Below are 144,179 nucleotides of genomic sequence, written 5' to 3'. Positions count from 1 at the left end.
GTCTCTATCTCTTCTTTTAGGTCGACACAGTCACTAGTGTTGTGCCCATGGTCGCGATGAAAGCAATAATACTTGTGTTTGTCTCACTGGCTTGCATCCATTTTCATGTAGCTCAGCCATATAAACAGCTTCTTGTCTCAGATCTCCAAGAGGATCTGCTCCGGAAATGTATTGAGAGGGGTGTATGAGTTGAATCGACATTCAGGCTTTCTGCTCGACGTTTAGCTATGGGATCCATCCTTATCTGATCTCTTTCTGCTTGTGCTCAGCTGGAATGCGGCATCTTTGCACTTTTTGTCTCGGGAGGAGTTTTTCGCGTGTTGAGCCCCATTCCGAGAATTGAAGAAGTCCTCGACATTTAAGTTCTTTTGGGCTTGATTCATGAATTCTCCCAACGTGGTCGGAAGGTTTTTCCCTATTGAGAATAAGAACTTCCCCTCCTTCAGCCCGGAGATTATAGTAGTCAGAGCCATCTTGTTGGAGTAGTCGTCGACCTACATCGCTTCCCTATTGAATCAGAGGATGTGGTCCTTCAATGCTTCACCATCCTTCTGTTTGATGGTGAGTAGGTGTGCAAAGGGTTTCCTATGTTACTTTCCCATGATGAACTGTGTGATGAACACTTTACTGAGCTCGGTAAATAAGCCAATTGACTTTGGTTTCAGCTGTCGATACTAGCCTCATGCGGCTCCAGTAAGCATTATTGAAAATGCCCAGCACATGATTGGTCCGGAGGCTGACTGAAGCTCCATCCACGAATGATAGGACTCCATGTGCTCAGTAGGATCCCCAGAACCCGAGTAGGGCATAATGGGAGGCATCCGAAACATCGAAGGCATTACCGCACTCATTATCTCGCTAGTGAATGGGGGTTCTGTCTCCTTCATCATCACTTTTATGGTGATCGGGGACTGAGTTTGGTACATCCGACGCATCGTGTCGATCTGACCTTGTAGTTCTTCGAGCTTAGTCTCCCAGGGATCTCTATTCTCGGCCATTGCTTCCCGAGCATGATCAAGCTCATGAGTCCTTCCGCGTCTCCTTTGTTCCAGTTCATGGCAGAGATCGGTCAGAGCCATTATCGAGATCTCAGAGACATGCGTCGAGGCTCGGTTCGATGGCTCCCGTGCTCGCTTCGGGATCCGACCAAATGCGCCTCGCGAGGTGCCTTGGGACGCTACGGGGGCTGGATGTTCTACAACCGTCGGAGCATTCACCTCCTGATCAAGAGGTGGATGTTGTCTATTCATTTGTTGTCTCATTTGACTGACCTCATTGACTAGCATTTCCATTTGGTTCTGTAATGCTTTGTACTTGCCTTCTCAATTTCTAGATCACTGAGTAGGCTCTGTAGGCGCAAACTTTATCTACAACCTAGAGGTCGAATTTCAGACTCTGGACGGCTCAAGATTTGCCGCAACAATCGGTGCATGTATTTTCTTCTTCCCTTTTGTCATTCCTATCTGGTAAAGTAGGTGTGGTTTTTATCCATTTCCCATAGACGGTGCCAAAATATTGATGCAGAAATCTGGCTCACCCTCTCTGAGCTCTGAGCACTGACACCGAGCCGTGTAAGCCTGCGTAGAAGGAAAATAAAGAAGACCCTGGCTAGAGCAGGGGACCCTTCAATGCCAAAGTCAGGCTAAGAATCTGGCTCTAGCTAAGTAGTGTAGATGGGTTTCAGGTGAGAGATTTTGCATACCTTTATCTACAAATGAATTCCATATTTATACCATTTAGTTGGAGTTAACGTGTTCGTCGTTCTCAGCACGATCTTTGTCATTATGCGGGAGTTAAGCGACTGGAGGTGTTGGTAGGTTACCCTGAGATTGTGCGCAGGAAGTCTCTCCTTGTGTGCGTTACTGGAGATAATTCCTGAGTGTGATTATAGGTCATTCCATTCGAGCCAACCCTATGTTCTGAACCTTACTAAGGACAATCTGAGTCCATGGGTAGGCTGAGCTCCATCACTTGCAAACAAGGATCTGGTCGGGGTTAGAGGTTAGAGCATATAATGACTTCTTCTGTGTTCTAGGCCGATGGGAAAGCTCTACCAAAGAACTTGGCAGCTAGGCACTTGATCTATCAGTATCCGCGTTACACCGACCTGTAAAGTGACCTGCTTGGATTTCAGATGGGTCCAACTCTGAGTTCTGCTTGTTGGCTCGGTGGGGGAGTGGTTTACTTCTATGGTCTGTGACACTGATGCTACTGTGACTCCGCCGGGCTGAGCATGACCATTTTTCCCATAACATTTGGTATTGACGGTTTTTAATCATAACATCGTGTGGTCCATAATCGGAACAGCTAAAAGTGAGATATATGCTAATTGTAAAATTTGTAGGTGTTGTGTATCATCCCTCACACTTTGCCAGAGTACCAAGTAACTCTTGAGTCCTTATATGCTGGGCCACTGTGATGTGAATGTAGATGAGTCCCACCTAGGTGTAAATACCAAATTTCATGATGATACATAACTCAGATGTGCAACACTGAGAATTGATGTCGACGTTGGGGAGGGTGACACACACTATCAAAACTTCCAGATGGAATGTGGGTCCAACAGGTTGTCTGTATGCCATTTAATGAGGCCATCAATATCTATCCTGACCTTTGTTCCACCAAGGCTAAGGCCGAGACCTTTTTATCTTTATTAGGACAAAGGCTAGCGCTAAGTGGACTGGGGTCAGGTGATTGCCAACTCTTAATCTTAAGGAGCGTTTGGTTACACCAAATATTATGAAATTTCATAATATTTAATAATTAATTAGTTTAATACGATGCGAAATTAGGTGTGACCAAACACACCCTTGTTGGAGAATAATTTCTTTCTTAAGATTGATCATGTAAACGGCTACATGGTGCTAATCTTGAGGGCTCATAAAAAGCCACATTGAGAAGAAAAAGAATGAAAAGAAAGATGAAAGAGAGAAACAATGAAAGAAAGAGAGGAAAGAGATAGCGAGAACATGAGGTGCCTAGGGTATGTTAAAACCCTAGTCCGCTACCTTTATTTATAGTAGTAAGAACGTAAATTGGCCACATGGGCTTTACTACATGGACTTGTCAATGGGCTCTATGTGCTTTATTACATTGATTTGAGCCTAATGGGCTTTGTTCCTTTCAACACTCTCCCTTAGGTTGAAGCATTCTAAGGATGCCTAGCTTTGAAGAATGGCCAACATAATTAATCCTAAGAAATAAAGAAATTCTTTTCTCACATTCCCTCAAACTTAAGGTGTCCTGAAAAGAGGAACTTGGGTTTGAGGAGATACATAAAAGTTTTATTAAAAGTAGAAAATTTAAAAAAAAAACATGGCTACAAAGATGAAAAGCATTGGCAGTGATGAAAAATGAGTAAGCGCATGAGAAGTAGAGGTGATGAGAGGATCAATAACTTCAAGTGAACATGCACTTTACAACTTGAGTGATACGAGTAATTGGACTAACTATCCGTCACAAATAAATGGGGATCATCTATTCAGCTCAACTAAGGCTAGGCCAACTGACCAAAATAAATGAAAATCCAAACCAATTATCCATAACAAATAAGAATTGATCAACTATTGAACATAAATATGAGGCCAAGTCAACTGCTCAGAGTAAAAGCAGTTAGGGCAACAACCCAATTCAAACACAAGTTTGAACTAACTGTTTAGTAAATAAATAAGTATGAGCCAATTGTCATGTATAAAATCTGTTTACATCACACATCTTAACAGGTAGAGACTGAAAATCACATAGAATTTCGCTAATTGAGTGGACTAAAAGAAAGCTAGTCTGACCATGGGGATAAACATCTCAAAACAATTAAGTGTGATGTGCAGCCCTACTTGATTTTTGGACAACTGCAAGTTAAGGGCAGGTTCCACATGTTGAACAACTTGGATCATACAATCAACTTTTTATAAGTCGGATGTGCTGTGCACGGATCAAGCAGTTCCCTGCTGGCTCACATAAAGAGAGTGGAGAGGTGATTAGCGGGACATGAATCAGGCCAGCCCCAGTGATCAGTGGGACCACATGGGTATGAGGAGCGCCTCTATAATTGGTCTATTTCACTAACCTAATGGGTGGACGGACCTAATCTTGGGCCATGCTCCTTCCAACTGATGAATGGCCAGGATCTCTTAGAATGGGAATCCAACTACAATTTTGAAAATGATTATGCGTGGACATTCATGCCTCTCTGTCCGTGGACGGTGACAATGGGAGAGTCGGATGCAGTTTTTTTCCGAGAGCAGTGATAATCTCGAGTCACATGTATGACTATCTGCAATTGCAATTTGCAACAGCATCACACTATCCTACTGGACAATCTTTCAAATGGTTGTATTGAAAGTTAGTGTATAGCTGCTCAAACTGGGCACGTTAGATATTTATGCTCTAGCTTGAGGGGCTATTCCTGTTTGTAATAGATTGGGTTTAGAGGTTTAGTTGTTCATGGGCTTGGGCTTATGTTATTGTAATGGGCTTGGGCCATGGCCTCTAGGATTTTTCTTCCCATGCATTAATTACCTCGGTGAGTAGTATCAAGCACGAGACATCTCATTCCGATACCGCTTTGACGCAAGACAATTAACCACTTGCTATAAAAGCTTAAATTGATAGAGCGCGGTGAATCAATCCCTTTTATCTCATAGCCCAGGCCCCACATCCCATAGTTAGGACATAAGTGAAACCCTCTCGTGGACCCACTTCACATGGGTTCCGTTTCACATGAGCCACCCACCTCAAATAGCTAGAGACAACCTCACATGAACTACCCACCCCGAGTATGCCCCTGCATCCCACAAGCCATCCCACTTGAGCCCGGTGTGAAGATGCTCCTGCATTACTGATATTGGGCATGCAATGAGTAAAGTGGGTCTGATTTGATGGACCACTTGTGTTCCATATGGGCATGTCTTGTAAAATCATGATAAATACTTTCAAAATCACGTTTTGGGGCCCACAATCTTTGAACGTCTTGATCTTCGAGGTGTCCATCTTAGTCACGCGAATCTTCTGAAGACGTATACTAAACACAATAGGCCCGACATACAATCTTGCAGAAAACGTATACAAAGCACAGTAAGTCTCACATACAACATGGAAAGTTTTTAACCGTGGGCATCCCTAGCCCAATTGTTCCCTGTGTGTGGCCTACCTAAGTTTTGGATCGGCTTGAATTGTTACCCTCACAAAATGTTTTGTAGGCTACGCTTGAGCTACAAAGCTTTGTAGTGGATCCACGATGAAACCAACACCATGGATTTCATGCGGATTGCGCGATGAAATCACAATTTGGTCATTCACATTTAGGGCTGTACACAAGTCACGCTAGCTTGAAAAGTTCGCTCGACTCAGCTCGACTCAGCTCGGATTGACTCGGCTTGAAAGGCCGATTCAAGGCGAGTCAAGCTTGTTTACTAAAGCTCGAGTTGAGTTCAAGCCAAGTTCGACCATGGTGTATTTCAACTCGACTCGAAGCTCGAGCTCGAGCTTGACTTGGCTCGAGTAATATATTTTAATAATATATATTATATTAATATTAAATATATATAATATATATACTTAAGTTTTTTTTTTAAAAAAAAAAAGGTTAGAACTTAAAAGTTTTTACTAAAAAATCCTACCCGACCCTACCCGTCCCCATTCCCTCTTTTTCTTTTCCTTACCCTATTGAGGTAAACTCGACTTTACTCGAGATAAACTCGACTTGACTCGAACCACTAGCTCGACTCGAACCACTAGCTCGACTCAAAAGCTTTGGCAAACAAGCCAAGCTTCAATGTTGAGCTCAAGGGCGAGCTCGAGCTCGAACTCAAGTATAGCATGGACTAGTCAAGCCGAGCTTGGCCCACCTCGACTCGACTCAGCTCGATGTACAGCCCTATTCACATTTCAGCCCTACAATTGCAATTCCATTTGATAGTGCATCCAAACACACCCTTATACGTTTAAACCACAAAATGCAATTTCTCCTCCTAAGCATTCAAACATAGTATAAAAACACATGTAATTAATTCCTCGTTAATACGATTCTACTCTCTTGAAAATACACATATCGCACAATCAGACCCTATGCTATAGAGTTCAGGCCGAAATACATATCGGCAAAGATGTGTAGACCAGGGGATACGTAAATCTTAACCTAAGGAATTCTCATCAAGCTTTCGTTTCACATTGAAATCGGTTACTTCGATTCAGCTTCAGCTTCCTTCTGCTTCTTGTTCATCCTGTAGTCTCCATAGAAGTAAGAGGTGAAGCCCCATAGGCAAAGAGCCAAGGCCATGCCTTTCTCTCCTGTGAACTTCTCACTGAAGACGATGACTGCAGCGATCTCCGTTACAGGAAGCAATGTAGCAGTAACAACACCAGCAAAGAGAGATGAGGTGCAGAAGATGAGGCCCATCGATCCTAAGAACACCATCTGGAAAACTATCGCACCCGAAACAAGCACTACGTAGTACTTGGCCTGCCCAAGCTCATACTGGTTCGCCTCTCTTGGAATAGCCTGAATATTTTTTTAAAAAAAACCATGATTCGAATAGTTAGAAGCTTTTCAAAAAAAAAAAAAAAATCTGTGTATCATGTGTCCATGTGACTGTGTGTATATGAAGGAGATGATTATAGTACCTGGAGTTGCACTTTGGAGATGTGGAAAAATCCAATCATAAATCTAGACTATACATGTAGTCTACCTCACTCTTCATGGGCCACTGCTGAAAACTCATACTGATCGTATGATCCTAACCATCTGAAATATTGGTATTGGATTACAAGATTCCAGTTTCCACGTCGGTTAGTATCATTTGATCAAAGTTATTATCAAGACTTGTTGGTAATCCAAGAAGGATCCTATCAAATGGACGGTTCAGATTGATGATACGACCATTTTAGTTATTAAAATGGTCTATCACCAACTTGTTTATCGTAAATGAATTGATGGTTGTTAGTAGTCGGATCAGCGTGACTTATTTCATGGTAGCCTATGTAAATTGAGCTGGAACATATGGACGGCCCAGATCGAAGGTTGTGATTGTCCATGCCTCAAAAATGCAACTAAACGTGCTCATCACTTCTCACATGCATGTATTTATATATGCTGTTTTGCTTACTTACCGGGAAATCCTTGTTTACCACCATCCCAATGGTGCAGAAGAGGGTGGCGAAAACCATCACTCCCAACTGAAACTGCATCACCACCGCATAGTTAATGGCTTTGCTGGCCTTAGCATAAGTAAGCTCGATGCAAGGAAGCACGAACCCAAGCAACCCTGCAGCCCCAAGGGTGACGACAAACCCCACCATGTACTCAGCATTCGAAACACCAGGCGGCCGATCACCGCTCTTGCGAATACCAAGAAGGACAGATCCCAGCGTCATCAACACCACAGCGTTGATGGAATAAGGGGTAAATCTCTGCCGCACGATGATGAACGCGAAGAACGCAGTGAAAACGAGCTGAGTAGCGAAGAGTAGGGATGAGGTGGAGACGGGAAGGACGGATAGACCGTGTGAGTACATGAAGTTACCGACACCGATGAGGAGGCCCAGAACCGCACTCGACGCCAGGAGCTTGGGCTCTGCGATGAACGACATCCCACGGGCTTGGCTGCGTTTATAGAGGACTGAGAGAGGGATGATAAGGATCGGAAAACCGGCGGTCTGCAACCAGCTGGTGATCCATTTCCTACTCCCTCCATGAAGATAGTAGAGCCTTAGGAGGAGTGGACCGCCTATGGTCCCCACCGCCGTCAAAGCACAGTTCATCATAACGAGCCACCAGTTGGTAGTGCGTTTATGGGTTTCGGTTGGAAGATTGTTATGGCCGTCCGTTGTTGGGACCCCATCTTCCACACTCTCTATGTTCAATGCCATGAGTATTTCCTGCTCTTTTTTGAGGATGGACGACACCTCTATCTGTAAAGAGCAGAGCAGTAGACACTTGAAGTTGATGGTGTTAATCGATACATGAGTGGTTTATATAGAGTGTCTATCATCAGTGTGGACGCCTGTGATGAAATTTTGACCGTTCAAACTCACTAAGGTAGGCAGTCGGTCTTGACCGTGGAATGCTTCATGTGTAGATTTGTTAACTCACCGGTCATCATCATCCACTAGAGAGAGACTATAAACATATATAGTTGGATAGTGATGTTGAGAGAGAGATTATGTACGTCGCAGGTTGATAGGATGGTGTGGAACGTTTGCGTAGTTGGGCACCTATCAGATTACAGCGACTGGACTTATCTTAGTCGTTGCATTGTGTGCTTGACATCCAATCCGCCCATCATGTGAGCTCCCTCTCGTTCTCCCTGCTCGCCAAAAGATCAGGCCGATCCAAAACGCAGGTGGCCACACCATGTAAAATCATGCCTAAAACGGACGTGGATTGCGTGGAAACGGGTCTCCAAGGATATGCCTGGTGACCCAACTCTATGGGGCCATCATAATTTATGTGTTTCATCGACACCGTTCACTCATTTTATTATATTATTTTAAGGCATGAGCCAAAAATAAGGTAAATATAAATCTCGAGTGGACCACAGTACTGGAAACAGTAAAGATCGAACGCCTGCTGATGAAAGCTTACATAATTATTAGATGAAACTGATATTTGTGTTTTCCCTTCATCCAGTTCATCCAGGTGGGTGTGACTTTAAGAACAATTGCATGGTAATCTCCACAGTTTCCTATAGTATTATTATTGTCTACGTTTGCTTTGGATTTGTTTGTTTTTTGAACCATTCCTTAAAGAATCCGGATCCTCTTTCCCCCACATTCAGAGATTTAAGAGTGCGGATCCTCTGTTTCCTTGAGGCAGGTACCCCCTGACTCCAGCGTTTTCATTGGTCAACGTCACTGTAAGTGCCGTGTCATCAGATTTTTTAAATATATTAAAAAAATTTATATTTCAAAAAAAGTATAACCCGTTAAATATATTAAAACGGTTTCGCTTGGAATTCGGATTGCATACCGATTACGGCAAGCTCTTGCTCTCACCGTAGTTGGACCCACCTTGTATGTATGTTGTCTATCCAGGCCGTCCATCCATTTTTCCATCTAATTTAAGGGGTTGAGCCCAAAATTAAAGCATATCCAAATATCAAGTGGATCATACCGCTGTAAACAATGGGGGTAATGATTTCCACTGTTGAAACCTTGCTAGGCCCCATAGTGATGTTTATTTGTCATCCAACCAGTTCATAAGATCATAAAGGCATGGATGAAGAGAAAACACAAATGTAAGCTTGATCCAAAAATTTTGTACCCCCGAGAAATTTTCAATGGTAAACATTCAATTCAACTGTTTCCTATGGTGTGGTCCACTTGAACATTGTATTTGCTTTATTTTTAGTCTCAAGCCTAAAATTATCTGGTAAAATTTATGGACATAGCGGATAAAATACATAAAATCATGGTGGACTCCATGGAGTTTACTCAGTACGCTGATATAGTAAGTTACTCACCACGTAATCAGCGGAAACGAATTGGCTACTCCCCCGGCCACTAACCAATGGACGGGGGTCGGTGCTCCGTGGGCCCAACATGATGTATGTGTTTCATCCATGCCGTTCATCTATTTTTTCAGATCATTTTATGGTCTGAGAAAAAGAATGAGGTATATCACAATCTCAAGTGGACCACATTACAGGAAACAGTGTTGAATGAGCGTCGACCATTAAAACCTTTTTGGGGCCATAAAAGTTTTGAATCAAGCTGATCTTTGTTTTTTTCCTTTCATCTAGGCCTGTATGACCTAATCAATAGATTGGATGTCAAATAAACAGTATAGTGGGCCTTAGGAGAATTTTAATGGTGGATATCCAATCACTATTGTTTTCCTGTGGTGTGGTTCATCCGAGATTTATATACCTCTAATTCTTTGGATAAAGCCCTAAAATTATATGTAAAAATGGATGACCACCAGCCACAAGCCCGGTGGCAGGGGGAGTAGCCAATCCATTCCGGCAATCAGCTACCTTCTATTTGAGGATTCAGCGCATGGGTTAAGTAGCAAGACTAAGTAATGTCGCCTAATTATGTGGGACCCACCATGATGTATGTTTTGTATCTACGCCGTCCATCCATTTGGAGAGATCATTTTAGGGCATGAGCCATAACTGAATCGAATCCAAAACTTGAGTGGACCCCAACATAGAAATAGTGAAGAGAGTCATGCCCGCCATTAAAAACTTCAAAGGGTCACAAAAGTTTTCCATCAAGCTAATATTTGTATTTTCCCTTCTTTAATGTCTATGTTAACTTAAGGTCCACTGTGATTTTTATTTAAGTTTTCATTAAGGGATTCAGTGCACAGGTTAAGTAGCGAGACTCGCTACTAAAGTGACATCACGTAGTTATGTCAATCCCACCATGATGTATGTTTTGTATCCACACTGTCCATTCATTTGGAGAGATCATTTTAAGGCATGAGCCAAAGAATGAATCAGATCCAAAACTCGAGTGGACCCCACCACAAAAAACAGTGAAGAGAGTACGCTCACCATTAAAAACTTCTAAGGGCCACAAAAGTTTAAGATCAACCTGATATTTGTGTTTCCGCTTCTTTAATATTTGTGTTAACTTATGAACAGGTTATATCTCAAATAAAAATCACGGTGGACCTTAGGAAGGCTTCAACGGTGGACGTCACTCTCCTCACTATTTTCTATGGTGGGGTTCACTCCAGCTTTATATCTACCTCATTCTTTTGATCAAGCCCTAAAATGATCTCTCCAAATGGGTGTACAATGTGGATACAACACGTACATCATGGTGGGCCCCATAGAACTTGGTGGTGTCACTTCAGTGGCGAGTCTAGCTACTCAATATGTCGGTAGCTAATCCACCTCTAATTTCTTTCTTCTAAAATTTAATTAGGTCATGTCATCTCATGACAATTTTATAAGATAAAAAATATATATTTACAAAATCTGCTTAATTAGTAAGGAATATTAGTTGTGGCCCAGGATCAGTGATGTCCGAAGGGTCCTCACTGTGGGCCCACCTTGATCTATGTGTTGTATATCTACTCCATTCATCCGTTTTCTCATATTATTTTAAGACTTGACTTGAATCGGTACTTGTGATCGGGTCAGATTCAGTCCGAATTAGTCTAGGACAAACCCAGACTTGGATCGGGTTAGGCATGTTGGACTCCATACCGAGTCAGGTCGAGTTCGAGTCAGGCCTATTTCAAAACTGAATCGAGTCGGATCGGCCCTAACTCGATTTGAATCGACTCGATGCCCACCTCTAACCTACATTATATAGGGCACAATTCAACATGGGCCTTAAATCATGTGGGGCCACCGACAAAATGATGGGATTCATTAGACAAAGTGACGAGGTTATTAGATGAAGTAATAGAGTTATATTTAACAAAGTGACGAGGTTGCCCGACAAAGCAACGTGATTCCAGTAAGCAAAGTAATAAGGTTAAACGAGACAAAGAAAATAGGCTTCCATTAGATAAAGTTACAGATTCTTGAAAAAAGTGATGGACGTTGCCAGACAAAGTAACCCGGTTCCACTAAACGAAGTGACGAGACTAGAATACAAAGTAATTGGGTTTTACTAGACAAAGTTGTGAGGTTGCTGGACAAAGTGACGAGGCTGTTGGACGAAGTGACGAGGTTCCTAGACAAAGTGATTAGGTTACTGGACAAAATGATGGGATTTTACTAGATAAAGAAACCATGTAGTAAGACAAGTGACAAAGGTCTACTATATCAAGTGACGAAGTTCTACTAGACAGAGAGTGACGAGGTTGCTAAACAAAGTGACAGGATTTCACTAAATAAAGTGAAAGAAGTGCTAGATAAAGTCACAAGGTTCTACTAGACAAAGTGACGTGATTATTGGACGAAGTAACGAGGTTCCATTAGACAAAGTGACGATGTTTCACTAGATAAAGTGATGGGGTTCCCAAACAAATTGATAAGGTTTTGCTTAATAAAATGACGAGTTTTTGAATAAAGTGACTTGGTTCCACTAGATAAAGTGACGATGCTACTGTGCAAAGTGAGAGGATTTCACTAGATAAAGTAGCGGCTTGTCAAATAAAATGACGGGGTTTCAATAGACAAAGTGACGGGTTCATTTGACAAAGTGATAGGGTTGCAACACAAAGTAACGGGGTTGCAGCATAAAGTAACGGGGTACAGAGACAAAGTGACTGAGTTCAGTAAACAAAGTGACGGGGTACAGTAGACAAAGTGACAAAGTTGCAGTAGAAAGTGACGGGGTTCAGTAGACAAAGTGATGAGGTTACAGTACAAAGTGACGGGGTTCACTAGACAAAGTGATGAGATTGCAGCACAAAGTAACAGGGTACAATAGACAAAGTGACGAGGTTGCAGCATAAAGTGATGGGGTACAGTAGACAAAGTGACGATGTTGCAGTACAAAGTGACAAGGTTCAGTAGATAAAGTGACGGGGTTGTAGTACAAAGTGACGAGGTTCACTGGACAAAGTGACAGAGTTGCAGTACAAAGTAACAGGGTTCACTAGACAAAGTGACGAGGTTGTAGTACAAAGTGACGAGGTTTAGTAGACAAAGTAGCTGGGTTGCAATACAAAGTGACAGGGTACATTAGACAAAGTGTCGAGGTTGTAGTACAAATGACGGGGTTCAGTAGACAAAGTGACGGGGTTCAGTAAACAAAGTGACGAGGTTGTAGTACAAAGTGACAGGGTTCACTAGACAAAGTGACGAGGTTGTAACACAAAGTGACGGGGTACAGTAGACAAAGTAATAATGTTGCAGTACAAAGTTACGGATTTCAGTAGAGAAAGTGACGGGGTTGCAGTACAAAGTGACGGGGTTCAGTAGACAAATTGATGGGGTTACAATACAAAGTGACGGGGTTCAGTAGACAAAGTGACAAGGTTTGGATTCGATTCAGTCGTAATAAATGGTGGGCGTAACTCTCTCCACTATTTTCTGTGGTGGGGTCCACTCGAATTTTGGATCTGATTCATTCTTTGGTTCATGCCCTAAAATAATCTCTCCAAATGGATGGACGGTGTGGATACAAAACATACATTATAGTGGGACCCATATAAATAGGTGACATCACTTCAGTAGTGAGTCTCACTACTCATTGTGGCGCTGAATCTCAAATGGAAACGAAAGCGGATTGGCTACTCCCCTTACCACCAACCCGGTGGTGGTGGTGGTCGGTGCTCTGTGGGCCCCACCATGATTTATGTATTTCATTCATTCCGTTAATCTATTTTTACATATAATTTTAGGGGTTGATCCCAAAAAATGAGAGGGATATAAATCTCATATGGACCACACCACAAGAAAACAATGGCGATTGGATTTCCATCATTAAATTCCTCATAAGGCCCACCGTACTATTTATTTGACATCCAATCTGTTAGTTTGGTCATAAAGACCCAGATGAAGGGAAAAAACAAAGATCAGCTTGATCCAAAACTTTTATGGCCCCCAAAAAGTTTTTAATGGTCAACGTTCATTCAACACTGTTTCATGTAATGTGGTCCACTTGAGATTGGGTTATACCTCATTTTTGGTCTCAGACCATAAAATAATCTAGAAAAATAGATGGAAGGCATGGATGAAACACATACATCATGGTGGGCCCACATATATAGCACCAAGTGGCAGGGGAGTAGCCAATCCGTTTCCAATGGAAACCATGGACGTGGATTCACTGGGGAAAGCCTTTTGCATGAAGTTCCAGCACTAGGATGTATGGTGGGGTCCACCCTCCTTGATGTTTATAAGAATTTCAATCCATTCATCCATTTTTAGAGCTCATTTTAAGACATGTAACCAAAAATTAGGATGATCAAAAACTCAACTGGGCAATACAAGATGAAACAGTGGAGAAAGAAATTTCCACCGTTGAAACCTTCCTAGGCATCTTGATGTTTATATGCCATCCAAACTGTTTACAAGGTCATTTTTACCAGGATGTAGTGAAAATGCCAAAATATTAGACCGATGTAAAACTTTTATGGCTATATAAATATTTCAACGGTGGACACTAAATCCCCACTGTTTCCTTTCGTGTGGCCCATTTGAGTTTTGTATGCACCTTAGTTTTGGTATGATGTCCTAAAATGATATCTAAAAATAGATGAACGGGTTGGATTTATCACAAACCTCACAATGGGTCCATCCGAAATCCTTGCGCAGGATCTTACTGCAAAAGGCTTTGGTAGGAAATCCGCGTCCCGTATGAAATCGGATTGCATACCGAGTCTTATCATACTAAGTAAACTCTGTTGGGCCCACTGTGAATTCATGTGGTTTATCCACGCCGTCTATCCATTTTTTCATATCATTTTAGGGGTTGAACCCAAAACTGAAGTATATCAAAAGCTCAAGTAGACCATACCAAAGGAAACAATGGAAGTATTGATTTTCACCATTGAAATGTTTCTAAGCCCCCAATGATGTTTATTTTTCATCCAAACTATTCATAAGATCACAAAGACATGGATGAATGGAAAAAACAAATATCATCTTGATATAAAACTTTTGTAGGCCCCCAAAAACTTTTCAACGGTGGAATTCAATTCATACTGTTTCAGGTGGTGTAATCCACTTGATCTTTGGATATGATTAATTTTTGTTGTAAAACTCTAAAATTAGATGATAAAAGAGATGGATAGAGTTGATACAATGCACAAATGACGGTAACGTTTCCGTTATACTTTTTACTAAATGTACTTTTTTTAATATATTAAAAAAAAAAGGTGATGTGGCACTTACGGTGACGCTGACCAATGAGCACGCTAGTGGCAGGGAGTTCCTGGCTCCAGGAAACAGAAGATCCGCACCCGATATATTTATTTGTGTGATGCCACATTTAATGCAGTAGTGTTATGTTGACAATGTCCGTGATATATCGACTAATCACGATGCCGGAAGAAAATCCATGCATTTGACAGGAAAAAGATCAATTTTCTACCTCGAAATGATACGGCAAAGCCAATGAACAGCATGAATAAAACAAATACATCACAGTCGGCGGCCCCACGGATTTGGGTTAGAGGTTCTTTGAGCAATTAATTCTGATGAGCTTAGAACCTCTAAAACCATTCGCTGGACGGTTGCCACATTTTTTCTATTCACCGTATTTTTTGGATTCGGATTTATAGTGTAGCAGATGGAAGCATGTTTTATCCATGACATCTGTCCATTTTGCTGGCTCATTTTAAAGCATAATTCAAAAGTTGAAGTAAATCCAATTATTTTGTGGATAAACAGTGGTGACTAGATGCCCACCGTTGAATTTGATTAGGCCTACCATAATGTTTATTTGTCATCCAATGTGCTGATTAGGTCACGCATTCATCAACAATTTTGTAACCTCAGATAAGTTTTTAATGATGGCCATTTAATCACATCTGTTTCCTATGGCATATCATATCTTAGATTTGGCTCTATCTTAATTTTGAAATCTTATTCTAAAATAAGATGGCAAGATGGATGGACGAAACACATGCATCATGGAGGGCCTACCCAGCTTTTTCAGCACCACATAGCATGTGCTAGACTGCGCGATCCGAGTATCTTTTTTTCTCGGATGCCATTCATCCTGAGATGGTAGCCTAAGGTGTCTTGTCAGTTGTCATTAGTGTTTGATTCTCATGCAGAAATTCAGTGCTTGATTCTCATGCAGAAATTCAGTGCTTACGAATCCATGGCACTCGAGACGGTGCCTTCACGGTTGGGGCGTTGGACAGCGGTCAAATGGTCAGTCGTCCCCACAGCGGAAAACAAGTCTAATTTCTGCATGGGACGACCGACCATAAGAAAACTCTGGTGGCATGTAGTTTACCACCATTTTAGAGGTGGACTTGACTCAACTCACATGTGGCATATTTACAGCCATCCAGACTATCCAAATTGTGGGGCATATTTGTGGACGACAGATAGCTAAAAATTATCACATATTGCGCAATACTAACGGTTTGATTGGTGGGTATCAAGCATATAGTTATGAATAAAATAATGAATGGTACAAATTTAAAAGACTAAATTAAATTATTAGCAGCATATTCTTGTTATACCGTTTTTCTAATTATTTTTGAAAAATTCAATTAGAAATAACACGTATTATAGTAGGGAAAAATATTAGAGGCTAAATATTTTCAAAAATATTTGGAGTGCTTTTTACATAATCAAAGCTGATAAACTGATAAGATAGAGAACAATTGAGAGGAATTTAAAAGAAAACCAAGCAATTGACTAAGCGGCCTATGGCCATTCAGAAGATCGATCAAGCGGCCGATGGTCACCCAAGAGCTCGATCAAGCAGTTGATAATCATTTAAGAGCTCGATCGAGCGGCTGAGTGGAATGCGATCAAATCAGTAATAATGACTGTAGCAGTTACTAGGACATGTGGCAAGAAAATCTCCAAAAGATATTATAGTATTGAACAGTTATAGCAATTGTTAGAACGTGAGCTAGAAAGTTAAGTAGTGCTGAAATGGTTACGGCAACCATTAAAACATGCAAAGAATCTAGATGACCACAAATTTAATTCTGGCACACCCGCATTCCACCAATCAAAAACCAAGCAGCAACAATTCTCAAACCTAATTCAGAATCCGATCCGATCCGATCCGCACAATGTTTATTCAACACCATTTCTTGTAATGTTGTCCACTTGAGATTGGGATATACCTCAATTTTTGTTTAATACCATGAAATGATTTAGAAAAATAGATGGATGGCATGGATGAAATAAATACGTCATGGTGGGGGTCCACAGAGCACCATTGGCTAGTGGCAGGGGGAGTAGCTAGTCCGTCTTCTCACTTGTGACTTAAGGTGCATCGAGCACCGAGCTCTCTGATAGACGCGGATTTCAAGAGAAAGCCTTTCACATGAAGTTCCTGCGCGGGGTGTTAGGTGTGTCCCACCTTGATGTTTGTGATAAATCCACACCGTCCATCCATTTTGGGAGCTCATTTTAGGACATGCAGCCAAAAATGAAGTGTATCCAAAACTCAAGTGGTCCTTACGAGAGGAAACAGTGTAGATTCAATGACCACCTTCCTCGATTTTTCCTCTCGTCCGACACATTTAGGCTTTGGATCCACCTATTTTTTGGTATCATGTCCTAAAATGAGCTCTCACAACTGATGGACAGTGTGGATTTCTTACAAATATCACTGTGGGCCCACATAGCATCCCAATGCAGCCATGCAGGAAATCCTCATCCCAAGGAAAAAATTGGACGCGGATTGGCAGGTGTACCACGCACCAGGCCAGATGTCAACAAGTTCTGTGGGTCCCATCATGAGGTATGTGTTATATCTAAACCATCCATCCATTTAGCGGGCTCGTCTTAAGGCTTAAGCTGAAAAGTAAGACAGATCTAAAGATTAAGTGGACCACACTGCAAAAAGCAGTGGGGGCTAAACATCTACAATTGAAACTCTTTTAGGGGTCACGAAGATTTGATCCGAATCATATCTAACCCAATCTGACTCGATTTCCCTGACCGAGTCGGACTCGGTTCAGGTCAGGCCAGCAGTGCAACGGATTGGATCGAGTCAGAGGACCCGGACTCAATCCCGGATCGGATCGAGTTTGGGTCAGGCATTGAAAATTTCGGACCGAATCGAGTTGGGCCCAATCCAGTCCGACTCGAATCGATGCCCTCCTCTACTCTAAAGCCTTTACAACGTGCAACAACAGAAGTGATCATATGCTCCTTAATATCATTGGTCTGTTGTGACCTTAGATTGGTAGGAGCTATGAATCTTCGGCCCTTTTCAGTTAGTTGCGGACCGTGGCTATTTTTCTCTTTTCAGCAATTTACTCCACAAAACTAATGCTGAGATTATCTTATCAAGGAGAATTTTGGGTCATAAAGAGTGGTCTATCAAAATTGATTTTGCTTCTAAGAAAGCGGTCACAGCCGACAACTTACCTCATAGTGCTATGTATGCACCATCATACTTTTCCAGAGTATCATAGTTTTTTAACTGTAAAGGAAAAGTAAACATGCATTGCAGTTATTCAACTATATGGCTTCACTAAATTATTTAATTGACCGTTCTTTTAATTTAAAATCTTTCTCATATTCTTTATTTACCCATTTGTTTTATCCCCGTGAAAAGCTACGAATGTTACATGCATTGAAATTGGCCCAATTTGTTAATTTGCTGATTGGACAATTTTTCTATTGTACCCTATTTCTACCGTACGTGGAAAAGAGAACCAGCCGAAGAACCAGGAATGAAAACATGTCATTGCAGGACAGATATAACAGGCTCTAAATCTTCTTAGAACGCAGTCGAGAGATTTAGAGTGTGGCCAGGGCATCTGGAAGCCAATTGCAAACCACGGTATAAGTGGTACTCAAGCAACTAAAGGGTAAGATGCGGCTGAGCAGCTGAAAAGCTAAACACAGGTGAGAAGCTCAGTCAAACACTCAGAGGTGAATTGCGGCCGAGAGGCAAGACACGAGTGAGAACCTCAAAAGCAAAAGCGGTAGAGAAAAGAGGAATGTTGAAAGAGAAACATACAGAAGATAAATCTAGATGGTTACCCTTCAGCTATTATAGTCGGCAAATTAAAGAGAGAAACTTATGAAGAATAATTGTGGAAGAGATATATAAATAGTGGAAGAAATCAACAGAATAACAAAGCGTCTCACACTAGTCAAACCAAATCTAATTTATCAATCTAATTTATCTTCGTCTATCCTAATAGTAGCATTAATATTCCATTAGAAGTAATTTTCTTAGTTATATTCCAAATATATGCCCATATGTTCAACTTGATTCTTATCTAATATCAAGTAGCTCTTTCAAGCGGCGCGTTCTTACAGTTGCTCTTAATGATCAATTGTGAAATTTTTATTTTGCCTTATAGTGTTGGCATACTCAAAAGTCATTTTTTATGAAACTCAAAGTATAACATACTTTCAGAAGAAGAATCCCACCATTCTATTGTCACTTAATCATTACAAAATTCTACAAGTAACTGAGTAAGTGACCAATCTTCTCAAATTTTAATCATATATATTTGTATTAGACATATTTGCTTATTTCAATAGTTGTGGTCAAAGTTGATTTGGTTTGAATCAAGCAGCCATATACAATATCAATTCTACTATGTGCCCACAGACGACACACGTGACAACAAAACAAACCCAGTGCCCACATTTTCATTGCCTACCCAAATGGCTGAACCAAGGCTATGATGGTAATGATTACCACCACCACCACTGTAAAATTGGTTGGACCGGTGTGAATTTCAATCCCTTAATTTGAGACGTCAAATTAGGTTGCAATAACGTCACCGGATTAACGTTGACGGGTTGATGAAGTGATGTTAATTCCAACATTTTTCCAACATCTTTGGACGCGGATTACGTCGTGAACCCAACACCGTGGTGAAAGGACTGTGTGGAGCCCACCGTAATGTATATGTTCTATCCATGCCGTCCTTCCGTTTTTCCAGCTCATTTTAGGGTTTGAATCCAAAATTGAATCATATCCACAGCTCAAGTGGACCACACAACACAGGAAACAGTGGAATAATACTTCTACGGTTGAAACGATCCTAGGGCCAACAGTGATGTTTATTTGTCATCCAACTTGTTCATGAGGTAACACAAACCTGGATAAAGGGAAAACACAAATATCAACTTCATCCAAAACATATATAACCATCAAGAAGTTTTCAACGGCAAGCATTCAATCCCCAATACTTCCTAGTGTAGTCCACATGAATCTTGGATATGCTTTAATTTTGAGCTCATACCTTAAAGTAATATGATTTAAAAAAAATAGATGGCATAGATAAATCACACACATCACGATGGGCCCATAGAACCCTTACACAACGTAGCTCCATGGTGTTGGTTTCATCGCGCAATTCGCATCCCCCATGTTTCACTAACAAAAAGGCAAAGACTAATGGTATGACACTTTAAAATATAGTTGAAAAATATATATGAAAAAAAGGAGTTCACTCAATGTCCAGCTCACTTTTGTTGACTTAGATTATATATATATATATATATATATATATATATATATATATTGACAGGAGCATATGTACTTTACATTGGATCAAACTCATCATGAAGTCATCCATCATGGCGGAGTGCATTTGTTTGACGGGAATTGGATTCCGTACATACACCATGCAGATCCGGTTGCCTGCCTTCTCAACCTTTTAGGGGGGAAAAAAAAAAAACCAAGAGTGTATTTTATTAATTTGCTACTCCCAAAATAGGCCTCTGGAGCTGAAAGTACGGCGGGTTGGGTTGGGTTGGGTTGGGTTGGGTTGGTGCTCAACCCTAGCTCAACCTAAGGTTCCTATACCTCAACTCTAAGTCAACTCAACCTAACTTTGGGTTGAAAATTCTCAACCCAAGCCCAACCCAAGCAGGCCCGGTTGGGTTGGTCGAGTGGATATATGCTAATATTTTCGTTATTACATTAGTCTATTATATTTAAATACACGTCTTATTTTTTGTACCTATGAATTTATTAATTTTATATATATATATATATATATATATATATATAGTTATTTATGATAAAGATCTTCAATTTTTCTAAACAAACAAGCTAAAATATAGGACTATTCTTTTAAAAGTCATGTTGTGTAGTACGCAAGCTATTTAGAGAGAGAAATCTGGCATATCTTGTTAGGTTGAGTCATTGGAAATGGTGTAGACTAATGAGACCTAATGGCACTGGAATTTCATATGCATTCACCACAGACGATACACTCTTTCTTATGCCTTCAACACAGATGGTACACACTCAATTATCATTTATAACTTATATATATTGGTTGGGTTCGGGTTCGGGTTCGGTCGGGCAACCCGAGACCTTAACCTAAGCCTGACCCAACCTTTATTGAGTTGGTGTTTATATAGCCCAAGCTCAAGACCAAACCCGACACATCTTGCCTGAGCCAACCCAATGTTGGGTTGGTCGAGTTGAACCCGCTTGACTTTCAGCCCTACTTCTAAACCTTAAGTGAAGGCATTAGGGAAAAATAAAAATAAAATAAGCTAAGGATCCATTGGTAGTTTTACACCCTAAAACATCATGTCAATGGGCTTTAAACAAGTGGTGGCATTTTCGGTAAATGAAAAGTTGACGGGGTGTTTTTGTCATAAAAATATGTTTAAGTATTTTGCCGATTAATATCTTTACGTTCAAATTTATTTATAAAGAATTCCAATCCAAAGGACTTGCTTGAAATAGGACTTGAAAAAAAAAAAAAAAAACACGCACATACACCCACCCACACACTCATGCCATAGAGGGATATCACCACCTATGGATACTTGAACCCTTGACCTGGTGTTGAAACTCTAGAGAGTCTCCCACCACAGCAAGAGTAAGGATCCGCTTGAAATAGGGCTTGAAAATGAGCTCCACGACAATTTATTGTTCTTGCCAACAAATTATTAGAATTAACCATGCCTTCTAAGTTTTTTTAATACTAAATGCATTTTTTAAATCCTAAAAACGTCCTTAAATTTAGCTAAGAAAAAAACACCAAGATAATTACGGAAATAAAAGGTGGCCATCCCATCGATGATGGTTACCCCATCAAAGCAGGGCACTCCATGATGGATGGCTCACATTAAAGGTGGTTCATAGAGGTATGCGTTACCGGATGGGCAATCAACGTTAAGATGGATCACACGTAATGGACGATGGATGTGAAAAGTAGACCCTGCATGATGAACAACGAACAATAAAAGTGAGTGTTGCATTATAAACGATCACCATCAAGGCGGCCTAATGTAGGCCCATATGATTAACAGACCACATCCAAGATGAACCTCACATGAACGGTCCAAATCAAAGGACGCGGGAGAACATGACGGATGGCCCCATCAATGGTGAGCCCCATATAATGGACAACCTACATTGATAGTGGGCTCCACAACATAGATAATGAACATATCTAAGGTAGCCTCCTGTACAACGTAAACCGTCGGCCAGTGGTTGATTGACGAACAGCTAACCGTCGGCCAACCACTGGCCGATGGACACTTGGTCACTTGTTCCGCTGCAAGGCAAGTTCTTTACGAGTATTTATCGTAGGTCAATTCCATGGTCGCGTGCGATGAAATTCCACCTTTCATATTCACAAAGGAGGGATTTGAAAATAATGGCACGCGATGTTAATGAGCAGTCGACCTTGACCGTAACATGCTTTCTTGAGGAGACTTTTACCAACCCATCATTGTCATTGAGTATAGGCTACAGTATGATACTTGACCTTATTATGTAGTTTTAGGTAAACAAGCTCATGTGAGTGTACTTTTGTTTTGTACGTCCTTGGCCTCTATACGGTACAGATGTGTATGTTTATGTTGATCAGTGCCATTCTAAAAGTGGGCCAACAAGTAGATGAGCCAGAGTTTAAGGTTGTGTGGATGTGAGCGTTGGCACTAGGTTTGTTCTCTGTCACGTGCGGTGTGTGCAGGCATGCATGCTAGAATCAATATAACGGCTTAATTCAAAATGATTAATTTTAACCCCAGGCACTAAAATAGGTAGATATGTCAAACCTGACAGTGAATCTGATCAGTCCCCTACTCAGCCACTTGTAGAATATCTGCAATGATCAGGTGATAATTAGAAGATGGATTGCGTCTTGTCTTTTGCAAAAAATGAATTTTTCAGTAAACCAATGCAATCAACAAAAGGAAAGACTCACATTCAACAAAAGTAAAAACTCACAATTAATCACTAAGAGCAAATATAAGAATACATCTCTTAGAAGAACTGTTGATATTGAATAAGAATCAAGTCTAATGTATGAGCATAAACTTAGATTACAACTAAGGAATTATTGCTACTTGAATATCACTACTCTTAAGATAGGCTGAGCTAAGATAAATTAATAGATGTGATTTGTTTGTTGGATTTGAGTGTTTTTTCCTCTGCTAATCTTCTTACTATTTATAAATTTCTTTTGTAGCTATTCTTCAAACATTTTTTCCTTTTTATCAGACGGTTATAAAAATTAAGGCGTTACCATCTACACCCTTCTCTCGTAATGTTTCTTATTTTGACTATTATTCTTCACTTGGCCAAGCTTTATTCCGTTCGGTCATGCTTTACTCTACAACTGCGTTCCACTTTTGGATGCTTTGCTCTACAACCGCATTTTACTTTTGGATGTCTTATCGTGCTACTTTGTTGGTCGCCTTATGACATGCATGTAGCATTAAATATATGTCAGCTATAATTTCACAAAAAGCGCTCCGAATATCTCAAAAAAAAATCATACTTTTGACGTTCGATTTGTTTTCTTCCATGTGTAGTGTGTGCAGGCATGCTATAATCGATAAAGCGGCTCGATCCAAATTGATCAACTTTGACCCCAAGTGTTGAACTAAGCAAATCATACATCCAATATGAACTTATATGCCTAGAATCTAAGGAGATTGGTTTTTTACTCAGTCACTTACAGAATTTTGTAATAATCAGACAATATTTAGAGGGTGAGTTCTTCCTCCGAATATGGGTTGCATGGCCTTCCACAAGAATGGACTTTTCATAATACCAATGGAATCAAACAAAAAGAAGAACTCACAATCGATCACTAGGAGGGACTACAAGAATGTGTTTCATGAAAGAACTACATGATATTGGATAAAGAATAAACCCAACGTATAAGGGTAGATTTTGATAACAACTAAAAACTATAGTTAAGAATTACCGCTACTCCTTAGATAAGTTAAGATAAAGTAAATTAATTGACTTAGATTGGTGTGAGACTTGTACATGATTATTGCTACTCCTAAGATAAGTTGAGATAAAGTAAATTAATAGATTTGGTTTGATTGGTGTGAAGCTTGTAGATGATTGTTGCTTTGTGGATTTCACTTGCTATTTATAGAGTTTGTTTGAGCTTATTCTTTCAAATGCTTTTTTCATTACTCTAGCGGTTATATTAGTCAAAGGGTCTCTCTCTAAATCTTTTTCTTATTATATTTCTCTTTTGTAATTGTTCCTCTTTTGTCGGCCATGTTTTGCATCTCTCAGTTGCCTACCATATCTTGAATTGTTTGAGCATATTTTACTCTCCACTCGTTAAATTTTAGATAACTTAGTCGTGTTACTTTGTTAGTCATCCAATGATGTGTAGCACTAGATTTATGCTAACTGTAATTTGGTAAAAAGCACTCCAAGTATCTTGAATATCTTTTCATTCATCTCCCATCTCACGTGCAATACCACATGTCTCTTTTCTATTGTCTTTTTAGGATACAACATATACGCCTCATATCTCTCGTGTAATGCCACATGTCGCCTCCGACTGGCTTTTTCTGGAATGTTCAAAAATAAGGTACAACAGTGAGTATCTTGGTTTTTGCATTGCCAATTGAAGACAGGCATAAAACTGAGGAATGATTTACTTTGAATGAGCTAAAATTGCATCAATAGGATAATCAGACAGTGTTGGAAAATCATAATGATTTTTAAGAGCTATACATTTGAATACCATTTTAGTTTCCTTTGATGACTAGGATTGCCAGCAACCGTGGGTCACAGGGGATTCGTGCAACCCTAAGTACTATGGGACCCAGTTACAGACGGTGATATTTGTGTTACATTCATTCCTTTCATTCATTTAACCAGCTGATTTAAGAGATCCATGAAGCAAACACGAGTTAGGTCGAAAACTTAAGTGGACCACACCATAAGAATCAGTGGCGATGGAAATACCTAATGTTGAAACTTTTTCAAGCCCAATTGTGATGTTTATATGTCATCTGACACGTTCATAAAATGTTTGCCACCAGGATGAAGGGAAAATACAAATATTAGCTAGCCTTATCTAAAAGTTGTCTGGACCTAAATAAGATTTCAATGGTGAGCGTTCAATCTCCACTTCTTCTTATAGTATGGCAAACTTGAGTTTTAGATCATCCCCTACCAATGTCCATGATCTAAAATGAGTCAACTGAACCGATGGGACCTAATCGATATAACACAAACATCATGGCCAACTCAACGGTGCTCAGGGTCAAGAATCCCCCGCAATCCACGTCCTTTTTTTTCACAAATTGTTTATTGTATTCTCTTTTTGTTTCTTTAGTTTAGGTTGGTGGGCCCACAAACCATAATATGTTGACCCTCGCCAACAAAATCACTCGATCAAATCACCTTTAAATGTGGTTTTTTAATTAGAGGTTGTGGCAAAGTCCAGCACCCATGGCGTGTACATGCTGCACATGCACCAGCATGGCATATAAGTTGGAGATCCATTTCATCCATCAGAGTAGCGCCACTGTGTAGATGTCCTAGCCTAAGAATTCAATCAGTCCCCTAGTCAGGAGGTGCACAGATTACCAAATAAAAGTATGACTGAGACAAGTTGGCCAAATTTTAATTTCTTAAGCATCTGCTTGTTTCTAATATAGGTTTGTTTTCTATCTTGTGTGGTGTGTGCAGACATGCTAGAATCCATATAATGGCTCAATTCGTTCAAACCGATCAACTTTGACCCCAAGCTCTGAAATAAGCAAATACATCCAGTATGAACCAATATGATGAGAATATGAGGAGATCAGTTGTCTACTTAGTCACTTGCAGAATTTTATAATGATTAAGCGACTATTGAAATGTAGGGTTATTTATCCGAAAATGAACTGCATCTTACCTTTTACAAGAAATGACTTTTCAGTGTACTAATGCAATCAAACGAAAGAAAAAACTCACAATCAATCACTAAGAGAGATTACAAGAATGCATCTCTTGAAAGAACAACTTGATATTGGACAGAGATTAAGTCTAATATATGAGCGTAGACTTGAATTATAACTAAGGATTACTTCTATTGAATTATCACTACTCTTACAAAAGACTGAGATAAAGCAAATTGATAGATTTGATTTGGTTTGATTGGTGTGAGATGATTTGTTCTGTTAATTTCTTATATTATTTATAGATTTTTTTTACTGCATCAGTTATGACAGTTGAATCGTTCCCATATACGTTTTTCATCCTTTACTCTGTCAGTTATGACAGTTAAATTGTTCCCATATTGATCTTCTGGATCCTTTGGTCTCTTCGTTTTTCTCTAACTGATCTTTTCTGCTCAACTGCTTTCCACTTCTTCAACTTCTCAGTCACGCCTTGCCTTTCGGGAATGTTCCGCTTCTGAATGCCTCTAGACCACTTGGTTGGCTTCTAAATGCCTCTCAACTGTACCTTGCTAGATGCCTCTCGGCCACTTAGTTTGCATTTAAATACCTTTCAATTCCTCCATATCTTATCATCATACCAACTTTGATTCCATAAAAAAAACATTCCAAGTATCCTTAAAGATTAATTTTATGATGATATATCTTTTCATTGCTATAACATATGTCCATTCATGATTAAGTACCTCGGGAACGGTAAAAAATATAATCTACCTATTTGATGGGTTGGATAGTGCACCCATTTGCATCACATGCATGTATTGGTGTCTGGGAGGTATCGTGTAGACGTAGCAATGCTCTCTTCCAAATCAATCTTGAGTAAATGATGCAATTTGTACGGTATCATTCTCCAAACTTACACAATCCCATGGTAGCATTTAATACAACCTGTTTGGCCAGACTGATCCCACGGTATTAGGAGGGATGGGATCAGCGATATCCCGGGATATACATGGCGAGCCAAACAGACCTAGCGAACTTGTCCCGGGATATAAGCAATCCCATGGATCTTAAAACAATCCACTGACATCACCATCATTACCTTAAAATTGATCCCATCCCTTGGTTGGATGGATTGGAAGGCAAAATCCCGGGATATGCCTGGCGTGCCAAGCAGACCAATGAACTTGTCCCGGGATATAGCAATCCCATGGATCTTAAACCAATCCACTAACACCACCATCGTTACCTTAAAATTCATCCCATCCCTCGTAATCCCATGGGATTCGCCCGGCCAAACAGGCCCTGAAGAAAGCAAGGGAGAGAAAAAAAAAAAGGCAAGAGAGAGAGGAGCAAAAGTGCGCTGCTACCCGAGTGCCATGTGTTCACAGGCAGTGAGATAAGTCATAAGAGGATAATAAGCTAGACACAAGTATTGCCAGGACAGCCTACGAGAGCATGTTTATGGCATCTAACCTGTCTAATAGAATTACTGACGCCTAAAAATTAGACTGATCTAACTATCTTATGGTCCCTTATGTGGATTAAAGTTTATAGATAAATTTTATTTTATTTTTTCCATGATGTGGCGCACCTGATACACCTGAATTTTTGGGTTATCCAACTTTTATGCTGGGAAGAACCTGGTGGATAGATGACGCCGGTTAGCTACTGAACCCAACCGTAGGGAGTCTCGCAACTGAAATGATGTCACCACGTTCTATGGGCCCCACCATGATGTATGTATTGTATCCACATTGTCCATCCATTTGGAGAGCATTTTAGAGCATGAGCCAAAGAATGAGGCGGATCCAAAGCTCAAGTTGACCCACCACAGCAAATAGTGTGGATTGAACACCTACCATTGAAAACTTGCTGGGGCCAAGAAGTTTTCGATCAACCTAATATTTTTGTTTTCCCTTATTTGATGGTCTGTGTTAACTTAGAAATAGGTTGGATCTTAAATAAATATCATGGTGGACCCAGGAAGGTTTCAACGGTAGGTGTCACTGTCCAACTGTTTTCTATTGTGGGGTCCACTTGAGCTTTGAATCTGCCTCAGTCTTTGAATTATACCCTAAAATGATCTCTCCAAATGGATGGACTGCGTGGATACAACACATACACAGTGGTGGTGCCCACAGAACATAGTGACATCACTTCAGTAGCCACACTCGCTACTGTCAGGTTCAGTAGCTAATCCGCATCCGCTGGGTAGGTTGGATGCCGTACACACAAAGGGCCCCACAACGTTGTTCAGCATTTGTAGAATAGCACGTTCACCGAGACTTGCAGAGGAACCGAACTCGGATTTTAAATGCATTTGGATAAGTTGGAGGGTCCTCGTCAAATGCAATGACGGTCCGTCTCTACCATCTCAACGTCTAAACAAGTTCGACTGAAAGCAATATCAACGTGGACTGAGTAAATAATGTAGGAAATGGGATGACTTTTGGGGAAAGCCCACCTAACTTCCTAGCCTCAGCAGCAAACTTAATAAATGTGAAAAGTGATGATAGGACCATCTGAATTGACGGTCCTGATCACATTGAGCATGCGCCACATTTATGGTGGGAAGCTAGCGGAAGGTGGCGACCGGCAAATCAAGTTAAGAAACTCCCTTTCAATGATGAGACCAAACAGATGAATGTTGAGATAGCCGTCTGCCCTGCTTCTCACGTAGATGATACATGCTAGAGCTGTTTCTCTGCAATACCCGTTGTCGATGCACTAATCGGTTCCATTTATATACTGGGCACTAGTATGGATGGTTTATGTCCACAAAATAACACTGATTGGACATTTTTTTCCATCTGATCTCTGGCCATTAGAGCGACGGCAGAAAACAAAAGTATTTACCGGTCAAATATCAGTGAGGTAGTGTGAAATAGGATCGTCTTAGTAGGTAATTAGAATTTTGAAATGTGAGCCATACATGCTACATCGTAGTAGATGGATGGATCCTATCTCTCCACAATATTCCGCTTTTTCCTGCTCGACTGTATTTTCACTCATGAGTTGGCTTTCGTAATGGTTATAAAGAGCTTGGAAGCACGATGGAGCCCGCATGGATGCATGTAAGATGATCTAGACCGTCCATCCGTTAGGCCCTGCTGTGAAAAGAAAGGATCCAGAAATCGCATCCACTGAAGAATGTAAGCATCTGACGGTGGGCACTCAGACGGGGCTGTGTTTGTCTGGCCTGTTGGCAGCCCTTAACTCAGATGATCGCTTGAAAAAAAAAAAAAAACCACCGGCGCACATTCAAGTGAAAAAAGATAATGGACTAAGGTGTCCAGTCAGCGTGATTTTGGAGAATGGCCCATTCTAGTGGGGTCCATTGACAGAAAGGAAAAGTACACAGTCAGCATGACTGCTAAAGAATCCCGGAGGGCTTCCATTTTAGTCAAGCAGGCTTGCCCTAAGTTGGCAGGCATGTCTATATTCCTGAAGATATTAGATAATGACCATTTTTCCCATTGCTTGCAGGTTAAAACAAGCTTCCTCTTTAGAGACATTTACATTTTGTAGATCATTAAAAGGTTACAAGCTACAAAAATGCCCGGTGTATCAATCAAACAAAATTTAATTATTTTTCAAGAGATATTAAGCCAACTTTAATATTCCCCGAAAAGCATAAAAAAACAATGAATGTATTCTTCAACAACAAAGGAGGACATTAATATGGCTTGAGACTTAGTTGGAATGTTAGGCATGTATGTGTGTGTATAGAGAGAGAGAGAGAGAGAGAGAGAGAGAGAGGAATGCTATGGATCTGAATCATGGGCTATGGATCTGAATGGCCCATGTGATGCGACACCCCTTGAAACCTCTTTAGCCCAACTTTCAGCTCAATACAAAACTCTGGTGAGCTATAGCAAAAGGAAACAGTTTCCTTCCTTGATTTGTATTTCTCTGTGCTATGGCTCACTAGAGTTTTGGATCAGGCTGAAAATTGGGCCCATAGATTTTTAAAGGGTGCCACATCACGTGAACTGTTCAAATTCTGTGCCCATGGCACATGTGCAAAGGTGCACACAGGTGCTCACGTAAGAAGGTGACCTGAGGCCAGTCTAATACATCAAAGGTTAAGTCCATCGTATGAAGGTAACGTAGCAGTGCGCATATCAAATACGAAGGAAAAGGAGAGAATTTTTTAAAATAAGAACTAAAACTGATAACTTTTATTAAATCAAATGTCTTATCAAATATGTATCATGACCTAATCGACAGGCAACACACATCCATGACCCTAACTCAATTAGACCAGACAAATTTTTTAAATAAAAATTGCTAAAAGTAGTAAATATGTTATAGATCTTAAAATCTTAATCGAAATTTCAAAATCAATATACTAATGTAAGCAATGATGGTAAAACAAAACATGTAAAGAAATGACAACCACATAACTAATTACTAAAAATAGTAAGTTATAACTTCAAGTGCAAAATTGACCTGGTATGTGATTTTTATTTTTTGACAAAATTGATTAAAAGCAACCATTGCCATCTTGCAGAGATTGTTGAAACTTTTCTAACTAATGATATATTATGAATGAAAATTGAAGATTGGTGTGAAAAGTTACACCCATTGGAACTCGCAGTGTGAGCTAACCCCTTTTGCCCTAGATCAAACCTTTCAACACTCCTTTTGATCCAAACTGTCCATAAGTCCTCTACTATCTCGTTCTACATGAAAATAGCTGTTGACATTGCAACTGTTTGTTTTGCTCACTCCCTATAATTTATCTCTTCCTCATCACGAATTTCTCTATAATTCAGTAATATACTTCCTTTCTCTATAAATGTTGAGTGGTAGCCACCTAGAACGCAGGTATAAGAAATGTCCTTTGATTGACCTCATGGTCTGCCTAAAAAACACTAGACAACAGCAAACCATATTTTTAAAACAGTAAAACTAGACTGCTCATCAACTTGATCTGGTCTCTCAGAATCTCTTTAAGACTTTCTTCTAAGTTGTCGGTACCATTTTATATATATATATATATATATATGAGTTGAGTCACCAGTATTGTTGATTTTTTTAGGCAAGTTGAGATTTGACCAAGTCATTACGAGATTTTCTCTTGAGTCTTGGTGAAATCTGGTCTGAGTGGAGTTGACTGGGGTGATCGAGCTGAGTGTTCGAGTTTTTAAGCTATAATTAGACCACCTGATTTTTGGCCAAGACACCACCCATTGAACTACTTGGATCTTGCATGATAATTTATGGCTAAGCTTGCCTGTGCACTCATGCACATCCAGTTCTCTGCTAGAAAATATACAAGAGTAACTACCACATCCTTCGTAACTTTTGTATTCAGATGTATTTCGAAGAATGAAACATTCATTGATGAGGAGCGTACACTGCATGCTCATCTTCATTGAAAACTTCTCATAATACATACGGGCATTACTTTGTAAAGGAAAAGGTAAGAAATGCTCAAGAAATTCAAACGGTCTCACATAATGGTTAAAGTGAAAGCTGGCCGCAATAGATCACATCAAGGGAGTCTGGCAAGCATTTCATGGACATGGAGAGAATTTTCTGAAATCTATACCATGTGACACACAACTAGCTTTTGGACATTTTTTGCCTTTGCAAATAGCTTTTCTATGGTAAAGAGCTTTGAACATTGAAAGTATATAGGAAAACATTTTAAATGAAGCTGGTGATATTTTGGAACTAGAAGATGGAGCTAATGGTTGATGGACAGTTGAAATTTCACCTTCAATAAGCCCATAAATGGGTGACTTAGATTTAAGTACAAAAATTAATTGATTCTTTCATGTGAGTAGCTAGCTGATTCTTATTTTCTTTGTATGTAGTTTGCCCCGGTAATTCTATTAGGAAGCCACACAACAAAGTAGGAATGGAGTCCTGTTGATATATATTGATTTTTAATATATTTTAAATTAAAAATATTAATTATATTATATTATATTATATTATATTTTATATATATATATATATATATATATAAGGTTTGCAAAATACATTTTTCTTGTGTTATGGGAATAGTCCCATATTGGAAAAAGAGAAAAAGGATTTTGAGTATATATGTGGTGAGTGAAGTATTATAATATTTACCCACCTAGTCTGAGGAAAATCGAGTTTGTGGTATTTCAGTGCCCGGGCTCAGTGCGAGGGCGTGGACACGTGAGGCAGTATGGCTGTAGAGGCACTAGTGGCGCACTTCGCACGCCCGCATCATGTCGCGAGCAGAGGGTCGCTCCTTCGCAACCTTACGCGAGACAAGTGCGAGTCACGGTGCGACAGAGAGCTAAGGCATGAAGCTGGGAGTCTAGAGGTCTGAATGAGGCCTTGTGACTTATATATATAGAGTCTGAGAATATATCTGTTAGAATGAAGTATAACTCCTCATGCACCTTAAAGTTAACCATGCAGAAACTGTTACATGTGGCTAGCCCAACAGCTAGAAACGGATAGCCAGTGGGTCTAAATGATCAGAAATTGTTGCATGCAGCAGCATTACACCACATGTACAACAGTCAGAAACTACCAATAATGGGTCATGAGATATTAAGACCTTGAACCAAAACTAGCAGCAATCCTAACCTATATAAACATGGCCTGGATGGGTTTACAATCCATCTTAAACATACTCCAAACATACACATACGAAATTCCCTTCCTACAAGCTAGATACTCCAGTAAGGCAGCAAGGTTCATCTGAACCATTGTTTGAAGAACAGACCAGCGTCAAGGTCTAGAACGGTTCATCTAAACCATTAGCAGGAGTTCAAACCAGTGTAATGGTCTAATATATCTTTCTTCTTCTCTTTTTGGGACTTTTCTTTTCTTTTTGTCAAAAAACTGTGTAATACAGTTCCATTAGTGGGTCTTCGTGTTTGCTGAACGCGGATCCACACTAGACTCGTCGTATCCTAGGAGCAATTTACCTGTAACCTTTCAGCATACTCAAATTATTTGAGTAAGGGCAAATAAGGACAGTGTTCTCATACGTGCTTCAGCATGTTCTGGTTTTAGAATATTTCGGTTTTCATATTTTACAGAAAATATTATTTCCGTATAATTTTTCAACAAGTCCGCCATATGCTAGCCTGAAAATAAGGCTAGTCTAAAATTGGAGTGGTCTACAACATTAAAAATGGCGGAGATGGGTCGCCCGCTGTTGAAAACATTCCTGTTTCTCTACTTGTGTGTACTGTACGTAACTGCATCCTTTCTCTTCGTGTCTCTCTCCTCTATTATCCCTCCATATGTGTCGCATGTGCCACACCTCTAGTTCTCTCCAAACAAAACAATGTAAATTAATTGAAAGGAAGACCTAACATCTTGAAAAGGCATATTTGAGTATGATGCACATAAAGAATGTAAATTTTCGCCCACCTATCTCCTACTGAAAGCACGCATTCAAGCTGCCCCTTGGATGGGCTCAAGGCCCAATTTTTTAACTATGCAAGAAGTATCCACGATGTCTATCGAGTGGACAGTCAATATAAATTTAGCGTTTTACTCAAAATTTTAGGATAAAATTATATTCACCCTCCAATTAATGGTTTTTGTTTGCTATTTTTGCATGGTGCAGACCATCCAATCAATATGGGCTTGGCAGAGACATGTACATTCTAATAAATGCTCTGGATCGATGAGCATATATATTCATGGCTATACTGAGCATTGATAGACGTTTGGGCTCATGACGAATGTCAACAAACTCTTTTTTTTTCTTTTAAGAAAAGGATTAATTCTTTGTGGGAGAAATAAAATGTTTCCTATGTTCCTAGTGAAGAACTACTGGTTCTTCCACGGAAGTGTAATTTGCACGGTATTCTGGAATTTTCAATTTTGACAATAGGGGTCCATGATTTGGCAATCCAAACCACCGGTTGTTGCATCCACTGTGGATGAACATGCCCCAAAAATCTTTTCAAAGGGATAATTCTAGTCTTTAGATTTGTGACCTATAAATGGGTGGTTGAGAAGAGATACATCAATGGGCCATTCCAGCTTAAAAAGAGACCAAGATTGGTGGTGGGATCTTCCATTAATAATGTAACTAGATGTGGAGGGAACTACAATTGGGAGGTACCCTTCCTGGGAAGACACAACAGATCCCAACTGAATTTGGATTGGTATTTTTATTTCTTTCTATCCTCGTTAGATGAAAAGGGGATTTATCATTTTATCGTGAGAGCTAACTGACTTGGGCCTTTGATATGACTATCCCAATGTAGATAGGAAAAATAGCCCTAAACAAATGATCTTTGCCATCTGACTGGTGCCCATCAAACCAATGGTTAACAATGGAATTGAAGAAATGGTCCAAATCAAAGAAAAATTCTCCATTTATCATAGTCAGGATCCACCAACCCATCTAATTAATCCTTGCACACTTGTTAATAGACGCTTCGCAGAAGCGTCCATGTTTCCCTCTAGTGAACCGCATGATGCTTGAGTGCCACTGTATCATGTTGATGCAAGATCCAGGTCGTACGTGTGTGTGCCACCCTATCAAGGAAGTTCATGTAAGATCCTCGCCATGCATGCGTCTTCACACACAATTAAGGTGGACTGATGTTGCCTATCCTACTTCTTAATTAGCATCAATAGAATTCTTCTATTGAGTAGCTCACCAAAGCACTGAAAAGATCTTTTTTCTTTCACCAGGCTTCTAGCATGTAATCCATGTCGTAAAGGGATGTGAATTCTCTGTCATGTATGGCTCTAGGCCCTGTAAACTTTGAAGTAGTATAATGAAAAGGTGTTATGTAAGCTTGTCAAATGTAAGACATCTATGGTGAAAATTAAAAACTTCCCTATGTGAAATGATGATTTTGTCCTGTTCACTATAAGTCCCACATCCAACGCATACACATAACACTTTTTTATTAGGCGACATCAGGCTTACGAGGATTACAAGCATTTCACATCCATCCTAAATACTCTAGCTTTCTTTTATTTCTTAAACAATTGAAAGTGCACCTTTTTGGTATGGGATGCTGTAATGCAGCTCGGTGGACCGCTCATTGGGCCTTGTAGGTGGTGGTATCACACCCTTCTCAAAGGAACCATACGCCCAAAGAATTGATTGGATCGAAATGACTTTCTTGTCAAACCCCTTTGTGGAACAACATCATTTAGTTTTCCTGTTTGTACAATCGTGGCTCATTGTTTAATTATCCAAACTGTTGGTATTGATGAACCTCGTCATGGATGGCCAATGTACAAACCCCTGTCATGTATCTGTAATATTTGGCATTTTCTTGGCTAAATGTGTTCACTTGTACCAACAAAGTTTCTCTACCACCGTTAGTTGCAACGCTATTATCCAAGGCCATTAGTCCATTAATCTCAACCAAGTAAGCAGGCTTGACTCAAAGGTCTATTGAGTGAAGTAACTCGATTGAAATTTTCCAGTTTCGAACAGCAACGCTTGGTAACATTTAAAATGCATGGATATTACAGTCTTTGCAAGCATGAGTTTTGTCAAGTTTAGGACCAGAACCATAAACTGTATTTCCATTAGATGTCTTCCACACTTTCCATCGAGGAAAAGTACCCAAGTTGAAAGAGGTGTGACAAGCTGTATGGAAATCAAGGCTATCAATTGCTGCAGTAGTCTCGATCATGTTATTCATAAATAGTGAGTTGGGCTACGGTTGCTGTAGACATTGGTAGAACGAGAGAGCCTAAGCTTCCAGGGAGTTTTATGGAATTTTTTGTTCTTGTTTTTATGCTTTTTTATCAGTAAACCAAGTTGAAGGAAGAATTTCAGTTTATTTCTCTAAAGCATGGGTGAATCACATGTTGGGATTTGTGTTGCGGAATCACACAGATATGGATTAGGATAGCAATCTAGGAGCACTAAGCAATTACAAGAGAATACAAAGATTTAACGTGGAAAACCCTTTCAGAAAAAAACCACGGCACAAAGCGACAGAAATCCACTATGAAAATAGAAATTACAAATAGAGAGGACTTATTGGATTCGAACAATCTTGAATCTCACCCTTGCTATACTCTTTAATAATCCTAGAACCCTTTTAAAAGCCCTTGGAATACCATTAAGAGGCCTTAGCATACGTGAGAATGGCCATAAGGACTCCTATTTATAGATGGGGAAACCCCACTTACGCACCTCCCTAGAAACCGTCTCAAATTTACACAGTCTGCGCATAAACCGTGCACCGTCTGCGTAACCCTCAATTAGTCGAGTCTGTCCCTTGACTGGTCGAGCATCCCGAAAATCCAAATACATTGTTGCTGGACTTCAAGTTGAACGGGCTTCGACCAATCGAAGGGACCTTCGACTAGTCGAGCCAGTCCATCGACTAGTCGAGCAACTCGGACCAGACAGATTTAAGACATTTGTTTTGACAACAATCTCCACCATGTCTTCAATCTTTGACCGTGTAGCTTCTTGACCTCTTCTCTTATTTTTGTCTTTCATTATAACTCCATCAATGCTTCTCATGCACACTCTGTCTTCCTTTTACGCCATCGCTAAGCCCAAAGAAGTTCATAAAACTTGAACTTCTCTATAAGAATGACCTTGGTGAGCATGTCTGCCGGATTCATGCTGGTGTGAATCTTCTCCAGTATTACGCCTCCTTCCTCAAGCACCTGTCGGATAAAGTGGTGACGAACATCAATATGTTTAGTACGTGAGTGCTAAACAGAATTTTTAGCCAAATTGATGGCGCTCTCACTACACAGTTAGCCGACACAGCCTCCTGCTGAAGTCTCAACTGATTTATCATGCCTCTGAGCCAAACATCATCTTTAAATGCTTCCATCACTGCCATATATTCTGCTTCGGTAGTGGAAAGAGTTACCATGGACTGAAGCTTTGACATCTAACTGATTGTTCCACCTGCTAGTACAAACAAGTATCCTGAAGTAGACTTTCTGGAATCCACACTACCTGCGTAGTCTGAATCCATATACCCTACTAATTTTGTCCATGTCTTCTCAAAATTTAAGACGTAGTCTTTCGTATCTCGAATATATCGAAGTAGTCATTTCACCGCTTCCCAATGTTGCTTGATGGGATTTGACATGTATTTGCTCACAACACCGACTGCCTGTGAAATATCTAGTCTCGTACAGATTATAACATACATTAAACTATCAACCGCATTTGAATAAAACATATGAGACATAACCTGTTTTTTCTCATTTGATTTAGGACATTGTTATGAGGAAAGCTTGAAATGAGCCGTGTGGGGAACGCTCACCGACTTTGTTTGGTTCATCCCATACTTGATCAACACTTTTTTAAGGTATTCTTCCTTTGATAACCAAAGTCTGCTCCACTTCCCGTCTCTATGAATATCTATGCCGAGAACCCTCTTTGCAGCCCCCGGATCTTTCATCTCGAATGTCCCTGATAACTGAGTCTTCAATACGTTGATTTCAGACATATAATGACTGGTGATCAACATATCATCAACATACAATAGTGGATGATGAATCTGTCATCACTCAGTGTTTTGCAATAGACATAATGATCGTATTCACTCCGAGTAAATTTCTGACTTAACATGAAAGAATCAAATTTTTTATACCACCGCCTAGGCAACTGTTTCAGGCCGTACAACGACCTAATTAATCTACAAACTTTTTCCTCTGCCCCTTTAACTTCGTAGCCCTCTGGTTGCTTCATGTAGATTTGCTCTTTCAATTCCACGTACAGGAATGCAATCTTGACATTTATCTGTTTCAGCTCAAGATTGTATTGGGCAACCAATACCAACACGAATCTGATAGACTCCTACTTAACCACCAGTGCGAATATCTCTGTCAAGTCGATTCCTTCTCTTTGATTATAACCCTTCGCTACCAACCTTGCTTTATATTTATCGTATTTTCTTTTGAATAACCACTTGTATCCGGTCGCTTTTCGGCCCACTGGAAGCTCCACTAGCTCCCATGTGTGATTTTTGTGTAACGAGTCCATCTTATCGTCCATAGCCGCATTCCACTTTCCTGCATCAGGCTCATCAAGAGCCTCCTAAATAGTAGACGAGTCTCCCTCATCTGTGATGAATGCATGTATAATATTAGAATCATCCCTTTATCTTGCCGGTAACTTGCAATCACACGGTGAGTTTCTTCTCATAGGTGGCTGCTCCACTTGATCATGTACCTCTGTCTACACATTTGTCTCTGCCTGAGTATCATTTGTGTCAATCTGGATGTCTACGGTCAACCTTTCTGGTTCCTCTTGCTCCACCTGGTCATTCTTATGGAATAAGAAGCTTTCATCGAACCTGACGTCACGGTTAGTGATGACCTTACATGTGACCTTATCGAATGACATATAATATTTTACACCAATACCATAACCAACAAAAATATACTTTTTGGCTCTATATTCTAGCTTCTCTCTCAACTGACGGTACATGAGAGTAAGCCTGACAACCAAATATGCACAAATCTAAGTAGTCGATCTTATGACCACTCCATACTTCCCTTATGATTTTACATTCAATTGTCATTGAAGGATACCGATTCACCAAATAACAAGTCATGTTAACGGCCTCTGTCCATAGGTCCTTGCCTAATGCGGCATTACTTAACATGCATCTAACCCTCTCTAAGAGAGTCCGATTCATCCATTCAGCCACATATTTTTGTTCGGGCGTGTGGCGCACTATGTTGTGCCTAATGATCCCTTCATCCTTGCAATATTTACTAAACTCAATGGAAGTAAATTCTCCACCATCGTCAATCCTCAAAACTTTTATTTTTCGCCCTGATTGTTTTTTCATCATTGTCTTCCATTGTTTGAATATGGTGAAAACTTCGGATTTACGTTTATGAAGTAAACTCAAACTTTCCTAGAGTAGTCGTCAATAAATGAAACAAACCATGATGACCCCCCAATGGAAACTTCTAGCGATGGCCCCATACGTCAGAGTGCACATAATCAAGCACTCTTTTACATAAATGTTTTCCAGATTTAAAAGACAATATAGATTGTTTACTATATATACAATGCTCGTATATATCTAAATTATAATTTTAAAAAGCTGGAATCAAACATCGATCAAAAAGTATCTTCATGCCCCGCTCGCTCATGTGGCCCAGACGAGCATGCCACATACATAGAGACGTGAAGTCTGCAATAGCTGCTGTCACTCCACCTGCTGAATTGCTCCCGATCAACCTGTAAAGGTTTCTGTACCTTTATACTCTCATAACCATGAGTGCCCCTTCTGAAACTTTAAGGACACCATTAATACCAGTGAATTTACACCCTATAGCCTCAAGTGCACCGAGAGAAATCAGATTTTTCTTCATATTAGGAACGTGTCTGACATCAGTTAAAGTACGCTTCATCCCATCAAACATCTTGATACTCACCGTACCAATAGCCACAACATTATAGGCATTGTCATTGCCCATAAAAACCTGTCCACCATCGCATTCCTTATAATTGGCGAACCAACTCCGATGAGGAGTCATGTGATATGATGCTCCAGTGTCAAGTATTCACTCGTCTTTATGATAGTCGTGTAAGTGACCAATCATGTAAACAGACGCAACATCACCACCACTTGTTTTTTCATCAGATGTGACAACATTGGCCTCCTTAGAATAAGTCGTTGAATTTTATTTCTTCGCTTTAAGATTTCTACAATCCTTCTTCATGTGTCCAGACATCTCACAGTTCCGGCACTTTAATTTTCCTTTGCCCTTACCCTTAGATTTGGATATAGGTCTAGAAGATCCTGTACCTCGCTTAAAATCTCTGCCCCTCGTAATCAGTGCATCGGAAGATGTCCCTATGTCGCCGTTTAGCTTTCTCATGGCCTTCCTTTGAAGGGCTAAGATAACAATGTCGACACTCGTGGTTTTATTTGTGGTGCACATTGTATCCTTAAATAACTCATACGATGCAGGAAGAGAATTCAACAATATATATGTCTGTTCTTTATCTTTGACCACTTCCTTCATATTCAACAATTTACACATCAATTTGTTAAAGTTGCTGATGTGGGCTTCTAAATGTCCACCCTCTGCCATCTTGAAGGTATAACATCGTAGCTCCAAGTGTAGGCAATTTTCAGAGGACTTCTTTGCATATATATTCTCTAACTTTGCTCATAAACTTGTTGTAGTTTTCTCCCTCAAAACATTATACAGAACGTCATCCATGAGACATAAACGGATGGAGGCTAAAGCATTACTATCAAGGTTTTTCCATTCTTCATCTTTCGTGATAGATTTTCGCTCCTTAAGAGTCTTAATCTCGTCTTACTTGGCTAATAGGCTAACCATCTTAACCTTCAATAACTCAAAATTATTTTTGCCTAAGTACTTCTCAATATCAAACTTGTCGTTTCCCATTATTACTAATCTTGCAGATTCACATTTATGCCCCAACGATAGCTCTGATACCACTAGTTGAGATTTGTGTTGCAAAATCACACAGATATGGATATAGGATAATAATCCAAGAGCACCAAGCAATCATAAGAGAACACAAAGATTTAACGTGGAAAACCCTTTCGAGAAAAAACCATGACACAAAGTGACAGAAATCCACTATGAAAATAAAAATTACAAAGAGAGATGACTAATCCGATTCGAACAATCTCGAATCACACCCTTGCTACACCCTTTAATAACCCTAGAATCCTTTTAGAAACCTTTGGAATACCTTTAGGAAGCCTTAGCATACATGAAAATGACCCTAGGGACTCCTATTTATAGATGGGGAAACCCTACTTATGCACCTCCCTAAAAACCGCCTCATATTTACGTAGTCCACGCATAAACCACGTATCGTCTGCGTAACCCTCGACTAGTCGAGCCAGGGCTTCGACTGGTTAAAGGACTCCTTCGACTGGTCGAGCCTTTCCCTCGACTGGTCAAGCGTCTCGGAAATCCAAACACATTGTTGCTGGACTTCGAGTCGAAGGGACCTTCGACTACTCGAGCCAGTCCCTTGACTGGTCGAGCAACTCGGACCAGATAGAATTAAGACATCTGTTTTGACAACAAATCATTCATACATGGGTCCATGAATGGAAATGAATCTATTCTCACTAGGATGCATTGAAAATAGATTCTAGTAAAGGGTTCGGTTCGGTCCAACCGAAGGTCCCTCTAGGTTTGACCGACGGAAGTGCAAGTTTTATTTCTTAATCTTGTACGAAAGTGTATAGATAACATTCTAATCACAATTAGGGTTAGTATATTTATGAGAGGCGAGCTTATAATGAATTGTAGATAATTTTTATGGGAAAGTTAGGATTTTTATTGTAAGTTGTTCTATCTCTTATAATCTTCTTCTAATTATAGTGCATTGATTGTTACAAGATTTTCTATGTAAAATCTCATGTGTTCTTTGTGTTTGCTTGAATTTTTCACTCTTTACTAATTTGATTGGATCTGAGATTACTTCCGTGCCCAACAACTCATTTGAGTATTGGATTTGCCTTACTTTCCAACACGAGTTGGTAAAATTGATGAACATAGTAGATGTCACACGCACAATGTAGTGGGTCCCATGAAGCTTTAGATTACAGAAGCTCCTTGCAACTAGGTTATTGAAAATTCGCATCCCCACGCATGATTAAAATGACCAATGCCCCTTGCTCAATATCCCAGCAAGGCCTATTCAACTAATGTAACTGCCTAGTGTCTAGGCAATGCGATTGGCTGAGGATCCTGGATCTTATACCCATGTTTCCCCCATGCAGGTATAAATCTCCAAATAAAGGATATTCCTATTTGCATAGAAATAGTGATACCAGCATTAATTATTTTGTGTTTGGCATTCGAATGGACTATGCTGGATGGGAATGATATCAAGATATTGATATCTCCGCACACCTTAAATGAGGCATTATCAACATATCTGAATTCCTAGATCAACATTTATTCCCATTTGAAATGGAAAAAAATAAAATAAAATCCATTGGTTGAGATCCACATTTTAGTTAGTTTAATTCAAGCTAACTCATGTCATAGGTACAGTTTTTAATACATGGCTACGATGCATTTCAAGCTCCAGAGTATCAAATAACTCTATTCTTGGCTTTTTTGGATTGTAAGTTACTCTACGTAAGTCACTTATGCTTCCAATAACTTCCAATAACTTATTGATCAATAAATAAGCATGTTTCATAAGAACTTATTTGAATAATGAGTTACTTGACATAAGCTATTTATTATTTAATTAAGTAATCTTTGTTTTTACTTATTTAGCATAAATATATATTTAATAAACAATATATTTATTAGCGAATAAGTAGAATAGTATATTTGATTTCTAACCTTACATAAGTATGTATCTTTTCATTTTGTATGGTCCACCTTTAATATCCATCCTCTATCATACAGTGCCAACTGTTGATAACAACTGTTCATTGTTTTGGGCCAATCTTGGTATTGTTAAGATTTTTTAATATCTTGAAAATTTTAAAAATATATTTTTTGACAAGATGTTATCGTGATATTAACTTGAAAAATAGTGAAAATATTAAGGAATTTGTTAAATAAATGGATTAAAAATTTATATTTATATAATGATTTATAATAAATATTTTTGTTAGGGAAAAATATGACAAGTCTGGAGACCCGGTTATGGAATGGACCAACTCTACTGACACGACCCAGGATTCTGAAGCAATAAGCCTGACCAAGGCAAAAGAACTAAATGTCTCAAGGAGAAACTTAGTTCGGATTGCAGGGAATAAACCCCGACCGAGACTTATAAAGTCACGAACTAAAGGCAAAGTATATAAGATGTATGAAGTTGACTCAGAAGACGAGGCAACAACATCTAAAAGGCCGATTAACTCCTGAAGCTTAAAAGCCACCCGACCGACCATAAAACCGACCCAATTAGGTCGGTTATAAGGTCGGCTATCGGAATAAGAGAGGATATCGATTACGGATCGACTCCGCCTTGCCCGATAGATGGCGAGCAACTTAATCCATAAAGCTGGCCCAAACTAACTCATTATTAGAGTCGGTCAGGACTGGGCCGAGCAAAGAAAGGACGGCGTGAATGAAAACGCTGTCCCGAAAAACTCGTAAAAGGATCCCTGATCCCGAGGATCTCAGGATCGGATGGAAACCAAAAACAGATTGAAATTAAATCTCCAAGATATCAGGAGAAGAATCCCTGCACGATGGGACCCTCCCATTCCTAGAAATACAAGAGACCTTCAAGGTGAAAGGTACGCAGAAAACTCTTCTCAAAACCCTTCCTATACAGTCCTATCACTGACTTTAGCATCGGAGGGTCCCCGGCTCTAGCCAGGGTCTCCTTTGTTTCTTCCTTTTGCAGGTGGTAAGACGGAAGAGGGCGCACCCATTTTTTTGCATCAACAGATTGGCACCGTCTGTGAGAAACGATACAAAAAGTCATTTTCCAGGCTATATCCAGTAGCTTCAAACAAGTTCCAATGGCGAGAACTAGAAGAACTGCTCAAAACGAGCCTGCTGAGGTCATTATTGGACCACCGGCACTTAAAGGTCTGTCGGGTATGAACGGAGCCCAAGGGGCTCAGAACCAACCCGACAACCGACAAGGTCCTGCCCCCCATCCAGCATCCTCCGTTTCAACCAAGCATAACCAACGGAACCGAGGGAACGGTCGGTTAGATAAGGAAGTCCATAGCTCAGGACCTATTTGAACTATATGAAGTAGATGCTGGAGCAGATCCAGCGCTTACAAGTTCCAACCCAATATGATAGTGGTCAGGCGAATGCTTCGCAATAATTCACTGACCCTCAGCCTGTCCCTCCACGATTTGTCCCTCAGCCGAGTCAGCACTTGGTTCCGGCCGAGCCTACGCCCGCTCATTCCGTGACTGCTCCGTTACTAGCTTCTGATCTACGACACGAAATAGATTGGAGGAAGCGCAGCAGGCCTCCGGTTGAGGGTACGACAGATAGTAAAGAACCCTAAAAAGTTGACCTTCAGGACTTCAGGTGAGAAGTGCTGGAAGAGATTGCAGATATGAAGCAGGGTCGTGATGCACATCAAACAAGGCCCGAGGCAAAAGCGTCTCCGTTCATAGAAGAGATAATGCAAGTTCGGCTCCCGGAACGATTCCGTCTTTCGCAGATTACACCCTTCACTGGCAAGACCGATCCTATCGAGCACATTGAACCTTTTGGACTTATATGGAGCTGCACGATGTCTCAGATGCTGTGATGTACCGAGTCTTCTCCCTCACTTTATCCGACGTAGCTCGACTTTGGTTCAAGCAGTTGAAGCCAAAGTTCATTAGCTCTTTTGCAGAACTCAGTGATGCCTTCCTCACCAATTTCATTGGTGGGAAGAAAAAGTTGAAACCACTAGCGCACCTGAACAACATAGTGCAAAAAGAGGGAGAGCTGCTAAAAGACTATATCAAGTGCTTCAACTTCGAGTCGCTCCAAGTCCGGAAACATTCATACAAAACAACACTCAACTCGATCATGCAAGGCGTCAGAGACAAACCGTTTCTACCATCCTTGAACAAGAACCTGCCTACTACTCTGGTTGAGTTCGTGGCCCAGTCAGATAAGTGCATGGATGCTGAGGAAACCCGGATCATACGTGAAGCCGCCCAAAATGCAAAAGCCCCGGCCAAAGAGTCAGCAAAGAAAGAAGTTGATTCGGTCAGTAGAAAGAAGCGTAAAGATGATCGAATACGTGATGATCGTAAGTCAGGTAAATAGCCAGACCGCAAGTTTTCAACATATACCTCGCTCAACAAGCCGGAAGAGCAGATTTTGATGGAGATTAAGGGCAAATGATTCGTCAATTGGCCAGATAGGCTCCGAAGCAATCCGAACCGACATTGTAAGAACAAGTATCGCCATTACCATCGCGATCATGGGCACAACACAAGTGATTGCTATCATTTGAAAGAAGAAATCGAGCGACTCATCCGAAAAGGCCGTCTCAGAGAGCACGTCAAGAGAACCGGACAACGGAAGAACGCTCGGGTGACAACCACGGAGGAAATCTGCACCATTGTTGGTGGTCCCCGAGGCAGAGACAACTCAAACATTGCTTGGAAAAATCACGTCAGGAGCATTAATCGGCCCGAGTCTGAAATCCTGATATTAGCTCAACCTTCGAAAGAAAAGAAAAGGGAAAAATACTGCATATTGTTCACCAATGAAGACGCTTAGGGTATCTATCATCCATACGACGATGCATTAGTCGTCACCCTCACTATAACAAACCGAAAGGTATTTCACATTCTCGTGGATACAGGGACGTCTACGGACGTACTGTTCACTCAAGCGTTTGACAAAATGGGTGTCGAACGATCGGCGTTACGGTCAGTTCATGGCCCATTAATTAGATTCTCTGGCAGACGAATATTCCCCGAAGGAGTCATCTCATTGGCACTCACTGCTGGTAACTCTCCGCACCAGGCGACAGTAATGGTTGACTTCCTGAGAGTAGACCAACCATCAGTCTACAACGATATACTCGGCCAGCCCTCTCTGAGCCTTCTCCAAGCTGTTGTATCAACATATCATCTCTCCATGAAATTTCTGACCGAATCGAGAGTAGGAGTCGTAAAATATGATCAATAGGACTCGCAGCGCTGTTATGCGGCGGCCTTAAAGGCCCCAACCGAGGTAACCACGATTAAATCATTGGACCTTCGGGACGAGACATACGAGCAAGGACAACCGATAGAGAACCTTATCTTAATACCTTTGATTGAGACAGACGAGTCTAAAACAGTACAGATTGGCTCATCTTTGCAGTCGCCTCTGAAAGATAAGATGATATCACTACTCCGACGATATGCTGACGTATTTACATGGAGCCATGAAGACATGTCAAGGATCAATCCCTTGGTGATGACTCACTGACTTAACATCGATCCGACCTATCGGCCGATCCGACAGAAACGACGTCCGCTCGGCCCTGAAAGGTACACCATCATTGAAGAAGAGGTCAGCAAGCTCCTCAAGGCTAAATTCATCGAGGAGATCTACTATCCGGAATGGGTAGCTAATGTTGTCCTCGTTAAAAAAGTCAACGGAAAGTGACGAGTCTGTATCGACTATACCGACCTAAACAAAGCTTGCTCAAAGGATAGCTTCCCTTTTCCAAGGATCGATCAGCTGGTAGATAGCACGGCAGGACACGAACTTCTTAGTTTTATGGATGCTTATTATGGGTACAATCAAATTGTAATGCATCAATCAGATAAATCTAAGACTACATTTGTTACCGACAAAGGACTTTACTACTACCGTGTGATGCCATTTGGTCTAAAGAATGCATGAGCGACGTACCAACAGTTGGTAAATAAAATGTTCGCTCGGCAGATTGACCAAACCATGGAAGTATACATTGATGACATGCTCGTCAAAAGCATACACGCGACCGATCATATTGTCGACCTAGAGGAGATGTTCTCATTCTTCGCAAATATCAGATGAAGTTAAACCCTTGCAAGTGTGTCTTTGGGGTCAGCTCGGGTAAATTTCACGGATTTCTGGTCAGCCAGCGAGGAATCGAGGCAAACCCAGAGAAAATTAAAGCATTACTAGACATGGAATCCCCAAAAATGATCAAGGATATAAAAAGGCTGACTGGACGAGTAGCCGCACTTAACCGCTTCCTCTCCCAAGCTACCGATAAGTGCCTCCCGTTTTTCAAACAACTTAATGGTCGGCAAACGGTAGAGTGGACGGAAGAGTGTAAAGCAGCGTTCCAGCAGTTGAAGTCATACCTCGGATCTCCGCCTATCTTATCAAAACTCGAGCCTGGGGAAGCTTTGCTGTTGTACCTGGTGATTTCTAACGCAGCCATAAGTTCGGCTTTGATACACTAGCATGAAGGAAAACAATTGCCGGTGTATTACGTCAGCAAAACATTATTGTCGGAAGAAACAAGATATCTGCCTCTGGAGAAGATGACCCTAGTCTTAGTCATCTCCTCGCGACGACTTCAGCCATATTTTCAAGCTCACACAATCATTGTCATGATCAACCTTCCACTGCGTCAGATTCTTCAGAAACCAGAAGCTTCTGGCCGACTAATGAAGTGGGCGATCGAGCTCAGTGAAATCGACATTGAATACAAGCTGAGGATAATGATAAAAAGACAAGCTATGGCCAACTTCATACTTGAAGTTACACCACAAGCCAATCCACTTACCGAGCTTGGAACCGAACAATTGACGACTGCTTCTCCCGAGTCATTGCCCGCCCCAATCCCCTGGAAGCTTTATGTTGATGACTCATCCAACTCAAGGCAAGCGGAGCAGGAGTCGTCTTGGAAACTCCATATCAAACCTACATGTAATATGCCTTAAGACATGGATTTCAAGCCTCAAACAATACAACAAAATACGAAGCCTTATTGCTCAGTCTCCGACTCGCAGCCAGTCTGGGAGTTACTCATCTTATCGTATTTAGCGACTCGCAGTTGGTCGTTAATCAAGTCACTAACATGTATCAAACAAACAAAGAGCAACTGAAAGCATATATAAAGAAAGCCAAAGAGTTTATTGATGGTTTTCAACTATTATTGTGACTTGGATCCCCCGAACAGAAAATGCTAAGGCCGATCTACTAGCAAAACTTGCCTTTGCCGACGAAGACAACATACCTAAGTCTGTTCCAATCGAGTACGTTGCTAAGCCAAGTATTGATGACCCGGTCAGCTCGACCGTACATTCAATCGATTCGGAACCTACTTGGCTTAATCCGATCGTCCAATATCTTGACAGTGGAAAGTTGCTCGAGGATCGTGTCGAGGCCCGACGATTGAAAATCCAAGCCTCTCATTATACCATACTTAACAGGGTGTTGTATAATAAAGGATTCTTCGCTCCTTTGCTACGATGCTTAAATCCCGATGAAGCCGATTACGTGCTACGAGAGATCCATGAAGGGATTTGCGAAAATCACTCGGGAGGACGATTACTTGCCCATAAGGTCTTATGACAAGGATATTACTGGTTGACCATTCAGCATGATGCTCATAAGCTCATCCAAAGATGCAACAAATGCCAACGATTTGGAGCCGTTTCGAGGCAACCTCCCGAAGAGCTAACCCCTATGGCCGGTCCTTGGCCCTTCGCATAATGGGGAATCGATATCATCGGACCGCTCCCCTTGGGGAAAGGACAGACCAAGTTCGTCGTCGTTATGGTAGACTACTTCACAAAATGGGCCGAGGCCAAGCCATTGGTCTGGATAACCGAATAGAAGATCACAGACTTTGTATGAAAAAACATCGTGTGCAGGTTCAGGATACCCCGAACCATTGTTACTGACAATAGGAAGCAGTTCGACAACAGACAATACCGAGAAATGTGCAGTAATCTCATGATCAAAAACGTTTACGCATCCCCCCATCATCCTCAGACGAACGGACAGGTTGAGGCAGTCAACAAGATCATTAAACAGCATATTCGAACCAAACTCGACCGAGCTAAAGGCACATGGGCTGAAGAGCTACCTAAAATATTGTGGGCATACCGAACCACCGCACGAACAGTCACGGGAGAAACTCCTTTCTCCCTAGCCTATGGATTCGAAGCCATTATCGCGGTCGAGATTGGACTGCCTTCAGCTCGGGTCAGCTTGTTTAATGAGCAAGACAATGAAGAACTTTTGGCTCTTGGACTCGATCTCGTGGAAGAACAGAGGGAAAAAGCTCGGCTGCAGATGATGGCTCCAAAGCACGCTTCCGAGTGCGAGACATGGTCCTTTGAAAAATGTTCCTAAACACTAAGGAAGTTGGTGGGGGCACATTGGGACCCAATTGGGAAGGATCCTATGTTATCTCAAGTACCATCCGACCTAGAACATATCGGTTGGAAGATCTAACCTGGCAATTACTACCCCATCCTTAGAATGCTGAGCATTTAAAAATCTATTATCCTTAGGTCGGCCGTTGAGCATTCAGGAAAACTCGGTTAAGTAAAGAATGAAAAACATGTAAACTGAGTCAAATGAATAAGAAAGCCAATTATATTCATTCATCAGTATGCATTTTACATCAGATTAAATTAATTTCTACTTGAAAATTACATTGATGGAATCATAAAGATAAAGGCAAAAAGAGTCGGTCGCAATATATTATGTCCCCTCTCGGTTGCAGATGCTCTCGAGCGCCCTAGTGTGCTTGAAGTGCTTGAAGCTTGGTGTGCTTAAAGTGCTTGACATCTTCAAACCAGCTCCAAAGTTCATCAGGAGCTAACATAAGAGGTGGCTCGGACTCAGCTGTTACCGCCACTTGAAGCAACTTCTGGCACTGCCTCCTGAGCCGCCTCAGAGTCGACCTCGATACTAGCCGCAGCATCAGCAGACCCAGTTGCGTCGGCTTCCGAACCCTTAGACCCAGAGACACCTTCGTCAAATCTTGAGAGATCAAAGTCGGGGAAAGATTCCTTCATCAGTTGGACACATTTACTCTATCCATCCCGATACAAGCGATCTCGTTCTTTCGAAAACTTTTGGGATTCAAGAAAGGCCTTTACGGCCTGATCCCTGGCATGTTCCTTGGCTTGTTCAATGGCAGCCCTGATCTCAGCCTTAAGCTGAGCCAACTTGTCCTCGGAAGAGGAATGAGCCTGACGAATTCGCCAACTCTCCTTCTGGGCCTCCTTCAATAGCGAGGCCACATGAGCACACTCGACCTTGACATCCTCGGCGACCTTCCTGGCAAGCCCCAAGTCACCGGACATTACGCCGATCCGAGTCACGGCAGCTTCAAGCTGTGCTTCCGCCTCCGCTGCCCGTTTCCGAGCTGCCTCAGCCTCCACTGCCCGACTCTAAGCTTCGGTCAGATCCACATTAGCCCTGAGCAAACAAGAAGCGAACTGCAAAAGAAAAATGTAAAGTCAGATTAAAATTGAAGGGATCAGCAAGATAAGTAAGAAATCCAAGTCTTACCTCGAGGAGAATCTTTGCAGCATGAGAAAGAGTCCGCCTCTGGGGAGCTTTGAAGAGGGCAGCGAATTCTTTCTCGTTCTCGTGAGAAATCGCCCAAGGGACCATGTCCGACACCTCCTGTTGAGTCATCTCCCCTCTTGAGGGTTCCCCTCTCTGCTCCTCCCTCTGCTCCAGAACCTACTTTGCAATGGGTCCTGGCTTAGGGGCCACCTGAGGCTCAGGAGCTACCACGTCCACCACTTCCTCCAAGTCGGGGATTATTACGGTTAGGATCACGGTCGGGACGGCCGGTGTGGCTTGCCCCTTAGCCTTCGAGACCGTCTTCGGTTTCTTCGGAGGACGAGTCTCGAACCAAGTCTCTGACCGTGGATGAGCTTTCATCTTGAAAGGCGGACGGAGAGTGGGCCTTGCCTCAGCTATCTCTGCATTAGGAAAAGAAAGACGAGTCAAGTAAAATTTGAAGAAAACGCAACCAGATATCCAGGAGTTACCTATCAAGGATAAGTCTAAACCTGAGTCAAGAAGACATTTCGGCTGGAGAAGTAACTTCCAAGATCGCTCTTCCAGATTTAGCTCCTTTAGATCCTTGATCCGAGCTAAAGTGCCTGCTCCGAGCTTCAGCCTTCGCTCGGAAATATCTACAAAATGTATCCTATCAGACTGAAAGATACAATAATGTGAGGAGATAAATGAAAAAGTGCATGCCGAGTTACCTGCTTGGGAGAACGCCCGAGGATCGCGAGGATTGATGAGTCCTGGCTCGGCAGTCTCCCAGTGGCCACACGCCCAGAACCATCTATCTCTCCAGTGCTTGTTGAAGGTAGGAGGGTCGATTATCAAAGGCCCACCCTTGTTCCGTCAAGCACACAAAAAGTACCAGCCGGGCTGCTGCGGATTTGGCCGTACTTGATCCAAATGGAGAAACTCGTCAATAGTCAGTGAGGGCTGCTTTGTCTCAACCCACAACACCGAGCATCGAAACAAATTCCTCCACCCATTTGAGACTATTTTCCTAGGCGTTATCGGGAGTTGGGAAAGTAAATCTCGAGCAATGCCTTAGAGGGGCAGATGCAAGCCACATTGTAAAGCGACGTGAAAGATTGCGACCATCCCAGCCGAAGGACGGTCGGGTAACTCATTCAGCAGGGGAAGGCGAAGGATGACCGAGTCCGGGACATGGTACCGGACCTTGATCTTATCCAGATCCGCCTCGGTTAGAACCGAGGGAACTAGCCCCTTCTGTTCATCTCTAGCCTCTCCTCCCTCGGCCGCTGACTCAACAGCTTTTACCGATCTCCGTGTGGAGACCGACTCATTGGCCCCTTCGATCTCCTTATCCTCTTCCTCCATTTCCTCCCCAGGAGGATTAGGTCTACCTGTGGCGGTTGTCAGAGACGCCTCTCCATGAGAGGGACCCATAGAAGCAAGGCGCTCCGCTGAAGACCCAGTTGCCATTTCCGAGTACTGGAAGGCCTCATTGGCGCCAACGGCTATCTCCACCAACAACGAGGGCAATTCTAAGACGTTCTAAAAATGTCTCGCTTCGCCCTCGTTGCCGGAAGCTCCCTCCTGGGGGCTCTGGGAACCTTGCATTATTATGAGAATTAAAAGCGAAAGGGAGGGAGAGAGCTAGCACTCACCGGAGATGGCAGAAAGGAGGCGAATGTGAATGAAAATCAGGAAGGAAAGACGAAAATAGCGGAAGAACGAAAAAAACGAAAATAAGAAGAGGAGGGTGCGCGCGAAAATGAGAAAGAGGCGTCTTGCTCCTCCTTATATAGCCCTGTCACGTGGCAAGAGCATTTAAGGAGGAGTCGTATCGACGGTCGTTTCGACTCCCTCGCCTGACAAGTGGCGCACACCGACTGACGAAGACGCTGCCTTCGCCATGCGTCTGATTCTTATAAGCCGAAAGGATGCTCTGACGGCCCCTCACACGTGCGATGTCGGTAAATGAACAGGCGCGTGCTTTGGACGACACACGACTCCAACAAACATTAAATGCTCCATCATAATATCGATCTCTGGTCTGAGCCAACCCAAAACTCTTTACTCTTAAGTATCAACATAGTTGACGCAAGGAGTAAGGGGGCTTACTGTTGGGGAAAAATATGACAAGTCCGGAGACCCGGCTATGGAATGGACCAACTCTACTGACACGACCCAGGATTTCGAAGCAATAAGCCTGACCAAGGCAAAAGAACTAAATGCCTCGAGGAGAGTCTTAGTTCGGATTGCAGGGAATAAACCCCGACTGAGACTTATAAAGTCACGAGCTAAAGGCAAAGTATATAAGATGTATGAAGTTGACTCAGAAGATGAGGCAACAACATCTAAAAGGCCGATTAAGGCCTGAATCTTAGAAGCCACCCGACCGACCATAAAACCGACCCAATTAGGTCGGTTATAAGGTCGGCTATCGGAGTAAGAGAGGATATCGATTACGGATCAGCTCCACCTCACCCGATAGATGACGAGCAACTTGATCCATAAAGCTGGCCTAAACTGACTCATTATTAGAGTCGGTTGTTCACTCCCCAAGTATAGGGTTGTGATGTAGTAATAAACTCGGTAAAACCGAGGTCGAATCCTAAGGGACTGATACCTGTACTTTATCTGAAACTAGGTAGAACTAGAATGAGATGAAATATAAATCGAGAGTGATTTGAGGAATAATGATGGAATAATTATCTAAAACTTAAAGAATTCAGAGGAAGGAAACTAGGGGATTCAGAGGATCCACTTGTAGAGATCAGGGAGATCTTATGCCTGCATCAAGAATTATGGAATTTAAACTGACTTACTTGATATAGTTTTCAAGAGGTGAAAGGTATGTGAATTAGAATGGATTCCATCACTAAACCATGCCCAGGAGACAAAGCAAACAATAAAATTCAATTAATTGGCAACCAATCATTGATGTATGAAGGTTAGGAAGGGTACCGTCATCCAACCATGCCCATGAGACGATGACGAACAACAGGGATTCCTGACGTTATAAACATAAAAAGGAGAAAGAGATACTCAAAGCCATCGCAGATCTATTGTAATTCAGTCACAACAAACCATTAAAAACTGAAAGCATTCCATGAAATCAAACTATCATCAAATTCAATTTAATAAAAAGCACCAGCTAAAAGTCCCCCATCACGCTACAAGCTTCACCTCTTAGCCCTAGCTAAGAGATTTAGCCGAGCATGATTAGGCTAATAACCTTAGAAGTCATAAGGGAAAGAAAGAAAAGAAAACAATAGCCAAGGAAATAGAAAAAAAAGTTTTCCTTTTTCCTCCCTGTCTTCACGTTCAAGCCCAAGCCATGCTCCTGTCCAGCTAAAACCGACCTTTGATCCCTGCAAAATTTCCTTCTTTTCTGGTCCAGCCTTTGCTGCTCACAACTTCACGTTCCAACCGCCCCTTTCTCTCATCTCTCTTTTCTCTTTAATAGTAGGACGGTCGGCGGGAGGAAGTCCTGGCTGGAGTCGGTTCCTTCGGTACGAGAGGCGGTGAAGCTTACGCAGAAGTTGGTGTTTTTGTGCGTGAGGTTACGTAGCAGCGGATTCGAAATTTTCTTGCGTGTAAAGAGTAGAGGCGTAACATGGAGCTGATTGCATGATCTACTCCAGTCGACCTCCTTGAGGGTGATCAGCGGTCTTATATGGAAGGTTTGGACGGTCAGGATCGTCGGACTGATCCTGGCCATGAGTGCAGAACGGCCCTGAATCATCGGGTCTTGGACGCGCGCAACAGAGCTCTCATTCTTACCGCTGTGTTGACGGTGGGGCTTATGATCGGGCTTTTCTGAGAAATCCAATCCGTCCATTGGACGCTTTACGAAAATTCATTCAGATATGGTCGGGTTTGGATCGTCTTTGCTACGGTCCACCTTGATTGATCATGCGGCGATCATCAGACGTTCAACATGGTGAGCGCGATCTCCAGTTTCATCCCTGGCACAATCTTCATGGTCTAAAGCAGTACATTCGTCCGATTCCAGTGGACGGTTCAGATCGATCATGAAGGTTATGATCGAGGTCCACAGACTCCACCCGCGATGCTCTGTTCGAGCGTTTGGCAGGGCGCGAAAATAGGAAAACGGAGATCTCCGTTTTAAACTTGGAATCACTCGGTCAAAGGTCATATGACCTCTTGAATTGGTTCGGTGTGCTGCTAGTGCACATGTGCACTTGCACATGTCATTCAAGGTGGGACTCAGTGTGATGCTTGTGGAAGATCCGATCTGTCCATTCCTTTTCTCATCTCATTTAAGCTGTCTAGGTCCAGTTTGAAGAATATCCAGATCTCAGGTGTGACTAAAATCAATGGTTTATGGGATGATCTAACCGTTGAGCCACTTTCACAAGGATCCAATGGATGAAAATCGACGTGTACGGTTAATTCATGATCATCAGGCCTCATATAAAGTTTGGAGCCAATCAGATGGTTGGAACCCCGTGATCTTGCATTATGGATGTCTTTCAGGCCTGTTTGAAATGAGTGACTGGAATTTCTCTGATCTCTGATGTGTAAATCCTCAATCTTGGTCCCATGGAGTCCCGTCCAATGCCTTGGTGATGCCAGAATGTTAAATCCTTGCTTTTTGTATCATTTCCCATTCAAGCTCGTAAACACACCCTGCATTACAAACACGATTAATTCAGGCCGTTAAACAATATCATAATCGTAGATCCATGCAATCAATGGGGTCTAATATGCAATATTTGACCCTCAACATCGGTCAGGACTGAGCCGAGTAAGGAAAGGACGGCGTGAATGAAAACGCTGTCCCGAAAATCTCGTAAAAGAATCCCCGATCCCGAGGATCTCGAGATCGGATGGAGACAAAAAACGGATTAAAATCAAGTCTCCAAGATATCAGGAGAAGAATCCCTGTACGATGGGACCCTCCCATTCCTATAAATACAAGATATCTCTAAGGTGAAAGGTACGCAGAAAACTTCTCTCAAAACCCTTCCTATACAGTCCTATCATTGACTTTAGCATCGGAGGGTCCCTGGCTCTAGCCAGGTCTCCTTTATTTCTTCCTTTTACAGGTGGTAGGATAGAAGAGGGCGCACCTGTTTTTTGCATCAATAGTTTTTATTTCAGGCAGATTTGTTCAATAATATACTGGGAAAACTTCAAAGTTTGACAATCTCCCGAGAAATTTCTTGGCAAAGAAATTGACGAGAGGCAAATTTGTCCCTATGTCCTCAGGTACTGGGCGCGGCTACGGTGTAACAGGTTAGGTGGATCTTTGGATCACCAAGGTCGGTTGATCCTTGATAGTGGATCTTGTGACTTAAATCTATGCCGTCCATCCGTTTTAACAGGTCATTTTAGGGCATTATCTCAAAATTTAAGCAGATCCAAATCACAGATGGACCACAACGCAGGAAACAGTGGTGATTGACCATTAAAAGCTTATTGTGGGCCACCGAAGTTTTATATCAGGCTTATATTTATGCGGTTCCTTCATCCAGGTTTTTGTGACCTTATCAACGGGTTGAATGGAAAATAAATATTCCAGTGGCCCCAAGGCATTTTAATGGTTGTTTCTTCTGGTGTGGTCCACCTAAGATTTGGATTGCTTAATTTCTGGGGTCATTTGCTAAAATGATCTGTTAAAACGGATGGACAGCATGGATGTAAGGCACATACATCCCGGTGGGCCCAGGGATCCACGGACCTTGGTGGATCCGGGAGGGCCCAGGGATCCACCGACCTGGGTGGATCCGGGGATCCATGTAAGCCTATCCGCCGACGCCTCATCCACCTACCAAGCTACAGGGGTGGAACTTTCATGAGATCCAACCCGTCCATCAGGCACGATACCTCCTTTTAAAATCGGATTCCAAAGATCCTGACCATCCAGAACTTAGGTAGGCCACACAATCTAAGGAAAAGTTGGGATGAAAAGCCCACAATTCAGGATCAACACCAAGGACGTGGATTCCCTGCCTAAGCATTTCCCACGGTGATATTCGTGAGAAATCCACCCCGTTTATCTGTTTTTTCCGATCATGTTAGGATATGGCCCAAGAAACCAGGTAGATCTAAAATCCAAGTGGGCCCTACGACAAGAAAAAGTGTGCAGGGAAATTCCTACCGTTGAAACCGTACTGAGGTCCGCCGTGATATTTATATACCATCCATGCCGTTCATAAGGTCATCCATGGTGGGATGAACTGGCGTTAGCCTGATTCAAAAATTATGTGGCCTTGCAAATGTTTCAACGGTGCACGTTCAATCCTCAGCGTTTGTTGTCATGCGGTCCACATGAGTTTGCGATCTTCCTCATTTTTGGGCATCATGTTTTAAAATGATTTGAAAAATCGGATGGACGGGGTGGATTTCTCAAAAACACTACGGTGGGCCCCACCTAGCTTCCCATCTCGGGAAGCTCGTGAGAAAGGCTTTCGCAGGCAAGCCGCGTCACACTGAATCGGGACGACGGGGTGAACCCCCGCGAGTCGGGACAGCGGCAGGAGGAACTCTATTTTACCAGAATTGCCCTTCTCATGGTCTGTATTGGTAAATTGTAAGACTGTCCATCCGGTCTTCTTCTTCTGTTCTGCGGGATCCCACGCCGAACGAACGAGGACATATCGGTAATTCGGCGATCGCGGTTTGACGAGCACGGCATTCTCTCTTCTCCAGCAAGTGCAAGGCTAACGAAGAACCGAAAGGTATAAACCCTACTCTCTCTCTCACACACAAGAAATACCCATCCTACATCTCTCACGCTGCTACCGTTCTTCGTCTCTCTCTCTCTCTCTCTCTCTCTCTCTCTCTCATTATCGTCATCATCTTTCTCCACAGGACCATGTACTCTTGAAAACCCTAAAAAAAGAAGAAGAACAGAAATGGGTCGGCCCGAGCCCTGCGTCTTGTTTTCTCAATCTTTTATTCATCCCCACCTCGACGAATACGTTGACGAAGTAAGCCATCTCTCTCTTTATCTCTATGCAGACACGCACACACGCTCAGGCGATTCTGTTGGAAGTTGCAATTTGTTATTTCTCCTTCTTCTTTTTTCTTTTGGGTTTGAATCTGGATATCTGTAATGCAATGGTTAGGTTTTTTAGTTTCTATATATTGTTAAGATTGCGTTTGAATGGACTCTTGAATCGAATCACTGTAACTGATAGTTTAGTGAAGTGGAAATAGGTCACCATGCCCCCCCTCTCCGGTACTCGCACTTCACCTTCTGCGCCACTCTGCCGCACCACCACATTTTTGTCATCAGAAAATACTAAATAATTTTTAAAAAGATTTTAGATATAATCTGTTTTTTAATGAAAAACTTTCACCCATCACAATTGTTGCTCGTTGATGTCAAGATGACTGTCTGCTGGCATTGTATGTTTTGAAAGATTTGAAGATCCAAAAGATTCCAGAAAAATCAGAGCCCTTCGGTCCCTTTATATTTCAATACAGTTCGATTGTGACTTTTTTCATCTTCATTTTTGTGGATCTTGGAGGTTTGTGATCTTCCTTTTTGTTTTATTAACATTTGTGGAAGATTCATGGGTTGCATCTACACAACTCTCTTAAAGCCTGCTAGGGAATTGAGGTTTTTGTGGTCAACTTGGCTACTGTAGAAAATCTCCTGGTAATTGATGCCAAACTCTAGAGAATACCCCTTGTTCCCCAATCAAGCTTTGTACCGATCAATGGATCCATTTGAAATTTCAAGGAGAAAACTCCAAGAGGATCTCAAAATTGTTTGTTGATATTGAAAAGGGGTAATCTCTCAAAAAATATTGAAACAGGGGTGTGCTTGTATGTCTTGCTTGTAAGACATGAAACCCCCACTTTGTGTAGGGCCCATTTGGATTGAAGATTACCAGAATAATATAATGGAAGAGTGCCATTTGTGGGATTTTAATGCTGTGAAACCAACCAAAGGAATCGCTGGTCAAAAGTACATGTTTTCAAGAGATAGGTAAACAATAATCATTACACTTTTCAATTGCATTACCGTGGAAATCTCAAATCCAAATAGGCTCATCATTGTATTTTCTTTTTATGATTTCACAATAAATTATTGGAAAAGTGCCATCATTATGATTTTATCACCGATAAACTAACATGGTAATCGTCAGTCAAATGCAGATGTTTTCATGAGATAGGTAAAGAAATTTGTAATCATTGCACTTTTCCATTACATTACTGTGGTTATCTTCAATCCAAACAGGCCCTTAGTGAAAAATTGAATAGAATTTGTCAAGATCTTGAAAATCAAGATTTATCAAATGGCACCTCTCTTCAAGCCTTGACCTTGTATCTACCCTCGTTGATTTGAAGTACGGCGTTATGACAATGTTAGAGATTTTGATAGACAAGACGAGGGAGGGCCTAAGCATAGCTAGATTTATCGAGGGTTGCTTAAGACTAAAGGATTTAAAATTTGTTGGACAAAAACAAAGTATATGGAATTCAATTTTAGTAGCAACAAGAGTGGAAATGAGGAATTATTTAAGATTGCTGACCAAGAAGTTTCCAAAAAGACCACTTTTGATGTCTTGAGTTGATAATTCATGAGAGTGGAGAGATTGAGAAAGATGTTGCCCATAGAATTTTAGCAAGGTGGAAGAAATGGAGATGTGCCTCTGGAGTTTCATGTGAGTGTTCTGTACCACTCAAATTGAAAGGGTAATTTTATAGGGTAGCTATAAGACAAGCCATGCTTTATTGGATAGAATGTTGGGCAGTTAAGGAACATATTCTTAAGATGAGTGTAGCTGAAATGGGATGTTGAGAATTTGAGATGGATGAGTGGCAAGACAATGATATATTTAGAAAAGTATTTGAGGGAACTTGGGAGCTGCACCAATAGCTAATAAGTTGGATGGTTTGGTCATGTGCAACGAGACCAAGAACTGTTCTGGTTAGGAGTGAGTTGGTATAAGTTGAAGGCTCTAATGTATGGAGGAGTGATCGCATAATCAAAAGAAAAAAGGTTAGGAGTGACTTGGATGATTTGACAAATGACCTGATGGTGGAGACCAAGACATCTTGATTCATCATTGGTTCACTAAAACACACAATAACCCATAAGAAAAATGTTTCCATGCACAACTGTATCATCGCTAAAGGAAGAATATAATCGTAAAGGTCACTAATAACCAAATTCTATTCATCATAAAACTCACTAATGGCCAAGTTCAGATCAACAAAAAATTGGATTTCAAGGGCATAAACAACCAGCGGTTGGTGTATGGTTCATCCATAGTGGGGCCATCAAGTCAATGGTTGGGAGCACAGAATCAAGGGCCCCACCTGTAAGGTCTCAAGGCAGGATCCACGTGTAGGGACACAAGACACAAGGACGCTATACATATCCTTGGACTGAGGATCATATTATTCCTATAGGAATGCTAACATGGTAATAGTACCACCATTAATAGTGGTGGTAACTGGTTCTTACGGGGCCCATGTGATGTGTACATCAGATCCTCCCCAATCCCCATTCATTGGGATAATCCGTTGATGTTAGGTGCCATGGGGCCCAAAAATCAGCCTGTATGGAAACTTAGGTGGGCCAGATCACAAGAATGATTATGAGGGGATGCCCAGCCAGTCAAACCTCCCTAGAGGGGCCCAACATTTGTGTATATAACATCCAAGCCATTTGTCAGACACAAGCCACTAGGATGAAGGGAATAAGGCTGTTCCAAAATTCAGGTGGGCCACATTATGTGAATTTAGAGGTTTTAGGCATGATTTGACGTTGTTCGCTATGGTATGGCCAACTGAAGTCTTCAATCAGCCTGAATATTGGGTTATATCATGACCCGATTAGGGTTCAATTTTTCGGAGCATTTTTTTTTTAAAAGCTGTCATAATATGCAATGATAAAAATAGCCATTGAGGCGAGTGAATACACTTAAGCTATGTTCATGGTATCATCGATGTTATCGATAATATTGAACGATATTATCAGTATCATAGGTCAATGATGTAGATACAAGGTGTAATATAAAAAATACACTGTATCGATTGATAATATCTATAATATCGCCGATATCACATTATATTTTTGATATCGTGAAATATCAACAACCTATGAAATAAATACACTATCATTGATGCATTTGATAATATCGTCGATAGTATCGATAATAATAATGATACCAACGTTTATACTCGTAAAATTCCAAACGATAAAATAAAAATAAAAACAAGAAAAAGCCCTCTTTTTTGGGATCTCTTCTTAGGGTGTTTTAAACTAGTGTATTATATGTGTTGAATTATTGCATTATTTCTTAAAATTAGTGCACCACCACCATCGCCGCCGCCATCATCTAAGCCTTATCCCAATTAATTGGGATCGGCTACATAATCATTTTTCAACATTCCATTCTATCAAGGGCCATAACTTCAATTAAACCATAGGTGATTAAGTCTTTTCTTAATACCTTGACCCATGTCCTTTTGGGCCTTCCCCTTGCCCTTTTAGGGCCTTCAACTTGTGGGCTTTCCTAAGCTATTCAGAGAGTGGTGGGAGTCATTTGAGGTCCATGGCTTTGCTAGATTCAAATTATGTAAAAAACTAAAGCTTGTAAAAAAGGAAAATGCTATCTTGAAAGGAGGTGTTGGGGAACCGGAAAGTTGGGATTGATTACATTATCAACAATATCCAGTCCAATCTTTCGACATAAAATCATAAGAGGGCGAGCTGACGGAAAAAGAGAAGTTACCGAGGGCTATGCTAGTCGGGTAAAGCAAGAGGAGATTAAATGGAGGCAGTGACCGCATGCCACTTGGCTTAAAGAGGGTGATAAAAACACTAGATCCACGTGACCATATGCCTTCTTAATATCTAGTTTACATATAATTCGTTTCTTTTTTTTCTTTATGCCTTGCATCCAAATACTCATGAGCAATGAGAGCACTATCCAGAATTTGCCTTCACTTGATAAAAGCTTCCCGGAGTTTTCGAAATTACCTTATCTAGAACTGCCCTAAATCTTGCAGTAGAATTTTTGCAATGATTTTATACAGACCTTCGATCAAACTAATGGGGGAAAAATTGCGAAGATTCTCTGCTTCCTCTATTTTTGGAATAAGAGCAATGAATGGGGCTTTGAATTTCGACACCAGATGAACCCTTCTCTAGAAATCTTTTATAACATTGATCAGATCCTTCTTGACTAAATCCCAAAAAATTGTGAAGAATGCCATCGGAAAACCATCCGGTCCAGAAGCTTTGTCTCCCCCAAGAGAATCCACCACTAATTTGATCTCTTCTTTTGCGATCGCCCTCTTGAGATTTTTGGCCTCCATCAATGACAACTGATTGAATGGCAAATGTTCTAGCCTAGGCCGAGGCCTTTCCCACCCTTTATCTTTTAACAATTCTTCATAGTATTGTGTTATAGTATTGCTGACTTGTTCTTTTTCCTTAATCCTTATACCTTCTACCATCATGCTAAGAATTTTGATGTTCCTAGAGTGGGCACTAGCAATATTATGATTTTTTTTTTTTTTTTTTTTTTAATCTCCTTTAATCTCGTAGTACCTGGCCTTTACTTCATAATCTTGTGAAAGCTTGAGCCTTGCCCTCTCTTCAACTATTAGGGCACCACTTTCTTCCTTCACGTCCAGAGCCTAAATCTTTTGAGGAACGGAGTCCATTTCCACTTCCCTATTCTCCAACATTTCCTTTTTCCACTCAACAATTTTCTTTTTGAGTAGAATGAATCCAACTTGGCTTGTGACTAGGAAAGAGTACCACCATTCCTTTACTAAATTTGAGAAGCCCTCAATTTTCAGCCACATCAACTCAAAGCTAATAGGCTCCGGGCTCCAATTTTCCTCATCCACTTCCAACGACACTAGACAATGATAAAAAACTGGCTTTGGTAATATTAGGTGTTGAATTGAAGTGGAGAAGGTGGATGGAGTGCCAATTCAACAAGATTTGTTGTCTTAGATAATAGCTCTCTCAAAGGGTTTTCCAAGGCTTCCAGGGGTCTAAGGCAAGGGCAGCCATTATCTCATTTCCTATTTGTGGTGGTGGCAGAAGCACTAGGCAAGATGCTCGACAAAGGTTAGGAAATAGGATTTATTAGCGGCTTTAAGGTAATTTGGAGCTCTCGATCTCTCACCTTCAGTTTACGCATGACATGATTCTAATCTGTGCTGCAGATGTGCAGATGGTGCCATGGTGGACTGGTATTTTCATAACGGTAACGGTGGCCATAACGACCACCATTGTTACCTTTATGATACGGGTTATAATAGCTGTTACTGCCCCCCGTAACGGCCATTATGGTATCTTTTTGTTTTTATTGAAAAAAAATCCGAAGAACCTATATCGGCCCTGTAGTGGACCATTATGGCCCCTACGGGGCCGTAACAGGCTGTTACGGGGGTTGTAATGGCCCTTGTGGGTCAAATTTTTTTTTTTCCCGTAATGGCCTTTACGGCCTTTACGACCCCGTAACGTGTAATGGTTGTCACTGTTACCTTTACATAACGGCCTTTACTACACACCATGGGTGGACAACTTGAAAAAGGTGGTTACAGGTAGTTTCATATTTGAGAGTCAACATATCTAAAAGCAAGATGATTGGTGTAAGCCCTTGAAATGAAGTGGTGGTGGATTTGTCAATAACTTTCGGATGTAGGGTTGGGTCTCTTCCATCTACATATTTAGGTCTTCACTTGTGTGTTGAGTCTGCTAAACATCTATAAAATAGGGTTATTGAAAGGATAGAAAGGAAGCTGTCAAGATGGAAAAGCAGACACCTATCTACAGGGGGAAGGTTAATATCGATCAAGGTTGCCATGCCAAACTTAACGATTTACTTTGTCCTTATTTAAGTGTCTGATTTCAATGATTGATAGATTGAAACGGTTACGGAGGAATTATCTTTGGCAAGGGGCCAAGGTATAAAACAAAAGTTCCGCTTGTTAAATTTGGAAGAAGTCTGCAAACTGTATAGGGATGGTGGAGTGGGTATTAGAAGCTTGGCTCAAATGAATAAACCTCTTTTAGGCAAATGGCTATGGAGGTTTGGGTTGGAGGAAGATAAGCAGTGGAGGAAAGTGGTTGCAAGTATAGCCTTATGGAGTTTTAGGTTGGAGGAAGACAAGTGGTGGAGGAAAGTGGTTGCAACTTGCAAGTAAGTATGGCCTTCAGGATTAGGATTGGTGGGTGAAGGAATCAATGGCTTTGTAGGGCTTCTGCCTTGTTGAAGGGAGTATCTTTATTAACGAACAAGTTTAAGGTGATGATCTGTTATTCGTTGGGGATGGGAAAGAATTCGATTTTGGAAGGATTTATGGAACAGGGAAAGTCTGTTACTGGAGGTGTTTCAATCTTTAGTTAGAACGGTGACAAATTTGGATGTGATTGCAGATCGATGCTTCGTAAGGTCCAACGATAATGTGGTGTGGACACCCCAATGTCATAGAGAGTTGTCAAAGATTGGAATGGAGGAGTTGGTTTATCTAATGGATTGGCTTCATCGACTCTAGGTGGCTCCCAAAGAAAAGGACTCAATTTTGTGGTCATTGGATAAATCAGTGTGATTCTCGGTTCGGTCTTTTTTTATATAGTTGAATTGGTCATGCAAGTTTGAGCGAAGAATGTAGTCCTCTATTGTTTGTTTGGCCTGGTGGGGTTCCTTGTAAGTTGTGGCTTTCACATGGTTGGCAGGAAGGAATATGATTCTCACCATCAACAATCTTTAAAAAAGATCAATGATAATTCCTAATTGTTGCTTTTTGTGTTTGAGTGGGGTGGAATTAGTGAATCATCTTTTCATTCATTGTTCCTTTGCAAGGAAGGTAGAGGAAATGTTTATAGCCTTATTCGAGTCACCTTGGGTAATGCTAGGGTCCTTGGTGGGGCTTTTATTAGCTTGGCTTGTTGGTTGTCTAAAGAAAAAGGAGGGGATAGTGATGGTCAATGTTCAAAATATCGGTATTGCACCCTTGGGATATAGATATGTATTGGTTATCACACGGGATATATCGTTTGTATTGGGTAATCTATCGCGCTTTTTGGGAAACATGGGGAAAATTGTTGAATTTTTCAATGAAACTTCAGGGATCGTTAAAAAATACCTTAATATACACTTTTAAATCATTACATCTCAAAAAAGAAGTGCACATAATAGGTTTCCTTTGTAAATGGTCCTAAGCTATGCGCCGGCTAATTGAACTAATGCAACTATATTCAAATTGAATGCATAACATTAATAAATGTATTAAGACATGTATGAAAACACAATTAATTCATTCAAAAGCAAAAAAAGAAGTAGAAATTGTAAAAACATATCCATCAATGATGCGACTGGCTGATTTTTGGGGCATGATGGACGTTTAATCCTCACTGTTTCATGTCGTGCGGCCCACTTGCTCTTATGATCTGCTTGATTTTTGGGCTTATGTCTTAATAATTAGTATGCTTTGGAAAATTGATGGACGGAGTGGATTTCTCACAAACATCATTGTGGGCCCCACCACAAGCCCCACAGGACAGTTCGTCTCTAGCTAGGTCCTGGCAGGATGCAGATTGCCCACTGACACTGTCAGTAGCTAGTAGCTACTGGATCTAAATGAAGGCCCCACCATAATGTATGTATTTTATCCACTCCGTCTATCCATTTTTTCAAATAATTTTAGACCATAATCCAAAAAATGAGGCATATTCAAATCTCATGTGGACCACACTTTAGGAAACAGTGAGCCCTAGGAAGTTTTTAATGATGCATCAGTGGGATTTGTATCTGTTTAATTTTTGGGTTTTTTTAATGGCAAGGCACTCAATCACCACTATTTCCTGTGGTATGCTCCAACTGAGATTTGGATCTGCTTAATTTTTGGGAACACATCCTAATACGGGCTGGAGAAACGGATGGATGGCATAGATTTACAACACATCAGCAAGGTGGGCCCCACAATAGGGGTAACACCCACTAAGGTGTTACTTGGATAGTATCCAATTTGCAAGACTCGTGTGTGACACGGAACCAACGATGTATGCATGGTATATCCACGCCGTCCATCTGTTTTGCCACCTGATTTTAGGGGTTGGTCCCAAAAATGACACATACAAATTTCATGTGGACGTGGACCGTTTCCACACGAAATAGTGGTTATTGACCACTAAAAACCTTTGTGGGCCACAATTTTTTTGGATCAAGCTAATATTTCTTTTTTCCTTTCATCCAAGTTTGTATGAACTTATCAACAGGTTGGATGGTCAATAAACATTACGGTGGACTCTAGGAAGTTTTTAATGGTGGGAGATCAATGACAACTGTTTCTTCTTGTGTGGTCCACTTGAAACTTGTATCTGCTTCATTTTTGGGACCATGCCCTAAAATAAGCAGGCCAAATAGATGGATGGTGTGGATATGCAATACATACATCGAGGTGGGCCCCAAAGAGTTGGGTGGGACCAACTATCCAATCCGCTCACCCAAATTTAGGCCAAATACGCAATTCGCTTCCTTAAATCCAGGGTTTCTGGGGTGCAGGTACATAGCTAGGGACGTGCGATCTATCAGGGGTTCTGTGGGGCCCATCGTGATGTACGTGTTTTATACACGTCATCCATCCATTTTAATAGATAATTTTAGGGCATGAGTTGAAAAAAGTACGGAGATCTAAGGGTCAAGTGGACCACACCATAGGAACAAGTGGGGATTGAACATCTACCGTTGAAAATGTCTTGGGGGCCACATAAGTTTTGGATCAAGCTAATATTTATCTTTTCCCTTCATTTAGGTCCATCAAACCTTGTCACCAAGCGTGGTTCACTTGAGCTTTATATTTGCCTCCTTTTTGGGCTCATGCCCTAAAATGCCCTATCAAAATGGATGGACGGTGCGGATCAAACACATACATCATGGTGGGCCCTACAGAGCCCTTGACAGGACCGTCTCTCTTCAGCTATTCCCTTGACAAAACCCTAAAATCTCTCTCTGTCTCCCAAATACACTCCAAATCTCCGGATTTTTTCAGATTATTTGCCGAAATCACATTGCCATTTTCAATTTATAATCTATTTGAAGAAAAAAAAGGGAAACAAAGTGTTTTTCACGCTTACTTATGAACGTCGCATCACTTTGATTGATTGGCCTACCAAATGCAACTTCCGATAAGGCAATCTCTTCGATAGGTACCTAAATCCACTCTCATGAAAGTCCCCCCCTTCAAATTTTTTTTCCAATTTTCTTTGGGTATTTACGGTGTCTCGAATTTTTTTTTTTCCTGATTTTTCTGACATTATCGGCCATTTTATCACGAAGAAAATGTTAAAATCCTTGATAAAAAATGGCAAAAGTAATAATATCGGTCGATATCGCACGATATTTTGCGATATCTCATGATATTTTGTGATGTGATGCAATATATCGCATGATACATAGGATTCTTCAATTTTTATTATTTATTTATTATTATTATTTTTTGTATTTCTGAGGGCCTTCTGAGGGGTTTTGTATCGCTAGCCATCGATACCGATAATGTTGGCCGATAGTATCGATATTACGAACACTAGTGATGGTGATCTTTTGGGCTATATGGGGGGAGATAAATGGGAGATGCTTCTAAAATAAGAGTGGTTTTGTGATGGAAGTTTATAAGAGGGCAAAATTGTATATAATAAGGTGAGCTTTTTGTATTAAACATTTCGACCAAAATGTTTGGTTGTTCTTGGGAGGGATGCAATATTTTGTTGTTTTTGAGCTTTTGTGCTCCTTCAATAAAATTACTCTTACCTTAAAAAAACACACTAGAGTTTTTCATTATATTGCGAGCTCTCGAGCAAGGAGCTATAAAATGAGCAGTATTATTGTGGAGGGTAGGAGAATAGAGGAAAAGGATCATGTTTGCGAAGTACTGATCATATTTTACAAAGGCCTTTTTTTTTGGTAGGGAAGGGCAGAAGAGACCAAAGTTGGACAATTTGAATTTTAATAGCCTCTTAAGGGAGGATTTGGCTTTTGCTGGAGAGACCTTTCATAAAGGAAGAAGTAAAAGTAGTTGTGTTTTTCTCGGGGAGGGACAAAACCTAGGTCCTAATGGCTTAACATTGTCCCTTTTAAAGGAATTTTAGGATGTGTTTAAAGGCTACATAATGCAGGGGCATTTTCACACCGGGCTCGAGTGGGGTATCCTGTGGGATGCGGGGACACACTTGGGGTGGGCGGCTGAGGTCCTAACTCATGAGATGTGGGGCCTGGGCTATGAGATAAAGGGATTACTTCGCCATGCTCTATCAGTTTAAGCTTTTAGAGCAAGTGGTTAATTGTCTTGCATCAAATTGGTATCAAAGCGGGAGGTTCGTGTTCGAGACTCCTCACCGGAGGTGATTAATGCAGGGACATTTTCTGATGGGGACATCTCACATGGAGAGTTCCTTCACTACGCACGTACGAGAGGAGGAGGAGGACCCTACCGTCGATCTACCTTGGCGACAGCATGGATTGAAGACCCATAACTTGTGGGAGGAGTATTGAGAGTCTTAAGGTCTAGAGTGGACCCGATTATGGTCCATCATGTCATGATTGTGGCCCACCACCATGAAACTTCGTAGGATTTTGGATTTTACTATTTTTCATGTTTTAGTTTTTAATGGTCGGCTCAGATTGATCAGTAGTTGTTTGGTTTTTATTATTTTTTTGTGAACCTTTTTATGCGCACTTGGCGCAGGGGCACTTTAGTTATTCTCTTCTCTTAGGGTTTCTTTATAAACTCAAGGGGAGGGGGCATTATGGTGATGCTACAGGAAATAAGAAAAGAAAAGGTCATATTCTCTCCTCTGTGTTTGTGGATACGTGAGCCATAAGAGGGTGAGAAGCCCCCTGTTGTTCATCAAGGGAAGACTACCGAGGTGCGAAGCCTCATCCCATCCCATTCCCATCATCATCATCTCTTTCCCCTTCATTCACGTTGCTTGTTTAGCCCAATAAAACAGTCCAACAACAATAGTGCATCTTCCTGATCCAGCCCGATGCTACAGGACCGTAACCTTCGGTGTAGCACTACAACTACACCACACATCGGATCGAGACGAAACTTGGAGGATCAAAACTCCTCCCCTGGCCGACCACACTGGAGGTGGCGCCCACCTCGTACGTGCTCCCCTCACACGTGCGAGCCTACTCGCCCATGTGCAGCACATGTGCGGGTCCCACATGCGGGACATTTTTCTTCCTGGATTGATTCATCTTTCTGGTAGGCCTTCCTCCCCACTCCAAAACCCCTTTTGGATCACCCGATTTGGATACCCGGTTTGAAAGATACGAATTTTTTTTTCCGATTTTCCCTATTTTCTGCAAAATTCCCCAAATCAGATTCAAACCCCAAATTGACCAATTAGTTCTCAATTCTCAGCCTAATAAATCATCCTAATCTAGAACCCTAATCTTAGATTGCCTAATCCTCACTTTTCCCTAATTTTAGAGCCCTAATCTTGCCCTAATTTGCGATTAGAGGATCCCATTGATGATAAAACAATCCTACACAAGCTTGAGGGTTTCTACATTCCTTGGAACTCATTAGATTGATTATTTTGAATAAGAATTAGCTCTAACTTGTGTGTAGGCTTGGATCTTTACGGATTCCCCTATTTGGAATGGTTTGACGTTATTGTGGGATGTGGAGATATATTATTGTTAATTAATTTTGATGATCTTAGCCTGAGTTTCTTGCATATCATAGTTAATTTTCATGCCCTACATCAAATTTGGTATCAGAGCCTAAGTTTTCATAAGGGAATGCATTGCATGTTTAGGGTTCAGTTTATTTATGTCCATTTTGCATTAAATCTCCTCATATAGGGCTGTTTAGGACCCATAATTCACAATATGGGTTGTTGAATTTTCTGTTGTCAAAAAATCCACAAATTTCATTGCCAAATTTTCTGTTAACAAATTATTTGGGCAGTTATCTTGCTAGAATTTTAGTAGCGTTGTGCAATTTCCTTCATATAGAGTCCTATAGGGTCGTTTAGTTCAACTTAGATGCATATAGTTGCATTAGGGGGTCTTTGAGTTGAGTGAGTGTTTGTATGCCCATACGTGCTGGTCGTGGTTTTGGTTTGCACCCTACGCTAAACATGGAGCAATTGCAGAAGTCCATGAACAATATAACTCGACAATTTGAGTCTTTGAGTAGGCGCTTGGAAATGCTTTGATCAACTTAATGTGCGCGTTACCCAACTAGAGGCCTCCACTCAGGCCAACCCCACTAATGGGGAAGATGCCCAGTCTCAGGCAGGTGATGCAGAGGATAGATGAGGTAATGATCGTGGTCAAGGAAATGGTCATGAGCATGCACTTACGTACCCACCCCGCGAGGGACATCGCGGCCAGTATGATCTTGATATGCACCTTCTCAAAGGGGTCAAGGTTGATGCCACCACATCTGACAGCCAATTAGACCCTAAAGCTTTTCTAGATTGGCTGGCGAACATGGACCACTACTTTGAGTGGCACGACATGACGGATGCCTGCCGAGTCCGTTTTGTTAAAATAAAACTAGTGGGTCAAGCTAAAAGATTTTGGGCCACAACCGCATAGAATTCTTTGTCATAGGTGGAATATTTTCGTTTCGCCTCATTTAGTTTCTCATTAAAAAAAGCGACAGGGTGCCCTTCTTGACTAAGCACTCCTCCTATGCCAACTCCTGACGTGTCGCATGCGACCTCAAAAATTTTTGAGAAATCGAGAAGTCGCATGATTGGAGCTTCGGTCATTTTGACCTTAATCTCTTTAAAGGCCTTTAAGGCAGCCTTCGTCCATTGAAACTTTCCTTTTTTTTAAAAAAAATTTATTTTTATTTTTTATGCAATCCGTAATGAGAGCCATGATGGAATTGAAGCGTCGAATGGACCGCCTATAGAAGGTGGCTAAGCCATGAAAGTTGTGCACCTCATGGATATTACGCGGTTCAGACCAATTGACAATGGCCATAACCTTCTCGGGATCCACCAACATTCCCTCAGATGATACTATGAACCTTAAGAAGGCAACACTGCTAGACAAGAACACACACTTCTTAAGGTTAGCATATAACTTCTCAGCCCTCAAGATCCCACAGACTTGCCTCAAATGGTTGAGGTGTAGTTCCTTGGTCATGCTATAAATCAGGATATCGTAGAAATAAACGACCAAGAACTTCCCAATAAAGGGTCTTAACACTTGAGTCATCACACGCATGAAAGTACTCGGGGCGTTAGTCAGCCCAAAAGGCATGACAAGCCACTCGTATAGGCCATCCTTTGTCTTGAAAGCTGTCTTCCACTCATCACCAGGTCGTATACGGATTTGGTGATAACCACTTTTGAGGTCAAGCTTTGAATATCCAACATGTCATCAAGATGCGGTATGGGAAACCGGTACTTGATCGTAATTTTATTGATGGCCCTACTATCAACACACATCCTCCATGTACCATCATTCTTTGGTGTAAGAATGGCGGGCACGACACACGAGCTCATGCTCTCTCGAATCCCTTACCCAGGAGTTCATCAACTTCTCTTTAACTCCCCATGCTCCTTTTGGTTCATTCGGTAATGAGAAAGGTTTAATAATTTCACCCCAGGGACTAAATCAATGGCATGCTGTATGTCCCTCATAGGGGAAAACTCTTCCGATAGGTCATCAGGAAAATATCATGAAATTCGTCCACTACCGGGATGGCCTTAGTGGGCAACTCTATACCAACCTCTGGTGTTGTCTCCCTGGCTACTAGGGCATACACCGTCGAGTCCGACTTAGTGTCTTTCTCAAATTCTTTGGCATTCAGAATATGAAGAGGCTTGGACTGGGATTTTGACTTAGACTTGGGTTCCCTTGAACCGCTCGCACCACTCTTTGTGGTGGACTCCTTTCCAGTAGTGTTCTTGTGTGGTAAAGGATTCAACTTGATTTTCTTTCCCTCAAACATGAATGTGCACACATTCGAGTGACCGAATATGGTAACATCCATGGCCTACCGAAGATGATGTGGCCAACATCCATGAGAACCACATCACACCACAACTTGTTTGTATATGATCCAAACTGGATAGGAACAAGACAATGTTGAGATATAGGAATGAAGGTCTCATTAACCCAAAAAACTCTATCGGGTTGAGGATGGGCTTCAATTTTCAAGCTCAAATGGCTCACGGTGCCAGTTGAGACCACGTTAGCGCAACTACCACTATCCACAATCACCTTGCTACTTTTCTCCCCACATTTTGTATAGGTGTAAAAAATTGTGTTGCGACGCCAGTCATTGGTACCTTTTGCTTGTACGAAGGCACAATGAACAACTGCAAGCGTTACGGCATCATGCGCTCCATCTTCTTCATCGCTAGCACTCTCCTTTGGCACATATTCTTCTTCCTCATCCCCACTCTTAGGGACCAAAACTTTTACTTGCCTATCAATAAAGAACACTTTGGTGCCCTCTTTCGTGCCACACTGGTGGACAAAATGACCAAATCCCTAACACCTAAAGCACCTAGTCACATCACTTCTACCCGAGCTAGACCCAACAACTCCTTTCCCTTTATCATCCTTGACTCTAGACTACAAACTACTGGAAGGCTTGAATTGATTTTTAGTGCTAGGCTTAGTCCCTGTGTGATTAACCTTAGCGCTGGAATCTCGGGATTTAACTTGCCTTCCCATAGGCGCCCTGAGATACTACTCGACTTCCAACACCACTTGATACATCTGTTCATGGGTGTCAATGTCCTTAGCGAGCAGTTCTCTCCTAATATCAGAATAGAGGCCCATCTTGAATCGAGCAAGAGTGAGCATGGGCTCCTCCACCTCACACCAGGTCAAATACTCTTTGAACTTCTCAATGTATTCGGTCACACTCATGACACCTTGTCGAAGGGACTGCCAATCTTCCACCAACTTCAAATGATAAGAGAATGAGAGATACTTCTCTTTCAGAACTTCTTTCATCTCTACCCAATGGACTGTCGGGGTGCCCTTGACCTTTCATTTTTACGCTCCACCGTGGCCCAAAATCTTTTAGCTTGACCCACTAGATTCATTTTAGCAAAACGGACTCGGCGGGCATCCGTCATGTCGTACCACTCAAAGTAGTGGTCCATGTCCACCAGCCAATTTAGAAAAGCTTTAGGGTCTAACCGGCCATCAAATGTGGGGGCATCGACATTGACCCCTTTGAGAAAGTGCATATTAGGATCATACTGACCGTGATGTCCCTCGCGGGGTGGGTATGTAAGTGCATGCCCATGACCATTTCCTTGACCGTGATCATTACTTCGTCTATCCTTTGGATGACATGCCTGAGATTGGGCATCTTACCCATTAGTGGGGTTGGCCTGAGTGGAGGCCTCTAGTTGGGTAATACGCACATTAAGCTGATCAAAGCGTTGGTCAACACATTATTCCAGACACCTACCCAAAGACTCAAACTGTCGGGTTATTTTGTTCATGTTTAGTGTAGGGTGCAAACCAAAACCATGGGCAACATGTGTGGGCATACAACCACTCAACTCAAAGACCCTCTAATGCAACTATATGCGTCTAAGTGGAACTAAGTGACCCTATAGGACTATATGAAGGAAATTACACAACGCTACTAAAATTCCAGCAATATAACTGCCCAAATAATTTGTTAATAGAAAATTCAGCAATGAAATTTGTAGATTTTCTGACAACAGAAAATTCAGCAGCCCATATTGTGAATTATGGGTCCTAAACAACCCTATATGAGGAGACTTGATGCAAAATGGACATAAATAAACTGAACCCTAAACATGCAATGCATTTCCCTATGAAAACTTGGGCTCTAATACCAAATTTGATGTAGGACATGAAAATTAACTATGATATGCAAGAAACTTAGGCTAAGATTATCAAATAAATTAACAATAATAAATCTCCACATCCCACAATAAAGTCAAAGCATTCCAAATAGGGGAATCCGTAAAGATCCAAGCCTACACACAAGTTAGGGCTGATTCTGATTCAAAATAATCAATCTAATGAGTTCCAAGGAATGTGGAAACCCTCAAGCTTGTGTAGGATTGTTTCATCATCAATGGGATCCATTAATCGCAAATTAGGGCTCTAAAATTGGAGAAAAGTGAGGATTGGGTAATCTAAGGTAAGGGTTTCAGATTAGGATGATTTATTAGGCTGCGAATTGAGAACTAATATGGTCAATTTGGGGTTTGAATCTGATTTGGGGAATTTTGCAGAAAATAGGGAAAATCAAGAGAAATTTTTTTTCGTATCGTTCAAACTAGGTATCCTAATTGGGTGATCCAAAAAGGGTTTTGGAGTGGGGAGGAAGTCCTACCAGAAGGATGAATCAATCCAGGAAGAAAGGTCTCTCATGTGGGATCCACACGTGGGGGAATAGGCTCGCACGTGTGAGGGGAGCACGTATGGGGTGGGAGCCACCTCCAGTCTGGTCGGCCAGGGGAAGAGTCTTGATCCTTTGATTTTCGCCTCGATCCGATGTGCGGTGTAGTTTTAGTGCTACACCGAAGGTTGCGTTCCTGCAGCGGCGAGCTGGATCTGGAAGATGCACTATTGCTGTTGGACTGTTTTGTTGGGCTGAATAATTAACGTGAATGAAGGGGAAAGAGATGATGATGATGGAATGGGTTGGGATGAGGCTTTGCACCTCGGTAGTCTTCCCTTGATGAACAAGGGGGGGCTTCTCACCCTCTTATGGCTCACGTCTCCACACATAAAGAGAAGAGAGAAAACAACCTTTTCTTTTCTTATTTCCTACAGCATCACCATAATGCCCCCTCCCCTTGAATATATAAAGAAACCCTTAGAGGAGAGAATGACTAAAGTGCCCCTGTGCCAAGTGCGCATAAAAAGATCCACATAAAAACAATTAAAACCAAACAACTACTAATCAATTTGAGCCGACCATCAAAAATGAAAACATGAAAAATAGTAAAATCCAAAATCCTATGAAGTTTCATGGTGGTGGGCCACGATCATGACATGATGGGCCATGGCCGGGTCCACTCTAGACTCTAAGACTCTCAATACTCCTCCCATAAGTTATGGGTCTTCAATCCATGCCGTCGCCAAGGTAGATTGACGGTATGGTCCTCCTCCTCTCGTACGTGCATAGTGAAGGTACTCCGTGTGAGATGTCCTCATCAACCCTCCCTGGCTACGAAGATTTCGCCACTGGCGAAACAAAGCTCCTGTACCGCTCTAGAATATCAAGATCAAGCCGCTGAAGTTCTTCCTCACTGAGCCACGAGTAGTCTGAAGCCGACCTTGACTTCCACTTAACGAGGAACTTCTGGAACCCACCATCCGGTGTCGAGACTATCTCATGGTCCAGGATATCCTCTATCTCCACTCTGGTAGTAGGAATGGTTGGTATAGGGGGTAGAGGCTGGGACAAGGGGTCGGAAGAGGCCAAAGGTCAGGTGAATGATTCGGTGCTCTGGGATGGTCAGGCGCAATGCTGGACATAGGATCAAGGATACCCTTACATGTGACTGGATCCTCCACATTGAATGTGGAACTAGTCCCCATTGAAGGTGGAAGATCTACTACATACGCATTGAGACCATTTCATTTGATAATTTTGAATGGTCCAACGCTACACGCGTGCAATTTTTAAACAGTTCCCTGGGATACTGCTCTGGCCTGATACGGACTATCACAGAATCTCCTATTTTGAATTCTTTGAACCTCTTATTTTTGTCTGTAGAAAGTTTATATTGTTCATTATTAAGATTTATGGTGGTTGCTAAGTGTTACTCACTATTAGACCTGGGCAGAAAGGGACCGATCCGGCGGATCTGACCCGATCCGCCCCGATCTGACCCGAACAGATCCGAACCGAAGGCCAGGATCGGGTCGGATCGAGCTGGCCCAGCAAGGTCTGACCATTAATCGGTTCAATTTCGGATCAATGGTCAACCCGGACTGACCCGATTCGGAATTCGATCCAATTGGATCCGATTCGATCTGCACAATGTTTATTCATCATTGTTTCTTGTAATGTTGTCCACTTGAGATTGGGATATACGTCTTTTTTTATATTTAAAATACCATAAAATGATCTAGAAAAATAGATGGACGGCATGGATGAAGTAAATACATCATGGTGGGGCCCACAGAGCACCGACTTACCATCCTTTGACTGGTGGGATGGGGAGTAGCCAATCCATCTTCTCACACGGCTCGAGGTGCCTCGAGCAGAGCTCCCTGACGACATAAGCAAGCCTTTCACGTTCTTGCTTGGGATGTTAGGTGGGTCCCACCGTGATGTTTGTGATAAATGCACACCGTCCATCCGTTTTGGGAGCTCATTTTAGTACATGCTGCCAAAAATGAAGTATATCCAAGACTCAAGTGGCCCTTATGAGAGGAAACAGTGTAGATTCAATGACCACCTTCCTCTGTTTTCCCCCTCGTCCAGCACACTTGAGCTTTAAATTCACCTATTTTTTGGTATCATGTCCTAAAATGAGCCCTCACAAATGATGGATGGTGCGGATTTCTTACAAATATCACCGTGGGCCCACATAGCATAAAATCCACGTCCCAAGGAAAACCTTGGGACGCGGATCGGTAGGTGACCACGCACCAGCACAGCTGGTTTGGCGTGTTGCCTTCAGCAAGTTCTGTGGGTCCCATCACGAGGTATGTGTTATATCTAAACTGTCCATCCACTCGGCGGGCTCGTCTTAAGGCTTGAGCTGAAAAATAAGATCAATCTAAAGATCAAGTGGACCACACTGCAAAAAGCAGTGGGATTGAACGTCTACCATTGAAACTCTTTTAGGGTCAAGAATATTCGATCCGAACCGTACCTAACCTGATCCGACTCGATTTTCCTGACCGAGTCGGACTTGGTTCGAGTCAGGCCAGCAATATAACGGAACGGATCGGATTGAGTCAGTGGACCCGGACTCGGTCCCGGATCGGGTCGAGTTCGGGTCAGGTATTGAAAACTTCGGACCAAGTCGAGTTGGGTCCAATCCGGTTCGACTCGACTCGATGCCCACCTTTACTCATTATGTGGAGAGTAAGTCGTGTGGTCCCCACCGTGTCGTCGGAACCTCTGTGATGGAGAAGTGAATGAATTCGTGTCACTAATGGAGTGTTTGCATCTTTGTTGTGCCTCAATTTTGAAGATTGAAGGTGTTGTTTCCTTGACGGATTTTCAGCCTATCAGCCTGATTGAATTCTGGCTAAATTACTTAGCCATAGACTGAGGGTTGTGCTAAGCAAAGTTATCCCTCCTTTCCACAGTGCATTCATCTTGGGTCGGTAGATTCTCGACGGTGCTCTCTTGGTCTGTGAGTGTGTGGATTCTTACTATTGGGCTGGTAGGTGGGGAATCTTGTGCAAGTTAGATATGGAGAACGCTTATGACCATGTCGACCAGGCCTTTTTAAACTAGATGATGGTTCTAATGGCTTTGGTTCTAAGTGGAGAGGGTGGATGATGGCTTGTATTTCATTAGCTAAGTTTTCGATCTTGATAAATGGTTCCCCTTTTGGTTACTTGAAAGCATCGAGGGGTATCTGGCAAGGGGATCCCCTCTCTCCTTTCCTTATTGTCTCTGAAGCTCTGAGTCGTTTTCTAGTCAAGGGTAAAGCTGTGGACTTGATTCAAGGCTTCTTTGTCCCCAATTTTCCATAGAAACTCACTCACCTGCAATTTGCTGATGACACCCTGTTTTATTGTGAGGTTGTTGACTCTATGGTTGATTATCTTCGGAAGACAATATGGTTGTTCGAGTTCGTATTTGGGCTCAAGGTTAATCTGGCCAAATATGAGCTTTTGGGTGTTAATTTACTGTCTTCAGAGTTGGGTAGATACTGGGGGAGGATTTTCATTAAAGATTTATTTAGGGTCTTGTTAAGTGTTAGTCATCCCAAAAATTTTGAAAGTGTGAGTTTTTGTTTTCTTAAGCATTGTAATGAGAAGTTCAATATCAATAAGGTTATTTCTCCTTCTCTACTCAAATATTCTTGTGTGTAATTCTTGTCTACTTTGTGATTCAGTGTCGATAGTACCTGGTTGCACCATCGATCAAAAGTACTGGGGGCACGCTGTGGTGAAACAATGTAAAATCATGCCTAAGACATCTAAATTCACATGGTGTGGCCCACCTAAGTTTTAGAATGGCGTATCTTTGGTGAGTCTCTTTATTCTAATGGAGCACATAAGATGAGTGGAACGGATGGAATATGCCCACCATGGTGGGCCTCACGCATAATGCAAGTCACACACTTCTTATGACAACTTGTGATGCCACACAATGTTTTCAGGGGAGGAGATTTGGTAGAATACATTTGGAGGGATTGCTTAAGCATGCATTGGGATTCCAAACTTTGGATTTGGGGCCATATTTCAATGATCAAAACTGTTTCTACGATGGACTTTATTTGGACAGAGTATATCAAAGAAAGAATAGTAGACTTATATTGTAATATTACAACCCTTTGATCATTTGACTCTTTTCATTAGGATATGGGTGGTCTTATCAACCTTTTAAATCTGAGAATTATCTTGGTTATCCCTATCTACATTGTGGTCCACATGAATAGTTTTGGATCAGTGAAAAAGACCCCAATACAATAGACAGTCCTAATGGTTGTATTGCAATATGTAGGGCATATTCTAGTTCCAGCAAACCTCAAGGGAAGAGAGATAAGCAGGAACAGTTATGGAATTTCACATGCGAAGGAGAAGAAAAATAAAGAAAGATTATTTTATTTTATTTTATTTAAAAAAGAATGAAAAATCCCCGCGTGCATGTTGATCTCTTGCACGTTGTCCGCCACGTGTTGCATGGTTAGTAGTAGGCATGCCCCTGCTGGACCACGCATAGTCAGGCTAGCGCGGCTCCTAAAACAAATCTTCAAAAAAATGCTTTGCTCATATAGGTGTTGACGAATGCTGGCCCAACTAAGTGTTGGATTGGACTTTTTGGATTCATGTTGAAAATGTGACGATACGCCTGATAGAAGGGGTGGATCTGATGTATGGGATGGATTATGTAACCTATTGAAAATCTATTTTTAAGGGTATTTATGTGTTTTCATATAAAATAACTATATTTCCATAATTCAAAAAAGAGCAGGAAAAATAGAGGAGCAATTGGCGTTACCGAGTAGTATAGACTGGTGCTATTCCTTAGTTCCCTCAATGCATTTCTAATTATACCCTTTTGAATGTCTTGCCACTCATCCATCTCAACATCCTCATTTCAGCTACACATTCTATGAGCATATGTTCCTTAATTGTTGAAAATTCTATCCCATATATCATGGATGGTTGTAAACAGTGTTTTGAATAGCGCCCGTAGCGTAGCTACGACACTACGTAGCGTTAGCAAATAGCATAAATCCCTTGTAGTGTATGCAATAGGGGTCGTAGCGTATGCATAGTGTATGTAGCGGACGTGTAGCGTATGTATTGTACGCTACGCCTTTTTATTTAAATAAATGGTAATTATATTTTGTATTTTTTTAAAAAAGGTAATTATATTTTGTATTTTGTACTTAATACTCTCAACCAGTGGGATTTTATTTTCTTTTCGTACTTGTGACTCGTGGTTTCAATTAGACATTATTAATTATAGTTTGCTTGAAAAGTTGTTGATAATAATTTGATTTGATTTATGTATATGAATTGGCTTTTGATAAATGATGATTAATAACTTGTTTGAACATGCTAATACTTGAAAAAATGAATCATTTTTTACAAATTTATATATATATTTTTTGTTTTTTTTTTTCTTACTATGTATCATTTTTTTTTTTCTATTTTTAAATTCAAAAATAGAAGTATCGTGTAGCTTACACTACAGAGGGCTGAACGCTACACAACACGCTACCGCTAGTTAAAACACTAGTTGTAAAATTAGTGCATTAAAACAATATTTATTAACATCCTTAAAAAACAATATTTGTTAATTAAATATTTTTGTTTGATAGAGCATAGTTCAAGTCCCAATACAATTGATACTTATTATGTATAGTTGTTTTTAGTAATATTTTGAGTCCTAAGCATGTAATCACGTGCCTTTGATATGTCCTAAAGTTGAAAAATGCCACTTTTTTTTTTTCTTTCTAATATTTCCCCAATGTTTCCCTCAGACATCTATTCATTTCCTGATATCTGTGACATTCTCAATGATAAAAATAAAATTTTGCGTATCTCAAGTCTCAGATACATGTGACAATAATGATATTATGAACACTGCATTTAGGGTGAGTTTGGTTGCTCCAAATTTCATGATTAATCAGTGTGATTTGGCAAAAAATTCCGTTCCAATTCATGAAATTTGCAGCAAACCTTTAACAAATGCTGGGGCAAACAAGAAAGTAAATGAAATGACAATGACAAAGCTGTGCATGTTTTGTGCCCTCTGCTCCCTATGATAACAAATTCTGGGGCAAACCAGGAAATAAAAAGAAATGACATTGACAAATCTCACAAATCTCTGCATGTTTTGTTCCCCCTGCTCCCTTTGAAACGACAATGTGTTTGGTTTTGTTATAGTCTGCATATGCTGTATCTCGAAGTCGTGATAGGCTTACACTTGCGGCCTCTTCAAGTATGCACTTGATGTGCTTGGGTACATGGGAAAACTATGTTAATAAATATGACATCTCTCTCTTCAGTTGAAAAAGTAAAGGCATATTTATATTTCATCCATGCTCTGTAGTTTTTTCCTTCTGAATTTTCCAAGATTTGTTTCACTCTTGTTTTATCCATTTTAGAATTCACGAAAATTCCGGATGTGTGCTCTTTTTTTTTTTTTTTCCTCTTCTTCTTTCTGAAAAGCTTGTTATCGTTGCTTATCTGTCAGAACTGAAAAAACTTGTAACTTTTTGGCTATATTCTTGATTTGAGGTTTTGCAATGTATGATGATTCATTTTCTTGATGAAGAAATTTACCATTCTCCTCTTTTTTTTTTTTCCAGGTAATATTTGCAGAGCCAATTGTAATCTCGGCGTGCGAGTTCCTTGAACAGAATGCCTCGTCATCATCTCCAATGATAACACTTGTTGGGTATGAGTCATATGACATACCAAAATTTAGCTGATTTTCTGTTTCATTGGGGTGAAGGGGGTATTAATTTAGCAATTCGCGGATCGGTGTGATGCATTCTGGTAAAATATCATCATCATCATCATCTATGCCATATCCCAATTAATTGGGGCCTGCTACGTGAATCCTGTTCTGTCATTACACTCTATCTAGGGCCATGACTTCAGTTAGATCACAGGCCATGAAGTCTTTTCTTACCACCTATTATGATAAAATATCTGGTTCTTTTAAAGACTGTCCAAGAAACAAAATTATAGAAGCCAATTTAATTCTAATAAGTTCTTATTAGTGGACACATTTATCTTTGGTTAATTGTAGATACACAGATACAGTAGTTGATGCCTTATCACGCCATGCGTTAGTTTCTTCTTCACAGATTCTGTTTCCTGGAGATCCTGTACACACCATTTTCAATATCCTATACAAGGCAACACTATATGAAAAGACCAAGTCTTACTTTCTGTTAAATGGTTTTAGAATTCTTCCTTTTGGAAAAAAGAGACCGAAGTTTATATGAAATGGGTGAATGAATAGTTAAGTTCTTATGAAGTGCTCCAAAGTTCATTGCATACCATGTTAGTCTTCTATTGCTTGGAGGCATTCCTTTTGAGCGTTTGGATATGCTGCTGTAAGCTTGTAATAGGAGTGGTCCTAACAAACACATCACACATTTCCTCTCTAGAGCATGTGATTTGTCACAGAGGTGGTCAGTGTGATATTTGCTCATGCTGATGGTGATATTATTGGAGTTCGGGAGGTCAGATTAGGTTTGACCAGACTTCAGAGAAGGAGAGTTTTGACATTGGTGTCATCTACTGAGCAAGTTGACGATCCTAGTCCCGCTGCCTTCATGGTTTGCATGGTCACGCCACCTTTATGTCAATCATGAGAAATTATTAAGAAGTTCCGTGGTTTTCATATTGTCACGAGTAAGATATTTATATTTCTGTTCACATTAAAAAAAAATATTTCTGCTGATAATTAAAAAGACCACTTGTTGCTTACATGTTAAGATTACTTAATTTTTCTAATTTATATGCCCGTGCAAAGTCAGGGCACATCGCAAATGTTTTAATAGTGTGATCTTATGCTGAGTATTATCTTATACAGGGCTACTTCACCTCCTTCATTTGCTTTGGAGGTTTTTGTTCAGAGTGAAGGGGAGCCTCGCTTTAGGCGTCTTTGTCAGCCTTTTTTATATTCTCATTCTTCGTCCAACGTGTTGGAAGTTGAGGTACTGAATTATTGAATTTTCTTTGTGGCCAATTGTCACTCCCTCTCTCCATATGTTGCCTACAGGATCAGTCACTTACCTATGTATGTGGTGAAGTGATATATCATAAATGCTTTCATGGCACAACTAACTATACTTGATGCCTGGAGGAATCTTTTCTTGTGGTTTCTTTTATTTTGCAATATTTTTTCATTGCCAGTTGGCTTGCTCTATAGGATTATGGTCTCTTACTTGATCCAGGTATTTAAGTTGTTCACTTGGTACTGCTTTTATATGTATCTATTAGGAATATATATATTTTTTCTGTGTGTCATTGTATAAAAAACATAGTTTCATGATGGCAATGCCAGAGTTCCTCCCAGAGCTTACCAGTATCAGCTCTGTTTTTAAGTGAAGTACCTGTACTTTTCTGCTTGCTGGCTTTCAAAGTGCAGTAAGACGATGGGAACCTTCAAAGCTCAGAGAAAGTTGAAAAAACATTCTGCAGAATGCCTTTCCCTTTCATTCTTTGTTGTTTGTTAACTTCATTTTTTTTTTCCCTTTTTTTAATATAATGATAACATTGATATTATGAAGGGATGCGACATGTACAACACCCTTATAAATAAGTACAGTGACTACAAATCTCTGCATTATATTTGATTTTTTTTTTTTTTTTTTGATAAGTGATAATAATTTTATTAAAGAAAAAACTACAAAGCCACCCAAGAAGAGGACACCAAAGCACAATTCCTGAAAGCCTTAATATTAAAGGCCCACTCTATTACATCTGAAACATCTAAGACCTGCATCACCGATTATGGAAGCATCTATTGTTCCTCTCTCTCCATAGTGCCCATATACCAGCCAAAAAGTCTAATCTCCAAAGCATCCTACCTCTCCTCTCATTCCCACCCCTCTGCCAAATGAGAAAGAGGCTATCTATCGAGTCAGCATAACCCAATTCATGCTGAAGACTGACAAAATCCCAGATCACAACTCGTAGCAAACAGGCAATGAATGAAAAGATGGTCAGTCGTCTCCTCATCTTGCATGCACAAGATGCAAACATTGGTAATCACCATCTTCGTCTTCTATAGGTTGCTAACAGCGAGCACCTTATTCTTTCCCACCAACCGGGCCAACACAACAACCTTGGGAGACCCAGGAGTAACCTGTAAAAAGATCTAAATGAGAACTGGCCAGACTTTTCTTTATTCCAAGCCATCGAGTCCTTTTTACCCAGTGATGGGCAAATGCATTGAAGACGCTTTAGCAAGCTGATGAACTTGCCAACTTCCCCATCTGACAAGTTTCTCCTGCACGAAGGGGACCACACCACCTCATTCCTTAAGATTGAGATACACTGGGTGATTGTAACGTTCACGTCCAGGGATAGAGCAGCTAGCCTTGGAAATCTTCTCCAAGCGCTCTCTCCCACCCATATATCATCCTAGAACCGGATCCTTGATCCATCTCCTAAAGTGAATCCAACACCTTCCTTGACTTTTCTACTCATTCTGACTATCGATTTCCATAGAGCCGATGTGCGGTAAAGAGAAGATTGAAGAATCCCTCATTCTCCACCCTCCCTCCATTGCGAGTAGTGTTCGAAGTATCGGTATTGCTACAAGTTTCGCTGACTAGGGATATAGAAACAATATCGATATCACCAATAATATTGTTGATAACTAGAAATGCTGGAAAAGATGGGAAAAACGGTGGAATTTTCAGCGAAATTTCAGGATATGTTAAAATGTACATATTTGCATATTTAGAAATAAAAAAAATTGAAAAAATGCATATATAATAAGTTTCCATTTAATGGAGCCTTAAAAGCATGTGTTGTTTTAAGAAATCAGTCCAACCATTCCATCCAGCATATTTAACCATCCAACCTTTCATCCAAACGTCCATCGATATTGCAAAATATCAACAACACATGATATTTCACCAAAAAATCATCAATAATTGGAAAGGAAATGAAAGATTGTGGTCTCAATATCGCGCATGTTGCAATGAAAAAGACAGCTTGGAACAGAAAAAGAAGAGCTTCCATCTTATGGATTGGAAGCAGGTCTGCAATCACATCAAAAATGGGGGAGCTGGCATAAAGGACTTAAGAACGATGAATTGTGCCCTTCTCGGAAAATGGATATGGAGGCTTGAAACAGAAAAAGACAGCTTGTGGAAGGAAATGTAAATATGGTATTTCCGAGGGTGGCTGGTGGACCAAAGACTCTTCCTCGCATAGCGCCTCTGCCATTTGGAAGGGGATCCTCCGGATGAAAAACGAAGTGATCCAGAAGATTGGATTCGAGGTTGGCAAAGGAGACTGCATTGGTTTTTGGACAGATATCTTGCTGGGAGACATCCTGCTGAAAGATAAATTCCCCAAATGTTTCGCCTGGCTGTGAAGAAAGATAGCGTCATCGCTGATTGCTACGACGTTGTAGCAGACAAAGTCGTTTGGAACATCCAACTCCGGAGGAACTTGGAAGATTGGGAAATCGAAGAATTTGTGCAGCTTCTTGACCTCGTCCCGCACGCAAACCTGATTCAGACAATACAGGACAAACTCATTTGGAGGTCAGACAAATCTTCCAATTTCTCTGTCAGGTTGCTTTGCAAGCAGCTCAGGTATGGTAATGCAACCTCTCGTGATATTCATTTTATATGGAAGTACCCGGTCCCCCCAAAGCTTCAGGTGTTCGTTTGGCTTGGCTGGAAACAGAAAAATCCTTACTGTCGACAACCTTAGAAGAAAAGGGATGATCCTTACTAATGTGTGCATTTGCTGTCTGAAAGCGGAAGAAACTGTTGAGCACCTTCTCATCCACTGTCCGTTCATCTCGGCCATTTGGGCAGATTTCCTTTCCTGCTTTAAAATCAGTTGGTGTTTTCCCAAAGATGCGGACCTCTTGCTGAAAGCTTGGCTTGGTATCAGAATAGGAAAACTGAAAACTCGCCTATGGAGGATGGCGATCCTTGCCATTTGGTGGGCTGTGTGGACCGAAAGAAATAGCAGAATCTTCAAAAACGAAGCTAAATCCCCTCAGTTGGTTGCCTCCTTTGCCAAATGTTTAATAGCGGAATGGGCCTATTACATTGTCGACCTTAAGAATACCGATTTTGCTTTTCTAGGGGCTTATCTAGTTTCTGCTCCCTCAGCAGATTCTAGCTAATGTAGCTCTGTTTTCTTTTAATTCAATCAGTTATCTTTCAAATAAAAAAATAAAATAAATAAAATAAATAAAATATCGCGCATGTTGCTATATCAATATTATCGAGATTTATTAATATTATCAATGACAAATTGAACACTACATACAACCACGTGCTCATGAAAAAAAATTGAAATTTTTTTTTCTAATAAACAAAATTCTGATGATATCAAATACGTTGGTGATATTATTGAAATATCATCGATACACTTATGATACAAACATCACCTAGATTTTACTTAGTCAAAAATATTGGCGATACATTGGCGATATTGATGCATTGGCAATACAAGCGACACTTAGAATTTGCATAGTTGAAAATATTGACGATTACATTAGTGATATTGATTCGTTGGTGATACTTAGTGATACATTGCTAATACTTAGAATTTTCGATACTACTAGCGTTATCGGTATTGCTACCGGTGTTATCGGTATCGCTGAGCTGGAGATAAGGATAATATCGGAGATATTTCGATAATATTGGAGATAATTCAAACACTGATTGCGACCACTGATGTGGCCTTGATTTACATCACATTGGGGGCCTAGATTGATGTGATGTAAATCAAGGCCACATCAGTGGTTGTGATGGGTATTCTATACCAGATCAATGGTCCAATTGGACTATGGGACTCACAAGTCCATAGGTCTTATTGTTTCATTACTCGCTAAAGTTAGAATTAGCCATGATTTGTTGCATAAGTTTCCCTTTATACTTATTTTGTGGTATCAATTGATGTCTGAGTGATACGAACTGGTCCTGTTTGAAAACCTATTAACTTTCAACGGGCCCAATATGCAATCTTGATATCATTTATGTCAGTCATGTCCGATGTACAGAAAACATGTATGGTTGTGATGGGATTCAATGATTGGTATTTCAGTCGTTTTTAATATTTTATTGAAACAAATGGTTTCAAGTTATGAATTGTTTGGATTTTATCAAGGTTTCTTCTTTGTTGAGGATTAGTATATAAACACGAAACTCTTTTATGATTGTTGATGGTGATTTGATTTGAATAAAGTTATTTTAGCATAGCCTGTGTTGCTGCCATTCACCGTAAGTATGTGTTGCTTTACTTTCAAGTTGATTAAGACTAAAAAGCTGTTGGATCTACATCAACAGCCCCCTTCAACAAATTTGGAGGTTTTAATAGTTTATGCTAGTAGACTATTCTTGCATAGAAATAGTCCATTATGTGGTATAGTTATCTGTCATGTAGCACTTATGGAAGAATCTGGAGCCTAATCTGGCTTGTACCTTCAGTGTAATCTATTCTAGTTCTAGATCTTTCAATCTTGCTGCACCATAGGTGTACCATCGGACACATGCACAGCACACCATATATTTTACTTATGTATCTGTGACAACACATTCTCAGATAGGTATGTGTTTACATTCATCCACAAACAGATATGGCTCAACTCATGATATATGAGTGGCTTGTAACCTATCCTACTCTGCCTAATCATGTTAGCAAGTACCTTGATGATCTTCAATTTTAAAGTATTAGCAACTAAATCTTACCATTTACTTTCAAGAAAAACTAAAAGTTATACGATTCGGGTAAAAATGATGGGCCACATAAAGGTCTTTATGCCGCCTTAACTCACATAGGTTCTCAATTGCCATCTGAATCTTCCATTTCTGTTTCGTGTTGATCTTCCTGGTATTGCCTACCAAAAAGATCCACGATCCCCTTTAGTCACGGGTTTGCTCTCACAAACTGCCAGTGATGGAAACTTCTGATCCTGCTATGTCACTGGTCTTGGGCTCCATACTTCAACTTTATTGTCTGTATCCATGAATATCACTGTAGAGATATCTTCTGGGAATTCATTCAAATGTGATTCATCTCCTCTTTTTTGGCATTTTCCTTTTGCCTGATCCTTTACTTCTCAAATTTGGAGACAATGTCACGTTTCCTCTTAGATTGACCATATGTTGTTTGTGTCAGCAAAGACCCCCTTACACATCCATAGTCCACAAAACATGTATCTGACCACTCTGTTCTTATGGTTTGGTTTCAGCAAAGAATTGTATGCTTATCCCAACTTTGAGTAGCTTTTGTCACCCAAGTAGTTACCAGAACAGGTTGTAGAAGAAATTTATACCAAAAAAAAAAAAAAAGGAAAACAGAAAAGTGGGAAGAACAAATATAAAGAAGGAAAAACAAAAAATAATAACTCGTTGCGAAGGCAATGGATGTTCGATGGGCCAATCTTAGCTGAGATTTTTCTCAAATCTATGTCTCGGGAATGCAATAAGATAATCACCAAGGAAGAAACAAAGAAATAATAAGGTTTCGGGAATGATCCGTATAATCCACAAGTCAAATCTAGTGATCAATCTCCCCTTTCTTCAATGCAGACAACACTTGCCTAAAGGGAAACAAGCATGCTATAACCCAAGAAAACATGCAAAACTGATTTTTATTCGAAATTAGATTTAGCTGTTTACGTGCATAACAGTCTTTTTGTAGACCTTTCACAAATAGAAAAAAACCAATATAATCATAACCATCCGTGACTTACCCGTTAATGTCAATAAAACATTGAAGATATCCGAAATACTTTCGAGTACACTTGAATCCTATCACAACCAGTGTTTTAAGTATTGATGATATTGGCCGATATATCCCACGATATATCTCGTATACCACCTGTGCGATACGAAATGCACAAGTAGTGGGATATATCCCACATGTTCGATCCGGTGAGCATTTTTGATTTTTCGATTTTTTTCGTCTTCTTCTGTAAATCATGTTAAATCAGTGTCTAATTGTTACAAATCCATGATTTTAGATTGAGAGCTTCGATTTTGAGATTTGGAGGAGATGGGCTGAGTTGCGGAAGATTGAAAAAAATAAAAAATTCCCAATTTCTTGCAAATCAGTTGCAATTTTCAAGTCCGAATATAAAATCAAACACGTAACCTAATCCAGTAATTCTTCTTGTTCTTTTGAATGTATTGCTTGTGTTTCCACACATCTTCTTAAATTTATAAATTATATAAATAGACTTTGAATATACTTGCATCAATTCAGTTAGAAAACGCATTGATTAGGACCCCATACAAAGAAAACCTATTATGTGCACTTGTTTTTTGTAATGTTTTGATTTATAGGTGATTATTGATATCTTTTTTAACAATCACTGAAGTTTCATTGAAAAATTCGACCAATTTCCCAATGTTTCCCAATGTTTCCCCATGTTTCCAACAACAACGATACATTACGCGATACAACTGATATATCCCATGTGATAACCAATACGTATCCGTATCCCAAGGGTGCGATACGTAATGTGATACCAATATTTCGAACACTGGTCATAACCATATACAGTTTTTCTAAATTGGTCATAACTCAAACAATATTGGAATTGCATGATCTTGTGCTTATTTGAAAGCTAACTCAATAAACTTTCAAACAACAATTTCTTGATGTTCTATAAGTTCTAACATCATTTGTTGTCCAGAAAGCGACCCACCAAAAGAGTAATGAAAATACTTAAGGGAAACTGGTTCAACTTATTCCAACTCCTATTGCTGGCTAATAACCATTTACCTGGTCTAGAATGGACATCAGGACAGTTAATCTTACTTTAGATTAATCTAGACCCTCAAATTGGTCTAGATCTTCAATGTGGATGGTTGGATAATCCGGATCCTTGATCAGGACCCTTCAATGGCCCTGATCTTTGATGGGATAGTGTGTAGCCATCTAGTTGCATCATATTTGTTCTTAAATGCTATGTGCAGATTTTTGTTATTTACTTATTTTCATCATAAAGTTGTTCCTGAAGCACAACTTTTTAATGCATTTATCTGAAGAATAACAAATGAAATTGGAAAACGATGATGTGAAAACTTTCAGTAGACAGAATGGTGCTATTTCAAGGAAACTAGCATATTTGGGAAAGGACTGAGGTGGCTCTTGGGATTAGGTAAAAAAAAAACAATAATAATAAATTCAAGAGAGGACAATGAAAAATAAAATCTTATTTTTTCGGATTTGAAGATTCAAAGGAATCTACCATTTACAAACCATCAAGCATGAAGTGAAAGAAGAAGGATCTTAGGGACGAAAGATAGAGTGGCTTCACACCCTCTAGGCTTTTATCCAAAGATCTAGCCTTCACAACGATGAAGGAAGATGAAAGGACACGCGTCAGAAGATGAAGGAAGATCTAGCCTTCAACCGGGACACGCGTCAGAAGAATAACGGGCAGGTGTTGCTAGCTACCCACTCGTGTCGCCTTCTGCACGGCCCAGCGCACCCCGATTTTTATCCTCCGAATATTTCAGGTAGCTCCCCACCTGTTTCAATGGTATATCCCATGGGTTATGCAGCAGTGACACCCATCGGTCCAGCAAAGTCAGTGCTATATCCAACGGGCGTTTTTAAGCGTCCTCGATCAGAACCAGTCGTGAGTATCATGCAGGATCACGCCACGTACGCCAAATGTTTTGACGAAGGACTTTCCAGGTTTTGTGTCGAGCATCTGGAGGAACTACAGAGATCAGTTTCATCCAAACACATCCCCGAGCCAAGCATCAAAGGTTCACCTGAAGCTTACTCGAACTCAACTTTGATAATCAGAGAGGACTGTCTGCTTCAGGATTCTCATTTTCTAACGGAACTCGACGACGAGGTAGACAGTATTTCCTCCCTCCATTCCTCTCTCAGAACGGAGTTAAACGACCCAGGTTCCCCGCAACATGGAAGTTCATCAGACGCGGAGTTATCCCTCGCACGGTTCTTTGAGGAAGACCAGTAGATTGTTGATGCCATACCTCTGCAGATGAAGGCAGGCAACTTTGCAGAAGAAACGGAAGGCCAAGACAGCCAAGAATCGTCGGACAGGAACACCTTGATCGCTAAGGATATTCAGAAGAAGAGATGGGTTAGGGACGTGGTGGGTCACATCGGGAGATCGATCGGTCTGTCCTTCGGCGACCACCCGGAGGATTTCATCTCCTTGTTCCATTGTATAGAGTCTCGTGGACGACCGTTATCCCCATCCATTTCTCCAAAAACCAGGCGTCCCAAGATCAACTATAATAGGGAACTACAAGCTCTCTGCTTTGATGCGGTCCTATCCGATGGGACTGTTTGGGTTTCGGCCATTGAGGGTCGAAGGGGCAGGACTGTTTCTAGATGATTATTCTTTCTTGGAACGTTCGTGGGGTGGGTTCTAGCCGGAAGCGAAGCATCATAAAAGACGTGTTCCAGAAGTAAGGTCGACATTATTTGTCTGCAGGAAACTAAAGTCCCCAACTTCTCTGACGGCCTTTCTCGTTCGCTGTGGAAGATGAAAGACAGCAAATGGGTGACGTTGAATGCGTCTGGCAGTTCGGGAGGGGTAGTTATGGCGTGGAATTCCTCAGTTTGGTCCCTAGAGCACAATTGGGTGGGTAAGTTCTTCGTATCTATCGTTCTCAATCAGTTAAATTCCAATTTCTCGTCTCTTCTCTTTGGTGTATGGCCCTTGTCAAGCAGTTAGAAGGCATGAATTCTGGGAGGAGCTAGACCACGTCAGGGAGTCATTCAATGGTCCATGGTGCATAGGCGAGGATTTCAATATTATCAGATATGTAGAGGAAAAATCCAGCGACAGAAAAGTTTCTCCAGCGATGAGGCAGTTCTCCAAATGGATCAAAAATCACGCGCTGATCGACCTTCCTCTCCAAGGCGCCAGATACACATAGACGAATGACAGGGCTAATCCAATACGCGCGAGATTGGATAGGTTCCTCGTTTCGACAGAATTCCTCGATCATTTCCCTCTCTTAACTCAATCGACGCTTCCTAGGCCCACCTCTGATCATTGCCCGGTTATTCTCAGCTCCATCGAGGAGAATTGGGGGCCCAAACCTTTCCGTTTCGACATCTCCTGGTTGAGAACAGATGGTTTTTATCAATATTGTCTGACTGGTGGAAGGGTTTCTCAGTAACAGGCTATGCAGTGTTTAGATTATTTAAGAAGCTCAAACTCCTCAAAGGCAAACTCAAAGAATGGAAGAACTTGGTTCTTCGTAAAAGATAGATAGAAACGGCGGCGATCCTAGAAGAGATCTTCCTCGCAGATTCCCTGGCTGAAGAAGGTCCGATGACAGCTGATAGTTGGTCCCGACGGGCCAACCTTTTTCATTGTTATTCCGCTAGAACCCTCGAAGACGAGATTTCCTGGAAACAAAAATCCCGCAGTACCTGGATTTCGAAAGGTGACAAGAAAATGAAATTCTTTCACAATATGGCCAGTATGCGTGCGAGAACTAATAAAATCAAAGTTTTAGAAGTAAACGGGGTCCGGATCGATTCTCAGGAAGAAATATCGGAAGCAGCAATTGATTACTTCAGCTCTTTACTTCGAAAAGAGAATTGGACCAGACCGAAGATCGATCTTATCCCATTCGATCATCTCTCAGCAGAAGAAGCCTCGTCGTTACAAGCCCAGTTCTTGACAGCAGAAGTCAAGGAGGCGATCAGCTCATTATCGGGCGATAAGGCTCCAGGTCCCGACGGATTCCCGATGGTTTTCTTCCAGACATTTTGGGAGGTTTTACAGGGGGATATTATGGCTTTCGTCTCAGAATTTCACGACCGCAGCCGCTTGTCCAAAGAGTTAGGAGCAGCTTTCATCGCCCTCATCCCTAAGAAACAAGGAGCTTTGACGCTGAAGGAATTCCGGCTGATCAGTCTAGTAGGCGGGCCGTACAAGATCTTGGCTAAGATTCTCGCTACTCGGATTAGAAATGTAATGGGGAAGCTCATCTCTGACAATTAGAGTGCATTCATCGCAGGAAGACAGATCATTGACAGCGCTCTCATTGCCAACGAGTGTCTTGATACCATCCACAAGGCCAAGTCTAAATATATTCTCTGCAACCTAGACATCGAGAAAGCATATGACCACGTGGACTGGGAGTTCCTCCAGTACATGTTGCAGAAAATGGGGTTCGGTGCGAGGTGGTGTGGCTGGATAAAGGAGTGTGTTGGAACATCGTCCTTTTCGATTATTCTCAACGGGTCTCCTAGGGGTTATTTTGCCAGTTCGAGGGGCCTCCGACAGGGAGATCCCCTGTCTCCGTTTCTCTTTCTAATTGTGGGTGAAGCTTTTTCTAAAATGCTGCAGAAAGGAGTAGACGTTGGGATCATTGGAGGAGTCCATATCAGTAACATGCCCCCCATCTCTCACATTCAATACGCGGATGATACCTTGCTTTTCAGTGAAGCCAATATAGATAAGGTGAGCAATCTTCGCACCATTATCTGTTGCTTCGAAGTGGTCTCGGGCCTGCGAGTTAATCTGGCGAAATCCAAAATCATCGGTGTCAATATGGAAGATTCGGAGGTCTCGGAGTTTGCCGGAATTCTCAACTGCTCTATAGCCGCACTCCCAGCGACGTTTCTCAGCCTTCCCCTCTCTGTGGGAACCCCCCTTTCATCGATGTGGGCCAGAGTCATCGATAGATTTGACAAATATCTTGCCTCTTGGAAATGCAAGTATATTTCTTTGGGGGGTCGTCTTACGATGATTAAAGCCGTCCTTTCCAGTCTCCCCTTATACTTCATGTCTCTATTTAAATGTCTAAGAGGCATATTGAACAAGTTAGAAAGACTAAGACGCGATTTTCTTTGGTTCGACATAGGGGAGAAGAAAAAATTTCACCTGGTTGACTGGAACAAGGTTTGTCTCCCCATTAAAGACGGTGGTGTTGGTGTCAGAAAGTTGAAATGGATGAATAGGGCGCTCCTTGGAAAATGGACTTGGCGGCTCAGATCCGAACCTGGTGCCTTGTGGAAAACATTAGTCAAGTGTAAATACGGCCGGTCTGTTGGAGGATGGTGGACCAAAGATTCAACTGCTTATAGAGCGTCTGCTATTTGGAAAGGAGTGCTTTAGATAAAACAAGAATTTATGAAAGGGATCCACTTTTCGGTCGGTAATGGGAAAAATATTTCGTTTTGGTACGACGTTTGGATTGGAGAGGGGCCCCTAAAAGATGCCTTCCCTTGGGTATTTCGCCTCACCATTAACTGGACCGCAACTGTCTCAGGCTATTATTCCTTCTCTAGGTCCAAGTTAGTTTGGGACATTCAGTGTCGCAGGAATTTGCTTGATGACGAAATAGCCGAATTGGCTAACCTCTTGTCTCTTCTCAACAACTACGACCTAGACCAGCAAGAATCAGACAGCATTCGCTGGTATCAGGAAAAGAAAGGGACCTTCTCAGTCAAGTCTCTATATCACCGCATTACCAACAACCCTCGCCCTCCCTCTATTCCTCTCAAAGATCTGATGTGGAGATACAAACTGCTGCCTAAGATCGCTGTTTTCTGCTGGTTGGTCAGTAACAGGAGACTTCTGACAGTAGACAATCTTAGGAAAAGAGGCATGTGCATTCCTAATATTTGCCTTTGTTGTATGGCAGAAGCAGAATCGGTGAACCATCTCTTTATTCACTGCCCTCTAACGATGCAATTATGGGCAGCAGTATTCTCTTGGTTCAATATTTCTAGGGCCCTCTCCTCCTCTCCAACCAATCTGCTTACAGCATGGCACGGGGCAGATTTTGGCACTCAGAAAAACCAGATCTGGAGAAGATCGTTAGCGGCAGTGTGGTGGGCGATTTGGGAAGAACGCAATCAGAGATGTTTCGAAGGAAAGTCTAATGTAGCTGGGTCTATCATCAGAAGGGTTCACTTCCTCATTGTGGATTGGGATTCCCACTCTCTGCAATCTGTCCCTTTGGCCTTGCTTTAGTTCTCTTTTCTTTTTGCCTTTTGTCGAGTTTGGTTTGCTATCTCAGCGGGCCATCTCTCCTTGTTTCCTTTTCTTTTTTCTTTAATATAATATTTTGTCACTTCTCAAAAAAAAAAAAAAAAAGGAAGATGAAAGGAAGAAAGGATCTCTGTGAGGCCTCCTCAGAAATTTCTCCAAATTCACAATTAGGGCTGGACGTCCCCTCTTACTTTATTTTATAGCTAAAATTGGTTAAAATGACAATTCTACCCTTTTAGTAACAAAAGCAAAAATACCCATTATGTCCTAAAAAAGTAAAAAAGTTTAATCTACCCTCCTAAAAGTTCAATCACAAAGTAAAATGTTCATATCATCAAGTAACATAAAAGAAAGTAACATAAAAGAACTAACTGACAAAATGGTCCAACATAATCCAATCATCGGATGGCCCCATGATGGGACACAAGACGATCTAATGGATGGACAATCATGTAGACCATGATCAATGGTGAGATGATCTCCAAATATGATCCATGCCATCCATGCTGTTCTAATGCTCGCCGATGACCACTGGTGATTGCCATTAGTCGCCTAGCTAAAGTGAAAGTGCCGATGTAGCCTGTCGACGCCTACATCTCTGATATGTATGGAGTGCGGTGTGATGTCCGCATCACCAGCTTTTTTGTTCAATTCTTTGGGATTGAAATCGTTGTTTCATTATGTTGAAATCTGCTACTTGATTTATATTTTGCTTTTGCTTATTCTTGATCATCTTTTTTAGTTGAGAACACCATATTCTGACTTGGTTGTCCTCTTGGTAATGCCTAACTTGATGCAGGCTGTAGTTACAAACCATTTGGTAGTAAGAGGCAGCTACCGCAGCCTTACCTTGGTGGTATATGGAAACACTGCAGAGGATTTGGGACAGTTTAACATAGAATTTGATTTGGATAATTCTTTGGCCAACTTAGTTTGTTCACCTGCAGAGGGAAAGCTTGAAGACCTCCCTCCTGCATTGAATTTAAGTAGCTTGACATTTGAGCAATCCATGTGTTCTCCAAAGTCATTGTCTCTTCCAGTTGCTGAACCAGATCTTTCAGTCGAAATGAAGCAGTTTCTGCATTTGACTCTTAAGATTTGTCAACTGTCTGATCATGAGGATACTATTCAGAAACTTGCAAGTATTGTAGCATTAGCAGTCTCTTCCTATGTGTCTAGCGATTTATGTGGCACAATGACAACTTCGAATCAACACAAGCAGGGTCGCATTAGAAGTCCCAAAAGGGAATCCGAGCGCGTTCTTACCGATGCTAGAAATGAGTTGCTTGAACTCTACAAGATGCTGCAGCAAGCATCAGTGAATGCGCCAGATGAGTTACTGGGGGAGGGCATCCTTCTTGAATCTGCGGTAGATTTGCCAACTCCTGAACTACTAGTAGATGTTTTCAACCACTGTTTCCTCTTTAAAAGGAAATCTCCAACCATTGGACTTCCATTGCTTTCTCAGGTGATTTATTTAGGAACTGTTTGGTCTGCTTCATTCAAGTCTTTTGGCTTATTGTTTCACCCTGGTCACAGTGCAAATATCACTAATACTCTCTCTCTCTCTCTCTCTCTCTCTCTCTCTCTCTCTCTCTCTCTCTCTCTCTCTCTCTTCAGAATGAAAACATGATTGTAGGATTAAGTGTGGTTCTTCTCTCGTGTTCCGGAAGAGAAAGTTGTTTTCATTTTGTTAACGGTGGTGGAATGGAGCAACTAGCCCATTTTTTCTCTCCTGAGACCCATAAATCAACAGCCATTACATTAATGCTGCTTGGAGTTGTTGAGCATGCTACAAGATATGCCATTGGGTGTGAAGGATTTTTGGGGTGGTGGCCACGTGAAGATGAGAATGTGCCAATTGGTAGCAGCGAAGGCTATAGCCAATTATTGAAGTTGTTATTGCAAAAGCAACGGCATGATGTTGCTTCTCTTGCAACATATATCCTACATCGCTTGCGCTCGTACGAAATCGCATCTAGATATGAGGTATATTCTCCACTCAGTAACACGTCGGTTTACTGATAAGATTTGTATGTTGACTCTTGCTGCTGTTTCCTTTTGGCAGTCTGCAATATTGTCTGTATTAGGAAATCTCTCTGCTGTTGGAAGGGTTACAGGTGTTAGTTTAAATTCACTTGCCACCGCCAATTCTCAGCTCAAAAGACTCCTGGTTAGTTGCTGCATCAACAACTTTCTAATATATTCTGTTTTTTCAAAGATTGGCATAGATGTTATCTCTAACCACATTTTGTTGCAATTTATTTATTTATTTATTTATTATTATTATTATTATTATTATTATTTTTTCATGTTTGTTGATAAATATCGGTGCAGAAATTGTTAAATTTGCGTGGGCCAATTGAAGATCCTTCACCTGTGTCTTCTGCAACTAGATCGCTTATTCTTGCCCAGTCAGAGGGGTTGTTATCTTATGGAGCAACAATTAACTTGATTGCATCATCTAAATATTGCTTTTCTAACTGGGATATTGACACACACTTGTTGTCGCTTCTCAAGGTATAGTGTTCCGATAGCTCTATCTAGTTCTCATTGTCAGTTTCGTTGGGTTTTAGTTTGTCATAAGAGGAAATAAATATATGGTTGTGTTTGGTTTGAATTCATCTGGAGTAAAGAAATGTATATCATCATAATCATCAAATCATGATTTAGAAATGGATCCAAATCAAGTCTAAGTGAATGGTTCATACTTAAGATAGCTTGTATGTAACATATTATAATGCAAGTAGATGGTACAAATATATATCTCTATGTTGCCATATTTATCGAAGTATTAGAAAGTATTCTCTATAAATTTTATGTCAACCATATATTATGTTTTTAAATGTTTTTTGACTGGCTTTTCAAATTGTTTTGTTTAGTTAATAACTAATATGAGAGGCTAATTGTGTTGCTGATTCACTTGCACAGGAAGGGATCCTCAGGTCTTGGCTTTGAATAGGGGACTCTTATCCATTGCCTTAATGGATTTCTAAAGCTGTTTTCGTTTTATTGAACTTTTAATAAATTCATTGTTAACATCCTTAAAAAAATAATTATTGATGATTTAAAAAAGTTAATATGCAGGGAAAATGTTAATACTCTAAATGGCTTCTGACTTTTATGTGCCAGCTTATTCCTATGATATATTATATATGTATATTATTAATATTAATTTAGCAGATAGTACACATAGTTATCCCGCCCTAATCTTGCCGTGTCATGTCCTTTTGTTTCAAGGCTTACTATAAACTATTTGATTCGAGAATTGTACTTTCTTTTTTTGAAACTTGACAAAAATTGTACTCTTGTTGCCATTGCTGCCCAATTTGTATACTGATCATGGTTTTGAGTGTGAGCTTAGGAGATACTTTGCAATTTTTACAGTTACAAATGGCTCTGTGAAAACAGGAGAGAGGATTTCTTCCTTTATCAGCTGCTTTGTTGTCATCTCCTGTTTTACGTTCAGAAATAGGCCGCCCTATGGACATTTTTGTGGACATCGCGGCATCGATTGAAGCCATACTTCTTTCTCTTCTCTTTTGTCGATCAGGTTCTACCTGTGTCCTGGGCTTTTTCCTTGATTATTCTAACAGTCTTCATTATATCTATCTTACACAGTCACGTTTCTCAGGCTTAATTTTCCTGCTCCTTCAGCCAGAAGTATCTGCTGCTTGCATCCTTTCACTTCAAGGTGTTGAAGATGTGGATAAGGCAGAGTGTGTGCCTCTTAGATATGCGGCTGTCTTGATATCAAAGGGTTTCATTTGTCGTGTCCAGGAAATTGGAGTGGTTACTGATCTCCATCTTAGAGTCGTTAGTTTCTTCTTCTTCCTCTATGTTTTTTCCCCCCTTTTGATCCCCCCAAACATATCCTTTACACCTTTCCTTTGTCATCTATAGCATCCACTGATTTTACCATGCTTTTATGCAGGTAAATGCTATTGATCGTTTGCTTGCAGCAACTCCTCACTCTGAAGAACTTTTATGGGTTCTGTGGGAACTCTGTGCACTTTCCAGGTAAAACAGGTTGTGTTGACCTTTTTTAATCTAATCCAACATTGATGGTTTCAACAAACACCACCTATAAACTGCAGGTCTGATTCTGGACGTCAGGCAGTGTTGGCTCTAGCATACTTTCCAGAGGTATTGCTAGCATTCGCGTAATTTTTCATTCATACATATGCATACGTACATTACATATATATATGTAGAGAGAGAGAGAGAGAGAGAGAGAGAGAGAGAGAGAGAGAGAGAGAGAGAGAGAGTCATGCTCACGTGCGCACCTTTGCACATGTGTCATGGGCGTCTAATCTGAACGGTCCATGTGATGCGGAATCCCATGAAACCCCAAGGGACAAATTTTCACCCTGATCTAAAATTCTGGTGGGCCATAGCAAAGAGAAATGCAAATCAAGGGAGGAAACTGTTTTCATTTTTCACGGCCCACCAAAGTTTTGGATCAAAGTAAAAATTGGGCCCGGGGGGTTTCATGAGGTGTTGCTTCACATGTACCGTTCAGATTTGGAGTCACATCACGTATGATGAGTTCTCAAAAAAGTTCGCACGAGTTCCGTGCGAAGTGGTGCGCAGCTGACCATTCGGCTATATATATATACACCCCCTCACCCCAGTTATGGCTCAAACATGAGTCCATTTGGCCACCAGAACGAAAAAATCCCTTTAGTTTCTTTCTTTTGGTAGGGCTGTGCTAATTCTCTTGTTTCTCAGCAAAAAAACATTTTTTCCTTCTGTGATGTGTAGGCAGTTGTTGTTTTGATGGAAACAGTACGCTCTATCAAGGAGTTGCAGCCGGCAGCCCCAAATCATGGTAGGTTTGGATAGGTAGTTCTGTTTAGTTGCTCCCTTGAATGTACCTCTTCTTCATGTCTATTGTGCGGCTTGCGCCTTCACACTTGTTTGAAATCCTGGATTTCAGGAACCTCTCCGTTAGGTCTTGCAATATTTCACTTAGCTTCTGAGCTTTTTGAAATCATGGTTACCGATTCAACTTCTTCTTCTCTTTTTGCTTGGATTGGACATGCCGTGGAGCTTCATAAGGCCCTACATTCATCTTCCCCGGGATCCAATAGAAAGGATGCTCCTACAAGGCTGTTGGAATGGATAGATGCTGGTGTAGTGTATCACAAAAATGGGGCTGTTGGACTTCTTAGATATGCTGCTGTTTTAGCATCTGGAGGGGATGCTCAGCTTACTTCAACAAGCATTCTAGTATCTGATTCAATGGATGTTGAGAAAGTTGTTGGAGATTCAGCAAGTGGTTCAGATGTACAGGTAGAGAGTCTGCTGGGGAAGCTTGTCTCTGACAAGTTCTTTGATGGGGTTCCTCTCCGTGATTCTTCTATCGCACAATTGACAACAACATTTCGTATCTTAGCATTCATTTCAGAAAATTCGGTATGAACTACCTTCAATTTTGTACACTTCAGTGCTGGTTGAGATTGGTTAAATCCTTGCTGGCTGAATGTTGTTTTTTTGGTGAAGGCTGTAGCTGCTGCTCTTTATGAAGAAGGTGCAGTGACGCTTATATATGTGGTTTTGGTCAATTGTAAGTCCATGCTTGAGCGGTACTCCAACTCCTATGGTAAGTATTTTTGTCTGATGAAGTGGAAAACCGAATAACAATAGATCAATTGATACTTACTCATCCAATAAGTGGTGTGTGGATCGTAAATCCCTTCCATGATGGAACTGTTATGCACATTTTAACTTCTTATGCTTTGGTTTTTAAATACTTTTAGGTGGCACTGGAATAGTGTATGCTACTTGGATCAGACATCAACTGGATTACTGATTCAGCATATCAATGACATTACACGGGAAGGAGGGATTTCATCTATCCATGAAATGCGTGTGATTCTAAAGAACCACTTTTGTTAGGCAGTTGTAACCAATGCCTATAAAAATAAGGCCACATCAAGGATAGATCGGATCATCTGACCAGTGTGTTTTTTGCACCATAGCCCATGGAATGTGTCTGGAATTGATGGATGGTTCAGATCGATTCATTGGATTGTCCAAATGAACTGATGCAGCCAGGAGCACCATAACTTAGTGCTCTGAGAGCACTGGAGCATTTCTCATACCCACACACAGGCATACACACACAGATATACTTTTACATACATATATATGTTAGAGATTTTGATACACAAGACGAGGGAGGGCCTAAGCACAGCTAGATTTATCAAGAATTGCTTAGGACTAAAGGATTTAAAATTTGTTGGACTAAAACAGAGTATATGGAATTCAATTTTAATAGCAACAAGTGTGGAAATGAGGAATTATTTAAGATTGCTGACTAAGAAGTTTCCAAAAATGACCACTTTTGATATCTTGAGTTGATAATTCATGAGAGTGGAGAGATTGAGAAAGATGTTACCCATAGAATTCAAGCAGGGTGGAAGAAATGGAGATGTGCCTCTGGAGTTTCATGTGAGCGTTCTGTACCACTCAAACTGAAAGGGTAATTTTATAGGATAGCTATAAGACAAGCCATGCTTAATGGGATAGAATGTTGGGCGGTTAAGGAACAACATATTCTTAGGATGAGTGTAGCTGAAATGGGATGTTGAGATGGATGAGTGGCAAGACAAGGATAGAATTAGAAATGTATTCAAGGGAACTTGGGAGCTGCACCAATAGCTAATAAGTTGGGTGGTTTGGTCATGTGCAACGAGACCAAGAACTGTTCCGGTTAGGAGTGAGTTGGTACAAGTTGAAGGCTTGAATGTATGGAGGAATGATCGCATAGTAAAAAGAGAAAAGGTTAGGAGTGACTTGGATGATTTGACAAATGACCTGATGGTGGAGACCAAGACATCGTGATTCATCACTGGTTCACTAAAACACACAATAACCCATAAGAAAAATGTTTCCTTGCACAACTGTATCATTGCTGAAGGAAGAATATAATCGTAAAGGTCACTAATAACCAAATTCCATTCATCATAAAAGCTCACTCATGGCCAAGTTCAAATCAACAAAAAATTGGATTTCAAGGGCATACACAACCAGCGGTTGGTGTATGGTTCATCCACAGTGGGGCCATCAAGTCAATGGCTGGGATTACAGAATCAAGGGCCCTACCTGTAGGGTCTCAAGGCAGGATCCACGTGTAGGGATGCAAGACACAAGGACCCTATACATATCCTTGGACTGAGGATCATATTATTCCTATAGGAATGCTGACATGGTAACAGTACCACCATTAATAGTGGTGGTAACTGGTTCTTACGGGGCCCATGTGATGTGTACATCAGATCCTCCCCAATCCCCATTCATTGGGATAATCCGTCAATGTTAGGTGCCATGGGTTAAAAAAATCAGCCCGTATGGAAATTCAGGTGGGCCAAATCACAAGAATGATTATGAGGGGATGCCCAGCCAGTAAAACCTCCCCATAGGGGTCCAGCGTTTGTGTATATAACATCCAAGCCATTTGTCAGACAGCCCACTAGGATGAAGGGAATAAGGCTGTTCCAAAATTCAGGTGGGCCGCATTATGTGAATTTAGAGGTTTTAGGCATGATTTGATGTTGTTTGCTATGGTATGGCCAACTGAAGTCTTCTATTAGCCTGAATATTGGGCTATATGATGACCATGATGGGGCTAACATGATGGGCGTACCAGATCAGATGCATATACCATGTTGTCCCCATGATAACCTGTTATGTCAAAAGTTGTGCTGTGCTGGTACTGGTAGCATGTAAGCGCACCTCCTTGATATGTATACATGCATTCTTGTAAGTATTAGTGATTGATTCATAAGTAATCACATTATTTTATTATGGTACAATTGGCTCATGAAATGCATGTGGAGAGAGGAAGTGGAAGTGGTTTGCAAGTTGTGGAAGAGGGAAGAATTGGTTGAGAAAAGTAGGTTTCTTTTGGGAGGTTTAGGTTTTGTTGGGACAGGCATAGAATTTGGGGTCATGTTTGAATGATCCAAGTGGTTTGAGGGAGGGAGGGAGTTTGAATGGCCCTTCTTTATATTGAATGGTTTAGTTATTTTGAGTTACTAATTGCAGGTTTTTTTGCCCCTAATTCTCGTTATATATAGTAAAGAGTGTAGTTATGTTTAGTATCATCAATATTTGTACAGTATGTTCCCAATTTGTTCATCTTTCTTGTTTATTAGTTCTTCTTTTCATGATCGGGACATTTTTTTTTTCTTGGAATTGTTTACTTCCAACAGATTACCTTGTTGATGAAGGAGCAGAAAGCAATTCTACCTCAGATTTGCTATTGGAACGCAGTCGTGAGCAGAGCCTAATTGATCTTATGATTCCTTCTCTAGTACTACTAATTACCCTCCTGCTGAAGTTACAGGTACATGGTGTCAAATTTTCATGCCAAATTTAGCTCATCAGGATTCTACGTGGTTATAAATGGCCTTCTGTACTGTTATTTATGTTTTTTCCTTTCCTGTTTTGATCTGCCAGCCAAAATTCTCTATACAATAAAAAAGAAATAGGTAGCTAATTGTGTTCTTGGTGCATAGTTCCTGCATTGATTCACTCTGACTAACAAAATCATCCACTTGGAAGAATAAATTAGCTTCTAAGGTAATGTGCACCATCTTGAATCCAAAGTGGTTGTGGATGTCAAAATCAGCAAACTTATGGACCATGGTAAAGGGCCCTCACCTTTATTCATCAATTTCGCCTATTTGACTACAAGGCTTCCCTCTCAATTGGTATTTTAAGCTATCACATGTGACCAGCATCTTAGCTTCTGCTCATCTTAAGGAATTGGCCCTTAACAGCATAAGGTTTTGAATATCTGTTATGTTATGGCTGTCCCCCCTTAAAAAAAAGAAAAAAATGGGTCATATCAGTGCCAATACAAGGCCTTTACGGCCTACATGGGCAGATATGGCCATAAAGGTCTCATTTTGAAAATTTTAGTTGAAAATTTCTCTCGTTTTCCCACTTTCTTCATTTCATGCATATTTAAATAACAGTTATGTATTGGCTTATACATGAAGGAAATGGTCACCCCCTGTTACTTGATATAGGGATGACTTGATCCAATACGGAAAAAAATGGGCTATATCTGCCGATACGGGCCAATACTCCCTATATCGGCACCATTATGGGGATGATACGGCCATTGCAGGCTGATGTCATGTACCCACAAAAGGGCCACTTCAAACATTTTTATTTTCTGTTTTTATTTTTATTTATTTTTTTATTTTTTCTCATTTTCCGCTTCTTTCTTCATTTCAACCATAAAGCTAAGAAACCAATTTTAAAACTAGATCTGTGCCTATTTTAAGGATCAAAAACACAGAATTTGAGTCGGATTTGATGGATCGAAGCAAAGTGGACTATTTTGGGAAATATCTGAAGGGGTAGGCCATCACTTTTTGCATTTTTCTACTTTTTTTTTCTTTTTCTTTTTTCTATTTGTATATAATAGCCATCTCATCCCCCAAATCAAGCAAATTTGTGTCGGATTCAATGAATCGAAGCAAAGTGGACCATTTTGGGAAATATCCGAAGAAGGGGTAAGCCATCACTTTTTGCATTTTTCTACTTTTTTAGCTGTATTTGTATCTATAAGACCTAATCCACCTAATCATGCTTCATTTGTGTTTGATTTGGGCCAATTATCGTGACTCTCATCAGGTCAAAGAGTGTCCCATTAAACCGTTAAATACAAGTCCAAAACCCGGAAAGAATATATTTGGGATCCTCACATTTTGTTTTTGGAACTTAACAGATATTTTTTGAGATTTCCAACAAAATTTTTTTTTGCTGTTGCTGGGCTGTTTGCCATCAGCCAGATATGCTTGGCTGATATTGGTATGTTTTACCTTGCTTCATTTCAACCATTTCAATCTAGGCCCAATTCAAGGCTCAAAACATAAGATTTGATTGGGATTCAACAAATTGAACTGGAACGAACCATTTTGGGAAATATCAGAAGGGGTAAACCATCACTTTTTTTTTTTCAATCTTCTTGTTGTTGTATTCATGTGTATTGGGGGCTAAATTATGCTCAATTTTTGTTCGATTAGGACCGATTTGGTTTGTTTTCACTAGTTAAAGCTGACAGACAACATTCCATTTGAAGAAAGTTCTGATACACCATTGGGTATGTATTAAAAACACAAAAATGATGCATGGTGATGTTTGACATTTTTTCCTAGTACCAAATATGTTTTTCAAGATTGTTTTTTGTGCTAAAAAAAAAAACCAACTGATACAGGCCTGTGTTGTCTGATACGCTCCATTTCATACCTCTTTGGGCCTGGCCTATATGCCCACTGTTATGCAAAACCTTGGGTGTGGTGCCCGGTGGCAACCACAAGCTCCTTATATTGGAGGGCAATATCAGGTTTGTAACTGATCTCTCCTTCTCTCTCAAAGAAAAAAAAAGGCGGACAAACCAGTTAAGCCCTCACTAAACAGAGGGAGGTCTACGCAAGAATAGAGAGGTAAAACAGAGGAACTTTGTCCACAATTTCCATTGCCGCTTATAAAAATACTTTGCACGGTCTGTTTTTGTGCCCTGGTTAAGAGTGAAAAGAGAAATAATCCAATCTTTGATGGATTTAGAGGATGAGCAGAACTTGGTGGAAAGAATGAAGAACTGCTTGTTGAAATGGGTTCTCCCTTCATGTTAGTTCCTCAGGATCTTGGCCTTGGATGTTCTGAATGACTTGTTCGCAGTGGTCATGAGTGAACCTGAAGAAGTAGAAACCATTGCGCAAAGCTCTGCACCTCTTGCTGGTCATTACAAATTGAACTTTGACGGCTCTTCCTTGTTCAACACAGGCCTAGTAGAATCGTAGGGGTTTTGAGGGATAGAAGGGGATGTCCTTATGGTGTTTATGGGCCACCTAGTGATGGTATTGCATATTTCATAGAAGCTAAATCCTTTTGTGTCTTTGAGAATTTTTAGCTCTAAATTCATGTCCTTTGATTGTTGAGGGTGACTGTAGAAACCATTACCTGGCAGTCTCCACCTCCTGCTGTCTGTCAGAAATCAAACTTGGATGGCTCAATCTTTCACAATGTGGGTCCTAGTGGAATGGTAGGGGTCTTGAGGGATGATAAAGGGCTGGCCCATATGAAGTTCTTGAGCCCGCTTAATGATGGCATTGCCCATGTTGCAGAAGCTAAAGCCCTCAAGGCTTTGAGGACGTTTTTTGCTCTAAATTCTCGCGTCTGATGATCATTGAAGGTGACTTGAAAAATGTTACGGTGTGGGTGTCTAATGACAGCCAAGTAACTGTGTGAGTTTCTAATGAATTTAGGTTAGTCTTGAGAAAAAAAAGGAGTATCTTGTATTCATAATGCACAATCTTACAAATGAAGTTAACATATTTATGTTGTCATATGTATGCTCCTGCACTTACTATGCTAATTCTTTCATTGCTTAAATCACACAAATAAGAAAATATCTAGTCTTGATTAGACTAATATAGAGTATATCAACAATTTTGATACTCTCTGGTCATTCCAGATTTTTCCTGTGAAAGATTTCTTAGAAACTACCTTTATTCAGATGAATTATTGGTGCAATAAACTATGATGGGTTATTAACATTGTGTTATCTTAGCTAACATGTTTGCCATGACTGCTAATGTAAACTGTATGATGGCATTGGTATCTATTATATAAGGTTGTACCAATGTTTTTTCACATCCATTCACAGACACACACACACAATGAGCATTCCTTCAAATCTGAGGATAATTGTATTTATAGGAAGCTAAGGAGCAGCATCGGAATACAAAGTTACTGAATGCCCTTCTGCGTTTGCATCGAGAAGTAAGGTGATTGGAAGTCACTAATTAGTGTTTCTATCATTTAGAGGAAATCTTGTTGTTTACATGTAACACTTATTATTATGGCTGCAGTCCCAAATTAGCAGCACGGGCAGCAGACTCATCATCTCCATATCCTTGTTCTGCGCTTGGTTTGGGAGCTGTCTGCCGTCTTATTGTGTCTGCACTTGCTTGTTGGCCAGTATTTAGTTGGACTCCTGGGCTATTTCATTGCTTACTTGAAAGTGTGCAAGTGACTTCATCATTAGCCTTGGGTCCAAAGGAAGCATGCAGTTTGCTCTGTCTTCTGGTAAGTATTTCTCTTCTCTCTATAAATTCTTTAAGGGGCTGTTTGGATTTGGGGAAAGCGTGGGAATGGAAATAGGGTTTTGGGGAAACCTTGTTTCCCATGTTTGTGATAGTTGAAACAATAGGAAAGTGCATTTCCAACACAATTTTCCTCCAAAGTCTCCAATTTATTGTCACCTTCCACCTTTAGAAAGCATTTTTTCCTTTCCTATCCTTTCCCATTATTTCTCATCACTTGCTATACAACATTTGGAGAGTAAGCTTTTTATTTTGCAACTATGTGGGATCCACCATCACTTGTTTATGAAATCTACTCGGTCCATCATGTGAACCCCCTCATCTTAGTTGGATCATCTTATGAATGGTTTGGATAATTTATACAGAATGCTATGGCCCCCACACACATTTTGGTAGATTTTAATGGTGGGCATCCCCAACCCAACCGTTTGTTGTGGTATGCCCACCTATGTTTTGGAGTGGTCGGATTTTTTGGGATAGTGGGTGAACTTGAAGGGCCACACGTTACGGATGGAGTGGTTGTTTTGTAGGCCCTCCAAATTCACATGGTGGCCCACATGATAGGGCCCACCCAAAAACCATCCAAACACCTCCAAATTCAAATGGTGGCCCACATGATGGGGCCCACCCAAGAAAACCATACAAACACCTCCAAATTCACATGGTAGCCCATATGATGGAGCTCATGTAATGTACGGCTTGCTGCATATGCAGGCCTGTCTGCGGCCATGCCCAACACTAGTACAATAAGCTTATTCTACAATGACTTGTAGAGGAACTACCCCCTTTAACTTTCCATAAAAAGAAAAAAGAAGAAGAAAAACTATAGAATCCTCTCATCAGCATATATGGGTATAATAATGTTCCATTGATCTATTTTGCATATGGCCCTTCCACACGTGGGCCATGCAAATGGCTTTCAATCCAAACCCATTTTGCCCACTAGGAAAATTTTCTCAGAAAAGTTTTGTTTTCCCAAACATCTGATTTGAAATTAGGACCAAATTTTTTGAGAAAATGTTGGTGATAAACAAACATGAGAAACAGTATTTAGTTTCTCGTGCTTTCCTGGAAACAAAGTTTCTCATGAAATGGTATTTCCTTTCTCATGCTTTTGACAAATCCAGACAGCCCCTAAAGTTCAAGCCCTATGCATGCTGGAGCTTGCAATCGTAGATCTTGACTTGACTCAATATGGTCAGGTCAGGTCAACTCCAAAAGACTTGGTTTGACTGGACTCCATATTTAATAACCAAATTACAAATAAGATTTTACTAAGAATAGGTACTTGCAAGTATGAGTATAAAAATAGGCAAGCAATATCAATAAAATATTGCTTGGTCTACTGGAAGATACCGTTGCCTGTATTGCTTGGGTTGTCAGTTTGATTCCCACCAACTACGTAATATATTATTATTTATAAATGCATCAACTTGGCGAGTGACACAGTTTGAATTATGCCTAGTCGTGTCAAGTTGCCTGAGTAGGCAAGACAACTCAATGAGTCATGCGGAGTCTGAACCGAGTCGAGCTTGCCCTCGAGTTTCATAGTGACATGGCTTGATTTATGGCTGAGTTGAGTTGCTGAGTTTTAGAGCTATGTTTGCAATAATGAAAGCCTTTTATGCAAGCAGTCAGTGTCTGTTATTTCTATCTTGCATAGTCATGGAATAGGATGCTAACTTACGGTATTGTGCTTGTTCAAATCTTCTCTTTTTGCGAACCTTTTTTCCCTTTCATTTCTGAAGTGAACTTTCTTGCGTCGAGAATAATAGAGGGTTATTCACGGCTGTTGCTGTAATCTCAACTAGCTTTAATTCAATGATGACTAATTATTATGATTTATTTCAATCACTAGGGTGATCTATTCCCAGAAGAAGGTATATGGCTTTGGAAGAATGGGATGCCATCATTGAGTGACCTAAGATCGTTGAGTATTGCAACGTTGTTAGGGCCTGAAAGGGAGAGGGACGTTGACTGGTACTTACAACCTGGACACCTTTCAGTGCTGCTCAGCCGGTTGACACCATTACTTGATAAGATTGCACAAATTGTCCTGCATTTTGCTTTTACAGTATGTACAATTTCCTGTTGTCTTTATGTTATTGTTTTTCCACTGACAAGGAGAAGATCTAGCAATGCTGCTCTTTTGTATGGATCTTGTTGCTTTGTGCACTAGCCTATGTCAATTAACGCAATTGTGACTTATACAGGCTTTGGTTGTCATACAAGACTTGCTGCGAGTTTTTATAATTCGCATTGCATGCCAAAAGGTTGACAGTGCTCTTGTTCTGCTTCGACCAATAATTTCATGGATTGATGACCATGTTTCCAAGTCTTCTGTTTCTGATAAAGATATTTTCAAGGTGATTTATGCTGCCTCTTTTTTTTTTTTTTCCTCCCTTTTCTAATCATACTGGGACATTTAATGTCAGTTATTTTCTCCTTCCAGGTGCTTAGATTGCTTGATTTTGTTGCGAGTTTGTCAGAGCATCCACGTGGCAAGGTTGTTGATCTGTACTTATGTATCATTTTCATTTGAAGACATTGGTTCCCTTACTATAGCATGCTTGTTCACCAGGCACTGCTGTTGAAGGAGGGCGCTGTTGGGATATTCATAAAAGCACTGCAGAGGTGTATTGATGCATTTGATTCAGATGGGAAACTGATTCCAGAAAGCAGAATTCCAGCAAAAAGTGATGTTAGCTTTCTTAGTTGGTGTTTCCCTGTATTCAAGTCCTTGGCATTGATTTGTGATCCTCAAACACCCCTGGATCACTCTGCAGTATATGATAAGTGAGTATATGCATGATTACATTTTGAGCTCTTTTTGGTAGTCGTAGTGGAGGGTATCAGCAACTTGAAGTGGTTCCATTTTCCTTTGACATAGGTCCTCTTTTGAAAAATTGAGCATTGAAGATTGTTCCTTGATCGGGTGTAATCTCCTTAAATTATGTCAGGTAAGCTTTTTGGGTGGTCTGCAAGATGTGCTGATTCTGCTTGTATGCTTATGAGAAGTTTCACCTGTGATTTTCATCTCAAGGAGAACTAGGACACTACCTGGTTCAAAGGCAAGCTAGAAAAATGGCCATGTTTTGTTTTTTTTTTTTCGAAGACATCACCATATTTGCCATGGTTTGAATGGAAGGATCAATGTTACTGCCATTTCTTGCTTGCTTACCAGGATAATGAGGCCCTCTTGCATAAATTTTATTGTTAATCTCTTGTTGTCAAACTGACAAATAAATGAATGGCTACTTCGTCAGCGAATCACGTGGACTCGTAAGAAATTTATAGACTTCGCAGATTGTGAGTTTCAGGCAAACTTCTAAGTGACATTACCTGCTGTATCTCCTCTAAACATGTCTTTCTATCTACAACATTGCCTATGCACTCAAAGATCTGTTTGAATAAGACATTTGTCGCAATATTGGGCAGATTCTGCTTGTTCATCATTTAGAAATAATTTAAAACATTATTCTGGAAAAATTTTTACTGTCAAAGTTAACTTATTTCCTTTTGCTTATGATATTGTGGGTAATAAAAGGAGAGGCACATGTTTCTACTGTTGTGTGCTTTAGCATCTTGTAGCGTTATCATTACAACAGTTGTTTTCCCCCCCTCTTTTGGGGTGATGGAAATGTATGCACAGGTGCATGAATAAACAAAGGTTTCTGCCTTTGTGAGCTAACTCCAAGAATGATTTCGATAATGCTGAAAGGAGTATGTGCTCTCTTTGTTGCAAGGTGGATAGTTATAAATGTGCTATTTAGGTGCATTTGTTTTTTTTAATCTTTCCACAAAACCAGTGAATAAGACTTCCCTTCCCTTTTTCAACCAATAATTGGGACTTGGCTTAGTCAATTTACATAACTCTGCTTTATGGGCTCCCATCCCATGTGAAATATTGAATATCACGGCACTATTATATAGGCTTTAACCATGTAGAGCATCATGATTGATTTATACTTTATAATGAGGCATGTTGGAAATGTTTTCCATGATATCTGATTCGGGAGTTGGTTTTCCATGTTGACTACCTTATACCAGTCTTCTTGCTGTGATTCTTTGACCCATAACCCGGATTGTGTGTTTATTTCTTGTCCTAATAAGTTGCAGTCTCCTTTGATAGCCAATAGCCTACGTACTTTTGAAATATTCTGACACAACAATGTTACCCAAATTGCCAACACCACTACATTTTCCAGTTTGAATTGCCCCCGATTATGGACTATTTACAATCCTGATCACTGATTTTACCGACCTGAAATTATAGTCTACACTCTTGTTGCTGATGTAGTTGTTATTTAAGCAAAAATTTAGAAGAGTTACCAATGTCCCCCCCTTTGATCCGAGCCATTCATTCACTCATATGGCTAGGAGCAATCATGGGGCAAAAATCATGCCAATCAGGTGATCTTAAGTTTCTGATCATTAGCATGATAATGGTCAGTCAAGATTAACCGGAGAATCAAAATAGGCCCAATCATCGTCTCGGAACATCTAGTAGATGGAAACCACTTTGTATTTCTTACGATTCCAAAGTAATACTTTGATTTGATGATCCTAAGCATGCGATTTGTGGCTCGGAAGCAACGGACTGTTGTAACAAATTGGCCCCATTCATTGGGTTAGGATCATTCGATCGGCATGATTCTTGCACCATGGCTTGCTCCAAGTTGTATGAATGAATGAATGGTTCAAATCAACAATAGGTCACCCCGTGTGCTGTTTAAAAGGTTTGGGGACGTTGCTAATGTCCCCATGAAGGTCGAGGTGTTAGTAAAACCCTTTGGAAGATAATGTTTTGTTGAGGATATGTTTAGAATATCTGTTTAGATTTTGATTTGTGCAATATTAGCATGTACAATATTATTATGCATGCAAGAGTTACAATTATGTCATTTAATATGTAAATTACAAGACTAATTTTGGCTATAAACTATCATGTATGCTTGGTAATGTACTGGAGCGACTTGGATGATCCTACCTCTAATGTACCATGCATTGGTGGGAGTAGGGTACTGGCATGCCTGTTGTCCTGCCACGTACTGGAGAGTCCTATTATCCAGCTTACTTTGCTACATAATACACAGTCATTGTGTAGGCTAATTTCCTACAAAAACAATATCCTTCTCTGAACATTCTCATATTAAAATGTCAAACTCACCAGGGCCAACTTTTCTCATCATCCAATCATAGTTCTTGCCTTTACATATACGGTTGTGCTTTAGATCATTATAGCTGACATGGCTTGTTAATTTTGTCCTATTATGTTTATTTTTTGATGTGACAGGCCAACAGATGAGTTTACTTTCTCTTGAGTTATTTTAATTTCTTAAGATGCCAATTGAGAAGGGAATTGCTTATTGCATTCTTTTAACTACAATCTCTTGCATACTAGTAATTCTTTTATTTTCCCTTTCGTAGTTTCTGCCAGTTGGAAGGGAATTGCAAGCTTGTCTAATAGCCTTCAAAGAATTAGCCTCCACCAGTCCAGGTAGAAGTGCTCTTGCTTCCATCTTTCGAAAGGTCCAATCTTCTTCTGTTGAGGATGTAGAAGCAGGGAGAGGAAAAGAAGTGGATGTAAATGATAATCTCTCTGATGAATACAATTGGAGAAGATGCCCTCCCTTATTAATTTGCTGGAGAAATTTATTAAGATCGATTGAGGCAAAGGATGTTTTCTCAGTATATGCCATTGAGGCTGTCAGTGCACTGTGCTTGGTTGCTTCATGCCTGTGCGGCGAGGGTAAAAAGTGAGTTCTCTTCTGGTAGTGTTTGTTGTACTCTATTCCTTGATATTTTTTGTGGTAACTTGGATTTGAAATAAGATTGCACCTTTCACTCTAATAACCAGAAAAAGAAAAGAGGAAGGACCGAATCCCGTTATGATCATCTGATCATTCATTCCATAGCTCGTACATGCCATATTTCTCCCTCGCAGCTCATCTTCTCCAATGCATCACATGTTGTGGGGACTTCAACTTTTTTTCTTTTTCTTTTTTGAAAGTGCAAAAGCAACAACCCTAAAAAAGGACAATTACAATCTTTCAACCCATCTATTCAAGAAGCCCATTCCACAACATATAACATCGCCCTACTAGTGACCCACTCCCCTGTGTTGCTCTCATTTTGAAAGTGCCTCCCATTCCTTTCTCCTTATTATTGCCCAAAGGCGAGCCAACGGTCTCCAAAGAGGAGAGCTTGTTGAAGTTTGAACTTTGTAGCATTCCTCTCTCTCTCTCTCTCATATATGATGCATCTCTATTGTTAACTTCTAGTCACAAGTGGATTCATATGCATTTATCAAAATCTTTAATATTAAACTGGGAATCCACTCGTAACCAATGTTCGAAGCATCGCTACAAGTTTCACTAGTTGGGGATATGGAAACAATCTCAATTTCTTTGATAAATGGAAATGCGGGGAAACATTGGGGAAAATGGTGGAATTTTTCAGTGAAACTTTAGGAGATGCTAAAATACACATATTTGCATATTTAGGAATTAAAAAAACTGCAAAAAGAATGCATACATAGTAAGTTTCCTTTTAATGGGGACCTAAAAGCATGTGTTGTCATGAGAAATCAATCCAACCATCCCATCTATCCATCCAACCATCCATCCAAACATCGATCGATATTTCAGAATATCTACAACACACGATATTTCGCCAAGAAATTGTCAACGACTAGAAAGGAAATAAAAGATTGTTGTCTTAATATCACGCATGTTGCGATAATGATAACATTGCGATATTGTCAATATTATCATCGACAAATTGAACACCGCATACAACCAGGCGCCCATGATACAGGACATGAAAGTTAAACATGATATACAAGATTTCAGGCTTTGATCATACTAATTTACAAACAATCACAAAAATTCCACATCCCACATAAGATCAAGCATTCAACAAGGGGAATCTACAAGGGTCCAAGCTTACACATGTTAGGGCTGGATCAATTAAAAATTATAGACCAAACAATGCTCAAAGGAGAGTAAATTCATCCACTCTTGCAAGGATTATTCCCCATTCCAAGGGATTCACATGTTTCAATTCGAGAAAACATAGGGTTTGCAAAAGTGGAATAAAACTTGGGATTTAGGATTATCTAGGGTTATGGTCAGGGATTTAAGGCGAGAGAGGAGAAGATTAGAGGAGAGAAGAACCTGTAAACAGTCCACATTTGTGAACAACAATCTGGCCTAGACACACGTGCGTGGGTTTCTGTCCGCACATATGTGGGGCTCACGAAGTCAAGATTGGCCACCTAGGGTGTGGTCGGCCAGGGTTGGCCCACTCACAGTCTAAATTTCAGGCCGATTGGATATCCAGTTTGTGTACTGTGCTCCGCCAAAGTTTCAGCCCTCCTGTAGGGCCTGATTCTGTAAATCTGCTGTAGAGGAAGGATTGACTGCAAAAGAGGGTGGATTTGGAGAGTGGATGGCTGTGGGAGATGATGAATATAGAGGGTAGGAGGTGGGGGCGTTTTGGGATGGCTGTAGCTTTGCACCACGGTAGTTAGCCCTTTGAAGAAGGGAGGGTTTCGCACCCAATTAGATTTCCACAACTCAGAGAATTAGAGAAGTAGGAAAACGCAAAATTTTATTCATAATCTTCAATGAAAAAAATCTACACGGGGTTGCCTATTTATAAGAAAACCCTAAACCCCAAAAGCTACGTCATGTGCACAGACTATTACTTAGAGACGAAGTAACAAAAATAACAACTAATCAACGCAATCAAAACCGTTCATGATGTTTCTAATAACGATAAGAACCAAAACTCAAAATCCTAGATCATCTAGGTTAGTGGGCCACGATCATGAGATCCAATGGTGGAATCCACATGATGATCGGGTCCACTTCAATGCTCCATAGCACAGCCCCTTAACTAGGAGGTCCTTCATAGATGTCGTCGTCGATCCAGATCGATAGTGAGGCCTTTCTCCTCCTGAGTACGTGCGTAAGGTGGGGGGCGTGCGTGTGCGCATAATGTCCTCATGTAGGTTCTGATCTAGTGACTTCTGGGAACTGCATTGATGATATTAAAAACGAAAAAAAGTTATGTAGGTTCTGATTTCTAAGAGCTGGGTTACCTAAACGAGTGCTGGGAGTTTGAACAGTTTTGATTAGTCCATCTTCCAGACAATTTCTAAGTTCTAACAAGTAGAACTGTCTAATAACAAATCATCAGATAGTTCATTCATTTAGTAGATATTGATTGAAGCCTTTTCTGTATCATATTCTAATCCTTCATTTGCTTCCCAATCAGTTTGGAGGGCGTTTTGCTATTGAAATGCCTCTTTGGGCTTCATTGTGATTTGAATGGAACTGATGACTGTCCTGAAGAAAAGTTGAAGGATGTGCATGAATTGTTAGCTCTGTTGGATGTGACAATAGGTGAGGATGAATACTCGAAGTCTCCAACTACGAAGACCTCTTTATGTCAGGTATAGCTACTGTGACATAACTCTTGTCACTGCATCTTTTTCTTTAGACCATCACTGATGTTACAATATATGTATGTTACAGGTTAAGGAATCTGTAGAATCAATGTTGTTGTTGCTAGAGAAACCTGTGGATTCAGTTAAGGTGGAAAATGCGACTTCTAGTGAAGGTTTTCCTTCATCAAAAGAAGTTTCCATTCCTTCAAAGATCTTTTCACTCCATTCACTAATGCCTTCTGTAATTACGACAAGTACCTTGGATGATGAAGCTGGATTGGCTCTTTCAAGGATCAGAAGGTCAGAGGGGAATGCAGAAAAAGCTGGCAACTACATTTCCTTGGGAGGTCTTGCAGACAACTTTTTGTGGGAATGTCCTGATACATCGCCAGATAGGCTGTTGATGCCAGCTCTGCCTGTCAAGAGGAAAATGACATCGGTGGAGAGCTCGAGTAGGCGTTTGAGAGGAGACAATTTGGGGCCTGAAAACACTGGAACAAATGCCTTTCCGCGAGGGTTGGGGCCACCCACAGCCTCTTCTGGTCCCACTCGCAGGGATACCTTTCGACAGCGCAAGCCAAATACAAGCAGACCTCCGTCTATGCATGTGGATGATTATGTTGCCAGGGAAAGAAATGTTGATGGTGCAAGCAGTGGCTCCAATGTGGTAAGTTCTGTCCAGCGTGGAGGATCTACTGGAGGGAGGCCCCCATCAATTCATGTGGATGAATTTATGGCCAGACAAAGGGAGCGACAAAATCCCGTGGCCGCATCAGTTGGCGAGGCCGCTCAAGTCAGAAGTTCATCTGTTGAGAATGACAATGATTCAGATAAGATTGATAGATCTCGGCAATTGAAAGCTGATCTTGACGATGACCTTCAGGAAATCGATATTGTGTTTGACGAAGAATCTGAATCTGATGATAGACTTCCATTTCCTCAGCCAGATGATAATCTGCTGCCTGCTTCTGTAATCATCGGGGAAAGTTCTCCACGTCCAATTGTTGAAGAGTCTGAAAATGATATAAATGAAAGCTCTCAATTTTCTCACCTAGGTACATCGCCTGCAACCAAAACTGATGGAAACTTACACTCTGACCTTCCCTTGAGAAGGTCAGTTTCCCGAGCTGAAATGCCAATAGCTCGAGAACCAAGCATTTCTTCTGAGAAGCACTATCCTGGGATGAATTCAGAGAAAACGTTCTTTCATGAGCAAGGTGATGAAACAAAGCACACAGCTCTACTACCTGCCTCCAAGGGATTTGATGCCAACACAGCTACACACTCGCCTGCATTCCCTTCTCAATTCTACAACAAGGGTCCTATATCATCACCTGTACATCCATTAGGAGATTCTAGGCCGACCCAGCCTGCTTTTTATCAGAAGGACAGTCCACATCAAGCAACTAATGTTCCTTTAGCTACTGGATCTCAAGGGTTCTATGAACAGAAGCTTCCAGTCAACCAGCCACCTTTACCCCCTCTCCCCCCACCGCCAGCAGTCTCACCCATACCATCTCAATCTGTCGAAGCTGTTCAAGCCCATTCATCTCCTTACGGCCACTCTGTAAGAGATGCGTTACCACCTCTTCCTACAGTTCACCCATTGCAAGCATTCAATGTCAGTGGTCCTAGCACCATTCCTGTTCTGCATGTTAGAGAAGATAGACATGGTGCAGCTTTATTGTTGCCTTCTGCTAGCTTGTCTGCGTTCTCAGATTCGCTGAATCCTCCTTTTCAGCCACAGATCCATACAGAGTACCAATCTACGGCTGGTACTTTATTAGCGACTCCCCATCCAATGCTTGAGTCGAAATATTCATGGGCTACTATTTCTTCCGGTAGTAGACTGCAAGATGAGGCCAACCCTTCAACTGGATCTGGGAGACCACCTCCACTCCCTCCTATGCCTCCTCCATACTCAGCTCCTCAAGTTACACAATCATCTATGAAAAGTTCCAGCTCCCAGTCTCCGTTATACAATCAGACGAGTGTTGGGATCCAGCTCCCTTTACCGTCCACACCCTTAACTGATTCACGGTTAGGAGCTTTTTCTGCAACATCTGTAGGCGGAAGCAGTCTATCTTATCCGCTTCCTCCATTTGGACCACCCTCGATGGTTGCTAGGCCCACTTCTATACCTGGATCTCTCTTTACCACCGCGCCGATGATGCAGCAGCAGCCGTCGCAGCAGGGCCAGAATACACCAAGTCTCTCACTACCTGGCCCCAATCCTCAACCTTCCGTTCAGTCGATACAACCTCGTCCACCATTGCAACCGCTTCAGCCACCGCTGCTTCGTCCTCCGCATCTTCTTCAGCACCCTAGGCTGTCTTCTATTCAAGTTTCTCAACCACAGTCGGAACAAGGGATTCCATTGCAGCACAGCCCTATTCAAGTGCAGCTGCCGCCATTGCAGCAGATTCAGCAACAGCTCCCAATTTCTCAGATGCATGTTTATTACCAACCCCAACAGCAAGAGCACCTTTCGCTACTTTCTCAGCAATTGCAGGCAGAGCAGACTCAGCCACAATCTCTGCATCAGCAAGGGGATAGTGCATTGTCCCAGCAGCAACAAGATTCAGGGATGACACTGCAGCAATACTTTTCCTCTCCGGAAGCCATTCAGGCACGTTTTGAATTTATCACACACGGGATCTTCTGAAAATGCATTTGACCACCAGTATCATTGGTTTCTTTTTCTTGTTTGACGGGTTCTTTTTGTTTTCCATTACAGTCTCTATTGAGTGACAGAGACAAGCTTTGCCAGCTTTTAGAGCAGCATCCAAAATTGATGCAGATGCTTCAGGTCGGATACTCGTTATTTTCATTTATTTAATTTCTGCCCCAAAATTCTTTGGAATTAAAATGGCAATTTGAGCAACAATAATGGTATTATTGCTCCTTTGATTTCTAATAAAGGGAACGACAGAAAAGTAATTGCACAGGCTAAAACATTGACTGAGAAGATACATTGAAAAGACCAAACAAAACTATGACGAGTATGCAGAAACTGGTCAATGGTTCGAGTACCCATAGGTGGTGAAATTCCACCAGCGTGAGTGTGTGGGGGTGTGTGTGCGTGCGTTAAAAAAAAAAAAAAAAAGAGTTTGCAGAAACTGTCAATTTCATATCCGGCTGCAGCATCATGAACCAGATGCTGTTTTTATGTGTATTTACTGCCAGCTAACGATTTTCTCGGTTTTGTGTCTAATCAGGAAAAACTGGGTCAACTGTAGCTGGGTCTTTGGAGGCAACTTGTTCATGCTATTGTATTGGAAGCTTATTTCCGGGCCAGTAACAGACTAACCACTAACAATTGCAATCCACGGTGGGTATTCTGGTTTAATGGATATTATGTAGCGGGAGCCAAGCAAGAGTCCTCAAGCGCCCTTTGCAAGTATCAATGTATTTCATATGTGATTTTTATATGCCCGTGTTCCATTTTGTACGGTATGTGAATAATTTTACTTAATCATTTTTATTTATTTTTTTGTTTTAAATTTTAAAATTTTAATTTCCAGTTATGGAATTTTGAAGAAATGGCCAACTGGTGTTGGTGGCATTGTTGTGATTTACGTTACTAGGAGTACTTTTCTTCTCATTTCTAGGCTCGTATGTGGGACATGAAGAGGACTCTGGTTGGTCACCTATTAGATAATTGTGTGGCCAATAATACATGATGGGGGTCCAAATGGCTGCATGATCTGGGCGTTGATCCGGTGGGCCCTGAACTGGTTTTGTGACTGTTACAAGTATCATCTCCGTTTGAGAATTCTCCCCATCAAATTGACAACCTCGAGTGACCTGGCGAATACAGGGCACTATTTAGCTGGCAATTTGAAAAACAGTAGTCCAGGGCAGCAAGAACTCACATCTGTGTGATTTTTGGAAAGATTCCCTCTAAAGCATGGTCAATGCATTGGACACTTTGCATCTGCTGATGATACGATAATTCAGGCCCATCATCATTCAAGGCGGTGGATATGAGAACTGATCACCCCTGGCTAGCTTTGTGCTAACTTGGCATGTGTTGTGCGTAGCCGTCACACGTTAGGCTGCTTCTGCAACTAACAACGAATCAAACACGAACAGAAAAATGAAAATCGAGCAATCACAAAGGAATACAGATATTGTACATTGAAAAAAACCTTGATGGAAAAAAAACCACATCACCATGTAACAAATGATTCACTACAATTAGAATTTACAAGAGATGGAACCACTTGCATGGAAGAAACCCTCGTCTCTCAAGAAGAAATCCCCTTGCAAAACCTTATAAATTATATAGGCTCTCTCTACAATCCATGGATTAACCTTAATTCCGTATTATAAAGACTTTTATAGATCTTCATCATCATCATCATTGCTTGTCGTGCACACTTCGTATTCATTCCTTCTTTACTAAGCTTAGGGAAGTTAAGCTTGCACGCTTCGTCTTCATTCATTCTTTACCAAGCTTAAGAAAGTTCAGCAAAACCCGAACTTTTCTGCAAGAACAACCTTCGCAAGAATGTCGGTTGGATTTTTACTAGTGTTGATCTTTTCAAGAGTAATATTGCCTTCCTTTAGCATTAGTTAGATAAAATGATGATGAACATTATTGTGTTTAATCTGGTAATGAAACACTAAGTTCTTTGCCAAACTGATTGTGCTTTCGTTGTCACAATGTATTTGCACGGCTTCCTATTGAAGCACCAATTCATTGATCATTCATTTCAACCAAACTACTTCCCTGAAGCTTCTATCACCGCCATATATTCAGTTTCGATTGTGGAAAGAGCAACCATATACTGGAGCTTCTACATCCAACTAGTCGCTTCACCCACAAACACAAACGAGTAACTAGAAGTTGATATTCTATTATCCACTTTGCTAGTATAATCAGCGTCCGTAACGTACCAATTTCTCCTTAGATTTTTCGAATGTCAAGATGTAGCCTGTTGTACCTTGTATGTAATGAAGTAATCATTTTACAATATCCTAATGTTGCTTACGAGGGTTTGACATGTATCTGCTCAGAACACCCACCGCATGTAAAATGTCAGGTCTAGTACAGACCATGGCGTATATAAGATTACCTACTGCACTCAAGTAGGGCACACAAGACATATTGCTTTTCTTCATCTTATGTAAGACATTGCTCCGAAGAAAGACGAAAGTGAGTAGCGTAAAATGTGCTAACCAGTTTAGCTTTATTAAATTCGAACTTCACCAAAATTTTCTTAAGATACTCATCTTAAGACAACCATAGCATTCTCCTTTCCTATTCTCTATGTAAATCAATGCTAATAATCTTTTTTGTACACCCCGGATCTTTCATCTCGAATGTCCTGGATAACTAAGCCTTCATTATGTTGATTTCAGACATGTTATGGCCAGCGATAAGAATATTATCGACATGCAATAATAAAATTATGAATTTCCCATCACTTATTGATATGAAGTGAACACATGATTGAACTCACTTCTGATAAACTGTTAACCCAACATGAAAGAATCAAACTTGTTATACCACTGCTCAAGCAACTGTTCCAAGCAGCACAATGACTTCTTCAACTTACAAACATTATTCTCTGCTCCCTATACTTCGAAACCTTTAAGTTGTTTTATGTAAATATGTTTTTCTAGTTCCCTATGTAGAAAAGTTTTCCTCACATCCAACTGTTAAAATTTCAGATTGTATTGGGCAACCAACGTTAATATGAATCTGATAGATACTTAATTCATTACCGGTGCGAATATCTCACCGAAATTGACGCCTTTTTTTGAGCATATGCCTTCGCAACTAATCTTGCCTTGTACCTATCTAGTTTCTTATGAAAATCCACTTACACTCAATCGCTTTTCGATCAGCGAGTAGCTCCACTAGCTTCCACATTTCATTCTTATACAGAGCCATCTCATCATGCATTGCCGCCATCTATTTCTCAGCAAGTGTGTCATCTAATGTTTCAAGGAAGGTAGACGGATCCCCCTCATCTGTAATGAGAGCGAATGCAACATTAAAATCATCTTTGTATCTCAACAGTACTTTGCGATTTATCGGTGGATTCTTCCTAAGAGGTGGTGCAATCACCTTTTCCAGTACATCTTCTTGTGGCTCTGCTTCTTTAAAGTTTCACCACTATTTATTTCCACATCAACAAATGATTTTTCAGCTTCCTTATGCTCATTGTTTCAATATAAGAAACTTTTATCGAATTTAACGTCACGAATAAATATGATTTTTCGTGAAGCCTGGTTGTATAGCCCGTATCCTTTCACTCCATCATCATAGCCAACAAAGATACACTTTTTAGCCATTTGGTCTAACTTATCTTTCTTAACTGACAATATATGAGAGTAAGCGTCACAACTAAATACATGTAGACCTGAGTAATCAACTTCATGTACACTCTATACTTCTTCTGAAATTTTACAATCAATCGACATAGATGGAAATCGATTCACTAAATAATAATCTGTGTTAATAGCATCAACCCATAGCTCATTTCCTAATGCATCATTACTTAGCATACTTCGAATTCTTTCCAAAGGAGTTTGATTCATACATTCCACCACTCCATTATGCTCGGGTGTATGCTTCAATATGTTATGGCTTACGATCCCCTCATTGTTGCAAAAATGATTAAATTCACTAAATGTAAACTCTCCGACATTATTGATCCTCAGAACTTTCACCTTTCACTTTGAATGTTTTTTAATCATAACCTTCCACTACTTAAGGTGGTAAACACATCGGATTTATATTTTAAAACATAAACTTACACCTTTCTAAGGAAATCATCAATGAACGTAACGAAAAACGATGACTCTCCTTCAAAAATAACGGACGATTACCCCTACACATCAGAATGCACATAATCAAGTTGTCATTTAATAATATATATTTTTTTGTTCTAAATGATAATCTTGATTGTTTATCGTATATGCAATGCTCATATACATCTAAATAAAAAAAATAAAAAATAAAAGTAGGAATCAAATCACGATCAAGTAGTACCTTCATACTGTGTTCGCTCATGTGGAATAGAGACGAGTGCCACACACGTGCTGATGTGGATTCCGCTATAGAAACTACAATTTCACCCGATACAATACTTCTAATCATCTTATAAAAGTTTCCACTTCTTTGTGCCTTTATTACAGTGAATGCCCCTTTTGAAACTTCTAGGACACCATCATAGCTGGAGAACTTGCACTCGAGTGCCTCAAGAGCTCACAAAGATATCAGAATTTTCTTCCGGTCCGGAATGATCCTCACATTTGTCAATGTATGCTCCACCCTATCAAACATTCAATTCTCACTGAACCAATTCCAATCATCTTACGGGCATGATCGTTGCCCATAAGAACCAAGCCACCATCATACTCGTTGTACGTGGTGAACCGGCTCTGATGAAGACATATAATACAATGCCCTCGTGCCCAAAATCCACTTATTATATGTGTTCGACCTTGGACACAGACAATACATCGTAGCCACTTATCTCCTTGTTGGATTTTACTGAATTGGCCTCCTTCAGTGAATTACCCGAATTCTCATCTTTCTAAGTTTTGGGATTTGTGCAATCATTCTTCATATGTCTTGTTATGTCATAATTCTAAAACTTCAACTTTTATTTGCCATTTGACTTGGACCTTGATCACAACTAACCATTTTCTTGTTCAAATAATTTTCACCTTACAAACAGTACCCTTACAGAAGTACCTTCTCCACTGTTGTTTTTTCCTCCTGTTTCGACTGAAGGGTAGAGATACTGGTATCGAGGTCCAAGGTATCCCTATCATGGCATAAAGTGCCTATCAGATTCATGTAAGAATCTGGAAAGGACGTTAATAAGATTAGGACTTCGTCTTTTTCATCGATCTTCTACTTTACACTTGTCAGTTTGTAAAGAAGTTATTAAAGGCATTAATGTATTCAAAGAGATCCGACCTTTCCACCATTTTCAGTGTACAACTATTTCTTCATATATAGGCAATTGGAGAAAAACTTCGTCATGCTCTCCAATCTCGACCATAGGCCCACAATTGTCGTTTTATTAATAACATTATAAATGACTTCATCGGCTAAGCACAATTGAATTGCGTTAATCGCCCTCTAATCTAAATTGTTTCAATGCTATTCCTTCGTAGTTTTATGACATCTCGCATTCCCAAGAAAAGCCTGCGACATCCTTTGTTGAATTATGAGGGCTTTTATCTTCAACTTTCATAAATTGAAGTTATTTTGTGTATAAACTTATCCGTCTTAAACTTTACATTCAATTCCATGTCTCAAATTCAATATAAACTCCCAACGTAAAGCTTACGCTCTGATACCATTTGTTGTACACAGCTACCACTTGTTAGGCGCCAAAGCAACCTTAAAATGAGTCAAACACGTGAATAGAGAAACAAAAATCAAGTAATCATAAAGAAACACTAAGATTTTATATGGAAAAACTTTTACTGAAAAACAGTAAAGCAACAAATAATCCACTATGATAAGAAAATTATAAGAGATGGAATAACTTATTGAGAAGAAACCATTGTCTCTCAAGATGATTTCTCCTTGCAAAGCCTTAAAAATCATATAAGCACTTTCTACAATGCACAAATTAACTTTAATCCCGTGTTACAAAAACTTACATATCCTACCATGCAAAATTAGAAACAAAACCCGTATTTATATAGAACTTTCGTATCCCCCGTTCGACCGACCTCACGTGACCTTCGATAAGCTAGAATCATCATAGAGTCTCTCGGTCAACTAAATTTTACTTGATAGATGAAAAACATCGCAGGGAGTCTCGGTCAACCCTACTGGGCCTCGGTCGCCCGAACTCGACTGGATGAAGATTAAATGCACTTTTCAACCGCATGCAGCCAACCATCTTTCCCATCAAAGTGTCACTTTGCGTAGGACATACGATCCATGGAAGGGGAGGTGGGCCACACCGTGAAGATCACCGGGAAAGAATTAGGGTTGGCCGCCCTGCATGGCCAAAGCATCAAAATAAATGGATGGCCGGCGGGCTGGCTCAGCATACGTGGATGGGCGTGATTTCAAGACAGGTGATCTTCCTGGGGTGGGGCCTGCTGTCTACATTCCTCGGATGTCCTGCACAGGTAGAGACCTTGGTCGGGAAGATAGTCATCTTGCGTTTGCTGTCTACAGCTCGTCTATCTTGAGAAGGGTTGCTTGCCTACGAAGGCACGGCGTTTTGGTGTGCCTCCAGACTACACACGTAGCATAATTTATACGATCTGAACCATTCATCTGTGGACTCATCTTTAGATTAAGCAGGAAAAGCAGGATTTTCTTGCTCGTTGGGAGTGGATTAGGTGTGGCCCCGGCCTCACCCAGGATGGCGGTACCCTTACATTGGGGCCCACATTGATGCTACATTCATACAATCTATCGGTTTTTCTTACAAATTTATATAACAAACTTAAAAAATGAAGCAGATCCAAATTTTAGGTGGACCATAATATAAGAATATTTTGTGATAGAATGCTCCACCATTAAAAGCTTCTTAGGACCCACCCTAATATTTCAGCAATGTTTATTTGCCATCAAACTATAAATAAGGTCACGCAAACTTGAATGAAATATAAATTGATCCTAAACTTCTGTGGCCCACAAAAAGCTTTTAATGGCGAATCACCACTGTTACCTATGGCATGGTTCACTTTGATATTTGGATTTACTTCATTTTATGGCTCATGCCTTAAAATAATCTTTAAAAAACGGATGTACAGAGAGTAGATATGGAATACATGCATTAAGCATTAAGGTGGGCCCCACGGCAAGGTCGGCACTGTCGTGGGTGAGGTCGGAGCCGCACTTAATCCGCTCCCCTTTTAAACTTCGCAGACTTCTAGAATGCGTTTGTCACTATTATAATTTTGCATAACCGCCCATGTGCGTTGCACGTGAAGAAACACGACATCTTGACACGTGGGACATAATATGATTCTCGATTGATAATATCCACAGTACGTCCGGCTTTCAGATTTATACAAATGTGCACGCGGTCCTATAATCCGTACCATAGATATGATGGGACCCACTCCACATGACATGGTACCAACATGCAGTGATCCCAACCGTTACATTACATGGGATTGGGACGTATTGATAGAGGATGATTCGGGATTATATCCATTAGATCTGGTTTATCTTCGGCGATCCTAACCGTTGTTCTGATGAGATACATTGATTTAAGCAGCTTCCTTGATAAAACTTTAAGATTGGGAAATCAGTCTGCCAATGAATGCAGCAGTTATGGAGATGGTCCATATTTGAGGGGTGAAAAAGGATTAAAATTATCAAAGTCGATATTTGGGCATCCTACATCCACCGTGAAGTCCATCATGTAAATGGATCACCAGAGCTTGACCCGGATCCGGCGGACGTGGATTGGGTACTACCCCGGGTTCCTAGCTTGGAATGGACAGGGGCTGTGAGGGGCCACCGTGATGTATGGGTTTTATCCATACCATTCATTCATTTTTCCATATCATTTTAGGGCTCAGTCCCAAAAATGAGGCAGATGCAAGGCTTAAGTCTACCACAAAGTCGGAATTAAACACTTACCATTGATTAAACATCACGGCATTCCCTGAGAGCCCCACTCCGTTTCTAAGCGGGGATGGGCTGGGATAGCACCGAAGCACAAGCGGATATCTTCTGGCAAACCTCTTCAATGGAAAAACAATTATAATAAAAAGAAAAATAAAATAAAAATGACATTCTAAAATTCATGTGGGTCCACCGAGTTTTGTATTTGCCATCTAATCCATTCAGAAGATGCGACCCATTTGGATGAATGGAGACTTCAAAATCCAACTCATTTTAAAACTCAGATGGGCCATCCATTCGTGTTGAAAGCTCATTTTAGGCCATGATTTAAAAAATAAAGCAGTTCCAAATCCTAATGAACCATAGTATAGGAAACAGTGGTGATTAACCATTAAAATTTTCTCGTGGGCCCAAAAGCTCTGGATCAAGATGATATTTGTGTGGTCTCTTTATCTAGTTGTTTGTGACCTTATCAACAGGTTGGATTGCAAATAAAGATCCAGGTGGAATTTAAGAAGTTTTTAATGGTGGGATTCAATCACGACCGTTACATGTGAGTGTGCCACCAAGATTTGAATCAGTTTTATTTTTGAGATAATGCTCTAAAACTAGATTTTAAAATGGTTGGACAGTGTGGATTTAAGGCACATACATCACTGTGAGCCCCACAGACAGGTCCCACCAACCTCCGTGTATCAATTCGCTCCCTTACCCTACTGTACCAGAGTATAAACTGATTCCAGCCATTTCTTACTCTTTTCTGAGCTGGAATCTCATACGCTTGCTTGTGATATGCGAATCTTTCGTATCACGTGAAAATCTTTTATTACCAGTCTGTGCAACAATACAAGGCACAGCATTTTCCGTGCCGTCATGTCAGATCTGTTTGGTGGGCCATTTTTATACCATTCAAGGCCTGTTTGGTTGGTAGCATATAAATGAAAACTAAAACACAAAAACGAGAACGGCTCCTATTACGTGAGAAAAGGCCCACTTAGTAGAAAGTTAAGATAACAAAATCCAATAAAAATTTAGTTTTGCAGTCTATCAAGAGAGAAATCAACAAAATGAACAGTTCAGATCATCATACAAATATGCCACATGTGTAGTACAGAATCTGGAGGTACCAAAATGCGGTCAGTCCGTAGGTGTAGGTGATTGTGTGGGCAGAGATTTCTCAGGCGGCATGTTTTCAAGGAAATCCGTTAAAATGATTTTTTCAAAATACATAATGAAAAAGCTGAAAAGGAGGTCTGGAGGAAAAAGACAGAACAGATGGGGTTTGAGGATTAAATACATGACATGGGATAATTAATGCGTCGACAGACACTCACGTGATCAACGGCGAGGACTTTGAAATCGGTTTTGTAATTTTCGGTTGCACTACTGTGTTGGTTTAGCACCGTTTGAAAGATTGGTGTTGACTGTTCAGCGGTACACAGCTACCGAAATGATCCGACCCACCTGTGGGTGGAGCATATTTATAAATTTGGATTGAGAAGATTAGATTAAGGGGTCGTTTGGCACTAATGATTCGGAGGGATCTGAGCGGATTTGAAATTCCCAGGAGGCTTCATATTCAGGGGTTTCAAATCCCCTCAATCAGGGTTTGAAATCCAAGGTGAGACCTTGAATTACAACTAAAATTAATCTATTGGACATATGGCTCACTAATGATATCTTAAAATAATTAGATTATCAATTGCAACACTATAATTACTTTTTAATATGATACTTAACACATTCCAATATTGACCATGTAAATCAATGGTTAAAAATCATTGGTTAGTCACTCAGACGTAATCTTTTCATCTTTTAGGGTAAAAAGGGGCGAGGCGCACGGATTACCCATGACGCTGGGCTCAGAGATATTCTTGTGGGGCCACAGATTTCCGTAAAATCTAATCCGCCCATCTGTATTTCAAGACGAAAATGGGACAGTAATATAAAAAACAGGTAGATCCAAAACTCATGTGGACCATACCATGTGGGTGGCAGAAGTTTTGTATCTAAATGATATTTATGGCTACAGTATGGTATATAAATGTTATTTTTGGCCACAATATATCTTATTGGTAATGAACCTATGAACGGTTTTGGATGGCATATAAATATTAAGGTTAGCTCCGAGAAGGTTTCAATGGTGGATGCTTCTGTTCCCACCGTTTCATTTGGTGTAGCTCACCTATGTTATGGACTTGTATTATTTTTGTATCGTAGGCATCCTACTTAAAATGAAAATAAGTCACTCTTTGAACTTCTAATTGAGTTTAATAAATTATCTCATATTGACTTAGAAATCATTGAAAATTTAAACGGGTCAAACTATGAGTATGTTTGACAAGTACTGGAGACAACCAATGGACCTGATCGGCTAGTGTCAAATTCAGTAATAATTTAGTCATGACAATGCATCTGAACTCTATAACATTAGAAACTCTTTGTACGTGACAATTGATGTGCAAAAAAGGATAAAATAAACCCTTCCTACCCAATAATTGTTCTTTGTAATACTTAGTCTTTTCGAAAAATATTGTATTAAGGCGGGAAATATCAAATCTTGAAGATTGAAGAAAGTATGGTCATCCGTGTACACAAAGTGATCATGGTATTATTGAAAACAAATTTTAACCGATCAAGATGATTTATGATCCGTTGAAAATAAATTTTAATCGATCAATATGATTTATGATCCATTGAAAACAAATTTTGACCATGATATTATTGAAAGCAAATTTTAACCGATCAAGATGATTTATGATCCATTAAAAATGTGGTAAAATTATCACGCCCCAAACTCGGAAATCGGGCTCACTAAATTCCCGATCGCCGAATCCAGTGCTTACAGCCTCCGTAGTATCTTATTCTCGGCTCCCAGGGCCCATACGGCAGATTTCGATCCTAGGATCCTATAATGAGAATTTTTCAACGTACATTTATCTCGTAAAAAACATAACCACAAGTTTACCCAATTCATAAAGGTAATATCATCATCATATATCCACTAATATAAACATTTGAATACAATGTTGAAAGGGAAATACATATATCGAAAATCAAAGCTCCATAAGTCAGCTACACGCTCCAAGCTCGACACTGCTGCAACTTAATGCCACCTGTACGCATCTATCGTGCATAAGCTTATAGAAAGCTTAGAGGGTGGTGTAAGTATTTGCACAAGATAAGTGCCAATTATTCAATACAATGCCTTAAGCATACAATATCGAAATTACTAGCAAGTTCATGAATCATACAATATCAAAGCAAGTGAAAATACTGCAAGTCTATAAATCATACAATATCAGAATACGCAATACAGATCTACTATGCAAATGAGGAGTCATAGAGAATCAAATATCAGATGTCGAGGATATAATGCAATATGTAAATCCTACTAAGTCTGTCTAGGCCATATAAGTGCAGAAACATAGCAACCTAAAATGCCATATGCCTGTGGATGTAATGTAATATGCGATGCGAAAGAAAGGACCAAGCTGGAGTGTGAAGTCGGGATGATAGTACGTAGTGTAGCAGACTACGAGGTCCGCCACAATGAACTTCTATCCAAACCAGTCTCATACCTAAATTTAGATAGTCAGATTCAATGTGGTAAACTCCTGATCTCAGGTTAGTCGCGCGCCCCAACTGAAATCCTGGCCATTGTGAAGGTACATGTAACAAATAGTTGGACACCACCAGCCCGAGTGGATAGTGAATGAATGAATGAGTATGTAACTCCTGCTCAATAAATCCACATATCAGTACTGTACATCTCTGAGATCATCACTGGGGTTTAGTACACTCCAAACTGGTTACCGCCCCTTCAAGCCGTGTGGCCCAACGAGTGGAAAAGACCTCACTATCCACCTGCCAGCAATATATATCAATGCCTACCCAGCTCGTCGATAGCGGACCCATGTAGGAGCTGGTCAGACTCAGCTTAGCTATGTTTACTCCCTTAGGCGGGTAAGGTGACACCCTTTCCAAACTGACCACGACACAGTGAGAGACACGGCTTCCTGGTATTTGGCACTCGGGCGCTCATGTATCCACTCAGTCTCGACGTTGGGGCGTCCTCTGGTACCAAGAGAGTTTAGGAATTTTCATCCAGGGCCATTTATGGCAGCCCGATGCTAATAACAGATTTTCGATGTCCGATCTGGTCATTCACGATATGCCTGTGGAGGCTATCGCCCTAATGTCGCTAAGGCGTAAAGTAATCACAACACACAATGCATGAGTCATATAATCCAGTCATGCATCAATCCCACGCATACTGTGTGCTCATGTGAGACAATCTCCACCTATTAGGGAGTCTCATAATAACATGCCTAATGACATATGCAATGGTCAACCACATCTCATAACAACCATGCAGATGATGCGTATGGGCATGTATCATAATGCTATACTGTCACATACTCATAATCGATATCAATAACCGATATTAACAATCAGCCTTGACAATGTGGACATTTAACCAATATTATCTCCAAGGAATGACTCATATAGAGCTTAGCATATAGTGGACCCATGGCCTCACACAAGAGCCTAATATACAACACCATAGGTCTCACTTGAGAGCTTAATACACATCATGATGGGCCTCTCACATAGATCTCATATTCATCACATTAGGCCTTAAACACGGGCTGCATATACATCAATTGGGCCTCAAACACAGGTCGAATACACATTACAATGGGCCTCATCACATAGGCCTAACATACATCACATTGGGCCTCAAACACGAGCTGAATACACATCACAATGAGCCTTAAATACGAACCACATATACATCACATTAGGCTTCGACAATCGGAATCGACCTCGACAATCGGCCTCGCCAATCGAAATCAGCCTTAACAATCGACCTTGACTAACGGAATCGGCCTCGTCAATCCGACTTGACCTTGACAATCGGAATCGACAATCAGAATCGACCTCAACAATCGGCCTCGATATACGGAATTGGCCTCGTCGATCGGACTCAGCCTCGATAATTGGAATCGGCCTCGACAATCGGCCTCAACATAAGGAATCGGCCTCGATAATCAGAATCGACAATCGAAATCGGCCTCGACAATCGGACTTAGCCTCGATAATCAGAATCAACCTCATTAATCAGTCTCAACATACGGAATCAGCCTTGTCGATCGAATTCAGCCTCGACAATCGGAATCGGCCTTGATAATCGGCCTCGATAATCGGAATCAACCTTGTTAATCGGACTCGACCTTGACAATCGGAATCGACAATCGGCCTTGACATACGGAATCGGCCTCGTCGGACTCAGCCTCGATAATCAGAATCGACGATCGAAATCGACAATCGGAATCGGCCTCGACATACGAAATCGGCCTCGTCAATTGGACTCGGCCTCGACGCAAGGTAGGGTCCATAGATGGACGGCTAATGATGGATCAAACAATATGAATGAGGCCCAATCGTTTGGGGTAACCCACTAGAGAATGACGAGAATGGGCCTAACCAGGCCTAAAGGAAGGTCACAATGTGTACGTTTAACCATCATTGCTCATCAATGTGGACCATTAGCCAACATTTCTCCCAAGGAGTGGCCCACATAAGGCCAAACGTACAGTGGGCTCGCGACCTCACACAGAGGTCTAATATACATTGCAATGGGCCTCATCATATGGGCCGAAATACATCACAATGGGCCACGTCCCATGGGTCCAATATACATCACAATGGGTCGTATCACATGGGCATGTATATACGCATCAAGTGGGCCGCATCTTATAGGCTTAATACAATCAAGTGGGCCTCATACCTGGGCCTCATGTACATCAAAGCGGGCCGCATCCCATGGTCCATAGATACATCACATGGGCCTTAGTACATGGGCTTCATATTTAACACGATGGGCCACTCAATGGGCCGCACCAATGAGCCAATATACATCAAGGTGGGCTGTAACAATGGGCTGCACCATCTACACCATCCATCTATCATTTTAGAGCATTTCCAAGAAAATAAATCATGGAAATAACCGTGAAATGCATGGAAATGACTGTGAAGTGAAGCGAATTGGCTGTGAAATTCGTGGAAATTACTGTGAAGTGAAGGGAATTGACCGTGAAATGCATCGAAATGATCGTGAATCAAAATGGAATCACTGGGATTGACCGTGAAATGCATGGAATTGACCGTGAAATGCATGGAAATGACAGTGAAGTGAAGGGAATTGACCGTGAAATGCATGGAAATGACCGTGAATCAAAACGAAATCGCCATGATTGACCGTAAAATGCATGGAAATGATCGTGAAGTGATGCGAATTGACCGTGAAATGTCGTGAATCAAAACGGAATCACCGGGATTGAACCTGAAATGTAAGGAATTGATCACGAAGTAAATGAAATGAATGAAATTGACCGCTAAGTGAATGAACTGGATTTTTGAACATCGACCTGATGGAATCTTGGAAAATAACCAGGTTAGTTGGTTAAAGTAGCTTCTCCTACCCCAAAATCATATAGGGTACATCAAGTAACTAATTTTAGTTTAGAAGATATTCTTATTAAATGAATAAAGAAAGAAATAAAAAAAAGAGAGAAATTTTTTTTATATGCTTATATATATGTGTGTGTGTGTTAAAGAAAATTGTAGGTAGAATAAAGTTCTCCGTGTAAAAAAATAAAAAATAAAAAAATAAAAAAAAATACACATACTATCGTGATGGTAGTCCGTTTATGGCTACGGTTATAATCCGTAGCCATAGGAGCCGCCAAATGGGTGTGGCCCCGCCGGATATGCTAGCAATTTGCGCGGGGGCTGCTAGTTCGGCGAGTCCACCCCATATTAGACTTCTATGGCTACGGATTATGGTATCTATGGCTACGGTTATAATCCGTAGTGATAGGTTTGACCGTAGCAAATGGTTTTACCATTCGAATGTCTACCGTTGAAACCCTTGTAGGGGTTACGGAAGTTTTGGATCATTATAAAATTTGTTGTTCCTCTTCTTCCAGGCCTTTGTGATCTTATGAATAGATTATATGGAAAATAAATGTTATGGTGGGCCCTACAAAAGTTTCACCGGTGAAAATCAATTTTCTGCTGCTCTCTGTGGTGTGGTCCAGTTGATCTTTGGATATGATATTTTTTTTTTTTTTTCGATAATGCTCCGAAATGATCTCGAAATATGGATGAACGTTGTGGATATAACAAATACATAACTGTGGGGCCATGTAACTTTGATTTCTTTTGAACCGTTTGTACAACCCGGAGAGGAGCGTCAAGCAGGGGCATTTTCGACCTTTGGCAAGTCGTCCGTACAGCTGGGGCTTATTCTTCGTCGGGTAACTGGGCCATAAATGGGTCGTACAGTCGTAAATTTCTCTAAAACAAATGTCTCTCCCGAGGATACAAGAATGCTTCTCTATAGAGAAAACCTTTGATACTTTGGATGGATGATCAGCAGGATTTTAGAAATTACTCTTACGTGCTCGAACCATCCAAATTATGTTTATCAGCTTAAATGTGTGACGAACCAAAAACTACTCTTATTTGCTTACTGAAATTTTAGATTTCTGGACATTTCCTGGACGGCTCTTATTTAAAAGAAAAACAAGCGTCGACTAATCAGAGGTTATGATAGTTCAACCAAACTGATGTTGATTATTTTACTTAAAGGACCGTTGGTTCCACGATTTAGTCGGTTTAGTTTGGTTTAAGATATAACACGTGTACCATTTCTAAATGTATGCGTATCAAGCATCATACGCAACTGGAGTATCAAATTAACTCGCACCCAAACAACGGACGCTCACCTGCATTTCAGTGTCAAAGATCCTCCCTCGGACCCAAAAACAAGAAAAAAACAAAACAAAACCGACCTCGCGCCGCTCTGTCGAGTCGAGGATTTGGTGGTCCAAACCCTATAAATCCGCCCAAATCTCTTATTAAATCCCCGTACATCCACCGTCCGCAACATTCTCTGTCCGCCCATACCATGTCTGTCTATACCAACGGGGCAGCAGCAGGTGACCCAATCCCACCGGAGGTCACCCGAAACTGTACGTGCCCGGAGCAGGAGAGCTTCAACAAGTTCTTCGAGGACTGGCTCGTCGAGCAAGACCGCCATCTCCAAGAACTCATCGCCGCTTCCAGAGACGACTCGATCCGAGGAAACGAAGAGGATCGCCTCCGCCCTCTCATCAACCGCGTCATCAGCCATTACGACCACTACTACCACGCCAAGTCCATGTCAGCAAGGTACGATGTTCTCTCCATGATCTCCCCTACGTGGACGAGCACGCTCGAGGACGCCTTCCTTTGGATAGGAGGCTGGCGCCCGAGCATAGCCTTCCATCTCCTCTACTCCAAGGCCGGCCTACAGCTCGAGGCCCAGCTTGCTGACCTCCTCCGCGGGCTGAGCTCTGGTGATCTCGGCGATCTGTCTCCGAGTCAACTCGTTCGGGTCGACGAGCTGCAGAGGAGTACGATCAAGGAGGAGAGAAAGATAACGGAGAAGATGGCGAAGCAGCAGGAGACGGTGGCGGATTCGACGATGGTGGAGCTGTCGCACGTGGCGACGGAGATGCTGGACGAAGGGAGAGTGGTGGAGGAGGGAGTGGATACTGCGCTGGGGGAGAAGAAGGAAGGGTTGGAGAGGATTCTGGAGATGGCGGATGAACTGAGACTGAGGACGCTGAGGGGCGTGATTGATATCCTGGGACCGCTCCAGGCCGTCCATTTCTTAATTGCTGCTGCGGAGCTACATCTACGGATTCACGAGTGGGGGAAGAGAAGGGATGGGGCGGGAAGAAACCACCACTGATTTGAAAGAGGGATTTTCCGCATCTTCGCTTTGGCATGTAGTTCTATTTTGTGCGCCTCCTAGTTTTTTTTTTTTTTTTTTTTTTTTAAAGGCTGGTAGAATGATAGTTGGGTCCATCTTTCTTGGAATTTTAGTCCTTTTTACTATAGTTTTGATGTATTACTACTCCCGTTTATTATAATAGAGTGGGACTTTTCGTAATTTCAGTGTACGTGGGTGTGGAGAGGATAATCTGTCACTTAAAAATTACTAAGAAATTGCATACTTGGAATGTGTTTGTCCCTGTTATTTTCTCAGTTATATTATGTTATTTGTTTTATGCTGCATGATCTACACTCGTGCAAGCGATTTGGACAGTTTAATTTCCAAGCGACTGTGCCACGTGTGGGACGTACTCCAGCGGTAATGGTACCATAAACTATAGTGGTAACGGTTACATGCCCACATGATGCATGTATATAATCCAACTAATCCATCGTATTCATCACATGTTATCCTACTCCGCTTTTTGCGTTCTCTTCATCTAGGTTACCTAAATTTATGATTAGGATGGATAATAAATAAACATCATGGTAGGCTTTAGAAAAGTTTCGATGCGAGGATCATTATCACCATCCTTCCTGTGTTGTGGTCCACTCTATCCCATAAAATGATTAAGAAAAATGGATGGATAGCGTGGATAAAACCTACACGTCACGGTGGCCACTGAAAGCTCCCGTCACTTCTCAGCTGAAGGCCGGCTGAGTTAAGGCCGTACAGTTAACTTGGTTAGCTCGCTCAACTTAATTCAAAATTGAGTTGGAAATGAGCTGAGCTAATATTTTTAGCTGGAAGGATTTTTGACCAGAGCTCGACCCAACTCGATTTGTGCCCAACTTGAATCAAACTAGATTGGTGACTCGGTTACTTTAGCATTGACATTGATGTTTGATGAAATGACTCAACAAAGTGTTGGCTGGTGGCAAGGAATGTATGTTTCATCAAACATATATATATATATATATATATATATATATATATATATATATGTTGCATACAAAGTGTTTAATAAAATATTTATAAAACCATTGTTGGTGTTTTACTTACATTGAAGATTTAAAGGAGCAGTTGATGTGGTTGTGAAAATGCTACATTCAGCTAAAATTGTCCCAAGCTGCAGACCAAACCGAGCCGAGCCGAGTTCAAGCTTGAGGTTCGACTCTTGTACACCTATAGCTGGAGTAGGACGTAATCCGCGTTCCTCAAAATCACGGTGATCACGAATCAAGTGGGCACAACATTAATGAGGGGAACTAACCACCCTTGATTTTCATGGAAAGCCCACCTTGTTGTATATATGAAATCCAGCCCATTCAGCCCCTTCATCCGGTCTGGATAATTGGGCTTGCCGAAAATTAAGATGTTCGGAAATTCAGGTAGGCCCTTAAGTAAATCAAGGGTTGACATCTTCTCACACTGTTCCGTGTTTTTCTGGTACACTTGACTGTTGAATCATACTGATTTGTGGCACCTGGACGTAAGACGAGGTGACGCATCTGATGCACGGATTGAATGGCCTTCATACATCATGTGGGCCCCACATCTGCTTGGTACCAATTCAAGCGCGCCCCGCCATGTGAACGGCTGAACGGTCACCGCCCATTTTTAAAACGGTGCAGAAGGAAGCGGATTGCGTAGGAACTCACCACACTTAGCGTACTGAGTAAACTCTATGAGGTCCACCATGATTTAATATTTTATCCACTCCGTCCATCCATTTTGCAGATAATTTTAGAGCTTGATCCCAAAAATGAAGCTATACAATGTTCAAATGGACCACACCACAGGAAACAGTTAAATTCAATGTCTACCGTTGAAAAATTCTGGGGGGCCACAGAAGTTTTGGATCAAGCTTATATTTGTGTTTTCCCCTCATCCATTGTCTGTATGATCTTATGAACCGGTTGGATGGCAAATAAACATCACTGTGGGGCCTAGCACGGTTTCAACGGTGGAAATCATTATCCCCACTGTTTCCTGTGGTATGATCCACTTGATCTTTGGATATACTTCAATTTTGGGCTCAACTTAAATTAGATGGAAAAACGGATGGACGGCGTGGATAGACCACATACATTCAAGATGGCCCCAACTGAGTTTACTCAGTACGATAAGAGCCTACTGAGTAACTCAGTACGCAATCCGATTTCGCAGAAACAATTCAATCTAGGAGTCGTGATTGCAATGAATCCTTGCGTGATGGGAGAGGAACACGTGTTACAGATCTGGGTGAAAGCGTACGTGTCAGAAATCTAGGCCATTCATCAGGTAAATGCGCACTGTGAGCATGTCAATCTTAACCATTCACAGTGTACCTACCTGATGAATAGACACATTCCTAGCATGGTTGAGCCAAAAGAAGATGGACCGTGAATTGACTATAACTTTTGATCCGGGTATCATTATGGGGCGCACAACCTATCAATCTTTACTGAAATGGGCCATCCGAGGTGAACCGACCCACTTAGTGGGTCGCATCTATCCGTTTCGTCAGAAAATGTGTCCTTTCGGCTCAAAAATGAATTTTTAGAATTTTTTTACTATTTTTAGTAATTCCGATTTTTAATATTTTTAGAGTTTTAGATTTTCTTTCCTTTTAGAAATAAATTTTAGTTATACTAGGACTCTTCTAGAGAAAGTTTATTTGCAATTTTTATTTTTAGAAATTAGGCCTTAGAAGAGTTTTATTAGAATTAGGATTTTTATTAGAGTTAGAATTTTGCTATTTTTGGTAATTACGAATTTTAGTTTATTTTTTTTTTCTATATTAATGGTGTAAGGACACACATTATGGAATTATCAATTATTCATCAATCAATTTCGAATTTATTAGAATTTATTTCTATTTTCTACTTTCTTTCCTCGTGGATTCGAGAAGTCTCTATGGTCCAGAGAAGTTCCGTGGATTCGGAATAGTTATCCTCTTGAGGAAGACGGTGCTCGACCTCATGTCCTCCCTTGCGTCATATAACTGATGAATGGCCTGGATCTCTGACATGTGTCCGCCCGCTCACCGGGGATCACTGAATCACGACCCTTCAATACATCAGCTTTCTGTTCTACACCTTCCCGAACGTACGGTTTGATTGTTGATTGCTTTTGCTTGTACCGTTAGTTTGAAGACCACTGATCAGATGGCTAGAATTATCCCAATCTATTTTGTTTTAAACCAGGCAAGAAAATCGACCGTTCGAATATCGAAAGGATTAGTTAATTTCAAGTGTGCTTTAGAGCATAGAGAATGGTCGTATTAATCTTCCTGAATGTGTGCTCTGTTTAAACATTCTCACAGTGCTTCCTCATCAATGACACATATTTTACGCGCGTGTGACGTGCTGGCACGTGTTCAGACAACACTCCGGTTGAGAGAGTTCACTTGGGTCGAATCGTCTACAAACAACTGGGTATATGGGCCTAGCATGTGTATATGTAAATCTAACCTGTCCGTCAGCTGTAACCCTTATTTGAACCGTACATACAAAACATCACCCTAATAAAAATTCCCATGCATGGCCAAAACAAATAAGAACAATGTAAAGTTGCTTCTAAAACCTAAATGTGGTTATCCTGAATTTTGGATCAGGCTGATATTTTTTTTCCTCACTTCATTCTAGCGAGTTACACCGGATTAACGGCCTTGATGAAGGACATAAACCATGGTGACCGTGTCCTTTCCCATTGTACTCTATGGTGTGGCCTACTTGAGTTGTGGATTTGAATGATTCTTCCAACGGCTCATAATTGAAGATAGAAACCGATGGATGGAGCAGATTTTACAAATAACACCTGGAAGGGCTTTACAGTGCTTGGAAATTTTCGGCTGTGTAAAACAGGTGTTGCAAACCCTTCCATTGAACAGAAATAACTGATCACCTGCAGGGAAGGGTACCACAACTTGTGATACCGACTTGTGTAGGCAATCAGTCTCGTGGAAAAGATACACCCCGCCATGAAGATCAGGGTCCTACTCAAGTGGCATGTTGCCAGGATAAATGGTTAGGGACCACTACCCGCCCTATGTGATCAGTTCTCTTTACTAATACATTTCCAGTATGAGATGCATCTTGTATGATGATTTGACCGTCGAATAGATGGACTTTTATTAGACAGTTAAAATTAAATATCTAGTGATTCTATTTCAACCAGTAACTTCCAGAAACCAAACTCATATATTTGAATGGCCAACTTAACAACGGTGATTAGGGGTGTCAATGTTGATAGTCCAACGTAAATAGAACTTTTCAAACTCGGTAGACAAGCTACATGTCTATTGCAATATCTTAGGGATGTTATATTAGAGGATTTGTTATTTGCAACTATACAATTATTAGGAATCTTTATTTTTATAGGTATTTCTATTATTAGGAGCAGTAGTTGGCATCAAACATATATATGGTATTTGTCGTGTAGATGTGATGTAGAACGTATCACAGATACGTTCCCAGCATGGTTGAGACAAAAGAAGATGGACGGTGAATTAACCATAACTTTTGATCCGGGTATTGTTATGGGGCATGCAACCTATCAATCTTTACTGAAACGGGTCATCCGAGGTGAACCGACCCACAAGGTGGGTCGCATCTGTCCGTTTCGTCAGAAAACGTGCGCTTTCAGCTTAAAAACGAATTTTTAGAAAAAAATTATTATTTTTAGTAATTCCGATTTTTTAATATTTTTTAGAGTTTTAGATTTTCTTTCCTTTTAGAAATAAATTTTAGTTATACTAGGACTCTTCTAGAGAAAGTTTATTTGCAATTTTTATTTTTAGAAATTAGGACTTAGAAGAGTTTTATTAGAATTAGGATTTTTATTAGAGTTGGAATTTTGCTATTTTTGGTAATTACGAATTTTAGTTTATTTTTTTTCTATATTAATGGTGTAAGGACACACATTATGAATGATCAATTATTCATCAATCAATTTCGAATTTATTAGAATTTATTTCTATTTTCTGCTTTCTTTCCTCGTGGATTCGAGAAGTCTCTGTGAGGAGTCCAGAGAAGTTCCGTGGATTCGGAATAGTTATCCTCTTGAGGAAGACGGTGCTCGACCTCACGTCCTCCCCTGCGTCAAGATGCCTTACATTTTGTAGGTTATGGTCAACTGTAAGGATTCATGGTCGACCGTGAATCTTTATAATGATTCATGGCCGGCCGTGGGTGTGACCACTGGATTTTACAATTTTGTGTGAAATAAGGTATTTAAGTCGGATTATCTCATTAGGACTTAGGGTTAATAGAAAATTAATATAAGTATTTTCTTAAGGGGCTAGAGTTGGCCAAGGAATAGAGTTTTTTACACTTATAAAGGACCTTGAGAATGATTTCACAAGAGATGCAGGGGTTTCATAGAGGTGAGCAACACAAGGGGTTTCCAAAAGCCACATGGGTGCAAGGCTATTGTTATAATTTAAGGATGCTAGATTATAAGAGTTCTTATTTACAGCTTTAAGAGTCCTTGATTTTATATGCATTTCTATTATTAAGATCAGCAGTTGGCATGAAACATGTATACAAATTTCTATGGTAAGAGTTGGACGTAAGGAAATCAAGAGTATCAGAATGTGAGTTTTTTCATATTCTATTAAAATGATATTGCAGGATCATATTTATGAGTATTGTCCGGTGGTTTGAGATTGGAGATTATTATGGTGCGTGGTTCATTAAAGCAGGCCATCAGCTGTCCAAGCACTGGGTCCGAAGGGCCATCAGTCAATGGGTCGGGTGCACCCAATGGGTATCGAAACCAGCCGGACATGGACCGGGTACAGTGTAGTGATATTTTTTGAACCCAAGTAATTAGTGGGCCGGTTGTGGGTATACCTCAACCTATACTTGAACTCCACCCAAACCTGATTATATATATAAATAAATAAATAAAATTTATGTGTGTATACAGTCCAAGTGTTAAAATAATGGACTGTTGAGATAAAACCTTCCAGCTATCTGTTTTAACATGGACATGTGGCCCACTTGATTAAAACAGCCTACGGTAAAAGTACCACTGTGTACGACCTGTGCAAAATTTATATACGAAAATGAAGTCTCCATGTAAATTTTACATATTGAATCAAGAGTACTCGAATAAAATTGGGAGCTATTTGATACTCGGACTGTGCATGGTGCTTGATATGCGGTCACTCAAAATTCGTACATGCGGCAAACAATATATCAAATTAAACTGAGTAAATTGGAAATCACTGTGGCTAAGTAATAGTTCCAAAACCATATTTGTCAAACAATCCTGACCTCCAATTTGTAGACGCTTGTTGAAATAGAATCATTGGATATTTTTCACTTCTAATTATTCAAAAAATGTTAACCAATCCAATAAAAGGATAATTAAACAAGCTTAACTTTTAGTTCATTCTACTAATTTGGGGCCTACAATTTGGATGGTTTGTATTTTAATTACTCAAGCTCCATGCAATGTCGTTGTGATAGTTTTTAGCTGTTAATCATGTGACATATTAAAAATAATGTAAAGAAGGGTTGGGTTTTAGTTCGTTTCTAATTCAAAGTAGTATGCTATCGTGTCGTATGTTCTTTTATTTTTAAGGAAAAAAAAAAAATCAAAGTTTTTTATTCACACTATAAAACTTGATCTTTTTTATTTTTTTTGGTAAATCTCATATTGTAAATAGGTGCCTAATTAATAGCTGATAGCTAGTAGGTGGAGAGTACAACCCTAGATGATATGGGCATGGGTGCCAATTTCAAGTCTAACATAGTTATGGGCATGGATATGGGTGAAATGCCAATTATTGGTAGATACTCCCAACCAGACGACAGTATAAATCGGGTTGTGCAAGTAGATCACCATCGTCACGGCTATAGTGAACATTAAGTTCTAAAGGAGTTTGAACCATCTTCTGATCCGTCAATGATGCCAAGGCGAGAAGATCTTTGGTATAATTACTCTGGCTGAACAGAATCCCACGGTTGGAACGCGAAAATTCAAGTCCAATAAAGTATATTAGATGGCCGAGGTCTTTCATCTTGAAGGATGCTTACAGAACTTCCTTTAAAGCCGAAATGCCAATAGCATCGCTACCAATCAGCATGAGGTCATCAACATAAACCAGAATAATAACAATATCGTGAGCAGTGGTGCGTAAAAATAAGGATGAGTCATGACCACTTTAAGTAAAGCCAGCACCCGTAACAACATTGTGAAAGCGTTGGAACCATGCCCGCGGTGCCTGTTTGAGATCGTACAGGGCTTTCTTTAGGCAACATACCTTATTGTCGGGAATTAAAGAGCCAGGACGAGGTTTCAAATATACGGTTTCTTAGAGGTCTCCATGAAGAAAGACATTTTTCACATCCATCTGAGAGAGTGGCCATGAGCGAATAGAAGATATAGCCAGAAGAGTACGAACAGTTTTTATCTTGGCCACAGGAGCGAAAGTCTCATCGTAATCAATTCCGTATTCCTATTCGTATTCCTGAGCGACAAGTCGAGCCTTGTATCGATCCAATGATCCATCAAACTTGAGCTTGGCAGAATAAATCCATTTGCTACCAATTAGCTGTTGGTCAGCGGGTCAAGTGACAATGTCCCATGTATGGTTATCATTTAATGCCGCAAGTTCTTCCGTTATAGCCTTCTTCTAACAATCATGAGTGATTGCCTAAGAATATGAAGTATGAATAAAAAAAAGTATCCAGAGTAGCATTCATGGCAGACATAGAGCATATCAAGCGATCAGGCGCTCAATGTTCACGAGCGGAACGACGTATCGAGGTAGGTTCAGGATCCGCAACAGGTACAATAGGTTCGGGTTGAGTAATAGGTGGTGGATCTGTACGTGGTGGATGTGAGTAAACCTGCAACGGATGAGAGAGAGTACTCGAGGCAAACGAAATTTCAGGAAAGGTAGTTAGAACAAAAGAGTTTGGAGTGTGCGGAGGAGGTGGAGATGGATGAAATGCAATATGTTCAAGAAAAACAACATGTCGTGAAACCCGAACACGACGAGAAACAGAATCATAACATCGAAAACCCTTTTGAGTTTCCCCAAATCTCAAGTACATACATTTGACTGATTTTGGAGATAGTTTATTACGTTCACGTGAACCCAAGTGAACATAACAGATATAACCAAAAACATGGAATGTGTAATATGCAGGAGGTAAGATGGTGAGAACAAAGATTCCGCCTAGAAGGAACGAGGAACACCCATAGCTGTAATCAGGGTGTTGATAGTTTCAACAATATAATGATTTTTCCGTTCTGCCACCCCGTTTTGTTGTGGAGTATTAGAACAAGTGGTCTGATGAATAATCCCATGACCTTGAAGAAATGTACGAAATTTGGTTGAGAGATATTCCCCCCTGAGTCAGAGCGGAGAGTTTGAACTGTAGCCTGAAACTGAGTCTTCACCATAGAGTGAAATAACTTGAATTTTTCAAAAACCTGTATCTTCGATTGAAAAAAGTAAATCCAAGTATACCGTGTGAAATCATCAATGAATATAACATAGTATCGTAATTCAGAGAGAGACATAATTGGTGAAGGACCCCAGACATCCGTATGCATAAGTTCAAACATAGAAGATAATTTTGTAATGCTTAAAGAAAAGGAAATACACTTGTTTTTTGAAAGATAACAGGAAGAACAAGAATAATCCAAATCATTTTTATTAAGAGAAATATTCCCTAACATGCTAGATGAAATTAACTGAAGTAACCGATCAGAATGAGGATGACCAAGGCGAAAGTGTCACAGTTTCCACAATTTATTTGCTGAAGTAACATCTGATGAAGATGGAGAAAAGAAACAACAAACCAGAGTAATAGATAGATCAAAGTCTAGCACGTACAGACGACCATGCCACCTACCCTTCCCAAGTACCTTCCCCATTGCCAGATCCTGCACAAAATAATAGTTGGGAAGAAATATGACTAAGCAGTTATTGGATGTGAGTTGACCAACTGAAATTAAATTGGAGGAGAGGTTAGGGACATGAAACACATCACGAAGAGTGAACTGACGATGAACAGAAGTAGAGAAAGTCAATGAACCAACGGACTGAATAGGTAGTCTAGTGTCATCCGCAATAGAAATAGACTGATTGCCGGTGTAGGGATGAATGTCATGAAAATGGGATACAACACCGGTCATATGATTTGAAGCACCCGAATCAAATAACCATGTACGAGATGAGGATATACCTGACATGCCGGCCGCAGAAAGGGCCTGAACGATTTGTTGGAGCATCGTAGGAGTCAACGGAGATGAAATACTTTTAGCAGAAATAGCAGGTGGAGAACCACTAACAGACGGCTCGGAAGAAATAGTGGTAATAGTAGCAGAAAGAGCATGACCACGGCCACGGCCATGACCACGACCACCACGGCCACGGCCTAAAGAAGATGCATAGGCACGTGTACGGCAGTCCTGAATACCACGACCAGTCCGTCGACAATAAGCGCACCATTCTTTGCATTGAGTGACAGCATGACCCACCTTGTTGTAGCCACGACAAGTCAAATGAGTGGAACCACGTGTTGGTATCGTAGTAGATACAACAAACACCATATCAAATGACCCCAGAGTTGAGGAAGGAAGAGAGAGAACCTTCAATCGTTGTTCCTCAGCCAATAAATCATTAATAACAGAATTCAATGAAGGATGAGGGCTACGGTTCAAGAGAGCAGCCCGACAATGCTCAAATTCCGAACGCAGCTTCATATGAAATTGTCGTACTTGCGCACTCTCGCGCATAAATTGGAATATCTTAAAGTCATGAGAAAATGATGGATCCATCATAGCCATCTCTGTCCAAATAGTGACAATTTTGGAGTAGAATGATTGAATACTTTCATCACCCTGAGTAAGGTTAATACAACCGGGCCGCACTACTCTATTGATAAATTGTCTGGAGGTGCTCCCACATTGCCTTAGCAGTGTGATGAGGTGTGAGGCTAATAACAATGGACCGATCGACCAAATCGAGAATCCAGGTAATAATTCGTCCATTGTTCATGTCCCAATCAGTTAATTTTTCGGCATCTGTGGAAGTGGGGATAGAAATAGATCCATCAATGAGTCCCCACAATCCACGACCCTTGAGGAAGTTCTGGAAATGGATGGCCCATAGAAAATAGTTGGTACCATCAAAACTACAACGTGGGGCCTCTGTATGTGATGAGTTCTTGTCCATTGTTCTGAAGTAATTTAAAGTACTCAAAGAGTTGCAGCAAAAGGTGTAAAATGTACCGTACAGCAGGAGATACCCGAGCAATTATAGTTTCTGGATCTAGCAGAATAATATAGCAACAACAACGGATTTGAACAGAGATAGGATTCGACAAGCAGATCTAGAATAGGATGGAACAACAGCAGCAGTAATAGGTTCGAACAGCAACAGTATTCGGACAACAGGTCTGGAGCAGCAACAACGGGTTCGAACAGTAGCAAGGTTCGGATGAGCAAATCTAAGACAGAACGAGCAGATCTGAAGCAGAGGGATCGTCGGACGACGCAGCAGGGGCAGTCGGATAACGCAGGGGCGGTCGGATGCGCAGGAACAGTGACCGGATACAGCAGGGATGACTGGACGACGCAGCAGGGGCGGTCGGATACGCAGGAACAGTGACCGAACACAGCAGGGATGACCGAACGACGTACCAGGGGTGGCCGGATGATGCAGGAGGGGCGGCCGAATGATGCAGGGCGGCTGGATGCGCAGGGACAGTGACCAGAAGCAGTAGGGATGGCCGGACGACGCAGTAGGGGTGGTCGGTTGATGCGGGAGGGGCGGCCGGACGATGCAGGGGCGGTCGGATGAGCAAGGGTAGTTGCCAGACGCAACAGGGGTGGTGATCGGACGACACAGGGACGGTTTCAGATCAGGGAGGTTCTGATACCATGAAACCAAAGATATGCAGAGCTTTTCTGTGTATTTGAGATAACCCAATGGGGTTGAATATATAGATATTACAATCATTTATACAAGGAAAGTAATATACGCAAAATTCTCTACCTATAAAAACAAGATATATAAGGTATGGATATACAAGGTATGTGAGCTGTCTAACAGGATTTAAGTGTGGTCTCCCTTCCACCCAACCCAAACCCAACTCATTGACACCCCTAATAGTGACTTCAACAATTTAGTTGGTTTAATTGATTTAATATGTGGCACATGCACAATTTCTAATTTCCATTTTATCAAGCACCATATTCTGCTAAAGTATTAAACAACTGAGAGTTTTATTATTATTAATATTCTATTAAAATGTGTTGTACTTGTATTACAACAAGAAGTATTTTAATAGGGTCTGATGCCGTCTAAACACATTGTGGTGGGGTGTAAGTTTCTACCCCGACTGCATCTTAAATGATGATTTTAACTATTCATATTTGG

At 40.8% G+C, this 144,179-nt stretch overlaps 3 protein-coding genes across 4 annotated transcripts; 2 read left to right on the top strand and 1 right to left on the bottom strand.

The window, feature by feature from the left end:
* Positions 1-5,984: 5,984 nt before the first annotated feature.
* Positions 5,985-7,951, bottom strand: LOC131236493 (purine permease 3-like). The gene is made up of 2 exons (XM_058233713.1): positions 7,108-7,951; positions 5,985-6,499 (listed from the first exon to the last, which is right to left on the bottom strand). The coding sequence occupies exons 1-2, from the start codon at positions 7,864-7,866 to the stop codon at positions 6,179-6,181; spliced, it is 1,080 nt and encodes a 359-aa protein (XP_058089696.1). The 5' UTR covers positions 7,867-7,951; the 3' UTR covers positions 5,985-6,178.
* Positions 7,952-55,960: 48,009 nt separating this feature from the next.
* LOC131236492 (protein virilizer homolog) lies at positions 55,961-116,880 on the top strand. The gene is made up of 28 exons (XM_058233712.1): positions 55,961-56,200; positions 56,334-56,452; positions 79,447-79,535; positions 80,685-80,808; positions 93,604-94,272; positions 94,425-94,793; positions 94,873-94,977; positions 95,142-95,324; positions 96,216-96,357; positions 96,439-96,620; positions 96,739-96,824; positions 96,902-96,950; positions 97,569-97,635; positions 97,744-98,222; positions 98,310-98,409; positions 101,024-101,157; positions 104,547-104,614; positions 104,699-104,915; positions 106,791-107,006; positions 107,146-107,298; positions 107,385-107,438; positions 107,514-107,728; positions 107,823-107,892; positions 110,363-110,691; positions 113,216-113,393; positions 113,476-116,016; positions 116,125-116,196; positions 116,606-116,880. Exons 2-28 carry the CDS (start codon positions 56,378-56,380, stop codon positions 116,624-116,626), a joined length of 6,987 nt encoding a protein of 2,328 aa, XP_058089695.1. The 5' UTR covers positions 55,961-56,200; positions 56,334-56,377; the 3' UTR covers positions 116,627-116,880.
* A 14,898-nt stretch (positions 116,881-131,778) lies between these two features.
* Positions 131,779-133,037, top strand: LOC131236491 (protein DOG1-like 3). Of its 2 annotated transcripts, XM_058233711.1 has the most exons (2): positions 131,779-131,989; positions 132,020-133,037. In XM_058233711.1, the coding sequence occupies exons 1-2, from the start codon at positions 131,939-131,941 to the stop codon at positions 132,764-132,766; spliced, it is 798 nt and encodes a 265-aa protein (XP_058089694.1). In that variant the 5' UTR covers positions 131,779-131,938; the 3' UTR covers positions 132,767-133,037. The 2 variants fall into 2 exon arrangements, with proteins under 2 accessions (XP_058089694.1, XP_058089693.1); XM_058233710.1 differs by having other exon boundaries at positions 131,779-133,037.
* The last annotated feature ends 11,142 nt before the right edge of the window (positions 133,038-144,179 follow it).

Source organism: Magnolia sinica, chromosome 2 (genome assembly GCF_029962835.1).
Source record: "Magnolia sinica isolate HGM2019 chromosome 2, MsV1, whole genome shotgun sequence".
Classification (NCBI taxonomy): Eukaryota; Viridiplantae; Streptophyta; class Magnoliopsida; order Magnoliales; family Magnoliaceae; genus Magnolia; species Magnolia sinica.
Note: the sequence above shows the minus strand (reverse complement) of the source record. Positions and strands in the feature narration are given on the sequence as shown.

Bases quoted from the DNA above. Each gene is read 5' to 3' on its own strand.
- LOC131236493 (XM_058233713.1), bottom strand. From the start codon at position 7,866: ATGGCATTGAACATAGAGAGTGTGGAAGATGGGGTCCCAACAACGGAC. The intron at 6,500-7,107 runs GTAAGTAAGCAA...AAAAATATTCAG, and splicing joins TGGTAAACAAGGATTTCCCG to GCTATTCCAAGAGAGGCGAA.
- LOC131236492 (XM_058233712.1), top strand. From the start codon at position 56,378: ATGGGTCGGCCCGAGCCCTGCGTCTTGTTTTCTCAATCTTTTATTCAT. The intron at 56,453-79,446 runs GTAAGCCATCTC...TTTTTTTTCCAG, and splicing joins TCGACGAATACGTTGACGAA to GTAATATTTGCAGAGCCAAT. The intron at 96,621-96,738 runs GTTAGTTTCTTC...GCTTTTATGCAG, and splicing joins CTGATCTCCATCTTAGAGTC to GTAAATGCTATTGATCGTTT.
- LOC131236491 (XM_058233710.1), top strand. From the start codon at position 131,939: ATGTCTGTCTATACCAACGGGGCAGCAGCAGGTGACCCAATCCCACCG.